This window comes from Bacillus rossius, chromosome 3, assembly GCF_032445375.1.
Source record: "Bacillus rossius redtenbacheri isolate Brsri chromosome 3, Brsri_v3, whole genome shotgun sequence".
NCBI classification, from domain to species: domain Eukaryota; kingdom Metazoa; phylum Arthropoda; class Insecta; order Phasmatodea; family Bacillidae; genus Bacillus; species Bacillus rossius.
In genome coordinates this window covers 7,814,147-7,922,138 of record NC_086332.1, presented here as the reverse complement: position 1 = coordinate 7,922,138, position 107,992 = coordinate 7,814,147, and the positions used below count along the sequence as shown (strand labels likewise).

Genomic DNA, 107,992 nt, shown 5'->3' with positions numbered 1-107,992 from the left:
TACACTGAGAACCACGTGTAACACAATTCTCAAACTTCCACCGCTACAATTGTCGCTACATTACGCAAATTTTAATGTTTTCTTACTTCTGTGCCAGACGTGTAACAAATTCTAAAATGCTAGGATCTAGATCTGTATGGTGGATATTAGCAGTTTCAGTTCTTGAAATGAAATTAAAATTTGCTAAGGACTTTGATGGTGATAAAAATAATGATTGTTGATAGGAAATTTGAATTTTTGAGATATTTTTAGCATTGCAGTATGTAATGCAAAACCTTTTACTGAAATAAAATTTAACTCTTATATTTTAAAAAAAAATATTTTATTAGTATTTTAAATTTCACTTCATAAAAATTATAAGTAGTGAGTAACTACAGCATGAGAAGACAAACAATATAGGTAATTTATGCCATTGTCACTGTGTATTTATGATAATCTGAATGTAAAATTATATTTTTTGTTACATGTTATATTTACTTGTTGGTTAAACATTTCAGAAAATTTAGAAATGTTAACTGAAATATACATTTTTTTTTTTGTTTATGGACATGATAGTAGTTATTTTAATTTGTGAGTAATTTTATAGCATTATTTTATTCATGTTGGATGTGTACTGTACAAGAATTAGGGCCGGTTGCACCAATAACTGTTCGGATCCGAGATCGTAAGATCTTTATTTCAGTGTGATCTCAAGTTGAATCTGAGATCCAGTGTATGTGTGTTGCACCAAAGTGAACTTACGAGTTCAGACATTTGATCGCACGATCTAGGTTTAGGTTGGTAAAGATTGATTGTAAAATGAAAGCAAGTTTTCTATTGGCTACTGAATTCCGTCTAGTCACAGAGAATTTTCTTTAGCATGTTTGAAGTTCTTGCTGTAAATGTTGGCTTCGTGATATTTACATACAAGCCTATTTGTTTATTGATTACAAACTTGTGGTCGGTTGTGAGTTGACTGGGGTACACGCGGGTACACATGACGATGGAAAAGAAAATTTCAGTACCTAAAAAAGTTTTTTTCTCTGAAAAAGAAAAAAATCATCCTTGTCAATTTGGTGCAAGAAAGACTGGATATTTTAGAGTGTAAGGGAACTGATGGCGTGTTTTGTAAGCAGAAGGAAGAATCTTGGCAAGAATTGGCATCATATTTTAAAAAACATTATGATGACAATTACCGTACTTCAGGCATAACTAAAAATATATCGGCCTAAATTTCCTGTAAATATTGTAGCCCATCAAAATATCAATTGTAAACAAACCAGTATCTATGCGAACACGACTACAAAACACAACAAACCAACGAAAAATACACAAGATCTCGGATCCAACTCCTCTGAACCATCAATTTCGGTGGTTCGAACAGAGGTTCACCTCAATCCTCTGTCAGAAGGTGAACTCGAATGGTGCAATCCGTTTGTGTGTCGATCCTGGTTCATTACCTCGTATGATCTCGGATCGACCAGCGATCTTCAATGGTGCAACCGGCCCTTAAACATTTTTTTATTGACAATGATGACATTTAATTTGTATTTCTCTGTTTCATAAGTTATATACAAATTTGTGAGAAATAATTTACTTTGGTTATTCTTCATCCTTTCTATCCTAGGTTTCTGTATGTAAATTTTGCATACGTACCTATGTTTATCTTTATTCTTAAATATTAAATTTATAATAAAACACTCTGAAAAGAAAATAAAATAGTCTTCTACTTCAAAGGATTCATATTTTTTTTTATTACTTTTAATGCAAAAGCTCTAAATTGCTACAATAGGCGGGCTTGCTGTTTATACAGATTCTGCCCGTTCACACTGATATTTGATGAGTAAAACGGATTGGCCGATAAACGAAGACATTCACAGATATTTACAATGGTTGCGCCAATATTTTCGCATAAATTAGATTCCTGTTTTTCTCCACTAATAAAAAATTCCTATTACATGTGGTGTCATGACACTTCTAAACTTTTAATAAACAGACCAAAATTATTTATTTAAAGGCACCATTTCACGCAAATACTGAAGTACAACAATATCTATGGTCGTTAAGTAAATGTTTTTGGTCTGTTAAAAGATTATAAGTGTCACAGTGGTCCTATTTTTTTAATTGTTTGCTGTTTCAGAGTTTTCTACAATATGTTGTTTAAACAAATGACAAGCAACGTTAAATAAATCATTGTACAAATAAAGTTAACGTAAAAATTGTTAGGAACCGTTAAAATAGTTAAGATGTGTCAAAACAAAATATTCAACCTTTTTTTTTCCCATGAAATTCTGAATGAAATGTGGCAGGGCATGTTGAAAGATCTTTTGCGGCGCAGTTATCATACGCAAATTGACAAGCTTCATGGTACAGTTTGGTCTTGATATATGTATTTTTTTGTTTTAAAGTGTGACAGCAAAATGTTGCTGCATAAAACCTGTGGTAGGGAGAAACTTTGTTTGAACCGGACTCACCAATGCTGAATGCCCTGAGCTTGTAAAATGTTAATATCTTAAGAATTAGGTACAGTATAATCTTTCTTTCCTTTTAAACATGTAAATGATTTTAACTGTAGTAAAGAAGAAGAAATACTGAGGTGGCCTTAATTTAAAGTAAAGGTTTTGTCTTGTATTTCATGTTCACACTTGGTTGCCCTCCTTGCTGGTTCACCCGAGGGTGGGGCGAGGTTAGGACTGTCGCCTCAGGACAGCTGGGAGGCAGCTCAGAGGGCCAGGGTCCTCTGGAGACCGGCCTGGCAGGGGCGCGGACCAGGTTTAGTCTCGGCTCGAGCCACGGCTCCGCTCGCTGCAGCTGTGCTCCGGTGGCAACAGGGCACAAGGCCAGGACGGGTAGGATAGAGAAGGGATGAGGTAATTGTGGCTGCAGAGGTCTGGCCGACCATGCACGCAGTCCTCAGGTGTGACTGTTTTCCCGAGCGTTCAGGGTGTGGCAACTATGGTGGTGGAACCACCGTGGGCTGCTTCTTCAAGCATACCAATGCTGCAGGATATCCGGCCGCGGAGGAACCACGCCACCACTGTGTTGGTAAGGGATGGGGCGAGGTACGAGGGTTCGAAACCAGGTTGAGCCGGCCAGGTGCCGGTGAAGGGCCTTGGTGGGTGGTGGACCTTGAAGGGTTGCCATGTAGTGCCCTAAACTGGCCCTACTCACAACCGGCTAACAGCGTCAAATAAAAGTGCAAACAAAAATAAAATAACCTCACTTTTTGAAACGAATTTTGTTAAAAAAAAAAAAAAAAAAAAAAAACACCACTCTTGAGAAAATATAACCTCCCTTTTTTCACAGGTCTCTACCTATTAATAAACAAATTTAGCTTACATGTGTATTATAGCATTAAGTCTAGGGGAACTTAGTATGTAGTCCAAGAAAAAGACTTGTTAAATTAAAGAGGTTTAACTGGTAAGACGTTTCATAAAGGTTATAGCACTCAATAATTTCATACAAAATATATGTGTTGTGTAAAAATATTTATTATTATGAATGCGTTCTTAAATTAACAACAGTGTGAAATTTATTTTATATATTAATGCAATGCAATTGCCAAGTAGTTACTCAGAGGAATATTTAATATACGTACATATATGATGCAATATTAATCATGACTACTTTAATCTTCATTCTGTAATGGTAAAACTAAAAATTTATAAGTTATTTTAATATAACTCCTAATATTGTCTAGTCACTAAAACATGTTTTATTTTGATTCTCATATTTGGAATTCAATTCTTTAATGATTCTCAATGTATTACTATTCCTTATTTATGTATATACTCTGATACAAAAACCTGTTTGTTATTTATACATATAATTAGAAATAAATAATTATGCATTGTTTTCTTACAACTATTGCTATTAATAAATGCTTAATCAAGACAGATTACTATAATTTCATATACATAAAATTTCTGTATTTTTATATTGTGACAAAATTACATTTTATCATTGAATTAAAAATAGGGTAAATGCTTACTAAAACATTAAGAGAATTATGGAATTGTGGGGTGATAAAACTTGTAATAAAATAATGTGGTAATTGTCTCTTATTCCTTATCCAATTTATATCTTAGTTTTACAATTTTTTTTTTAAAATCAGATATGTTTTGCTATAGTTTTGCATTACAAACAAATTCAACTGCTCACTTTGTTTTAATATTTTACATTAAAATTAGGGATGGGCCGGTCAATCCTCGAATCCCACCGAATCTCTAGTATTCTAAAGATTCGAAATTCGAGGGAAAAGATTCGGGATTCGAGGAAAAATATTGATGTAAATGTAGTACTTTAAAAACTTAAATGCTTACAATTTACTTGGCCTGTTTACGTTTTCCTTGGAACACATCCTATTGAGGTACAGTAGAACCTCGTTAATACGTGATGGTCGGGACCGAGATAATCACGGATTACCGAATTTCACGGACTAGCTATTAAAAGCCCGGAAGGTCTTGTCATGCTTCTCAGACACCGGCGTGCAGCTGGGTTAAGGCCGTTCACGGTAAGGGCCGGCCGTTTTCGAATTAGTGTCTCGGCTTAGAGAAATACAGCACTGCCTAGCCATTAGTTCACGGTCATTTACAACAGCCGAAGAGAGAAAGATAAGATCGTGCTGACCTTGCACCCCCCCCTCCACATCGTACAGCCGAATGCCAGCCAGACACGTCACTCGCCAGGCGCCTGCCGTGCGTTGGCGGGTGGAAACAAACAAAGGGAGACGGGAAGCAGAAGTCAGGACATCCCCTTCAAGTTTTAAGAGTGACAAATGTGACAGCTGAAAGGGGGGGGGGCGACACAAAGGGTCGGTACAAACAGCGTTGCAGAGTTTGGCGGCCCACGCGATGGCTTGTAGTGTTTGCCGGCCACCGGCCCGCGTGACGTTAATTTTAAGCGCTGACAATTTTTACTTCTCTTTTTTTTCTTCTCTTTTAAATCGTCCCGGATTACCCGATTCCCGAATTAGTGCATCACGGATTAACGAGGTTCTACTGTATTGTACTTTTAATTCATTATTATATTAAAAAAAATTATGAAGCATGTACTGATTTGGGAAACTTACTTTATATTCATGAACATGGATGCATTTGTATTTGTATTTGTACACATGTATTTTAATCGCAATTCAATTTTAAATATTCTGATACACATTCTAATTATGAATTTTTTTAGGACCAAGTTTGGTTTGTGTAGACTACCAACGTTAAAATATGTATTATCTGAGAATTCCATGATGGCCAACCAATGAATTTGTTAGCCAATCATTTTGAGCAACATAAAAAATAACTAATATTAATATAAAAAAATTTAATGGGTAAACTAGAGAAAACACCCCGTCACTTTTAACTTCGGGCATATTAATCACTATGCTTTAGTGAGGCTTAATTTTAAAAGACGCACGACAATATTTCTTATGGCCTAAAACCATTGAAGACAAGATGGTGCCTTCCAGTTTCCATTAAATATTTCAGGAAAGCGTTTACCTTCATTTGGGACTTTAAACAAATGTCAAGTTGGTAACTACAAAATATTTTTCCGTTGAATGTTGAATTTCGTTTTCCGATTTCCGTGGATACATGAATCACTGTACTCACAGATAATGCCTGAATGCCTTAAATCCACCAAGTCGGATTCTACAGCAATTGATGAAGTGACCAGATTATTATGTGATCCTACAGTTAACCCAGAAATAAACATTCTCGAATACTGGAAAACTCAGTCTGCGTGTTCACCCAGGCTACATAAACTGTCCAAAAAATATTTGTGTTCACCACCTTCGACAGTGTTCTCTGAACATTTGTTCAGCACTGCAGGAAACATATGTGACCAAAAACGGAATCGTCTTGATCCAGACCGTGTCAAAATCCTTGTTTTTTTAAATAAAAATTTAAAGGGTTAAATAATTCTGCATAATGTTTAATTTTTTCTCTTAACTTATAAATTATTTTATAATTAACCCTTGAGAACTGGATTCGGATTCAAGGGGTGGATTCGAGGTACTGTTTGGGATTCGGATTCGAGAAAAATGGGATTCGAACCATCACTAATTAAAATACAATTACCTAGATACGTTACACACAATTGCTCCTGGGAACAATGTTCCTCAAAGTTTTATACATACTGTATTTTCAAAATCAAATACAGTATATTAATTATACAGCTTTGCATCACATACACATCAATTCCTTGTTTGAAGTGAAAACTTCTATGGGAAGGTTTGGATAGGGAGTAAATTCATGTAAGTCATCATCGACATGGTCACGTGACGTGTTAACAATAACACTATATCGGTTCCTATTAGTATAACTTATTGCGCTTTTAAATCTTAAGTATACAATTACTGTGCAGTAAAAAGTGAGTACCTATAAAATATATTAATATTCTCATCTAAATATATACTAGTTTGAATAACGAAGAAAACTGAGTCTTTGTAGCAATATAACCTAAAAATTAAGAACATCATTATTTTTTTTATACCTACAATTACTATGCAATGCATATTTTATAGTAATTTAGGAGTTATTTTACTAACGTGATAAAACAAATTTGTTGTGTGATAATTTTTTTTCATGAAAATTGCGAAAATGTTTTCACTTCTGTCAGCAGTCCTCATGACTGCTTTGAATTTATTTAAAAAAATTTATGTTAAAATTACCCAAAACTCATCAAAACTAACAAGACTTGTGGTAAATTGGCTCAATACCCTAATCTAAATACTGATAAATAAAAAAAAAAGTAAAATCCTGATTAATCAAACAGGTCTAATTAGTCAGGAATCACCTGTCAAAAAACCATATCTCTGATTAATGGGGTATCAGCAGATTAGTGGAATATTGGCTGATTAGTGCTGGTTAGTGTGACGTCTACCCATTAGTGTAGTATCACCAGACTAGCCAGAAGAAAATCCTTATTTAAAATTTTGCCGAATCAATTAAAAATAAAAATCCAAATTTCAAGATTTTGCTGTAGGGGAAAAAATAAACTATCTTCGATTCCAAAAAAAAAAAAAAATTGGACTTTTGAATCCTTCAATACCATTGGAATCGATGGAATATGCCAATTCCAGAATCTAAATTGACCCAACACTATATTTGATGAATATGAACAATACGAGGGTGTTTTGCACAAGGAGCGTTGAAAGAAACGACAGCCAGACAGCAGCCGGAGCAGGGGTGCCCGCTACGTGGGGCAGGTCCTCCGGGCAGCCCTGAGAGCCTCCGGTCGGCCGGGCCCCGCGGGCAGGCTCAGCACGGTGTGAGCGGGGCCGAGCTGCACCGAGGCACCGGGCAGCGGCCGGGGACTCAGCAGCATCACGCGGCTGCCCTCTGCAACACGCTCGTCCACCTGCTCCCTCTGCTGCGGACATCGCCTCATGCAGCGTTCTCCCAGAGAGAAGTGCAAGCATGTACTTAAACATAAACATATTTACAAACATTCTCAACAAACATTCAGCATAATAATGCATAGCAATCAGAAGCTAACTGGTATAATTATAAGTTTTTGTTACAATCTACCTTCATATGTCTACATCTTGAAAGATTTGTTTTTTTGAATGACAGTAAAACACACATACCTAGTTATTCATAATAATTTTAAAAATTTTACAAAATATTTTCCCGAATAAAGTTTATCAAACAATTTAATACAACACCATGCATAACTGTGTTAGCAAGTTTTTGTACTGTTTAAGTCTCGTGGCAAAGATTAAAAGAAATGGCCGTATAAAAAACAATCCAAGAGGAAGAAATTGTTAATGACTTAAGGTTAGCTATCTTCCCAGCATTTGCATGCAGTGATTTCAGGAAACCACGAAATATCCAAATGAGGATCCTCTGACATGCAAGTCCTAAGGTTTGTCAATGTGTGGAAGTGGATATTAATTGTTAAGAAATTCTATTTATTTTTAAAATGTTATGCATGGCGACTGAGTGACGAATGTCTGTACTCTCGTATACTAGCAGACTGTACACATGTTTAAAATATGCATTGTACACTACAAATTCGTTATCCCTCTATCTGTGAAGTTTTACTTCTAATGCATGTTTCGGCCTCGCACGTATATTCTATCTGGCAGTAAGTTGCGAACGGTGCCGGCATGAAGCGCTGATGGGACGGACCTGCGCGGAGGGGCGGGCAGGAGCAGCCGGCCGGTAGGAGGATCCCCAGCGGCCGCTGCTGCCGGCGCGGGGGCCTCCCGGGCGGGAGCGCCAGCTGCACCGTGGCAGCGCCGCCGGCCCCCACCGCCAGCTGGTAGGCGGCCCCCGAGCTGCAGTACTGGCCGGCGAAGAGCCGCGAGTCCAGCCGCGCGCACAGCGGGCAGCCGCCCCGGGCCTCTGTGAGCGACCGCGTGAAGCCGTTAATGGCCTGTCGCTCAAGACAAGAGTCACTCGTCTGATCATGGCTCCCTGTGTTTGGAACACTGAACAAGTTCCATGGGCAGTGATCTCGGACCAGCACAGCACAAGCAGACACATGTGGCATTTTTACAGACTTTATACTGGTTGGGTAATAACTTAAACTGGAGATTTATTTGTAAAACTTCAGATGTTAAATAATAATAAGAAAAATGCTGCAGTTTCTAGAGTTACAATTATTGATTCTCATGAGAAATACTCATATTTTAAGTATGTATTTTAAATGCTCGTTTATAATAGTTTAATATTTTAATCAGATTTTTATTTCATCAAAATTTCTTTACTATTAAAAAGAGCCTTTTTTTTTTCCAACAAAACCTATTCAAAATTCAGACTACAGTCAAACCTCTCTGAAACGACCACTCACGGTTCCCAGGAATAGGGTTTTAATAGAGGGGGGGTCGTAATAGATGTTTTCCGAAATTTTCAGTTGATTTCAAACACCCCTCCCCCCCTTCCCAAACCGCTACTCGCTAAGAAACCAGCGGTACAATGGCAGGATGCTGTCACTCACAATGCTAGACGGCTTTGCTTTAAACACACTTCAACCTTCATGACAAGTCTGTCGCCCTACAGGCCACCTCTAAAGAAAATATGCCAAAAGACCGTTTATTTTTACTGGTTAGTTTAGTTTACATGTATGTTTTCTGCTTGACGTAGTTAAATACACTAGAACCCCGATGTCACGAACCCCGGATTTAACGAAGCAGTGATTTTACGAATACATTCTCGGGAACCGTCAAAAAATTGGACATTTTGACCAAAATGTGAAAATCAGAAAATAATTAAAAAAATTACAACTAAATGAAAGATCATTAAAATCTGTTTTAACTCACAGCGTATTTTTGTGTCTGCTTTAATACTTCCAATAATGTTCATGTAAGAATAACAAAAAAATAATGGGACATTTCCTTTAAAAATATGGCGGGCGCACACGAAGCTCGCCCGGCTGGCTGGCGGCAGCGGCTTCATGACGCATAAGCTCACCCCTCCCTCCCCTCGTTAACATTCTTCAAGGCTAGCTCATCCCTCCCACACACAAACCATCTAGTGTCCTCTTTTATAACACCCCAACTTCGCTCCCCTTTGAAAAACCTTCAGTGAGAAAATGCTCAAATATTTTCGGACCCCTCCCTCCTCACCAAACACGCCCAAAAAAAAGTATGTCAAAATATGTCACTTTTCACATCTCTGGCAAGGAATTTACAAGCTTTCAAAATTAAATATAAATGTATTTTAATAGCAAGGGTCCTATGAAAAGGAATATACCAAATAAAATCAAGCTGCTGTCACCAAACAAAGCATAAAATGGCCCAATGCGTGGACGCTTCATTATTGCTCGCGCGAGAGGCGAGACGTGAAATGTTAGAAGAAAGATAAATGTGGGAGAGACAGACGGCAGCCAGTGTGTTTCCTGCGTGGGGAATAAGTGGCGTAGCCTTTTTTTTATGCTGGGTGAAGCGACCTTTTTCTGTCAACCCATGGGAAAAGATAATTGCTTGAGCTGTCAAAATAAACATCGCTGCGGCAGTTAAAACAAGTCGAGGCGGGCGTGCATCCAGTCGGTCGCTGTGTATATCTACTCGAAAAACATAACATCTCAATTTATAGCAAGATTCCTTATAACCTACACATATTGCCGGATGTTTTCAGCCTGATCCATACAAGTTCTTTAGCCACATTTTGAATGAAAACAACTGGCGGGCCAGTGTTGTGCCCTGTTTTGCGGACACTAAGCTTTTATAAATTTGCTGACAGTTTTAATATATTTTGACTCTCGTTAAAATGAAGCAGATAACGTGATACGTGGAATGGGGGTTGTCAAGCGCTGACAGCGGTCGACAGGAAGTGGTATTTATTTTTAGATATGCGCTGCCTACGCAGTACAGCACTGGGCAAGAGAAACGCAGTAACACGCTACTCACCACAAGAAACTTATTTTCTGTCCGATTTTCTCCGGATTTTCGGCAATTTTTTCACGGTTCCTCGAAACCGGGTTGTAATAGAGAGGTGGTCGCAATAAATGGGGTCACAACAAAAAGGTTTTACTGTACTTTGTTTTATAATAACTTTTAAATACCACTACATAGTTTTAGTGCGGCTGCACGAGGTGCTATTTCGTGGTAACCACAACAATTATTTGCACTTATATCGAATACAATTATATCGAATGCAGTGACATAGTTTGAAGAGTGAGAGACCTCCATTTTGATAACAAAAATGCCCAAACAAAGGTATGTTAACCATTTCGCTATTTAAAAAAAAACTGTGTAGAGCAATGTAACAATTTCATCATGTCCGTTGAAGCTTCCTTGAAAGTAGGTAGTCAGCAGAACATGACTATGGTTGACAAACCTGTGGCCATGTACCCCGACGGACGGACATAAACCGGTTGTGGGCCCTCCTGGCCCTCAGGGGTGGACAGCTCGTGGTCCACGTCCACAAACTGTGGATTCAGTCCCGTGGTCGTAGAGTTTCCGTTACTAGTGGGCTGTTGGCCAGAATCTGCTTGAATCATGGTCGGCCCTGCGCTTGCTGAAACCCAAACAATAAACGTACATGTAAACCACTTGAGTTCTTTACTTACTATTTAGGGGCCACGGTGTTTTGAGTGGTAATATCAGTTGCTCATCACTAAAGTAATCCGGGTTTGATTCCCGACAGGTTCAAATCAAGATTAATCTCTCACAAATAGGAAATGTGGCGGATGTTGGCGTGAAGCCAGTGGGTTTATATGTGGTCTCAGTGTACTCCCACTTCTCCAAGCCATGCATTCTGTCAGGTTCCTTTCTCATATCACCCTTACCCCTCCCCATCTCGACCAGATGTGAAGTCCTAATTCTCTTACTCCCTCACGCAATAACCATTTTTAAGTACAGCAGAATCTAGAATTAAAATTTCTTTCACTAAAACGTTCTCCTTAATAACAGTAATAATATTAAAATTTTTGTCCCCTTGATTCACTCTATGTTAATAAGTTATAATACATTCCACTGATACAGGGCTATATAAATTTCACTTCTTACTATTAATCACTTCGCATAAAGTACTGTCATTTGCAAGAAGTTCATAAATGTACAGACATATAGTGTTTGTGAGATAACATTAAATTTATGTATCCCTAACTTACACAATTTTTCTCTGTCCCTTGAATTATGTCAAATAGGGGTTCTGCTAGATGTAGTCTATTATAATCCCCCTACTGTTGCCTGCCTATAACTGAGTCATCTAAGACAGTTTCAGCCATCTTGTCCTACTGCATTCCTTATCACCTCTTCTATGCACCTTATTCCACAGTTTCATTAACCTTGACACCTCATTCTTGCTTCTTCAACACACTCGTTTATACTACTGTCGCGATGAGGGTTTTCAGAGGGTCTTCACGGTGATGATAGTGGGCGCCACCGTGTGGGAGGGCACGTGAACCTGGCCGAGACCCGCCTCAGGGCGTGACGTCACCCGTGTGAGGCAAGATTCGACCCTGAGTTGCCACACACATAATTCACTCAGACCTGGCCCGCTCTCAGCATCGTGCATGCTCATACTATATTAATGAATCGTGGGCTCTCAAGGCGTCCCACACGCCTGCTCACAGTGGATAGGTCGCCACGTGGTCGGTAAAAGGAAAGAAGGTAGTTTCATACTTTAAGGTATTTATATTTAATGTACACACGCGCTCCCATACACAGCTTCGAGATGGTACAGTTCAAAACCCCAAGGCACTCAATCGATTTAGGGTAGTGAAACCCAGGCACGTGGCCGCACAAAGCAATTACGTAGTATGTGTTTAAAAAGAGTCTCATTAAGAGCTGAGAAAGATTTAATAAATAAAACTGTCCCTCGACCGAGGCGAGCCCCGGGGATAGCGCGAAAGTGATTGATAATTGATGAAAGTTAAAGCATAACTACGGATCAGTGTACAAAGGGTGAAGTCCCCGGGGTGTGGAAGGCTGCGTCTTACCTCGGTCAATGGCAGCGGAGAACTGCTGAGCGCTGGGCTATCCCGGAACATCGTGGCGCCTTCCCGCTAGGCCAGATTGCCGTTACGCTCTTATGATTGCCTTGAAATCTTACGTAGGACTAAACCAACAGTTATTAATTTATTAGATTAAAATAAAGGCCGACCGGCTCACGTTTTGGGTCCGCTCGGGTCCGCCCGGCAATGTCTTTATATTAAATAAATAATATTATATACTAAACAAAAACAAAATCATCTCGCCCGTCAGTGGCGACACAAATACACGGGGGAAAAATAAAAGATTAACAATGTATTTATTATAAATTTTAGGGAACGTCGCACTGCCGCTACAGCGCCCTCTTGTGGTAGTTTGTGGCGTGCTATTCAAACAAACACACGACTACGTACTCGTGACGGTACGAATGCCAGTGCGGGAAGTGGGACACGGAGACGAGGGGAAAGGGGGCGGAGGCTGACTAGGCTCCTGGGACGCAGGCCCGGTTGACGTCACGACTATGTACTCCAGTTCTGTGGCTATTGTCTAGTAGTGAATGCCAACATACTTTTCATAAACTATGTATCATGCTATCTTGCCTAATCATATGGGTGTACAGTTTTCATTAGCAAAGAACTGAACTTGTTTCAAATAATAAATTTATAATGATCCAAAGTAATACTATTTTGGGGATGGACGTAATAAAAATTCACTAAATCTGCTAAATTATTTTGTTTTAATTGTGTACCTGGCTTATAGTGACTCAGTATTTTTTTAAACACAAACAGTACCTATTTACTTATAATTTAGCGAACAAAATCTTTCATCATAGAAAAAGGTTGAAATATTCTTTTACATATATTCTATCTCAATGCTCTCTTGATTTACAGTAGTACCATCATTTAATAGGAAAAATTAAGGTTGATTTTACTGATTTAAAAAAAAAAATGTCCCATTAATGTTATGAGTAAAAATTTCATTCTTATGTCTGATGGTGGAGTTACAATAGCGCGACAGGCACAATACCGTGCAGATATTTTTGACAAATCTGTAACATCAGCAGGGCAAAACGGCTGACATGACAAACATTCCCATTAGAAATTTATTCTATTTCCATCACCTGAATAAACGTCCGAATTTTTTTCCGAAAGATGGATAGACTAGTGCAGGGATGGCGAACTTTTATTGGTGAACATGACATTTTTTATGAAGCAAAAAAAAAAGTGGCAATGATGTACCATCAGAGAATCTTGAATTAGTGATGAAGATAATAATAATATTAATAATGAATAAAAATAAAAAGATAGATGGTATTAACTTAAAATCTCTTTATTTGCAACTCGAAATTTGTACACTAATTGAAATGTTTAATATTTTATGTTTATTTAAATAAAATGAAAGGTTGGTGTAATTCTTGCTGTTGCAAATTAGATGCTAAATATCTTATATTAAGCTTGTAGATGGTTACTTTTAGCGATCAACTACATAGATTCTTTAATCATCGGTGTGCCCGAATTATTTTGTCGCATACTACTGGAACGCGTGTCATTGGTTCGTCATTCATGGACTAGTGCATTAGTGATATTCAGTGTTGTTAAGTAACGAATTACAAGTAATCGGATTACTTGTAACGATTACTTTTCAAGTAATTTATACTTGTAACGAATTACATTAAAAAAAAGTAATTCGTACTTGTAATCGGAATACATAAAATTAATTGTAATCGATACATTAAGGTAATCGATACTTTATATTTACTTGCCGTTACTTTAATTCTCGGAACGTATAATGAATACAATTAAGAACAAGAAGTTCATACACTTTTGTATTAGTAAAGTTTATAATTTTACGCTTGTAGTGCTACGATCGTATGTACGACATCTATGATCAAAATTGAAGATCCATAGTGACTTGCAGTGTCTCCAACATTACCCTATCCTAAAATCTGGTTTCTTTAAAATTTAACACATAGCTACCGTCAAGTGCTCCCGTTGAGCGTCTTATTAGTGTTGGTAAAGATGTTTTTACCATCAAGAGAGGGAATCTATCTGATGAGAACTTTAAAATGCAATTGTTTCGTAAGGTCAATTCCAAAATTTAAATAGTGTTACTTTTATTACATGTAGCTACTTGTATGAAGACTTTTGACGTTATTCAAACAAGTTTGTACTCAAATATTAATTTAATTAAAGATAATAAATTTAATCATTACATGAAATCATTTTTTTAACAAAACATATATGTATGTATGTTTATTAATGTATCAAAGTGTAAAAACATTGAATCGTAGGTCAGTTTTAAAATGGTAGCGGAAAGTAATTGTAATTGTAATTGTAATTTTACTGATTACTTCTATATAAAGTAATTTTTACTTGTAATTAGTTACATTATCACCACAGTAATTGTAATTGAGCCCAATTACTTTTTCCGAGTACTTTTAACAACACTGGTGATATTACAAATCATGTATTTTTAAAGGTTTTGTTTACTAAATTAATCTAAGAATTCTTTGAAAAGTTTTTATGCACAATGAATTTTTCTAATCAAAGCTAAATATATATATAGGTAGCTTATATATATATATATCAAACATCCAGATTTACAAAAAATGGAAACATTGATGACTGGTGTAGGTTTTGTGCACATGAAACTAAGAGGAAGAAATATTTTATACATAATTGTTAATTTTTCTTAGTCACAACAATAATAACTGCATGTTCACAATGACTACATCTTGCTTTCGCATCATATCCGCATCATGCCTTTCACACTGTTGATTCCAGCACGAGACACTGGATTCCTCTTCAGGACAGATATTAGTATTTTTATCATTGCTGTTATCCTTGTTTACTGACTTGGTTCTGATAAGTGAATTTTCAATGTTCGTCAAAAGCCATCCACTCTTGAACATTGCTTTTATTCATATCTTCATAGCCCAAAATCCGAAATTTTATCATTAGCTTCATTTTTATTGTCAATTATAACTTAGTGGAACAATTTTTTTCCAACACTTTTCCGATGTTGGCAATTAAACATCTTTCCAAGACTATACACCAATAAAAAACAACCCATTGCCATTGTAAGTGCCCTGTTCAAAAGTAAAACTGAGCGAGCACAGTAAAAGTTAATCATTAATCAAGTAGTTCTAGGGATATCGTGGTTTTGAGTTTTGAAATAATCTTTGTTGCATATTCATGACACCTTTAAATGATAAATTTGAAACATTCTTGGAGAAAAAGGGCTAAAGCATTGTAGGTCCATGTTTCCCAGACCTCAATTTTTATTAATTTAATGTCAAAGAGTCAAGTCTTTGGTTCCAAAATATAGCTTCAGCTGGCATTTTGCAAAGAAAAAATTTTTTGTATGGTTTTCTAACTTATTATTTATCGTTTGTCAGAAGTTTCAGATGATACTTGATTCCAGTATTAAATTTATGATACTATTATTACACCAATCAAGAACAGTTAATAATATCCTTTTCTGAATAACTACAGTCATAATTTCAGTAAGTGTAATAAAATATTGAAACAATTTTTTTTTATTTCAAGTTTAGGGAATAAGTTTGTCGTGCAGCCTGTACATCTCCCTACGCAGTGGTTCGCCACTGTGTCATGGATACCCCTGAGACCAGGGACTGTCGCCTACGTCATCAGCCGCCAGGCGTGGTGATGATACCTGCGGAGGACTGAGGAGTCACAGCTCGCCTTCCGGCCACACGCACGTCGGAACGTCCCGGTGCCCCGGTAAGGAACGAGGCCCCGCGAACCCGTCACGCCCTGAAACGCTCTCTGCCCCCCTATCTGTGTCACCCAGGACATTGCCTTTGAAACCAGGGCACGTCAAGCTCAAAATATGTGTGAGTGTACAAATATTCAAAGTATTGGTTACCACACCTGAAGTTGTTTCACTAGTTGTAGTGTTAGTGGATATTCTTGAGACTAGCCAATCAGCATCCGGTTGTGGGTTCGGCAACTTTTCAGATTTGCAGCCAACTTGCATGTTGTATGTCTGAAATTAAGAAAAAATAATTAAAAAACACAACATATATATATATACACACACAAATATGATTTTTAAAATCTTTTGCACATCTTCGACATAACACTTAAAAGCTATGTAATTGTTGTGTTTTTACCTCTTCGAATTAATATTTTAAGGAAAATACTCACAGACTTACTCAAATCTATCGGACAATAATACTGAAGGTGCTGCAATGTGATTACATTGTTATAGTGTTACTAAAAAGATGTATTGGAGCACACACATTACATAGCTGTGCCAATTTTGTTAATAATATTATTATTTAGCTACTTTTTTTTTGCCAATTTTACGAACAAATATACAGTGACACTAGTTCTCTTTTAATGAAGAAAAAAAATCCTTTCTAAATTATAAACATATGAATGCATACATCCAAAATGACATTGACCTCTTAGGAAAACTTATTCAAATTATTTTCCAGTGCTTTCGTATTTCCTTTCCGTGCACATCAAGTCTGAAATGTTTTTAACTCCCGTCCATTCATTCGCGGAAATGAGGTGTCACGGTCACCACGCACTCACGGAGGACGCAGACATCTCGGTGCGGTAGTAGTCGTACACGGTGACGGTGGCCGGCGCAGGGTTGTCCACCTGCAGCTCGCGGACCACCTGGAAGATCACGCACCGCTGGCGCCGGCCCACGTCCTCGAAGTAGAAGTTCACCTGCTCCTCCTGCTCCTCCCACCGCTTGAGGCCTGCACGCGACGGGACAAGTGTTCCCCTGCGCACCTCCCCAGCTGTGACGGGCAGCTTCCAGTCACTCACAACTGCAAGCGACTAGAAGGTAATGTAGAGAAGGCACGCTGGTCCCCTGACTCTTTGCTTATTAGTTTGAAGCAGTTCGGCACTGCATAGCATTCCTTCCCCTCCATGCCATGTAATGTCTCGTAATTGCTATCAATGTTGGACCCTTCAGGTCACTTGGATTTGAGATTCTTTTGCTCACGCCGAGTACTGCCCGTAGCTTTGTGTAATATTTCTGCGGTTGTATATGGGCATGCCACGATGGCACTGGAAACTTCTTGTCAAGCCGCATTATAATTTCTTTCTCGATTTTGCTTTCAGCCTAGCGGCCCATATTACTTGTTTGCTACTTAAAACGCTTCGCCACCATGTCCGCTTTATTATTGCATTGTTTTAAATTGTATGAATGATTGTATTTATTCGTTTTCGCATCCCGCGGGAGCGCATCAGCAGCGCATGATTATTATAAATTGCTAACCCGTAATTATGTCATATAATGGATGTCACATGTTCCATTTTCTCTCTAGAGGCATTTATGAATTAAAGTATTCTATTTTTCTATATATTTATTTGTTTGCTAAAGCACCAGCTTTCCACTGTCGTTGGGTTTTAATGTAAAAACCCCCCTCCCTGCTTTGTCTTTCTCAGTTGTACTCTAGGCGGTTACAAGTTTGTTCTTACGTAATTAATTAGGCTGTGGATTGGTCGTGTGCTTGTCGCCACCACGTGGACGGGTACTCGGAGCTGGCTCGCGACTCCGTCCCTTGGTCGTGACGCGGCCCGTGTGGGCGCTGGACTCGATTCGCCACACGTGGTGTCGAAACATATCCTACCAGCCCACCCTCAACGGCGGGCACGCTAGTATATTTACTCGAATGGTGATTGCCGGTGGGCTCTTTTTTCAGGCATCTCACAACCCTCTGTGCCTGTACGGAGGCGCATGTGGTCGATGGACAAAGTACTCACGATTCTGGCAGGAGGGCTTTATTCCCGCAGATACACGCTCGATTGAATGATCGGCAAAAAAAAACTCCGTACATACATAGTTAACTGTAAATATGCCAATGGCAATCCCTCCGGCTTAGTTGCAGACCACCGCATTACATTACCTGGTCTGGAATACGAGTCATGTCATTTTGTTTGATATGTCCAAAAGAACTTAAATTATTATTATTTTTTTATATATGTTGGCTACCCAAAGTAGGCCTCTAGGAAACAGAAAAAATGTTGAAGTATTAATTAAGTCGACTGGTGTTACAGGATCTGTTAATACCAAGCGACGTAGTCTTCGAAGTGCGATGACTGCTTCCTACCTTGGGCGGCGGTTGAGAGACTGGTGAGTGGTCTTGGCGACCGGAAGCCTCGGAATTACCATTTTGCATCGAACAGTTACGTGAAGGAACCATTAATGTAGCAAAGAATCAAACCTCTTAATAATAAATGGTCAGAATTTATGATACATAAATATTACTTATATAGCTACTTATTAATTACTTAAGTTCAAATGTGAATAGCTCGCATGAGGGTGCTTTCCGAAGGTTTGTGCATGGTGCTGTTCTGTCCTTACGTACTACCTTTGAATATACAGTAGAATCTTGTTATAGCGAGCACGGTAATAGCGAGAACACGGCTATAACGAGGTATTTTTGAGGAATTTACGGCGTGATAGCTTGAAGCACGCTTTTGTTATTTGTCTGCTTTATCTCCACCCCTCTCGCTCGCCACTAGACATCTTGCCGTTGACGCCTGTCACATTCTTCCGCCGTGCAGTCGCCACCTAAGTGCGTGGCTTTAAAAATTGAATCCCATCCTTTCTTTCTTTTATCAAACTTCCGTTAGTTATCTGTGCCGTGTGTAGACAAAGTTTGAGATTGGAACAGAAACAACGTAAGACAGTATTTTTTACAAATTAGAAATATGTATGTTTTTGTTTTTATAATCGCGTATTTTCACGTTTTTTTTTTTTGGTTTATCTTAAAAGAGATAATATGAAAAAGCCGTTCTAATGAGATTTAATTGTTTCTTGGTTAAGAAAAACTATTAGTTATCAAATATTGTTAATTGTTTATATTCTATTTATTATTATTTACGCAACGTCATACTGTACGCGTACGCAATACGACTGGATTCGTTGCTGCAACATAACATAGCATGTTATGCGGTATCAGAAGTAACGAGTAACGTAACGATATTAACGAGTACTGATTGTTATAGTAACGAATACATACGGGTACACATTTTTTCGTTACTTTTACACCTCTAGTAGGCACTACCGTATTTATTTCCGAATCGCTAGGGCAGTTTTCTTGTAACTTTTGTTTCGGTCAGTTGTTGGGGTATCTGTTCGGGAAAGGGGTGGTGATGGTTTGAGTTTAATCCCAAATTTATTTTCTAAAAAAGTTGACAGGTTTCTTTAAATGAAAAAAGTATAGTTTTCCAGCGACTATTACATTTGAGGCGTACGTGCGTTGCCGCAGCCGCACTCCTGCATTTTTGTAAGGAATTAAATCGTCGCGCTACACTAGCACCACCTGTTAACAACATCCCGAACCAACATGGCCGCCAGCAGACAGCCCGCGTCGACGATAGATAGCAGGACAATGCTGCGTCGGCCGCGGGCTGAGATGCTATACTTACGTGACGTGGTAGGGTATTCTGGTTATTTTGACGCAATCGGTGATCGCAACCGTACTTATGGGGTATTGTTTTAAAGAGAATTCACACATATGCTCACAGAAATTAATATTTCGTTAATATAACATGTTATTTTCCAATTATACAGGTTTAAACACAATTTTTATGCTATTTTCGGTTCATTTTTATTTTTTGGGGGCCAAAATTTGTCCAATTCGGTTATAGCGAGGACACGGTTATAGCGAGGATCAAAACCGGAACCGTGACACCTCGCTATAACGGGACTCTAGTGTATATACTGTATAGAAGTCGCCAGCCCAGGTTAAAATTTCTAATACGGTTTTGAGTTAGTTGGTTAATTCACCGCCACAATCGCCACCATCTCTAGGGCATCGACTTGTGGTGGTCCCTAGCGGACAAGTGTTGAACTCTTCAAACACCTCTTCCCCTCCCGTTGAACGACCTTGAGCTGCAGTGAATGATAGGTGGGGGGTGCGGGGAATGACAGCGGGCGACAGTGCTGCGCTCTAACATGTAAATAACAACTAAGACGATACAGGACGTTACGGCAGCGCACTGCAGCGGTGAAGTTCCCAAGCTGCTCATCATACGCTTCTGAAAAACGTAGAGTAAATCCTATCCACTCGTGACTTCTATACAGTATATATATTCAAAGGTACTACTCTGAAAACGCATACACTTGAGAGATTGGAATAAAGACATAAAGAAAAATGATTATTATTAGTTACGTAGTTAATAACATGATTACGTGGCACAGACTCTAAGCGCTCCTCTTGCAGGGCCGAATAGCACACGTACACACACACATGCACACGTTGGCGGAAGGTTTGTAACACCCCCAAGGTCATTGAGTGTTGATGGAAGTAGAAGGGGTCTAAAGGGGGGCGTGGCATATCGGGCCTAGGGAGGGAGAAACCCTGAAAGTCACATTATAGTGAAAAGATTTTAATCCAGCATGTTCAGAACACGACCATGCCATATTAGTGACTTTTGGGTTATTGAACATCTATATAATGTTAAATGGCATAGCAAGTGTGAAAATTTGAAATGTTTACTGTTTTTTTTTCCCAGTTAATTTTCATTTCACATCTTTATTCCTTAGAGTTTCAGTGCTAAATATTGAGTTCATATACCTGAGACAATACCAGGTAGTAATCAGCTAGCTAGCAGCAGATCCCAATTAAGCATACCAAGCTTGGAATTGGATGTGTTCTTGAGGTATATTTGAAATACATAGTAATATATGCCACCATTCCATCAGACTGCTGATGCTGGCAGATGTGTATGGCCCTTTAGCTTAATCACAAGTGTTAAATGTTTGAGTGGCATTTCAAAGGCAATCTTCTTTATTGCCAAAAAAGATGCTAAACTTAGTGACGAGTCAAATCCATAGTTTTCTCGAATCCGAATCTTGATTTTGAATCACAAAGACTACCCCTCAAATCTGAATCCAGGTTTCGAGCGCCAAAAAATAATGAATAAAAAAAATATTAACTATGGGTGTTAAAAAATAAGTCAACCCTTTAAATGTTTGTTTCATGAACTAAAGTTGCCACATATATACATATTAAAATTACAATACTTTGGTAACAGTAATGAGATAGATATGAAGAACAACAAATGGTCCAAGTAAAACTTCAAGATTCTCAGTGTTGAATTTTTGAATTAACTGCATCCCCCCCCCCTGATATTTTTCTTCAAATCTTTTTTCCTCGAATATGAAATCTTTCAAGCAGTAGCATAGCCAGGATTTGTGTATGGAGGGGGGGTTAAGAAGCATGGTTCCCCCCCCCTCCTCCCCACAACCCCTATTTAAGCGGGGGGGTCCGGGGGTCCTCCCCCGGAAAAATTTGGATTTTAAGGTGTAAAATAGTGTTATTTGAGCAGTTTTTGGTACTTAACTTTAAATATTGTAATGGTAAAAATACTATTAATTTTTTAATAAAAAAATTGTTTGAGTGATGAAGTAAGAAATTAATTAAAGATATTTTAATCAATCCAAGTGCCTTGTCCACGTCCACTCAAAATCATAAATCATGCTCGAAGCTCGGCAGTACAAAAAAAAAGGCATAAAAATGGTTGGGGTTTGGCAGAACTGGCCTATTCCTGGAAACAATTAGCTTTAGCTTGAAGAGTTACCCAGTCACCACCTGCTTATAATTACCGCGCTGGTTAAATACAATAGGTGTAAGATATTTGAAAACTTGGGACCCGTCACGGCGTCACAACCTTATAGCTTCTGCTCGTGACAGGGTTAGGGGAAGGTAAGGAGAATCGGTAGGGCTCGCTTACTCTTCCCCTCCAGTGCAGTGGCCGGTGATAGCAGTAAAGACACCCAGGCTTTTAGCTAACCTGCTTTCAGATAAGAAAAATAATGGAGGCTAAGGGGGAGGGTTAGAACCCCTAAACCCCCCCCCCCCTGGCTAAGCCACTGCTTTCGAGCACTCAGTCTGGTTTCACAACCCCGCAGTGGCAGTCACACTCACCCAGCCGAGCGTCCCGGGCGAGCCGGTGGAGGGAGTCCCTGTCCGGCCGGAACCCCGTCACCAGGCCCACCTCCAGCACCACCATGCTGGCCCGGCCGGCGGGCTTGTAGCTCAGGCACACCTCCAGCCCCTGCACCGCGCACTCGTCCACGGAGGCCACGGGGCGCGTGGATACTGCCAGCGCGAAGGCCTCGCGGCCCGACCGCGCCGGCACGCTGTACTGCAGCTGCGCCTGTGCACGCCCCGCTCCAGCACTTCACCTTACACACTGTCTTCTGTGGGTGGATGTACCTACCTGACATTTCTAAATCACTATTTAAAACTTAGAAAGATGATTCAGTTTGTGATCTGAGACTACTCTATTCATTCAATCTCTACTCATTCATTTTTGAGGTGACGTCTAATAAATCGATGAACGCCGGCTGCACGCACGAAAAAGTATTCCGTTACGCTCATTGTACGCTTGCGCCGCATCTATCTCTCTTCCACTCGATTGGAACAACCATCGATTTGACTTTTTCAAGGCACATTAAACTTGAAACACTCCCATTCGTTTCCTACTTTTCCTATCATCGTCCTAACCTTAACAGAATAACACAGATCGGAAGAAGTTAAATAGCAAATATGTATAAACGTTATAGTTAAAATAATCTCTTCGTTAAAGTAATAAACATATTTGAATTAATGGGTGCAAATAAAAGTAAATTTATCAATTAAATTGTAGATTTAATTTCACTCCTTTGTATCCATACAAAATAGTGATAATTCAATAAAAATGATTCAATTTTATTCATAAAATTATGCAATTATTTCATCAATGGTTTGTTATGACATTGTCACGTTAAACTATCGTCCATAAACCGACTTTACAGACAACCAATTTTTTTTTATTAAATCATTAAATCATATTGTAACAACCCAGATTACAGCCTTCCTCATGCAATCAAGTAATAATCATTGGTTATAAATTTTTTTTTTGTTAAATGCCAGGTTAGATGTAAAGTTTTTCCTATTCGAGGTTATTATGAACGGAAATTCCCCGGGTTTATTGTTTTTATTTTTAAAATTCATAAAGTTATTTTTCTAATTTTTTTTTTTGGCTTCATTGTGTGGGAAGGCATGCGACGTAATGCTCCTTCGTTTTTCCCACGACCGAGGCTTTGTTCCACACGCTAGGCGTGTGAGTCACGGTCACGGGAGTGTGAGAAAGAGAGACGAAATCGCTGCGTCGTGGGAACAGAAGTACAAGCATTTCGTGGTGGAAGTTCTTGTTGCCATGCGCCGTGATTGGCTGAGAATTTCGTCAGCGAGCCCAGGTTGCTGCCCGCACAAAGGGAAGGAAGGCTGTAAATTTAGTCATTGTCCGAGCACCGGGCCTAGCGGTCGTTGTTCGGGCGATGGCTCTGTGTTTGAGTTTAATAAAAAAAACAAAAGATAATTACCTACATCAAACATTGAGTAAGAATTTCTTCGTGACCTGCAACTAACCTGTATGTTCCACTCATAAACCTAATTTTGAGCTAGCCGGAGGTGGTGAGTGGTGACATTATGTTCATTTTAAAAAATCTTTTAGAATATATGGATCCTCTTACCAATTACGTTCCTTTGTTACCTTGGGTTTATTTTTATAAAATGTATCATAATTTCTACATGAAGAGATATTGAGAGATGTTCAATGACAAATGGCAGAGTAATGAGCGAAAAGGGTTTGACACAAAGCTTTTCTTAAGAATTTTTATTTGTGTTGATTATAATGAATGTGAAGAAATGTCAACTTTTTTTTTTAAATCTCTAATTTCAATGTACATAATTTTTAATAATTGGTCTACTTCCTGCAGCCAGCAATGATTTTTTTCAGAACTATACAGTATTAGCAAGAATTTTTTTTCTTTTATCAGTTACATTACAGTTCAGTAGGTAATTTATTGAAACATTCAGGGCGTACAGGATGAAACTTTTTAAATGTATGTGTAGAGGAAATTTTAAATTCATTTCAAACTTATCTGCGGTCAGATGCTAAACACGATCTTAGGTAGGTTAAAATTGTTAAGGAACGCAGCCTCAACACATTTTGCATTGAAAACCGATAAATTCACATGTTGAGTTTCCTACAGGATATGCGCAGTACCCATAAATGTGCATCAATTTCAAGAGCAGATTTCAGCTGCTTGCGTTCTTACCTGTACAAGAGCACAGCCCCTGCCGTCTGCTAGTATGTTGACTTGTGTCGGCAGCGTCGGCAGCCGCTGCTGTTTGAGGAGGAGCCTGTCGTGTTGCCGCACCTGGAACCTGTGGTGGAAGTCCTGGGCAGTGACCAGGACGTCCAGGTTGATGTTCTGGGAGGGGATCGCCGTGGCGTACTTGGCGAGTGCTTCCAGGGCCATCACAGTATCCTGCACGCAGCAGACAAAATATACATTTCAAGGGTCACAGTACATTGTGGGAGTTTGTACGTATGGACAATGCAATTTTCACAACCGACACCTGCATGTCTGCGTAACTTATTACTGCCAATGTTATGTTTTTATTGTTTTTCGGCAACTTCATCATTAAAGAAAAACATACTGCTTGTGTTATACCATAATCATGAATGAAGCTCAAATTAGCTGAAAATTTTCACAACTTTAAGTTTAATAAAAATAAGTTTTCTCCAATTATTATTATACATAGCGAATATTTCTACAATAAGCTGTCTGCATTTATGAAGGAAACTTTTACACCAGCACGAAAATACTTCTTTTTAATATAAAACACTAAAAATTAATTTTTATACAAAAGAAGGAGTATAAGGTAGGGTTACCAAAAACAAAGTGACCGAATGAAATTTCAGTTTGACAGTTGGTCAATAATATTCCATAGCAAAGCATCACAGTTTCATTGACAGAACAACTCACATTCAGATTGATGATAAATGGAAGAGTTTTTTTTTTTGTGACAATGATGGTAGTATCTGACCTGCGTAGAGACGAAGCCTCCATCAGCGTTCCTGTGCCTCGAGATCCATCTGACGACCTTCAGAGCACTTATCGTGTTTGCCTCTCCTCCCAGCTTCACCAGTGTCAGCAGAGCATACGCTGTGGTCTCGATGTCCAGGGCCAGTGAGTTGGCTCCTGGAACAGAAATCTGCACATTTTATAAAACAATATTGCTAGCAGCGCACGCATCAACTACAATTCTCTAATGTTCAGTAGCGAAGCCCAGAAGGAGGTTCCTAAATGCAAACATAGGCTTTCAGCTTATGGTTACAGTTATATTTTATTACTGTCCCGTTATTTCAGTGCTGCAGATCTTGATATGCCCCAAAATTTTTTACATTAATGTGTCTTACTAATTGAGGTGGCAATATGAAACTGGGGTACCACACAAATAGGGAAGATATGAAAATAATACCTATTTAAAATGTAAATAGTGCAATGCAGTCAAATTATGCATAGGAACTGGTAAGTCAAGAGTCCTTGCATGTGCTAATATTTTAGTTCACCATATGTAATCGGAATTGGTAGTAAAATGTCATGCACCCAGTATTTTTTGAGAGTTTTGCGCTGGTAAACACATAACCCAATTTTAAACAAATTACTAATGTTTTTTTTTTGCAGAATATAGTGCATAATCTTAAAACTTTTACAATTTTCCAATAATGTTACACTATAACAGCTACATATAAGTTTTTACAAAAGAAAATTAAAAAAAAAAAAACATTAACAACATAACATATTTGGTAAATCAGTAGGTTTGTTTTACTCGCCACCTCTTTTGCTCTATAGGAGTTGTAAGAGTTATTAGTAAATTAACCTAGGTCAAAAAGAGTTGGTAAATCTCATAAAGGTGAAGAAAACCACTTGAAGTTTATTTATTTATTTATTTTTATTTTTTTACCTGGCACAAAGCAGACGTCTTGAAAAATACAATTGCTGCTTAAGATTCGTCTAAAGGTGAAACTGCTTAGGCAATACCTACCTAATACCATGCCACAAATGATGAGAGCTTAATCAAATTATGTTGAATGTGTTTTAAAGTAAGATCGTCAATAAGGATATGCTCCACATAACATGTGGTAATTGAAAAAAATATGTGTTGTACAAATATACTTTATTTGAAATATCATGAGATAGTGATGGCCCGATATCCAAAAACCCGATACCGATACAGATTCCGATATTTCCAAATTTACCGATCCGATACCCGATACCCGATATTCCGATAATAGGCCTATCTCATTTCTAACACTGATTCTATAAAATTGTGGTTCTGAAGTATTGTTAGAGACAATAATGAAAAATGTTAAATATTAATAAAACATACTTATGTGAATGTATATTATTTTTATTCATTGTAAAATATTGTAAATTCACATTAAATGAAAGCTAATAATGAAATTATCATAATGGCCTACAAATAAGCTCTCTAAATTCAAGGTATTAAAAAAATTAAATTTTTTTCAAGGCCAGATGAAGCAATATTCTGGTGTAGGTATTACCTAAAGTATGAAAAAAATATATTGTAACTACAAGAAAACAAATTTCATATTTTTGTGGAGAAATGTTGAGAAATCTTGTAGCTGTCCGGTATTAGTCTCTAGTGTATTTGCTTATAATGTATGAATCACGAGTCACTGCATGTACTGAGTCCAGTGTCTCAACTGTAATCTACGAAAAATACCGTCCGAAAAACATCAAACTTTTGTACCCTTTGTAAAATTTCATCACGGTAAACGACACTCTAGAAAGAAAGGTCTTCAAGTAGCAAATTTTGTGACCATTGTTCAAGTGTATCACTCCATTTATTGGTGCAAAAACACGTTAAAAATACGTAAAAAGTAATTTCAATGCAACTTTGAAACGTACTGCAGAGTTTATAAAACCACACATCTTTATTTATGTTGTTGGCAATGCACTCAATATAGCCAACATAATACCTTTGCTGCAACTTGCCCTACTTAAACACATTTCATATTTTAGCTTTTGTAAAACTTACATAACATCTTTGTATAGAACAGCAGTTGGCGACCATGAAACGACACGGAAAGAAAATGCCTGTTATATCAAGCAGCAACTTTATTTTTCTTCATGTTTACTTAGGGTTACACCACTTATTAAATTAAATATCGTAATTATTTTCATTTATGTTTTCAATTTATGTACACTTAGTGAACTTCGAAAATTCATAAAGCGAAAACATTTTGCAAATATCTGAAACGAATAAATATGCACTAATGATTGGGATTTGTGTACACATGGAAGAATTGTACCGTCGGGATGCATTGTAGTATCAGAAAGAATAAATAGGCTTGAAATTGTTTCAGTGGAAAATATGCTTGGAATTACTAGGTAATATGGTGACGTGAAGAAAGATAAATTACGCCCACGGAAAATAAGCTTGGATTTACGGTTAAGGTTACGTGAGAAGTATTATTGGCGAGAGCAAACATCGGTTATCAAAATATCGCAAGTATTTACCGATGTCCAATATTGAAAAATGTGCCGATATTACCGATCTCCGATATCGAATATCGAATATCGGGCCATCACTATCATGAGATATAAATATTATTCATCTATGTAATTTTTAACGTGATACATTAGTTATTCGTTGTCCTAAAAATCACAATACACTGAGCATTACGAACAACACAGAAGTAGATGATCGCCCCGAAACAACCAGCAGACGACTTGCCCTCGCAACACTTCCTCGAGGACATGACCCAAGTGACCTGAGAGCATCTTGCCCTGCGAGTGAAACGACCATCGCCATACTGTTTCCAGCAAGTAAAATCCACAGGGGCACCCCGAAAGTTAAAAGGTTGACAAGAGGTTTTAAGTAAAACAAAATCTTATACAAGCCAGAATTACAAGGAACATATGTTAGAGGAATAAGCAGCCGGTGATACTTGACTTCAAAAAATATATATAGGTATATATTTTCATAGTGAGGGAAGAAAGCAAGACATGCGAACTGGCCTTGTGCAAAGTGCAAGTCCAGTGATCTGCACGTATATGTAGAGTTCTATCTTTGTTTCTCTTTAACTCTTCATGTTCATATAACTATCTCACATCAATAACATGCTGTCATGTCCCGAAATATTAGAAACATCATAATACACAAAAAAAAAAACTTAAACGTATTCAGCTACAAACAGTTAGCTCAAATCAGTTAGCTACACAGTTTTTAAGCTGCAACATCTCAATGCTACATATATCATTACGTTTTATATGGAGATTTGAACAGTGCCAAGCCTTGAGTGGTACTGAGATTTGGGTAACTGATATTAGGTTTGGATCAAGATGTGAGTACCACGAACAGTATCAAGGCAAGACGTATCTATATGTGAGATTTGCGATAAGTATCACAAAGTAGGTAGAATCAAGAGATATGATCAGCATTAAGAGGCATGGTGTGACCGATGGATGGTCTGACACTAGTGCTCAGACACCACAGTGCACTGACCTGCCACCTCCCACCACAGCAGATCACCGTCTTCGTTGCCTGCTGCCAGCAGGTGACGGAGCGACTCTTCTGCCAGCTGCCTCGCGCCCAGCAGCGAGAACGCGTACGTGGTGAGCGCCAAGGTGTACACGTTGGGCTCCCTGTCGCCCCGCAGGCAGAACACTGCGTTGCTGGCCGCGGCGGGGCTGAGGGGCACCCCCGCCTCCAGCAGGGCAGACACCACGTACGCGGTGAGGGCAGCGGAGGAGGCCTCGGTCGTCAGGCCGCCCTGGGGGCAGGATCACAGAGTCGTGTGGCAGCCAATAGCACTGACCGGCATGTAACAGGCACTTGCTTACCTTCTGAAATGAATTACTATGGTAGTTTGCCAGCTTTGGTTTTAATGTTAAAAGAGATTAATTGTTAACATAGGTACATTAATTTTAAATTTAATTGTCTGTAAAGTCGGTTTACGGACGATAATTTTACGTGATAACGTCATAAGAAAACACTGATGAAAAATTGCATACTTTTTAATTTTCAAATATTATTTGCAGTTTTTGCAAATTTAATTCAAATAATTTGCATAAATATAATCATGAACAATTAGTTAAAAAGCCCGCCTTAACCTGTTTGATATTATAGAAGATTTTCTCGCACGGTGGTTTGGCCGGTTTTTGCACACTCGGCTCAGGCGGAACATGACAATGAGTCATGCTTTTTCGTGGAAGCAGCCGGCGTTCATCGATTTATAAGATGTTATCTCGTCAATTAAAATATAAACTTGAATTAAATTTTTTAAAAATAAAAATGAGTTAGTTTGATTGTTTGATGTCAAATATAAATGTACCTTTGGCTGCTCTACGCCACTGGGTAATGGATACCCCTAAGACCGGAGACAAGTGCCTGTGTTATCAGCTACCAGACATCAGCTATCAGCTACTGCAGAGGACTGACAAATAGTGGGGCCGGCGGTCACAGTGAATTCCAAGCTCGCCCTTCGGCCGTACGCAATTTTAACAATCATTGTTAATAAAATATATTGTGCCATAAATCATAACTTTTGGGTTTTTAAAAAGAACTCTGAACTTGTGGACCTTCAACTTAATTTTGTTTACCATCGCTAAAAAACACAGAATGAGAGTAGACACTATAGAACTTCCTGGTGACGGATGATCGCTATTTCACATGTTCCTACTCAAGTAGTGGTCCAAATACAACATTTTTTAAACTACATTAACAAAAAAATTGAACCTGCCTCCTTCCCTCCTTCACAATTTGTCAACTCTGGCAATATCTTTAGGAAGTTCCGTATTACGTATCAAAGGTGATAACCTTAATCCTGATGGCATGATCCTGTATACACTGATCCTGTGCTACATGCTGCTTGCTGTTTTAATTTAGTGCATCGAAAGATCCTGGCCAAACAAAAACTTGTGATATAACCACATGTTATGATCGTAAGTTGAAAACGAATGAAAAAAATTTCCTACAAGATCTTACATAATTTGTTTGTATTGAGATATTTGAGTTTTTGTTGTCCCTAGAATTTTTTGATGTACTAAATTAAAACAGTAAGCATCATGTACCACAGGTTTAGTGTATATACATGATCACGCCATCAGGATCAAGGTATGAAATTGGATACGCGATACGCCTGGTGCCACTACTTACCCTCATGTTCTCGTGGATCACCTGGCCAATCACAGGGAAGCACCCGTTCTCGAGCTGCTTGGAGGAGATCCACCCGGCAGCCAGACGCACGGCCTCCTCGTCCAGGAAGATGTGCCGCCGTGCCTGCGCGAAGGACTTCACCACGAACGCAGTCAGCCACATCGAGCCCGTGTCGTCAGCGCTGCCGAACGCAGAGTACGAACCATCCTTGTGGCGGTAGTTCAACTGCCTCTGGTATCCTGCCGAGCAGTGGGCACTGACTTTCAAGATCACCACTTTTTAAACTAGGACGTGGTACATTTTACAATGTTCATACAATTCCTGTCGAGTTTAGTAACTGCACTTTACAGAATGTAACTAGGTAAATTTTAAACAATTTCAAGTGTACTATTTATTCATTATGATTTATTTTCTATATTATTTGTTTTTCAAAACTAATTTTATTTTAACATCATAAGTGAGCGTCAACAAATTAATTATAATTTTTTTAAAAAATAATGCTGTATTAATTTTGCTTGAAAATTTTTTTCTGGTCCATGTCTGCCTAGTATCCTAACTTGCCTGCTAATTTTTTGTGATGTATATGTTTTGTAAGAATAAAGCTGGTTACTTAAAAAATTCATATGTGGCACTCAGGTTTGATTTCATAAATGCTCAGTATTAATATTATGCGTGGTTAGTTTATGATTTTTATTGAATGGTGTTGTATAAAAAGCTCAAATGGTTAGTCAATTAATCAGTTTGAAGAATACAAACATTAAAATATTTTTTTTTCTTTACTTCAATCCAGTATTTTATAAAATAAGTGTAATACAGCCTTGCTGAGAACACTATTCACAATTTGATTTGACTCTGCCAGTATTTTAAACATTCAATTTGATATTTGTTTTACACAAAAAATCTGGTGTTCGCACAGACCTACTACATATACATGCATATTCACCTTTAAACGCCTCAAGTGATAAACTTGTCCTACCTTTCTTCAAGTTGGAAATAGCTTGAGAATATATGATGGGATTGTGCTGGTTAGTGGCGTTGAGGTAGTCGATCACGTGGATGTTGGGAGTGAACAGCACCATGTTCTGTTCCCCACACCCTTTCGGCAACCGCACTAGGTTGTCCAGGTTCTGAAACCACAGGGCGTTGTGCACCTCTCAAGGCAGGAGGCCTTAGGCTCACAACCCACTGACGCGACCAGCCACGCTCATCCAGAAGTCTTATACTGGTTTGTACGGTGAATTACTCACTGACGATATGAAGCTGCCTAGTCGTAGCAGTGAGCGGATTCACCATACGAACCAACACAACAAATGACTGCGTGTGCTGCCAGTCGCAAACGTGGCTGGTCGTGTTAGTGGAATATGAGCCTTACTGTACGGGTCGTTCTACTGTAATGGTAATGCTTGATGAAATCGTGACTGACTGGAAAAGCAAGAAGCATGTTGTTTGAAACTAGCCAAATGTTTTTTTTCCTCACATTTTGCATTAAAACTTATATATACAATCGTATGCCCTCTTCACGTGGTTCTAGCCACCAAGCTAGTTTCTGATGAATACCTGCTACAGTCTATGAGAACACACCAGCCAATAGCTTAACAGGCCATCGTACGGGCAACTTGATCCTAGAGGTCAATACAAACTGCATGCTGGACAGAACATGCACTGTGCTGTTCTAAGTCTTAATGCAATGTACAGCTAAAAATTGAATGACTGTTGAAACAAATGTACACATAAAATGTCTGGTAACTTTCCACACTCAACTTTTTGGGATGATAAAGTATAATGGAAAAATCCTGTTTTCCAGCTGATTTTTAAAACAAAACTTGTCCAGACACACAGAAAACTGTTTTGGGACTTTTATATTACTTTTATATATTAATAAATATATATATAATTAATGTGTTTTTAATGTGTTTTTGAAAATATTTTGTGGGGGTGGGGGGGGGGGGGCTTCCGGAACTATCGCTTGCCTGAAGGGGTATGCCATATCCCCCAGACACTAAAAAAACAGGCCTCTCTAAGTATATTCTCATAACTCATAATGTCCTGACAATTCCACAAATTCTGGTTACACCCTGTCACCCAGTGCTGAGCAGCCGTTGTAAGTACATGCACACATAAGATGGAGTTTGGTATCAGAGAAAGATAGTTAATCAATATTTTAAAAAAAAACAAACAATTTGTAGCGCAGTGCCACATACATTAAATACTTATGTTAAAGATTATCAGCTGGCAGTGTAGACAGGCATAAATACCTGAAGTAATATCTGGTACAAAATCAGTAATTATATTAAAGTTCTTTGTATAAGGGTTATAAGCAGATTATTAATAATGGATACTGGTTCAAACTCTCCTTGTCTAAATTTCTCAAGTTCACATTCAGTTTGGTAGTATAATTGAAGTGAAAACTTCTATGGGAAGGTTTGGATAGGGAGTAAATTCATGTAAGTCGTCATTGACATGGTCACGTGACGTGTTAATGATAACACTATATCTGTTCCTATTAGTATAACTTATTGCGCTTTTAAGTCTTAAGTATACGATTACTGTGCAGTAAAAAGTGAGTATAAAATATATTAATATTCTCATATAGATATATACATAGTTTGAATAACGAAGAAAACTGAGTCTTTGTAGCAATATAAACTAAAAATTAAGAACATCATTAATTATTTTTTTAATACCTACAATTACTATGCAATGCGTATTTGATAGTAATTTAGGAGTTATTTTACTAACGTGATAAAACAAATTTGCTGTGCGATAATATTTTTTCGTAAAAATTGCGAAAAAGTTTTCACTTCTGTCTGCAGTCCTCACGACTGCTTTGAAATTTATAATTTTTAGTAATTTACTTCGAGAGTTGGTCCCATGATGTCCGCTACAACACTGACGGTTGCACTGGCTGAATCCGACACCACATCCGCTGGCACATCCAAATTCCAGGTGGCACTCGTATCATTCAAGAAGTCTGCAAAATACACCAGAATTTATGAGCAACATCAGAAACTTTGTCAAACAGTTTCAAAACATAAACTGAAAGCATCTCCAAACTGTTGCTTTGCCAAACATTTCAGAATGAGATTCGTCGCAAAGGGTCTTCCGGACGATGAGTTTGTCGTTGCCAAGCGATTGGGGAGAACAGTTAGCAAGTTCTTACATGCATCAATTAAAATAATCTATCTTTGGCATTCACCAAACACTAAATTCAAAGTGCAGATGAGAAGTCTTGTGAGATCAGCCCCGTTGTTCTACAACACATGTTGCTTGGAATGGACCAGCGGAATCAAACAGTAAGCAGAGCGATATACGGCCATTTTGAAATGACCCGGTTAATCTTCAATAATTCCTAAAACTGCTGTGATTCTCTACATGTCTCAACTTGCAACACATCCATATCATGCTGTAATAATGAACACTACCCAGGTAAAAAAATATACAATAAGTGTTTTAAAAAATATTTATGGACATAAGGCCGTTTCTGGTTTTCACGCATGCCATAGATACAAAACCACAAGAATGGACAAGAAAAATGAATACAACAAACACACAGAAAAAAAAGAAGTCAAAATCAGTTGATGTTAAATGAATATGCAGCACACAGAGAATTTTGGGGAAGGAGTTAGAAAAAATATCACGACACAGACAAATACAGTTGGCTGACGACGAGAAGTTGTAACAAGAACAGAAAAAACATCTGTACATACAATCACCTTACACGACACAGTAACAAACAGACAAACAGATGCAAATGTTTTGTCTTAGGCAGCTTACTGCATTCGTCTGTGCCATCGTCGATGTGTAGTCAAGAATATCTGTTTAGTTTTATTGCTGGGTTCACCTGTGAGTCAATGTGTTGTCCAAGGTTGTTGTTTGATTTTTTTTCTTTTCATTTTTTTGTTACTACTGTCTTGTCATTGTAAGCACTGTTCGTCTGTACCGTGATATTATTTGACTGTTTTCTTCCACAGAATACTCTGTGCTGTCTATTCACGTTAACACTGACACCAGCGTGAGCCCATCCTCTATAAACACACATCATTGCCCCATCCCTGTTTCATCAATCCTTAAAACCGTTCCATCATTGTAAGTGTGCAATAATTTGTTTGATGTTTTTTATGTTCCAGGTCAATAATTGTAAAGTCAGACACATCCATTTCTACCTTCGACAACGAAGCGGTGGTCACCAGTTGATCAATGTGTTTGGAGCAACTAATTAAACAGGCACAACCAAACTTGACCAATCTTTTGCTGCTTTATCCCAGGCAAAGTGTCAATTGTCGAATATTAATTTTTTTTTGAATGGGACGGGTTTTCTTCACGATGCACACACTCATACAGTAGGACACAAGGCACTAAACACGTTCAGAATCACAAGGAAAAGCTAAGTGTTCTATTGTAAGGTAACGTAGGGCATACTCCTGTGGCCTATAGCAGAGCGAGGTAGGACAGGCTGTGCTGCAAACAACTGTTTGTGGGAGTTGGGAAGCCCGGTGGCATGGACGTGCCACATCCGCGTTTCTCCTACCGGTTTTCATTTCAGTTCAGTGGTCCTGTTTCCTAGCCGGTTACATTTTACATTTACATTACCGTGAGGATTTTTCCAAGAAGATAAAATGCTCATCTGCATTATTTTCTTTCATTAACACCACTTAGTACTAGAGACAAGATTTTATGGTTCTAATTTTAAGCCAATTTTGTTTTTAAAACAGTGTGATTTCAGTGATATTTTTTTTTTATTTTTATGAACTCTGTTTATTCATCAAGATAGCAGCAACATTTTCAACAAACACGACACTTTTTTGTTCAATGAACCTTACTTTACCAAAACAGTGTCATTTTGGCTGATACATGTCAAACAACTGAGAAATATTCATACAAAACATGCAAGTATATGTGCGTTTGACAAATGTATCTATGTCGTAATGTAAAAATTAGTTACTAATAACAGTTGAAATATATATTTAAAAAAAACATAAATTTTTCCATTCTTAAGTACGTACATTTTGGTACAAGCTCCATGCAAAATAATTTACATTCAATGAATTTAATGTATTAATAGATTACATTATTGTTGTCTGGGTTGAGTTTTGATTAAATATGGTAGTTAATTTAATTATTTTGTTGTTTTTCAGTGATTTATGGTTTCAGTGATTTATGGTTAACATTTCTGTGTTATATGGTGTATTGACATGTTTTTCATTGTTATTTTTGTTTTATCGCAATTCACCATATAATCATGCCCCTACTTATTAAAACTGGTTTTTAATGTCATTGCACTGTATACAAATTTTCCTTTGGTATTCCCATAAAAACTGTATTGACGTACAGGTACAACAGTCCAGTAGAATCACTAATCCCGCATGTCTGTGGCCCAAACATCCTGGATTTAAGACTTTTCACCGTATATACACTGTACTGCTATCCAATTTTCTGAACTTTTATTTTTTTTAGCTTTTAGGTGCTAGTTAGAAGCTTACTGCCAATTATTGGTGACAGTAATTTCACCACAGAGGCAAGATTAATGTTGTAAACAGCTGGACTGGTGTTAAAAAACACAATATGAAATCAGTACGGTAATAGAGTATGTCCGTAACAGAATGTCACAGTTATCAATTTTAATAGCATCAACTGTAAGCATTGTAGTGTGTTGGTTCAAGGTCACAATTAAAGAGTAATTTAATGTCAACAGTTTTAGATAAACGCATGGGCGAGTACTGCTTTGTTGGTTTCTCGCTTGCAGCGCCACATACGCAAAATGGTGACTCCCGAGAGTAAAGCATTTTGTGTTCTGCCATTTGCTAAGAGTGAATCTGTAATTTCAGTTCAACATGTATTCCACTTAAAGTCCATACTGGTTACAGTTGCTACATGCGTTAAAGTCAGACTCTGTAGGATTGGTAGTAATGGTCGAAACGACAGAGCTCTTTTTTGCTGGCCTTCAAGTTCGCCTGACTAAATGCCACGCAATTTAATCCTTTGGTACTTTATAAAAGATCATGTCTACTTTCCGCCACTTTATAATAATTTGCCAGAATTGAGAGACAGAATCGAAGAGGCTATTATTGCTTCCATTACTCTGGACATGATAACAAGAGTGTGGGAAGAATTGGACTTCGGTTTGGATGTGTGCCATTTAACTAAAGGTGCACAAATTAAACATTTGTACCATTTGTAAAAATAACTAGGTTAGTTCAGGGCCGGCACGTCCATATAGGCGAACTAGGCAACCGCCTAGGGCGCCAAGTAGCTGGGGGCGGCGCAGCACGACACATAACAGCTGATATAATATGTTTAACGATTATTAAAACTAGATGAAACTGGATTTTTGTAACAGTTTGGAATGTTTATATTGATATAAGTACGTAATTATTTAAAGTCCACGGTGACCCGTTTATGATTTGTTATAAGTAAAAAAGTAAAAAAAAAAAACACAAGCCTGCTTACATTTGATTGTTGACAAAATCTTAGGCTTACGTGATGTATTTTGAGGCAAGGAAAATTTTTTTTGGGGTGTCCGGCCGGGGGGGGGGGGGGGGGGCATTAAGGTTTTTCGCCTAGGGCGCCAATTTACCTTGCACCCCGGCCCTAGGTTAGTTTACCTTCAATTAAATGTATATTTTGTTGTAAATAGTCTAAATTAAACTGTTATAATATACCATTGAATCTGTGACATTCTTTTATGGACTTCCTGTATAATCTCATTTATTTAATTAATGTAGAATACTGTATTTAATGGTTTGGAAGCATTTCTGCCCGCACTCTGCATGAGATTTCTGGGAAGTGTGCTGCCAAGCATGACACATCAACCAACCTGCGGGGCAAAACAGAGCTGATTTTGTCTTCTGTACCGAGAAGCCTTCTGGCTTCACCAACACTTGCTTTACAATTGTGTCCCTGTAACATTCACACAATAAATTTGAAAAATTATTTGGATACTGTGGTATTTCTGTGAACCCACAGGAACTGAAAAATATATATTTTTATGTAGGTAGGCTACATCTCAAACAGCACGGCAACGTTCACCTGACAGCCTTGGTGGTGTTGAGGTACAAAAGTGCTTTTAATTTGAGAATTTTTAGAATCTAGTATCTCTGAGAGTTTCATGGTTGAAGTAAACAGTATAGTATTATTCTTTTTTAAATGTACATGTTATTTTATTTCATATGGCTTCACACTATTTCGAATGCATAGCAATTTCACTAACAAAATTGTTTTAGTCAGGAATATCTATTTCAGGCAAGTTTTTTTTGTTCGTTACAATGAAATTTGAAGATATGCGTACCATGAAAGTTCTTTTTTTAAAAAAAAAAAAAACACATTATTTCAAACATTGAATAAAATTTGCATGATATTTCTATACGCTGCCCGTGAATAAAGAATCCTGAATTTATGGTAATAATATTTCCAAAGAAAATTTGATCAAGTTTACTTGCAAGAATATCAAAAGCACAACAATTTTGTTTACCGAATGGTATATTTAATTCAAGTCTGCAAAAAAAAAAATTAAAAGGATGAAGTTGCAGTTGCAAAAAATGGCAAATCAGCAACAACCTGTACGTCATCACGACTGCAGCGAGCCGCCACTGCGGGAGCCCGAGGCTGTGTCCTCAACTGCACTACGTCCCGAGGAACACTTGCCTGGCCAGCGGCAGTGCGTCCGGGCCGCAGGCGCCGTCGTAGCCCGGCTCCACCTCCGCGGAGACGGTGACGTCCACCCTGCCCAGCCCGCCCAGCCTCACCGCGAAGGAGACCACCCAGCTGGCCCCTTCTTGCACGCACGACACCGCCGACCCCTGCCCCACCACCAAGGACACCCCTGCCGACTGCTCCAGGCTCACCCTCACCTGGAAACACACGCATCCGCGGCTGTGCGTCATCTGGCAAGTTATGTATTGGAAAGCGTGAGGGTTAAGTTATAAGTGATGAAGCACTGTAAAAGTAGTAGCAAATATCTACAGTTAATGAGTATTGAACAACTTTCAATCAAGGTGTTTATTTTTAAGCAAATAAATAAAGTTTAAATGTTCATCCCTGTGTGCTAGTGAAAACAGGGACACAAAGAACTCTTTGGTTTTCTTCCGCCAACATTTCCGTACCTCCTGTTGGTGGTGTTATCTATCGAGGAGGACTAAATCAAGGGGGTGAAGAAAGGGATTAGGGGAGCCTGCCAGCTGTCACCTGGCAATTTCCAAATTTCCGAACATTTACTTTCATGTGTCACACAGGGTGCTGACGTCAACGTACATAAATCAGCAGACATCGTGGTGTTAACTGTGTGCGTGGGTGTGAAGAAGATGGCACTGGCAGAGATACTGGTATTTTGTTTGAATAGACATGGGAAGAACGGTAAGAAACTCTACATCAGCCAGATAAAGAGCGCCGTGCAGAGCGAGCTTACCGGCAGACTGTGAGGCAAGTAGTTGAACAGCGACACCTTCAGCTGGAATACTTCCGTCCTCTTGACGGAGAAGGGGGCGGTGAAGTCCAGGAAGAAGGGCTGGAAGGCGTGGACTGTGGTCGGAGCGGACACCCCGAGGCCGGTGTGCGGGGAAATGCAGAAGGTGCTGGCCACCCAGTCCGTGACGGTGTGCGGCAACTGCCTCTGCAGCACGGCACTGCCTTCCGACCTGCGGACAGCGAGGACGACGTCAAACACGCTAGTCGCCGGTGCTGGGCTGGAGCCAGGCACTGTCCTCGGCTCTGGCCAACAGATGGCACAGCTATGTCCAATAACAAGGAATTTTTTTAAACTGATGATACTAGTATTATGTTATCTTTGAAAGATTTGTGCAATGGGAGTGCATGACTTGATGTAGGCTTTTGGACAGACACCATTGCTATGCATAGCAATGGTGTTATGTCCAAAAGCCTACATCAAGTCACTAATATTATGGCCATGAAAGTTTAAACTTCTTTTCTCTACAAAAAATTATTTTTATGTAGGTGTATCCAATGTAAAAAATTACAACATTTGGGTATTTAAGTAATAAAATGAAATACATAGGTACAGTAATTCAAACATTTATGCCAAAAGTATTATTGTTGAGGCACCTGCTGTTTCGTTATTTTTTACTCTTTTGACTGCATTGGTGTATGACTGTCCGGAGTAAATATGTAAGGCATTTGATGAGATGTGCTCTGCACAATTATGAAAGTACACATGAACAATAATTGCCAGCACTTCGTGTGATTTTGTAAGGCATAATAATGACATCTGGACTGTGTCTTTGCTGAATTACTCATATTTTATACCATGGAAATATTACCGTCTACATGCATATTGTACATTATAGGTACAGTAACATGGTGGGAAACTGGAAAGGCAACAAAACTTAACTTCAACTTCATCAATACAGCACTGTCACAAGAAAACCGTATTGCTGTACATTATAAAGCCATTTCAACACATGCATTATGAAAAATGAGCTTATGAAAAATATTTTCACTGGTTAACACTTTATTAAAAGTATACTCTTTGGGTTGTGGTCACAGAAATCAGTCACGTTAGATTTTTTTAAAGTTAGTAGAAGAATTTCAATATATAAATATATCAATTCCACTGTTTCACGTGATTTACATGTACACTAGAGTCCCGTTATAGCGAGGTGTTATGGTTCCGGGTTTGATCCTCGCTATAACCGAATTGGACAAATTTTGGCCCCCAAAAAATAAAAATTAACCGAAAATAGCATAAAAATTGTGTTTAAACCTGTATAATTGGAAAATAACAGATTATATTAACGAAATATTAATTTCTGTGAGCAGATGTGTGAATTCTCTTTAAAACGATACCCCATAAGTACGGATGCGATCACCGATTGCGTCAAAATAACCAGAATACCCTATCAAGCCACGTAAGTATAGCATCTCAGCCCGCGGCCGACGCAGCATTGTCCTGCTATCTATTGCCGACGCGGGCTGTCTGCTGGCGGCCATGTTGGTTCGGGATGTTCCTAACAGGTGGTGCTAGTGTAGCGCGACGATTTAATTCCTTACAAAAAAGCAGGAGTGCGGCTGCGGCAACGCACGTACGCCTCAAACGTAATAGTCGCTGGAAAACTATACTTTTTTCATTTAAAGAAACCTGTCAACTTTTTTAGAAAATAAATTTGGGATTAAACTCAAACCATCACCACCTCTTTCTCGGACAGATACCCCAACAACTGACCGAAACAAAAGTTACAAGAAAACTGCCCTAGCGATTCGGAAATAAATACGGTAGTGCCGACTAGAGGTGTAAAAGTAACGAAAAAATGCGTAACTGTATGTATTTGTTACTATAACAATTAGTACTCGTTACTATCGTTACGTTACTCGTTACTTCTGATACCGCATAACATGCTATGTTATGTTGCAGCAACGAATCCAGTCGTATTGCGTACGCGTACAGTATGACGTCGCGTAAATAATAATAAATAGAATATAAACAATTAACAATATTTGATAATTAATAGTTTTTGTTAACCAAGAAACAATTAAATTTCATTAGAGCGGCTTTTCGATATTATCTCTTTTAAGATAACCAAAAAAAACGTGAAAATACGCGATTATAAAAACAAAAACATACATATTTCAAATTTGTAAAAAATACTTTCTTACGTTGTTTCTGTTCCAATCTCAAACTTTGTCTACACACGGCACAGATAACTAACGGAAGTTTGATGAAAGAAAGAAAGGATGGGATTCTATTTTTAAGCCACGCACTTAGGTGGCGACTGCACGGCTGAAGAATGTGATGCGTCAACGGCAAGATGTCTAGTGGCGAGCGAGAGGGGTGGAGATAAAGCAGACAAATAACAAAAGCGCGCTACAAGCGATCACGCCGTAAATTCCTCAAAAATACCTCGTTATAGCCGTGTTCTCGCTATTACCGTGCTCGCTATAACGAGATTCTACTGTAGGTAAAAGTCAGTAGGCCATGACGGTGGAAGGAAACTCAAAGCAGCAGTGTTCTTAAGCCGGTATTCTACAAACGTTTGCTTGAACAAGCAACAGTTTTAGCTGCTCTTTTATCCACAGCTTGCTTAACTAGTCTGGCGTCCAGAGCCAGACCACAAAAAGCTCACCCAACGTGCACCAGCTCCCAAAGCCACGTCTCGGGGAAGAACGTCCTGACTTCCACCTGGGACTGATGGGCTGCGTCCATGGGGACTGTGGTTCTTACGGAGTTTCCGTACGTCAGTGGGTACGCTGGTGGCGACATGGCGTTCATCGGGTTTGAGCTCAGAGGGACCTTGTCAGCTGCGACAAGCAACAGATCAGATCATTAACTCCAACTAGGAAACCCTTGACATAGAACTCAAACATGTTCAAACTACTCCTTAGGTAATTTCAGTTTGGTGCAACAAATTGACGTTCCTAAGGGTCGCCAGGATAGTTAGTATTATTACCATCTTCGGTCGACTCTCTATAGCACCAATATGTGGAAGTAATAAATGTGAAATGACCCGCGTGGGTGAAAGACTCAAATTGCCCCAACCCAACGCATCCAATCACAGGGCCTGGTCCATTCTTTGCATCAAGCATGCCGCTTACTGTTACAGAAAGAAGTTTACTAGCGGGCTCTTAAAGGCATCCCACAGGCCTCCACTACTGTGTCGTCGAACACGTGGTCGTTCAAAAGTTATACTGAGTTTACTGGCAAGATTGGTCTTATTTAGTCGCACATGTCATACATTATAAAGTTACATTACATAATCATAAAAAAAAAAAAAAAAAAAAAAAAAAAAACCGCAGTGATGGAATACTTTGTGATCCAGTCCAGGGCACCACTGTCAGCGGTCATCAATCAAGTTAAAAAATCTGTAATGGGAAATAAATGATTGGTAAATCAGTCTAACACTGAAGTAGGCCACGAGGAAAAATTAAAAGGATTATAATTGCTAATAGATAAGTAAAAGACAAGTTAAAGTCCTCAAGGTGCGATAAGCGATCTATCTTAGGTGACAATCTGAAGAGTCCAGGGCAGGTGCAGAGACATTGGCTTCATCCGGCCACCCAACTATATAACCGTTTGATTGATCAAAACCCTGCCGAGTCCTTAACAAAATATTCCCTTTAATAAAATCCCTAAAATAAAGCAGAAGCCTATTTACAGTAATACTATTTAGTTATGACGTCGACCGGGGCTACGCCCTCCCTAAGCCCAATGTGCCTCACGTCTCACCCGACCCCTCCCCTCCCATCTTCTACCGGTTTCGAACCTCCCACCATCAGGAACCAGTGTGTGTGTGTGCGGGTGTTTGTCCACCCTGCAAGAGGCGCATTTATTGAGCCTGTGCCACACAACCCTAACATAATTACTATTTAAATAATTAATTGTCATTCTTTATCTTTTCTTTTACTGTTCCCTACAGTGTTTATGTTAACAGGCTATACATAAGGACTGAGCAGCGCCATGCGCGGCAGGTTTCAGAACTACCCAACGCGGGTAGACTATTTTTTGAACTTAAGTAGAAATTAGTGACTTTTTTATGTTATGCTAATTCAGGGAAAATATGTTTAAAAGAGCTGTAAGGGCTTTGCTTCGCTACTTAGTTCCTCCACGTCATTGTCATTTGCCTAACGGTGAATCCGAAGCTTCCTGCGGCCATGACACCTTGACCACCGCCCAGTCTCTCTCCATCGCCACCCGGAGCAGGACGCAGCGACCACGTGAGATTCCTTCCCGTCCTCCGGCATGTGGGGACACATGGAAACCACTCTGGTTTCTTCTTGTGAGTGAAGGAGCGTGCCCGCCGCTGAGAGCGGGTGGTTAGGCTAGATTTGAGTGGTTAGGGGGTTGCGAGCCTCGTTGCACTTGGGGTATGTCACGACCCTGAGAGTGGATCTCCGGGACCACGTGCCCTTAAACCACGTGGTGGCGCCCATATTTAGTCAATGCTCACACACCATGTGACTCTTTCAACCCCAGTGCGATAGCGGTTATTTAATTTAAAGGTTTGTAAAAGATAATTCGGAACGGGTGCGTTTAGAGACACACGTGCATAGCACGGTTTTGTTCTAATTGTTCCAAGTGCTGAAAGAGAAACACATCCACTTGGGGAGGTAAATGAAAACTGACAATAGTAAATTATAATTATGAAAACATGGCACTGGCTTTTCATAATAAATATGGAACACAGTCACACATACGTTGGCGGGAGGTTTAAGCATTGCAGGGTGCAATGGAAGGGTAATTATTTTTTGAAGCTATCATCGAGCTCATAAGAGGGGCATATACCCTTTTCGACATCAAGATACAAATGAAAGAAGAATCATTGCATACTTACCTATGTCCATCCCAGGAAGGAATCCCATTGAACGATCCACACCCGGCAGAAAACCTGCAAAACAACTGCCTCTTAATGGTACCTACTAAAAAATTTAAAAAAATGAAAAACTGATTTTTATTTACTACTAGTCAAGTTTATTACGGTAATTACATAAAAATGTATACCAAAACGGCGGTACCTCAAATAACAACATTATAATCTTTTTTTTGTGAAATGAGGTAGTTTTTCACCTTTCACAGGATTCACCAACGGTAACGTCTATTAATACACATTTCTCTGCTTTTCCTTATTGGTTGTGTTGTACAGGAAAGAAACAATGTGAAAGTACTGGCTTGGACTTCTTTATGAAGTTTGTAGGGTGCAAAAACTTTTAAAAGAAAATCATTAGAAACGGGAGGCCTTCAAGGCATCAAAACAATGGAAAATGACATTCTATATCATAGTAAAGTGGCGGCCATACAGTTAGCAGGCCATTAAAATTTGGAGAATTGCCTTACCTTGCTGGTAAATTTGCCAAGTAATTTCTTATAATATATATTATTTTCTGACTAATTATTCTCAGGGTAGTTTCATAAATGCTAATGATAAAATTCCAATGAAATCGCATCACTATATGAAACAATACACCTGTTCTTAATTTGCTGCTATAGGTTTCTTATTCTCAGGAAATGTCAAGACTACCCATGATCAAAATCGTTACTGTGGCCATGTCTGCAGTTACCAAATTAAAGACAACAAAATATAGTGTCCGCTATAACAAATGTCCATTAAACAAGTGAACGTTAATCAAGGTCTTACTGTACAACAAAGTAATTTTTTAATTTCTTATTATTCAGTATTCTCTGCTCTACACATTTGGGGGCTCATTTTTTCAGTCAACGTCTTTAGGAGTCAAAAACAATTAATAATTCATAACAAATACTTAAAAATTTAACAAAATGTTCGCAAATAAGAATACATTGAAATTTTTATCAGAGAATACTTAAAAATAAAAAAATTAATAATTACTCATTTTTATTTACTTCTGCTACTAAGAGCCCAAATTGTTTTATGTAAATTAATTATAAAAGTTTAGATAGTAGATATATCAAGAACTCAATACTACATATTTTATGATTTTATTATAATTGTATGATAAGTAAAACAAGAGTAAAATTTTCTGTAAGGGTAAAAATTTGTACTATGATAGCACAATACAACAAAAATAGTCATATTTTAAAGCCGATAATTTGGAAGGGGTGAGATGGCTGGCGCTTTCTTTGCTGCGTCTCACCCTCCTTTTTTTTATAGGTGTGGAAGAAAAAAATAGGCAGAAAATTTTTTTGAAAACAGTTGTATCATCCTTCAATAACAATTATGTCTGCAAGAATTATTCATTTGTCAGCAGTGCAACAACTGTAAAACTTAAAACAATGTTTTTATAGTAAATTGTTGTGTCCTATATTTGACCTCGGCCTCCTCTCTCTGCAACCAACATGGCCGCTTCACAAGGAAAGCTGTATCCCAACAGACTTCTCTACACCAGCCATGGGATATAGGCTACGAGTGGTGCCGCAAACATAACATAGATGGCAGCACGCATCCTTTTGAACGTTTATAGCAGTGCATATGGATTTATTAAGGACTATATAATATAACATGTGTGTCAGTGCTATATATGTTATAAGTAAATAATATCCTAGTGTGTGAATTCCTGGGGAGGACACAGGATGGCCTGTTTTTCTGTATTGGGGAAAGATATGTCGCTCTGTCAGTGATCATTGTAGGGAGGAGATCTATATAAGCTCGGTACAAATTGTGCCTAGCAGAGCTCCTCTCCAAGTAATTGGCAAATATAACTTGGTGAAATTGGATACAGAGGAAAAGTTATTTAATCTATCTCTTGCTCTCAGCTCCCTTCCTCCCTCTGGAGCGGCCTTCAGGTGCTCGCTCTAGAAGCTCTTTCCTTCCTCCCTCTGGAGCGGCCTTCGGGTGCTCGCTCTAGATTCTCCTCCCTCCTTCCTCTGGAGCGGCCCTCGGGTGCTCGCTCTAGACTCTCCTCCCTCTTTCCTCTGGAGCGGCCTTCGGGTGCTCGCTCTAGATTCTCCTCCCTCCTTCCTCTGGAGCGGCCCTCGGGTGCTCGCTCTAGACTCTCCTCCCTCTTTCCTCTGGAGCGGCCTTCGGGTGCTCGCTCTAGACTCTCCTTCCTCTGGAGCGGCCTTCGGGTGCTCGCTCTAGATTCTCCTCCCTCCTTCCTCTGGAGCGGCCCTCGGGTGCTCGCTCTAGACTCTCCTCCCTCTTTCCTCTGGAGCGGCCTTCGGGTGCTCGCTCTAGATTCTCCTCCCTCCTTCCTCTGGAGCGGCCCTCGGGTGCTCGCTCTAGACTCTCCTCCCTCTTTCCTCTGGAGCGGCCTTCGGGTGCTCGCTCTAGACTCTCCTCCCTCTTTCCTCTGGAGCGGCCCTCGGGTGCTCGCTCTAGAATCTCCTCCCTCCTTCCTCTGCAGCGGCCTTCGGGTGCTCGCTCTAGAACTCCCACCCCTCCCCCCTCTTCGCCCCTCTCGACCTGTTTCTGCACTACCCTCCCCTCCTCCTGCCCAGCAAGAGGGCTGGCAAGAAACACCCTAAGGGGAACAAGGTGTGTGGCCAAGAACATCAGGGATACTACTCTGGACCTGTGGACGCCGCGGCATCCAGCCCAGAATACAGCCTCTCCAGCACCAGCCCCGGTACCGGGACACGTCAAATTACTTGGTGAAATGTAACAGCCAAACACAGTGTTTTTACTGTACGTAACAAAACATAGTTATCAATCAATATCAATCCATCGATAAACTGAAACCCTGATACATCGATATGTGGGGAAAATTTTTGCCAATCCCTAGCATTCTAGCCTCTCTTCAAATAGTGATGTTAAGTTTGCAGGTCTGTATTCACGGTGCGCAGAATCTCCGCGACTGAAGTGAGGGTTGGAGGGAGTTAGGCCCATCCTCCCACTAAGCAGGCTGTATTGTACACGGAACTGTGAAGCATATCTGAGATACGAGGTGGGTTTCCAGGAAAATACCATAATACTTGTCAAAGGGCTTGGCGAAGCACGGCCGAGTCTCCAGCGTCAGGTCACTCAGCACCACAGCGCCAAAGTCCTGCAACAGAATACACCTGCATTACAGACAGAAGCAGCCACTCAAAACCAGAGTGTTAAAGCTGGCTATCCTGTAATCAAGAGACTCTTCTTGTTTGTCTTGTGATCATGTAGCGGTTATGGTAATAAACAACGGCCACGAGATTGTGTTGTGTTTTGAAACAATCCAGGTTTTTTATAACTCTGTAATTGTAACACAGAGCAGCAGCAACTCTATGTCAGAAGAAAATGGCATATATAAAAACAAGAACTGAAGGTATCCTAAACTATGAAACCCATTTTTTTAAACAGCTAATGATTAATTACTCATAAAATGAGTCACTGTAATTTTTTATGTATATGTTACATTGTAACAAGTAATTACTATTAAAAACATTGTTTTGAGTGTTTCCAATTGCCAAATACATAAATATTTTTCAAAGGTACTGAACACAAAAAACTTGCAAAAATTTAATTTTGCTTTGAGGCAGGACTTAATATGACTATGCACAAAACCATAAGCCTAAAGCCAAATGGACATTATTGACAATGTCCAGGGGCTGCATACGCCCCTCCTGTGAGTCTGATGTGCTCCTCCATCACCCTCTATCTGTCCACCAGACCTCCCTGCATCGATGTGCACGTAAAGTGCGCACAACCTTCATCCGAGAGTGTTAGAGTCAGTACCTCGAACCCATTCTGCATTATTACTTATTTGTAACCTTTTTATTTTTTTATTCCCCAAGCGCTGTGTTATCAGCATCTAAAGACATAACTTTTATTTCATAAATCTGTCTCCAGAAGGAATCTGAAGTTCTGAACACACCCCGGAGAAATAAGTTATCCTCATACTTTTTATAATATTAAATACAGTTCATATAAAGTTTTAGTACTGCCTAATATTATGTCCTAATTTTTGTCTTCTGCATTTAATGTTTGCGGAAAAGTTTTTAAATAACCCAACGATTTTTGTGCCTTGGAGTGGGGACGCCATCCAGCGCCCTCAGTGGCAGTTTTCGCTCCTGTCAACCATCACCACCTTTTTGCCTGCACAGTAAACTGTTTTTTATCAGTGAACTTATTATTTCTTTGTAACACTTATATTAAATGCCATGGAATGTGCAATAAAAGATATAAAACTTAAATTGTGTATTTCTCTTCAACCACATGGGAGTGTGTGAAGGCCCAGAGTCATGCAAGATGCCACAAGAGCCCACGCTCACGCCGTGGGTGAACATGATTATTTGCATGAGGCACTGCTATCAGGGGCATGTCTCGTTTTACCCCACTTGAGCTACATCGTACCCTGAGCGGAGAGTGCCAGCTGGGTTTGATACTATATTACTACTGCTTTTAAATATTATCTGCATTAATAAAGCATACATTAAATAATATTAACAAACTGATGAAGTATCATTCCTAAAATAAATGCAATATTCTGAGTTTAAAACATCTGAATTTGACAGCTCTGGTGTCTAATAGTAAGCCAATGATAGCCTCACGTGAAGAGACAAGAACGAGCCTGTGTCGTATCTTCAGTCTATGGCTGCGTGGCCTGGCGAGGAACGCCGCTCCACACCACGTTGACTCACTTCGAAAGCCTGCAGCGAGTCTGCGTATGTGGAGGTGGGGAAGCCGACCAGCGACCGGCGACGACGACGAAGGTCCCAGTCCGGGGGCTCGAGCTCCTCCTCTGCCTCTGCAACACGCAGTCCTCCATCGTTTCCTGACCACTCGTCCCAGCAACACCAGCAGCTACCAGCTCAATGCTTGCTTAAAGTGGTTGGGATCACTAGAGCTTTACGGGCAAGACAACCTTTACAGGATGAACTGCTCTTGAAATGAGAGATTCCAGGGATGACCATTATTATCAATGAGTTCAGATGTGGTAATGCTGCCAAATTATGACGTGATAAAATTAATTTTATGTAAATTAAATATCTTTTGCATTGCAGAAAACCCACAGTAGCAGTATATCATGTTAGTTGTGGCACATTTGTAGCTGTCCTGAATGTACTCATCCTGAGAAACACTCAGATATTTCACATGGTTAATTACTTACTTCCGTGAGCAAGACAAGGGTGAGGAATGTTCTCCCCCAGAGTGTGTTAAGGCTTGGACACATGTAGTATACCAGGGGTGCCCACAAGGGGGGGGTAACGATGCAGACTGCGTCATTAAAATTTCAGGGGGGGGGGGGGAGGTTAAAAGACGATAAAAATGTATATATTATTTACATAATTATAGCTTCTAATGTGAAAATACTTTTCTGGTGCTTTGATAATTGAAAGGGATTTTGTAAATCAAATTGGCAACCCCGCACTTTCCTCAACAAAATCAGTTTGGCATCTGTCGGTTCAGGATAAAATATTACCTGATATGACCAAAATTATTATTAGAAAATCAGTTTCAATTAATGCAAAATGTGATAAAATATAATACTAAAAAAGTATAATATTATAAAATAATTGAGTAAATCATCGAGAAAATGGCATTAAAAAATTCGGGGGGGCGGGGGGGGGGCATCATTAGGTTAGGGGGGGGGGGGTGAGTCATAATGTTTAGGGGGGGTGGGCACCTCTGAGTATACACAGAGATAAGGGTATAGGGGGATACCCTCCTCGAAAACACTAACAATCCATAACTCTCACCAACAAATAGAAAGAATTTGAGAGCAAACAGTGGGAAAAGTGGTTCTCTCTCTCCCACACCACCACCCAAAATGAAATTCTGCGTATCCTCCTTTTGGACTCATAGAAATCTAGCTCAAGAACCATAAGAGAGTTCCAAGGAAACAGATAAGAGTTTCGTCACCTTTAAGGACATACAGGGATCACTGCAACCTAATCACCCAGAGGCCACAGAAAAAGCTACGTAGAGCCTTATCAAAACTGCCAATTGGATTCTTACTATGATAACCAGAACTTTCGACTACATGATACAAATTTCAGAGGCACTTACAGACGCCATACAGGAGATCATCCGATTATCTATCAATCCATTATGATTAAAATTTCAATTAATCACAATATTGATTGATCTGTCTTTAATTTTATACCCAAGAGCACTTCAAAAATAAATTTATTTAAGTGAAAGAGTAACTCTACATTACTAAATTTAAACAGCATTTGAAAATGAGTGCCAATCTCTAATAAGGGATGAAGGATCTTAGAACCAAGAATTAAACGAATATTAATAGCAAGTGAGTTTCCTTATTAATTAAAAACATCATGAAGGCACAATAAATATCCCATAACCTCAGTGCGAACATGTACACAAAATATAATGTTACACAATTGAGACTTTTTTTTTTTTTTTTTTAAAAAAAAGAGCATGTTTATCTCAGTATACGTGATAGAAGTGAAATATCTTTGGCAATTCAAACGACGACTTGTAATTGATCTCTTTTTATTTCTTTGTTGTCAGAAACGTTTCAATACAATGTTTTATGAAAACATTACATTAAAATTTGGCCTTGAAATTGTAATTGAAATTTCACTCTCATCGCATCCAAAAAGTTTCCCTTCAAAAATTTTTTGCTGCACAACTAAAAAAAAATACTCAAATAACACTGTTTAACAATACTGATTTACACAAGTAACTAAAATATGTACTTGAAAGAACGCTATTTTCTTGAGAACGTGGTCCGTGGTGCGGTGCACAACAATAAGCTCAAACCCCGTTGTGTTGCCCTCTGCCCAAATACTCCCCTACTAGATGCAAGCATGTCTGGTGGCGTCAGGCGCAGGCGGGTCCCTATTGCCGCGACCCGCCTATCCCTGCAGCATGGCGGGGTTCAACCTGAGCCGCACGCCACCACGTGGAGCCCACTCAAAGCAAGTTCTCCGCACCATCCACAACCTATTCTCCGTCCTTTTCGCATCAGAAACGTTTCAATAAAATTTCGGCATTGAGATTTTACTCCCTTCGCACCCACAGAAGTTTCACTTGAAAAATTTTTACTTCTGTGTATAGGTACAGCATACATACAGGACAAATTCAATGCATTTCACCCTACTTTTTGTTAAAATGTAGTTTATTCTCTACCAGTACTGCAAGAAAACATATTCAGTGAGGCCACACTACCTTGCTCCTGCTTCTTGCTGCAGTACTCGAATTCATCCACCTGGCGTGGCCGATCACCACGCTCCACATGGAAGCGATCAAGCTGCTGGAACACCAGCCTGGAGTCCAGGCGGTCAGGGCCGGTGCTGGTCACATAGCCGGTGCTGTCGTCAACCGCCGTGACGGCGCACAGCGAAGCAGGCGAGGCTGTTACCCGCACAAGAACCTCCTCCCCGGGGAGAGCTCGTTGCTTCAGAAACTCTGCTTTCACCTGCATGTAGGCAGCATTGTCATTAGCCTACTCACTGAAGTGATATTTTGCACTCATCACTGCACTCACTAGCAAAGCCTCCACCACACTTCAGGGCTACGGGTTCTAAATAAAGATATGCTAGATGGCCCTCAGGTAATATCACTTAAGAACCCGTAAGATTGGACAGTTTTCATGTAACCGTGTGTAAATAAATTTCTGATCTGTATTGCGAAAGAATAAAGCCTCCCGAACAGATGAACTATAAACTGTGCTCGTGATTCGTTGCCCAGCTGTCAGTCAGCCTTGTTGCTTGGAAACATCACTGAGACTCAATCTTCAACCACCTGCTGGAACTAACTGCACTTCAAGACAGCTATGACTTCCAGCTGCAAGAGCCGCGCCACTGATTCAACCGAGGCCAACGTCCATTTAGAGACACTTCATGCTTACTGATTCCTGCCTTTTTAAGGGTGCACAATCATAAAATGTAAAAAAAAATTGCTCTTCACCGTCTGATTACAGATGTATCCCCTCCGTCTGCTTAGACACCTTTGCAGCATTGTACAGCGCGACTAAAAGAAACCTACAAGATCATAGCATGCAGTTCTGCATCCCGTTTCATTTTCCCGTAACTTTGATGGGGCTAACCCCCCTCCCCCTTCACCGCTGGAGCTACGCCTGTCTTGTAGCGAGGTAGCCACTGAGACCACGATGTCAGCCACTCGTCACTCTCTTTCTTAGGAAGAAAGTTTCCAAGCTGAGGGTCAAGCGTCAGATGAGGAATCATGTGGTCTAAGACCTAAGATGATGTTAGTTAAATAATTATTCGAAAATAAATATATAAAATGTTTAGTAGTAAGTTTGTGTAAGTTTAGTTAATATTTGGTCCCACATTCAAACCCATTACTACATTTCTACCAACCCCACTTGAGTCTATCCTCTCTCCACTTTATGGTAATCTCCCCAATATGCCCAGCTATTTCAAAGGTTCTCCTTGAGATTTACATAGCCAGTTTCTATTAATTTATCAACATAATCTGATTACCTGCAGATGACATTAGCTATGAACACGATGTTAGCGTAATTGTTTCACTGTACCTCGAAGGTGGAGGTGTAATGGTCTAACACCAGAAACCAGAAAATTTTCAGAGATAAATAATTAATAAAATGAAAATAATCATACCGTTAGTTTTTCTTGATTGCCTAATGGCTCACTTAGGATTGGAGAGTTGCATGCTACCCTCTACTAACTGAACGGAACAAAAAATTATTGTTTAAACAGTACCTGCCAAACTAAATAAATTTTTGTATAACATAAATCAAACTATCTTAAATTATGTAAATATGTGTTGGCAATTGGCAGCATTATTAGTATATTCAAGGTGGAAAATTTTTTAATAGTGTGCTTAAGGTACGCCACAAGCTGGAGCAATGTGCATAAAACATAAGATGGAGGTGGATAATGTTCTGCAGAGCTTACGAAGCACTCCCGTGAGACACATTTGGGATACATGGGTCGGGATACCGAAGTTCCCCACGACTAGAATTTCGCGTTACATCAGTTTTCGTTAAGTGCTCTTTCCTCGCAGGGCCTCTGAGGAAACGTCTCACCTTGTTGTGGAAGCACTGGTCGACGCGCAGCAGGTGGGAGGCCGCGACCAGCTCGCCGTCGGCCCGCACCCAGTACACCAGCAGCTGGGCCAGCGGGGACATGGGGGCCGTCACCGGGACGCGCACCGAGAAGGACCTAGTGGTCCGCTCCAGCGCCATGCGGTCGCCCTGCGCGCCCAGGATGTTGCTGAACCTCGTGTACAGCCTGGGCTGCTCCGTCTCGCCGCGGCTGGTCGTCTGGCCACGGTGGACGACGTCGCCCCTCGACTGGACCTGCAACCAGACCATCCGGCCGTGCTTCCAGGCTCACCCCTTCACCATACCTAGGGACACCTGTACTTCGCGATTTCATTTCGTGTCAAGGTATTCCACGAAACACTGCAGCTTTTTCTAAGAGTCATGGCAAATTGTGAGGGTGCAGCAGTACGGTGACCACATTCTCATTGGCCCCGTCAAGAGTGGGACGACACCTCTTACCACTGGAGAAAAGCTAAAGTATTTTGTGAAATACCTTGGCACGAAATGTATTCGCGAAGTACAGGTGTCCCTACTAATACCACATGTAACAACTGCTTTTGTCGAGACACGTTGCAAACAGTCTCTGCCATTAGTTTGGCTCATTACCTCCAGGTGCACATTCCAAAAAATATATATATACATATTTACTTTAACAAATAACTTCAAGTACCTCAGCAGCATATGAACTTCATTTTCTGAAAGATACGGTCAACAAGTTGGTTATGTAGAGTCTAAGTTGCTGATATACTTACCAAACTTAAAGGCTCTACTAAGTTTTGTAACTTTAGATATATCCTCTGTTTGAGTTGATGTGTTTTACTGCGTTAATCTGGGGTGTACTGGCTCTATGCATGTACAATTTCAAATATTTTCTTTAGTACGAGGCATGTTCACAAAGTAATGTACACTGTGACCATAACGGGCTTGTTTTTTGTTCTTTCAGGGTTAGCAACACTGAGTGGTAGATAGGGATCTACTGACCAGAGCGAACATCGTAGGAACACGGTAGTACGTGAACTCATGTTGTAGCGTCCGGTTGCATGAAAGATGTCGGTAAGAAATCTCGCCAAGTGCGAGCAACATGCTGTGATTCGCTTCCTACTCACGGAAGGAATAGAATCTACCAAAATCTTTTCGCAAATCCAAACGTTTTACAGTAAAGGTGTTATGAACAGAATGAGTGTGTTTATGTGGTGTAAGGAGTTTAGTGAAGGCAGAACAAATGTTCACTACTAACAGAGGAGTGGAATACCTTCCATTTTGACTGATGAGTTGGTGCGAAAATTCGAGTAAACTGTTCGTGAAGACCGCCAGTTGACAGTGGATGAAATTTCTGCGATGCTTCCACAACTCTCCAGAACTTTCTTATACGAGACACTCACAGAAATACTGGGATATAGAAACTGTGTGCAAGATGGGTCCCAAAACAACTGACAGAGCAGCACAAGAAAAATCGGGTCAATAGTGTCCGTGAGTTTCTTGAGCAACTTAAATTGTCAGGTGAGGATATTCTAAGCTCTATTGTGACTAGAGATGAAATATGGGTGGCTCATTACACACCTGAAACAAAAAGACAGTCGTCACAGAAGCGTCGCACCAATTCCTCATCTACCAAAAAAAAAAAAAAACACACCACGTTTTGGGACCGAAAAGGCATCATTTTGGTTGAATTTCTGCCTCAGGGGGAGACCATCAGTGCACAACGATATTGTGAGACCCTGAAAAAACACAAAATAAGCATTAAAAAAAGGTGGGGAATGCTGACAAGAGGAGTGTGCTTGTTGCAAGACAACGCCTGTCCTCACACAGCCTTAGCCACCAAGGTGCTCTTGGACTCATTTGGTTGGGATGTTTTGAACCACCCCCCAAATTCTCCTGACTTGCCTTTTGATTATCATCGTTTCACCTCTCTGAAGGGACACACGGGTGAAATTAAGTTTTCAACCGATGAACAAGTGCAGAAAGAGGTTCTGAAGTGGGAAGGGGGGGGGGGGGGGAAGGAGCTGACGGGAGAGTTCTTCGAGGAGGGCAGAAAGAAGCTTGTGCCATGGCTCACCACATGCATTGAATGGGATGGCGATTATGTGGAAAAATAGTAAACAAGTGTATCAACAATATCATGTGATTTTTTTCAAATACGTGTTCTAAAAAAAATATATATATAAAAATCTAGTACACTGAAAATGCCTCATACATATCCTACATAAGGTTGTGAGTCCATTAGGGAAAATTTTTATCTCTATCTTGTTCTATATTTCCTTTATATAACACAAAGGCTTCAGACTTGAAATTATCAGGAGGTGTCAAAGACATTGTAAACAGTCTGCCATTAGTTTGGCTCATGACCACCAGGTGCAAGCACATGCACAAGTGTATATATGAAATAAAACAGTTGAGCATTATGAGGTTACGAAACTGTAACCAAAAATATGTTTTTTAATAAGTGTGTTTTAAAAATAAGAGAATACTGTGAAATGTCATAAGATGAAAGTACTTAATGCTAAAGTGTTCAGGAATGCATGATATCCTGCAAATATTAAAAAATATAAAAAGTACTTTAAATGAGGTGGGTAGGTATTTTCCAACTTCATAATGGAGTTCCACTGTTTTAACTTGAGATACAAAACTGATAAAAATTAGTAAGGAGACATGTCTACCAGTTTTGAGTGGTACACACATTTCCCAGGAACATTTTAGCATTATACACATTTGCATTAAAAGATTGGTTTGATCTGCAATAAAACAATTTTATTTACTCAGATACCAAAATACTTACCATGACCAAGCATGTCCGCTATACCAGTCAGTATGTGGAATGACTGGAAACATTTGATCTTGGTCATTCAGTTATAAAAGTCAGCTTCACAACCCGTACAGAGACATCGCAACCTCGACTTACTAGGTAGTGGAAGGTGTTTTGCGACGAGCTGCTGACGTTATCCGAGGTGTAGAACACTTGGAAAGAGTGGGTCGCCCCACACTCTGCTGCTTTCCCACTCTCGGTGATGACTAGGTAACTGCCTGAAGGTGAGAACCACGGCTGCACGTCGAAGAACGCACTGGGCTGCTCCATGAGCACTCGCCACCTCTTGTCCGGCGAGTAGTACTTGGTTCTGTAGTTCACTGCAGTTGCCTGCACATGCACAAGCATTATCACATGCATTTAATAATGTTATACCATTCACACTCTCTACAGTGATAAATGAAATTAAGATGAGTTACGAAGCAAAGATATTCTGAAACAACAGTTGCTACATAGGATCGTTAAACTAAGAACTTTTTGCACCAGTGAGAAGCAGAAATGGCCTTTAATCTTTAAAAGTGAACGGACATAAATTATGTTCGTGTTAAATTGTATAGTGTCACTCAACTTGAAACTAATCCCATTTCATTCATTTTTAACTATCCAAGTAGGTAAGTATAGGAAATTGTTCATTTTACAGGATGTGGGCCCACAGTATTTGAGAGGTTAGACCACTTGCCCCCACTAAGGCGATCTGCATTCAATTCCTGGCAGGGTTGAATATATATGTGTTTCACATGTGGGAAGCATGGCAGATGTTGCCGTGAGCCAGAGGGTTCTCTCCGGGTGCTCCCGTTTCCCCCGCCCTTTCATTCCATCAATGCTCCACTGGCAATCCGTTACCATTTATGTCTAATAACTTCAAAGTCTACGATCCATTGAGCTTAATCAATTCTAATTCACAGTAAGAAGTTCTAATATAATGTTACAGATGCATACAATATTCCGTATTACGTTTCGAAAATTATATGAAAGCAGCAACTGCTTCTGCAGATATGGAAATAAAAAAAAAAATTTAAAAAAAAAACTGTGTAAGGTGTGTGAGAAACACTAAGAGAATGGAAGAATAAGCAACGATAGAGAATAAGCTCCGGTGGAAGAGCGGCTCACCACGAAAGACAGCAGCAACACGGAGGCGGGCTGGGGTGGAACGTGGAACTCGACGAACCCCACGGAGTCGGATGTGAAGTTTGCGCAGGCCACGACAGAGCGCACCAGCTCCCCCTCCTTCTGGGCCTTCATGCACACCTGCACGGGCTCCGACGCCGCCGGCTCGCCGTCCTGGCGCGACACCTTCAGCTGTGGACCAACCAGGTGAAAACAGTGGCACCCTCTTCCGTCTACTGACTGCAACACATGCCAACACAGTGGCTGCTTCACCTCTAGCAAACATTTTGGGTGAAATAAAAATTCTCTCGGTTTTTGAATCTTGAATTCTAATCACCACGAGTACCTCAAATCCAACCCTCAAATCTGAATTAAGTGTCTCGAGGGTCAAAAATAAAATAACATACAAGAAACAAAAAAAAACATTAACTATGGTGGTAAAACAATAAACTTAAAAATGCTTCAAATGTTCATTCCACGAACTAAGTTTACTGAACCAATACATAAAGCAATATTAGATTCTTTTTTTATATTAAAAAATATGTGTAATTTCCTGGGGAATGGAATTAAGATGGGTACGAATAATAGAGACCTTGTTAACTTCATAGTGTTGAAATTTTGAATTTATTACATTTTCTCCAATAATTTTCTTTGAATCCTTTCTCTCAAATCTCAAACCTTTCAAATACTAGAGATTTGTTGGGATTCTAAGGTTCTAGAATTTGACCTGTCCATCCCCACAAATTAGTAATTGACTAAGCAAACAGAAGTGTTCTGAATTTCTAACAATAAGTGAGCTAAAATCAAACTTATCACTTGTGAGATGATAAAAGAATCATAGCTTGTTTTCTTTCTTTGCTGTGAAATGTACTAATTTAAAGTCTTAAGGAATGTAGCACTGCGGGCAAAATTGCTACAGAATGTCTGACTGCTATGAACTGCACACAGTTTCTTCACATTTTGTTGCGAAATTAATACTGAAGAAGCCTAGTTGCTATGTGCAAATACATTTTACCCCAATAATTCTGAGTATGACAATACACACCCTTACACCATCATATCTGTAACTCCCAATAGGTGTTGCCATTAGGCTTGTGTGAATACTAGATTTTTCATGAAAAGCGAATATAAAATGGAATGTTTAAAATAATCGCGAAGTTGAATCAAATTGTGAATATTCTTCTCAGCAAAGATGTTTAACAATTATTTTATAAAATAAAGTACAAAAAAATCATTAAACGTTTGTTATGTCTGAATTGATTAAGTGATTAACACTTGGGCCCTATACATAACATCATTCCATAAAACTACAAAGTAACCATGAATAATGTTAATATTCAGCATTCATAAAAGTAAACGGAGCGCCTAGTTTTGATTTTTTAAGTAACCAACTTTATTGAAGCAAAACATATACAACACAAAAAATAAATATTTTCATGAAAAAATCTTAGGCTTCGAAATGTTTTAAAGCTTAGCAACAAATTTCAAGCTTCACATCAGAGGAAAAGCTTGGCATCACAATCGAAGCTCCAAATAAAACAAATAGCAAATTTTTGGCGAAGTAAAATTGAGTATTAAGAAGAACTTCAATTTATTCGTTTAGTCGAAGCTTCGCTCAGGCCTAGTTTCCATTCATTATTAAAATAACATAAATTTATGACTTTCCCAGGGAATACATTTAATTAAAAATTTTATGAGCCCATATATATTATTTGTTTGATTCTCAGAAATCTTTTAAAGAATCTTTGAAGGATGTTACAAGCCAAAACTATGGATGAAATACACTGTTGAAACTTAAAGTTTTTTCTGTAGGCCATTTCTTTATGGTGTGTGTGTGTCAATAAGGCAGGAGACATACAACTAAAAATTAATTAATTAACAAAAACAAAATACTTTTTGTGCTGGCTAGCAGCTGTGTAAAAAGCATATGGATGCTATTGTTTGCTGGTAGAAAATATGAGCAAGGGGATCAAGCCTACCGTTTATACACAAGTACATATTATTAATTACAGATTCAACAGAAGGTAAAGCATGAGTGGCTAATCCATCATTCCTAATGCATCTGAAATCATTACAGTTCTAAAAATTTCTTTAAATTTCTCAATTGCATATTCTGGTACCTTGATGCAACAGGTAGCCTCTCTTATGTAACCACCAGCATGCCATCAATGAACTCATCGTACTCCATTCCCTTGAGTGGAATAAAGCCAAAACCTTGCGCAATCAAGTGCAGCTTCCACACAGTGTTTCCGAAAACCTAGCCACGTGACTTAATCTACTGCCTGAACCATCCATTAAACATTTACTTCAAAACCGTAGATTAACATAACAGGATGTCTTCAAATACCTAGTGAACCAATTTCAAAAATTTTTCACTTTTTTTTTTTTATAATATTTAATTAAAATAATTTTTACATAAAAGGTAAATTTTTTCAAAACACAATTTCAAATAGATCTTCTACTTGCAATAACAGACCAATTTTTGTGCTAGAAATCTAAAACCTTTAAAAAAATGTTCACATGATTAAAGTGGACAATATCCAACTATTTGTTTTCAATGAGCAACTATACAATGATATGAGGCATAAAAAATTGTTAAATTAGCAAAAGACTGCTGAAAATCAAAGTGACATAATTTCCGGTGCACTGCTAATATTAATTTAGGGGATTTTTTTTGGCTACTTTCGTAACCAATCCTACAGTTTAATTACACCCTGCATAAACACTATGCTTAATACGTAATATTCTAGTTTTCCTAATGTCATTCACAGAGAGATATTTAATAAAATAAAAAACAGACAAAATAATTTAATTTTAGAAATGTATGTTTCCTAATAATTCATGCACTATTGTAGTTACCATTCAGATGACTAATTTTTAATCATTATCTAAAAAGCATATTTCAACTTGTATGATATGGCGCATGTCTATGCTGTAAGTCATCTGAAAAATAAAAAGGCAGTTTGATCTTTAAAAAACGTTTTGCTTTGACTGAATGAACCTTCCAATGGTTTTGATAATATTTGTCATGGCCACACACACAACAACTGGCATCAATGCGGTGTGCAAGGCAGATGTACATCTGGCAACACAGGAACGAGCCTCGCCAGTAATAATCATATGGTATGATATCGGACCCGCGAGTTCGAATTACACCGGGAACTTGGCAGTGATATCCAGCATGTATCGGTTTTAAACATATTGTAAGAGAAACCTAACAATATTTGCGGCATCTCCTTCAGTGCGAAGTCAGGAACAATAGTTCACGTGACCGCATGCACGACCGCCGCTCGGCGTACCTCGCCCTTGTACGGCAGCCCCGGCCTGAAGTGGCGCGCGCTGCGCGGCAGGAAGCTCAGCCGCAGGGCCCGGTGCAGCACAGCGCTGGTGGCCGAGGCGTTGCCCTCCGCGCCCGTGCCCTCCTCCGTCACGACCGCGCTCAGCGCCACGTGGCTGGGGGCCAGCTCCGGGCTGCCCAGGCCCAGGTCCGCCCCGGGCAGGATCACCAGCTCGCACCCGTCCTCGCCCCGCAGCTGCATATTTCGTACCAACTTAGGTGAGAAAAAAGTACTAGATTATAATTTATGGTTTTAACAATTTAGGAAGTTAATATTTATTTTTTTATTTTTTTTTACATCTCTCTGTTGACCCCTATACATGTATGTAATACAATTGGGGTATAGAGAACGTCAATAATTGCACATATAAATTTTAACAAAGATTACAAATTGATAAAAACAAATACAACATATTAACAAATCATAATCACAATACAAACATGATACATAAAAGACAACATACCACACCATATTGAAAAACAACTAGGTACCTATATAAATTATAAATTACTTTTAATGAAATACTTTTATGAAATTGCAATGCTCTAACTTAAATATTACACTACACACACACACATTCCATAGTTTTAAAAATAATTACGCTTAATAATAAAACCTTGGAGTTACTGTAATATTATTATATTAAAGAAAAAAAAGTACTAGATCTGTACTAGACCGCTAAAAAAACTTATAAAAGTACTAGATCTAGTACGAAAGTATTAACTGTGGACACCCTGCTCATCACCCGCTTCTTCTCACAGCATTCAGATTCACGATCGTGCGCGTGTGTTACGAACTGAAGCTGGACTCAACGATGACAGTCTCGTCCGTACATATTACATTCCCCGTCCGTTCGTCAATCACGTGACCTCGACCCAATCAGAAAGGTCCATCAAAAGCTCCCGAGCTGTAACTTCGACGGACGGACAAAATCATAAACTCCAAAATGTTAGTAAGGTATTGCCGACAACCGCTACTTCCAACTTAAAAGGTTATGAAGTTAAATGTTTTTAACTTACGTTTAAACGCATTTTCATGTTTGATACACGTATACCAAGACATATAAGTGTAATCAATCGCCCATGGTAAAACTGAAATCTATACTACAATAAAACTGTATACCATTTAGCCTGTAGATTTAAAATATTTGCCAAAACTGATTGCGGGTGATGTAGGGAGTCTAACAGAATACAATAAGACTAAAATTAAAAACTTTTTCTATCTGTTCGTCTGCTAGTCTGTTTGATCACACTAATCTCCAAAACTATTAGACGAATTTTCATGGGAGTTTTTACATATAACCTCAAGCATAGTTTGGGGAAACATATAGACCATATTTCATCAAAATTGGCTCAAGGAAAAAGTTCGCAGCCGAAAGAGAGTCATAGTTACTCCCGCGTTTAGGAGTCTGTAGTAACCTTGGGATTACAATGTACAAACTGCGCCTCAGTATTTGTTTGGCCGTGTATCACCAGCCTCCCATCCCGGAACTGTGTGTCCGGACGTGCGTTGCCAACCTGGCAGCGCACAATATACCACACTCCTCTCCTACCCATAGTAGCGAACAAACAAACAACGACACATGGACAAAGAGTACTACTAGAAATGTATGTTCACACACATCACAGGTTCATCATTTTTTTGGGGACCCTGTTCCTTTTGGGGTATCGTTGTTGACTACTGGCATCACCACTCACGAATACACTGTCTTCCCCTAGCACAAACCCCTTAAACCCGCTTTCCGCATCACTACACCTACTCCTTTCTTCATTTTGGACACTGCCAGCTGCACTTTCCATCACGTTTTCCTGTGGCTCCTTTTCTGTCAGTGCTGCCCTGCCGCCTGTAGGCTCCGAAGTTGAGGACGTTTGGTGGCAGGGTGGCAGCTGTGCTTCTCTACCACTGACCCGCATGTTGTTGCTGCTGACCGTGTTTGCCTCCATCTGCGACAACGGCGGAAGGGGGCGAAGCTGATCTAGGTGGCGGCGATGGGTGACTCCGCTGGCCCCTTGCACACTGTACGTGAGTGGACCCAACTTGCCAACGACCACCCCCTTCTCCCAACTCTGTTTCCCACGTGCATAAACAGTAAATCCAACACTGTCATTCACATCAAAAGCTCTGTTCCTGAGGGTGGAACGTGAGACCACCGAACCCATTTGGCGAGTTGCAACAGTGTTAGCTACAGACGGGGCTAGCAACGACAAACGGTTACGAACAACCCTACCGAACATTAAACTGCTAGGTGACTCCCCCGTGACTGTATGGGGGGTTATTCTGTAGCTCAACAAGAAGCGGGGTAAGGCTGTGTTGAGCGGAACATTAGAGTGAACCAATGACTTGAGTTTGTTTTTAAAGGTTCTGACCATGTTTTCCGCCAGACCGTTTGAGGAAGGGTGATACGGAGGTGAAAACGTGTGCCTTATGGCATTGTGTTTACAAAAACGACTGAACTCTTCCGACGAGAACTGGACACCATTATCTGAAACTAGCTGTTCTGGCAACCCGTATACAGCGAACCACCAACGCAACTGTGTTATCACTGCATCCGACGTAATACTGGGAAGAACACTGATTTCTGGCCATTTTGAATGGCTATCCACAAGGACTAGGAAATGCTTTCCCATGAATGGACCGGCGATATCCACATGAATTCTTTGCCAAGGTCGGTCGGGCCACGCCCACGGCAGCAGGATTGACTTGTCTGGCAAGGACTTGTTCTGGAAGCATGGGGTACAAGAAGAAACTACCCTCTCCAAATCCTTGTCTATCCGATGCCACCATACATACGAACGTGCCAAGGCTTTCATTTTGCATATACCAAAGTGACTGGTGTGCAACTCCTGCAACACTCGATCCTGCAAGGCTTGGGGAATGACGACCCGGTGCCCCCACAAAACGCAGCCCCCTTCTAGTGCAAGTTCGTTTCTTTTGTCATAGAACGGTTTGAGCGTGTCAGACAGTTGCGTGGCCCAACCATCTCTAAGACACCTAATGACTTTACCTAACACTCCATCCCTTTCAGATTCTCGCCTGATTTCCTGAGGCGTCACTGGCAAAAACTCTGACACTCCAACATCCAAATATGAAAATTGGGTTGAAGAAGGCTCAACATTTGGAAGTGGCAACCTAGAGAGGCCATCAGCATTCGAATTGGCGTCACCTTTGGCGTACTGAACTGTGTAGTCGAAACCCTGAAGAAGCACTGCCCAACGCTGCAGCCTATTGGCAGCGAGCTGCGGAATACCACAATGGCTACCTAGAATGTGTGTTAATGGTTGATGATCGGTAATCAGGGTAAAGCTTCGGCCGTACAAGTACTGAAAGAACTTTTTAACTCCAAATATAATTGCTAAGGCTTCTCTATCTAGCTGAGAATACCCTCTCTCTGCAGACGACAAGGTGCGAGAAGCAAATGCAACTGGCTTCTCTTCCCCGCTGGGTAGGATGTGGCTTAGGACTGCTCCCACACCATATGGGGACGCATCGCATGCCAAACGAACTGGCAAATCCGGGTTGTAGTGTATGACAACATGTGAGGAGACAATCAGCTGTTTTAACTCTTTGAAGGCAGAATCACAGCTTTGTGCCCAAACCCACTTGTGACCCTTTTTCAAAAGCTCATGTAAAGGTGCCAACACCGTGGCTAGGTTAGGCAGAAAACGGGCATAGTAATTAACCAGACCTAGCCATGCCCTCAACTGGCTGACACTACGAGGTGGCGGTGCATCTACTACTGCTTTGACTTTATCATTACTCGTATGCAACCCCTCCTTATCTACCCTATGCCCCAGAAAAGAGACTGATGAACGGAAAAATGCACATTTCGCTTTATTTACCTTGAAACCAGAGTCCTGCAGACGTTGTAACAGTCCATGAAGATTTCGCCAGTGAATTTCCTTGGTAGCGCCTGTTACCAAAATGTCATCTTGAAAACACACAACACCTTCTAACCCCTGTAGGACTTGCTCCATTGTGCGTTGAAAAATAGCGGGGCAAGACACTATTCCAAAAGGGAGTCTGCTAAACCGAAACAATCCCCTATGCGTGTTGATAGTGCACAGCTCCTGCGACTTCTCATCGACCTGCAACTGCTGGAATGCCTGGGAAAGATCAATTTGAGAAAACTCTATCCCCCCTTGCAGCTTGGAAAACAACTCATCAACTCGCGGTAAAGGAAAATGTTCCACAATAAGGTTAGGGTTGACTGTGATCTTAAAATCAGCACAAATACGGACCGTACCATCACGTTTTGCAACGGGAACGATTGGGGTGGCCCACTCACTAAATGACACTGGATGAAGTACATCTAACCCCAGAAGCCTGTCTAGCTCTTTATCAACCTTACTCTTAAGCGCAAAGGCCAGGGGCCTAGCAGGTAAAAAGACTGGTGCTGTCCCTTCACGTACATGCAGTGACACCTTACTTCCAATGAACGTACCCAAACCGTCATCGAACAAGGCAGGGTACTGTTTGGTAATGACACTCAGCACTGACCTGTCCTCATCTGAAGTGGCCCTGATATGGTTGAGACTCGGTTTTGGCAGCTCTAAAGCATCGTACCAATCCCTGCCAAGAAGTGGAGGGCCTCCATTTGGAACTACAAACAAATCTAGCTTCTTGGGCTTGCTCGATTTCACTTGCACCAGTACTGTAATTGTCCCGCATGGGTGTATTACACCGTTCGTGTAAGACTTGAGACTAACCCGTGTCGGAGACAAGGGGTATTTTGAAAACTGCATCCTATACAGCCTTTCTGAAATAGCGGATATGGACGCGCCACTGTCGATTTCCATATCCAGCACCACGTCCCCCACCGACACCTCCATAACCCAAGGTCGTGACCTGGCTGCCAACCCACACAACTGGAATACAGACGCAAAATCCTCGTCCGACGTGTGTACACTTTGGCAATCAGGGTCTTCACGCACAACATAATTATGACGGGTCCGGTCCTTTGTATCAGTCGACATGAAGTTCGGACACATTCGTTTAAGATGTCCTATACGTTTACAATTATTACACTTGTACTTACGGAACTTGCAGTCACGCACATAATGAGTAACATTTCCACAGCACAAACACCCAGGCCCGCCCTGGTTTTTGACGCCATCTTCCCGCGAACGTGTTTTCACCACGTGTACATTTACTGGTCCCTCGGTCTGTTCCGCCGAGCCGTGTGAAATTTCAACTTTCGGCACATTTACATGAAGGGCTGCATTTCCCACGGCCGCTTCATGCTGAACTGCTATGCCTACTGCCTTTTCGAAGGTGAGGTCATCGGTTTCCAGGTAAAGCCGCTGGGTAATGTTTCTGTCCCTTAACCCTACCACAAACTGGTCACGCAAGGCGGCGTCTAAGAAGGTACCAAAATTGCAAGAGCGCGTTAATTTCCTTAAATTCACCACAAAATCTGAAACTGTGTCCTGTTCTTGTTGGACACACTTGTGGAAGTTGTGACGCTCGGCAATCACAGACGGCCGTGGAGAAAAATGGCTCGTCAACAAAGTGACTAGCTCGCTGTAGGTGCGCTCCGATGGCTTCTTGGGCTCACACAGATTGCGTAGCACTTCATACGTTTGTTTCCCTACAGACGAAATAAGGATTGCACGTCGTTTAACTTGATCCTCTGGCTTGTCTCCCACGCCGTTTGCGATGAAAAGCTGTTCCAGCCTTTCGACATACGAGTCCCACGTGTCCTCGCCGGGCGTAAAACTTTCAACTTTAAACCCCGACATTCTTTCTGAACACTACACGAGCCGTAATGCACGCAAAGAAACCAATCCCATCCTCGTCGCCAATGTAGTAACCTTGGGATTACAATGTACAAACTGCGCCTCAGTATTTGTTTGGCCGTGTATCACCAGCCTCCCATCCCGGAACTGTGTGTCCGGACGTGCGTTGCCAACCTGGCAGCGCACAATATACCACAGAGTCTTCTCAGCTTAAACATTTCTTACAAAAGTCAAAAGATTGAGCTTCAATTATTGATTTCCAAAAGGCATTTACAGATTTTCGGATTTTTTCCTCAGTGACACTATCCATCAGTGACAGAATTAAGTGAATTTACGAATACAAACAAACATAGGATTTACTTGGCTAGGATATACGGACTTACTGATTTCGCTTTGTGTTTTGGATACTACTTACTGATTTTGCTTTGTGTTTTGGATACTAAAAATTTAATGAAATTACTTTGCTTCTTTTGATAGGTTTATTTATATTTGACTTCTTGGCTAGGAAAAAGATTTTATGCATTTCAGTCTTTCCCAAATACTAAAGCAAATTCGTGCAATTAAATATGTTTTGTGTCAAATTATCATTATACTTATATTTATTGATTTGAAGAAAAATGAGCATTTGTGGAGTATTGTTTGTAAACCATCGTACATGTTATCATTTGATTCAGCTAAATTTGATAATTATATTCGCAAATCATTAAACAAAGTTGCACCGTGCGAGGATATATATATATATATCCGGAGCTATAAGACCTTTAAAGGTTAAAAATTGATTTTATGAAGATCAGCTCCCAAAGGGAGTTACTTACAAGGGGTTAAAAATTATAAATTCACTTACCGTATTTACTCGCATAATGTCCGCAGTAATTTAGCTACATTTTTTACAAAAAAAATGGGGTGCGGACATTATGAGGCAAAGTACGAAAAAAAATATTTTTCCTCAAAATGTTACGTTTTGTGTAGAGTAAAAAAATTGTTCTCTCATAATTAGTTTACTAGCAGAGCGCTGGTGACTGGCGACCCTCCGCAGCGGACGTGAGAAATGTGACAGGTGTCGAGATAATTGGGTGCCGGCGATTAGTGGAAGTCATTTTTTTTTCTTCTTTCACTCGCGTGTGCGCTCTTACGTTCAGAATCCGCAGCCAGCCTACACAAAATAAACGCTTTGCGTGAAAAGATATTTTTTAAATCTTTCATTGAGATGGCCACTGATGGCACAGGGCAGATGTCTAATGTCTGCATTAGCCGGCACAGGCGAGCCTCCCTCCCTGTCCCTTGCCCACTGTGTGTATAAAAAAACCGTGCGCATGTACCCCCACCACTTCTCCGCTACCTCCCCTACTTTGTGACGTAGTGTGAGTTGACGTGTACTGGCTTGTGCTATATATAGCTCATCCCCTTGCAACTCGCGTGACGTCGCAGGCAGCTGCGCAGTGGAGTGCGAGTTTCTGAGTCCGGACGGTTTCACCATGCTACAAAACCCTCTCAGTGACCGCTCCGGAGAAATGAACAACTCAAGGTCAAAGCATTGTTGACAGCGTCGGTAATTTTCCATCCCGTTACTTTGCCTTTCAGGGGTGGCCAAGGTTGCTTTGTCTGGTGCGGACTTTATGCGGATTTTAAAAAATTCTATTTCTAGTATTTAAAAATAAATGTGCGGACATTATGCGATGGCGGACATTATGCGATTAAATACGGTATTTCAAAAATAAGTTCTACAAAATTTAATTTTGACGCTATCTTTGTTTTTGTGGCTACGGCTATTGCATTGTTGTATTTGTAAATAATGGTTTGACTAAGAGAAATCTCTTCACGATGTGGTAAGCCCGGTTATCACCGGATCCTTCAGCTAGTATATTAATAAATATCAGAGGAAAAAACATTTAGTTTAATGATTTATAAGTGCTAAAATTTCATGATTATCAATCTAATCCATCTATACAAGAGAAATTCACTACCATTTAAACCTTCTGGTCTGTTGGCGGTATCAAAATGGAAAAAAAAAAAAAATTTGATGAATGTGCGGATCATTCTAAATCACTTGGTTTGTTGACAGACGGATGCGATGGAAAATATTGAGTCCAGCTTAAGTCACTTACAGCCAAATAGTTAAGTAAAAAAACAATACATTACATATTCAATTACAATCTATGCATTTAAAATATTTAAATTGAAGTCAATAAAGTAATAAATTATACTCTGAAATGTAATGTAAATAAAATATTTGATAAAAACTAATTTCTTTTTTAAATCATCTTGACAGGTCATTCCACAAACTATAGGTACAAAAACTGGATTGGTTTTTATTGACAGAAGTTGCGTGACATGGTATTACATATTGTGCGTTGATTTCAAATGTCGCCGAGGATTTTCACCAAAGTGATTTGTCAGTTAAGAACTCTCTGCATCAGCAATGTGGGATGTGACAAAATAGTTGAGACGGAATGACTCAGCCACTTACCTTGCTGGTGAAGTACACATCCAAGGACCTAGTCATGTTTCTTCTCCATGTCGGTGTTACAGGCGTCGCTTTCACGTGCAGAACTCCCTTAACTGGCTGGCCGTAGCTATACCTTTAAAAAACATACACACACACACAGATTATGTGAGTGAGTTGAAGCACCTTCATTTGCAAGAATAGTAATTACAACTTTATTTGTATAATTTATGTTTTTAACTAATTGGCATCTGCAGGAAATGGCTCATGATTTTGAATCATTGTCTTGTTAACAGTTACCCAAGGCAGCACAAATTATTCTAAAATCTTAAACACCGAAGATCAAGAGTGTAACCAACTCAAAGCCACCAAAGGGGATTTTTTTTTTAGAATCAGACAGAAAAATGTTGAGGAGATGGAAGTAGGAGTGGGGCAAAATTTTCAAAATCCAACATTTTTCACGAGGAAGGAGTGTCCATAGAGCCATAAAAAGAATTTATTTTTTCCACTTTGGAAGAGGGACAGCTTCCCTCCTAGTTACACACATGCAGAGAACATTACATCTAAACATTTAGAGAAGAGATCCAATTAATAAAGCTACACCAATATGTACTATTACATCACAAAAAAAATTTGTACATGAACAGGTTTCCAAATTTGTTGCTGAAGAATCCAGTTCCAAACCTGTTTGTTTTATCTTCTCAAAAAACTTTTTTCAGTACAGCCATACATGTGTCATGGCTATGGAAAAAAAATCTGTATCGAAAAAATATAAAAACATCACCAGACATAAGATTGCAGTGGTCTGACAATGAGACAGTTGTAACACGAACAGAAAAAAACCCGACAAATGCACTAGGTTATTGATTGTCAGTTTTTTATGTTCCTGTTACAACTGTTTCGCCGTTGTCAGCCCACTGTGTTCGCCTGTGCCGTGATATATATATATATATATATATATATATATATATATATATATATATATATATATATATACATATATATATATATATATATATATATATATATATATATATATATATATATACATATATATATATATATATATATATATATATATATACACACACCATATTTACTCGTGTATAGCGCGCCCTCGTGTATAGCGCGCACCACGATTTTTGCAACAAATTCCAAAGAAAAAAAAAATTGAAATTTTTAAAAAAAATTGAAATTTTTTTTTCCCCATAAATAAATTTTACTAACATTTTGTGGTACCTGATTATTTAAATTGATGTGTGGTGATGCGTCAGGAAAATACTTAAACTCTGATGTGTAGAGGGAAGATAATGAAGCGCTGTATCGTCACAACTGGTACGTGTGCAGGCGGGAGGGAGGGAGGGAGGCGTGCCGCGCTACGTTGCTAAGCTGGCGCGGAGAATTAGATGACTCACCGGTCGCTGCTGGAACGAGGAATGGAGGAAGCGAAGAAAGAGACCGGGGAGGGGGGGGGGGGGACTGGTGACAACATTCTCTCTCTCTCTTTTTTACGAGCTTCTGAGCTGTCTTTCTGTAAAGGGGGGGAGGTCTAAAAATAAACAAGAGACCATAATGTGCGAGCTTGCGCGCGCGCACACACACACACACACACACACACATGTGTGTGTGTGTGTGTGTGAAACAGAGGCCTTGTTGCTTGTGCGTATGTGTGGGGGCTGGCCAGAAACGTCACCCGTGTCACCGGGCAGTTAACGACTTCCACTCCTCCCCCGCCTCCCCCCCCCCCCCAACAAATTTTATTTTTCCGTGTATAGCGCGCATCCTTATTTTTTTCCTTTACTTGAGGGGAAAAAAGGGCGCGCTATACACGAGTATATACGGTATATATATACACACACTAATTCATTCCACGCAATTTTCTGTGCTGTCTATTCATCTAATAATTTACATCCACTGATTTTGGCTTGTTTGAGATGTGTGTTTTTGTATTCATCTTTCTTGTCCATTCTTGTGGTTTCTCTATGACACATGCAGTGACAAACCAGCAATGGCGTGTGTTTACAATAATATTTCAAATCAATCTCCCTCGTTGCAAGAATCACCGGAAGGAAACTCTTGCTACGGTCTCAGTTGAAGGCAACTCGATTTGCAGGGAGTTGGCATGCCTCTGTGCAAGGAAAGAGAACGGGACGAGCACGGGCGTGCAGTCTCAGGCAGTGGCGGATCCAAGGAGGGGGGGGGGGGGTGGGGGGGGGGGTTGGGGGGGCACCAGGGGCAAAAAAAACTAGTTGTCTGCCACATTAATATTGCGTGACAAAAATGGTTGTTTCTGAAACCAATAAAATATTTTAATATAATTAATGAATTTATTGTGGAATCGTAAAAATCTGGTGGTTGGATGTTACGTGTAGTGTGAGTAGATTGAATACAAAATTTAGTAATTTCAAGGCATTTTTTTTTCTCCGGCTTCTCTGGAATCCTAGAGTGCTCCAAGGTGAACCCCTGGGACCCGCCACCGGGCGAGGGACACCGGGGGCAGCGCCGTGGTGCAGGAGTTGGCATGCCTGGCCAGAGAGAGACCGGGACGAGCACGGAGGCGTGCGGCGAGGGGACACACGCGGGGGGGCCAGCGCAGTGGTGCAGTACCTGGCACACACCTCCCACTGGAGCAGCTCGGCGTCGGCGAGGACGAAGGCGGGCGGCCGCACCGTCACCTGGAACCTGGGCAGAACGTACTCCAGCACCTGGAAGCCTGTGCGCCGCGCGGGACCCGGGCTCCCGTGCTGCACGGCAACGTGCCACGTGCCCTGCGCGGAGCACACACAAGCTCGGCTCCCTTACATCCTGCAGCTCGACGGACCGAGTCTCTCCGCCGTGTCGTTCCGTCGGGGAGAACGCACGACAACACGGCCTGAAAACTCAAAACTACACCTGAAAAAAATCGGTTGTCTGTAAAGTCGGTTCACGGACGATAGTTCAACATGACAACGTCGTAACGAAACTTTGATGAAATGATAGCATACTTTTATGAATACAATTGAATAAATTTTTATCGAATTATCATCACTATTTTGAATGGATACAAAGAAGGAGTGAAACGAAATCTACAATTTAATTGATAGATTTACTTTTATTTGCACTCATTAATTCAAATATGTTTATTACTTTAACGAAGAGATTATTCTAACTTTTATACATGTTTGCTATTTAACTTCTTCCAATCTGTGCTATTCTGTTAAGGATAGGACGATGATAGGAAAAGTAGGAAAAGAATGGGAGTGTTTCAAGTTTAATGTGCCTCGAAAAAGTCAAATCGATGGTTGTTCCAATCGAGTGGAAGAGAGATAGATGCGGCGCAAGCGTACAATGAGCATAACGGGACACAGTGTAATGGGACCTTGTGCGTAATGGGACACTTTTCTTGTGTGCAGCCGGCGTTCATTGATTTATTAGACGTTGTCACGTCAAAAAAATATGTAAAAATTAATAATTATTGGAATAAGGCCATGCAGAACTGAAGTGAAAAAATTCTTATGGTTTCAAGTACTTAAACTCTGCAAGCACAAATCATAGTATTTTATTTATAATATTCTTGGTATAACCCACCATGGAACAGATTGAAAAAGGACAGACACAATAAATCATATTGTTGAATACAAAAATTGCCCAAGTCACAGGTAGAGGAACACATCTTTACACATCACTTGAACCTTTTTTTAACTGATCTTGTCTACCTTGGACTATTAAGACCGCTATATATTTATTTATTTATTTATTTATTACAGTTGTGACATGCACACCAACAACTCATAAAGAGGTTACTAGGGTGTGCACAGGGATATAAAAAAGAAACAAAAACAATGAAAAAATATATCACCTTAAAAGATACAAACAAATACAAAATGCAAAGGACAAAATAAACAATAGACACAGACAATAAACAATTGATTAATGATACAATCATTCTCTACAGGAAGAGATGAAATAAACAAATTTATACTAGTCAAAATCATAAAGTTAAATTCTCCAGATGTGGATGAAAAATAAATTATTTTTATTAATACATAATTTTTATTTATAGGTAATTATTTATTTATTTTATTTATTTATTTAACACTTGAGAATCTATGGACATTGTATAAGAAAAGGAAACACCAGCAACTACTCTTAATATGCCTTTGAGGCAAATTGCTGAACTAAGCCATATTGCACTTGAACTGTTCAAGTAGGCTAACTGTTTAGTCATTTCATATATTTGGTAGTATCTAAAATGCTAAGTGAAATGTTAAATTTATTATTATTACCTATTATTATTATTTTAATAATGTATACTTTTTACATCATGCTCTAAGTGTAGGAAAAGAAAATGAGGAATTTGTCATTAAAGAAATATCATTAATCATTAATATTTTGACGTCGTCCGACCGACGACCATCCCTAAGCCCGACCTGCAACCGCCAGTATACTCTCCCGCTAACGGAACGCACCCCTGGCCGTGGCCCACCCGAGTCGAGCGAGCCACCGAGCCGAACGGCCAAACCAGACATTATTATTATAAAGCACACTAAATCCGAGTGGACTAGAGACGAACCACACCCATTCCCCCTCAAACAATTAATTACGAATTTTGCGACCTTAAAGTCTCTTCCAGACGCAGTCATTTAGTTTTTAACGTAATGAGGTCAAGCTTGGCGCGGCAGGGGCCGACGCGCCACCGGACGCCATGCCAGTTCCGCAGTTCTACTCGACTCGCGGACCGGGACGGACCTACGTCCCACGGAGAGACCACAACCATTGTCTTCATCGCAAGTAACGTCCGGTAAATATAGTCATTTAGCATAAACCAAACCTTTTTCTATTCATCTCTCCGTGCGTGCCCGGTCCGTTTTTTACGGTTCAGGACCTAATCCGACCGCGTAAACGTAAAGACGTCCCGCACCACACCTGGTGCGCAGGGTCGCTCTTCAGCATACGGCACGGGCCGTCTCCCGCAAACCACAGAACTTTTCTTAAGGCCACGCGCCTTCGCGCTGACCACAACCCGCAAGGAAAACTTCGCCAAGTTTAGTGGCGGTGCGTGTACCACCCCAGTGGGCAGGCACGGCACCAGCGTAGAAACAATCGCTTACGGGACTGGCCGACTCCAGTCACCCACAAACTCTGTGTGCCACGTCAATTGTGCGCGCCTAATTTTCATTAAGTGTACTTTGTTAACGTAACTTTGCGCCAAGTCATTTGTGCGCGCCTAATTTTCATTAAGTGTACGTTGTTAACGTAACTTTGCGCCACGTCATTTGTGCGCGCCTAATTTTCATTAAGTGTACGTTGTTAACGTAACTTTGCGCCACATCATTTGTGCGCGCCTAATTTTCATTAAGTGTACTTTGTTAACGTAACTTTGCGCCACGTCATTTGTGCGCGCCTAATTTTCATTAAGTGTACGTTGTTAACGTAACTTTGCGCCACGTCATTTGTGCGCGCCTAATTTTCATTAAGTGTACTTTGTTAACGTAACTTTGCGCCACGTCATTTGTACGCGCCTAATTTTCATTAAGTGTACTTTGTTAATGTAACTTTGCGCCACGTCATCTGTGCGCGCCTCTCTTGCATCAAGTGTACTTGGCCTGCATACTGTTACCCGAGAAACCAGTGCCACGAAACATTGAACATGTACCGGCCTGCACCCCGCAACGGACAAGTAGCCCTCAGGGGCATATCTGTACTCAGTAATTGTATGGTGTGACGTCAATCCCTTGAATAAAGGCACGTCGCTACTACGGCAATCCCACGCATTCTTCTTTAACGTAAATTCCCAGGCAAGACCGCCGACGGTTCTAGCAGACCACGCTGGGGCAACGAACCACGAACCCTCATTGGTTAGACACCGAGCTAGCCTGGCGCCCTCCCGGAACATAAAACGTTAATCAGACCAGCCACCCCGCTAGAACTCGCGCCCGGACTCGAACACGAGGCCGCGGACGACGGCAATTTACACAAGCATTAATAAATAAAAAGGAGTATATATATTTTACATTGTTAAAATAGTACTTAAATCAATCGCCAATTGGTGGACATTCGGGAAAAACCTATGGTGATTCAAGGGTTGCCTTTGTTTTCTGTACATGTATTACGACATCAATTTTGTTTTGATTATATAATCACCAATTAATTTATGATCAAAAACTACAATTTTTATAAATTCAATTCACTGTAAAATTAATGCTTTAATTCTTGAATTTTTAGGATCATTTACAATTATTGACTACACAGACTTTTAAATACATTAACCATAAATTTATTTTATGATTCTCAGTATAGATCCTGATTAAAAAAATTTGGTATATTAGGCAATATTTTATGTGATAACGCCATAAGAAGACATTGATGAAAAATTGCATATTTTTTTAATTTTCAAAAATTATTTACAGTTTTTGCAAATTTAATTTAAATAATTTGTTTAAATATAATCACGAAAAATTAGTTACAGAAATAAACTGAAATCAAATCAATGTCAATAAATTGTTAATTTGAAATGACGAAATTGGACTAATAAATCAATTTTTCTTTTTAAATTGCTGCTTTTAAAAAAAAACCGCCCTAACCTGTTTGATATTATAGAAGATTTTCCTCGCACGGCGGTTGGCCGGTTCTCGCACGCTTGGCTCGGGCGGTACATGACAATGAGTCATGCTTTTTCGTGCGTGCAGCCGGCGTTCATAGATTTATGACGTTATCACGTCAAAAAAAAAAACCTAGTCAACTAAGAAAAAACTGTGACCGTGCGAGAGACGAGGGCCACTCACGATCTGCGGCTCGGGGGACAGCGGGAAGCTGAACTCTGCCAGACCCAGTCTGGTGGACGTGTTCAGCCACTGGGCCACCACGAGCCGTGCAGGGTTCTCCAGCCACACCTTCCGGATCTGCGCATGCACAGCGGCGACTCACAGCAACACGCCCAAGCACAGACGCCTAGTGCACCTCCGCAGTGATACTCCCTCGTTACAATCCTGGGGAGGGCGAATGAGCTTCAAGAGGTATGGAATACCTCTCAAAGAAAATTAGTGTTCAAAATTTAGAAAATAATAATAACACCAACAATGACAACAGCAAAAAATAACAATCCGTTAAAAAGGCTACCAATGTTCAATGCATTTCTGACATACAGGAAATTAATTATCAAAACTAGGTTTTATATCATGAAGTATAACTGCACATGCTGAGTTATAAAAAGAAAGATACAGTAGCACTTAAAAAGAGAAACAAAAAAATTTTTATACATAAAAAAAACACTGAACCAACTTCAGAGATCAGGTGCCGACTGGAGTATATTACTTTTAGTTATTACTACATTTTTTTTTTTTTTTTTTTAGTAAGAGTTTAACATAGCATTACTCCTGCCCCCTGCTAATAACAGCACTTTAACTAAGAATATGTTATGTTGCTAATGTTTTATAACGTGTTCATACTTATTTTATAATTGTGTTTCATCTATTATGCCCAGACATTGGTGGTATTTTGTTTATGCAGAAAAATCTTTATTAATAATTATTCAATTCGTTTAGGTTTTACATCAAATTGTATTTTTTAAATTATTTTTCTTCTATTACAAGTTGTTTGGTCGGGCCAATTAATGTACATATTAATTATGTTTGGACGTTGTCTGATCAAAATTCTAGAAGTTTTAAAAGGTATGAAAGTTATGGGGCACGACACTCCAGCGCCACAAATTAGTGCATTGTTGGAAAAACCCAGCACGTAGGCGCATGACTGTGTAGCAATAGAGTAGAATTATTGCTGGGTGCTATTTCGCCAGCCATCAGGGTCAAGTATGCCGTGAAGTGATGTGACGCTCCGGACTTCCATGGAACAATTTTGGCCAATATTTTTTCCCTGCATGGTAATGTGTCTTGTGATTGGTTGGTTGGCCCACGGGGCTGTTTTCCCTTAACAGCCAAATCAAATAATTAAAATAAAATTATTTAAAATAACTGAATGTTCCTATTTAAAAATTTAAAATATTATTTAAATATAAAAATATAAAATATATATAAACATAAATATAAAAATATAAAAAATTTAAATATATTTATTTCAAATACTGACTTAAAATAAATACCACTTAAACAGAAGAAGGAAAGGGTAAACTCTCCCAGTCATAACTCTCCTTGCTTACACACAACATGTAAACACATTAAATGATTTATTTTACAATCCTGCATTCTCTTACACTGAAATAGGCTGATTATGTATATGTAAAAAAAAAAAAAAAAAAGAATATTTCATGTAATTTCATTTTCAGAGTATTTGCTTATGGGTAACACATTATTCAAGTCTAAAAGCGTGCCGGTACATTTCATACCAAAGCACGGTGTTATAACGGTAAAATGGACTCGCAAAATGATCTTCAATGATTACTGAAAGGTCACTCGGGGCGAAGGTCGGGACGGTTCCCTGCGCTAGGCCCCAGTCGACCCGGCCGCGGGGACAGTCGGGGGACGCTAGGGCACTAGCCTGGTCCGCGACGGGCGAGAGGTCGTGCCGCAGGGCCAGCACCCTGAAGCGGACGGTCTGGCCGCCCTTGTAGACGGGCTTGTCCGTCTGCTCGAGGACGAGCAGGGGGTCCCGCTGCAGGGCGACCTCCTTCACGCTGCTGACCACGTACTCAGGCCGGTGGTCGAAGCGCACCTGCAGGTGCAGGCGGCCGCCCGTCTCCGCGGTCGGCGGCACCCTCAGCTTCAGGCACGCCCCGCCCAGCTCCGCTGCAGCACGGCAGACACAGCCGTTTCCACCCCGGTCGCTCCCGCCCGTCGACGCAACACACAGGCACTTCGAAATTTTTTTTTATAAACATTCAAATTAGTGTTTTCCAGGGGCGCAACAACTAAATTTCCAAAGGGGGGGCAATATACCTTTTTATAAAGAATCATCGATCCCCCCTATTGAAGCAGGAAGTTTGGGGGTCCTCCCCCGGGACAATTCGTTATTCAAGGTAGATAATGGTGCTATTTAAGCAATTTTATTATCTAAAAATTGATTACACAGCACTTTCTTTGCCCCCGTTTGCCCCCACTTCAAGGTTTCACAGGGGGGGAAAAATACCCTTGCCCCCCCCCCCCTGTTGTTGCACCCCTGGTGTTTTCCATCACCAGTTGAAGGATTCTGAGGGCTGCTTTCCTCCTAAAACAATATGACCGTTCTACCAGGGATGTAACTAGACTAGTTTCCACCCAGGCAAGGACTCATCTTGGCATTTCCCTTATTTTTAAACCAACCAAACCTAAACATTTCCTGACAACACCTCACATCGCCACCGCATGTTAATTCCACTATTCCAAATATTTTTGATTCAACTTAGATGGTAAATTAATATTTGCAGTCATTTCATTTTTTATACATTGCAAGAGGTATAGTATGTGAAGGGGGGAAAAAAATAACAGTTTTTAAATATTTTGACGGTATGCAAGTATGTACCTTTGAAAAAAAATAATTCAATTCATCTGCCCTCCAACACTTTTTTTTTGTGTTCTTACACTACCCATGTAAATATCTATAGTAAAATTCTCTTTGCCAGTTTAGCCCCCCTCCCCTACCCGCCCCCCACCCACCACTTTCTAGTTATGTCCCTGCTCACTGCTAATCTGATGACATCATCCATTACACAACAAACACATTATGTCAACAAAGATTGAAAAGTCATCAGCTGACTGCAATTAACACAGTGAAAGGTGTTTAATCCGGTATTCATTGGTTCTGCACATTCTGTCTTCCGGCACCAACTGAGCCTCTCACTATACATTATTTTCTGGTGAATTCAGACTGTTGACCTAGGCCACCAGGTTGCATTTCTGCCCTGCCTGCATTTTTACTAAGCTCAGAGTTTGTAACTGTCAATATTCATTTCAATACAGTGTTTCCTGTTTTTCTAGTGGGCAATGGCGGCTTCAGGATGACTTTTCGGGAGGGGCTATCGCACAAAGAAAGGTCGTAGTTGCAAACAATGAAAGTGGTCATATATTGGCCTTGGAATATTATTTACAAATTACAGGTTTCAAATACAGAACCTTAGTAGCTCCATGCAACTTTTGATGAGATAAAAGTTTAACATATGAAATTAAATATTTAAGTAAACCCAAATATACACTAATCAATAAAATTGGTCTCGGGAGGGGCTATCGCCCCCACCGCCCCCCTTCTGGAGCCGCGCTTACTAGTGGGTTCCTTTTAACATTTTATAGTTTTACATTTGGTTTTTGTTAAAACGATACTATAGTTTAATAATCCAGCAAAACTGCTAATATCACATGGAAGTGACCCAAACGTGCTAGATTCCACACCCTAAGCTGTAGGTATATGGATGTTTAACATACATCATTCTTATTGTATATGCTTGTGCTATCTTTGTTGTGTCTTGTGTCATCTAGAGTTGAGTCTGTTTTTGTTGTTTATCCTTTTAATTAATACTCTATCACACGCCACATTGAATTTTTCATTTTATCTTTATTTCTATGAGTTAAAGACTGTTTCTGTAAATTTAACATAACCCACTTTTACATATTTTGTTCCGTTACAAATATTTCTACAGACATCAGCTCAGTGTAATATAATGGGTGTAAAAAGTTGCGCAGGTGTAAAAATTTTGAACACATGTGCGACTGTTTACACTCACTATTATACTAAGTGAATATGTGTTGGAAATATTTGTGACAGAAAAATAAATGAGAGGTATCGTGTTAGAATTTATAAGAGGGTTATTTTTTTTTCAACCTCCGATCGGCTGTAATAAAAAAACGGGAATGAATTGGGAAATTATTTTAATGTCAAAAGAAACGTGCATCTTTACTCTATTTTTCCACATAATCACCGTGCAGATTGAGGCATTTGTCGTACCGATGCACCAGCTTTCCAATACCCTCTGCATAAAATGATGCCTCCTGCCTATTCAGCCACGTTTTAACAGTGCTCTGCAGTGTGATTACAGTTTCATTTCTCAATGGCATGCCCATTAATCGATACCCTAATCGCTCGTACACGAATCGACACGTCTCATAGTGTTTACCCCCTTCCACCAACCATGTGGAGCGGCCAACTCACACCTCAGTTGAAGCTTGGTTATGGGAATGTCAACATGGCTGCAATGATAAACTGTACGGCGAAATGCGAGCTGCGTGGAGTCATCCGTTTCTTACAGGCAGAAGAGCACACTGCAGCAGAAATCCATCGCCGAATGAGTGTTGTGTACGGTGAAAACTTTATGAGCGATGGCGTTGTGCGAGAGTGGTGTCGGAAATTCCGCGAAGGCCGTATTGATGTTCATGATGAAGGTGGCCAAGGAAGGATGTCGGTAGCAACAGATGAAACAGTTCAGAGAGTTGATGCAGTTGTTCGTGAGACACGTCGATTCACGATTTCAGAACTGTCTGAACAATTTCCGCTCATTTCAAGGTCAGCCCTATACGCCATTGTTACAGACAATCTCGGATACAGGAAAATCTGTGCCCGATGGGTGCCCAAGATGTTGACTGACATCAACAAGGAGTGGCGAATGGCATCAGCCTTGTCGTTTTTGCTGCGTTACGCAGACGATGGTGAACACTTTTTGACTCAAATTGTGACAGGTGATGAAAGATGGATTCATTTCGATAATGAAGAAACAAAACTTCAATCACAACAGTGGATGCACACCTATTCTCCAAACAAGCCGAAAAAGTTCAAACGGACATTCAGCACCAAGAAACAGATGGCTACAGTGTTCTGGGATCACCAAGGTGTGCTACTGGTTGATTTCATGGAGCCAGGGACAACAATCAATGCTGCTGCATACTGCGCGACACTACGATGGCTAAGACAGTCAATACGCAACACGCGGAGAGGAATGCTGACATCTGGTGTTGTCTTGCTTCATGACAACGCCCGACCGCATAGTGCCACCGTAACACAACTCCTTGCAAGATTTCGATGGGAAGTGTTTGATCACCCTCCTTACAGTCCGAATTTGGCACCGAGTGACTATCACCTTTTTCCCACGTTGAAAAAGTGGCTTGGAGGACGATGCTTCAACACCAATGATGAACTGCAGAGCACTGTTAAAACGTGGCTGAATAGGCAGGAGGCATCATTTTATGCAGAGGGTATTGGAAAGCTGGTGCATCGGTACGACAAATGCCTCAATCTGCACGGTGATTATGTGGAAAAATAGAGTAAAGATGTACGTTTTTTTTGACATCATAATAATTTCCCAATTCATTCCCGTTTTTTTATTAGAGCCGATCGGAGGTTGAAAAAAAAATAACCCTCGTAGAAAGTCATCAAATAAAAGTGCTATACAAATAAAATTATCAACTTTCAGGTGAGACCAACCCTTAAGTATGTATTTATTGTATTTTTCTGTATTTTTTGTAGAGTTAATTATTTTTATGCATTTATATTTAGGCTTTTTTTTTTTGACAAAGGCTTTCCTCAGACCTGTTTCCAAAAAAAAAATGATTTGAGGACTCTCTATAGCTATATTCACACAAACTGCTTGAAATGTGTGATGTAATTCTCACCGCGTTGCAGGAGGCTCTTGGTGGAGCATATCTGCTGGTCGGAGGTGAGATGCAGGAGCGAGATGTTGACTCTTGCTGGTCCGGACACCCCGTGCAAAGACAAGCACAACCGCTCAGTGCTGCCGGACAGCAGTCTCTTGGGCGCCGTCAGCACAAACCCAGGCCTGCCAGCAGAAAAAGACAGCAACATCGAGTTCTGCTGCATAAGCTGCTGGCTCCCTGATATGTGTTGCCCATTGCAGTCCAAATTTTTGCGTTAGAATTAATGGGGACATAGATGACAATATTTCAGGTGTAATGAGTTATTCCCCAAAAGGCTTCGAACTTTATCGCTACCCATAAGTAGACAAAACATGCCGGTGGTACCATTGGAAACAACACTCACCAAGTTACATCTTAAGGTCACCATATGGGCCAATCGACTCATGGCCATATTTACTCACGTATTTATTCATCAATACCCGTATCTCGTCGACAGTGAGGTCATGATGATAAGTAAACAACAACACAGTCCAGGGATTTGGGAAATAAATTGACTAAGTAAGTCGTATAAGTATAAATCCCAGCATATGCTTGGAGTGATTTATGAAAATCTTGGAAAACCGACATTGGGATGGCCGAAATGAAATTCAAAATAAATTCCTCTAGAATGCAAGTCCAATGTATTTTTTTTTCTTCAAGGCATCGTCACCTTGCTCTATACACCATTGGTCCATAATTTATAACATACTATGATCATCCATTACAAAAGCCATTACGAGATATGCAGTAGCCTATTTTAAGCCACTGACGATTCTAAGATCTAATGTGGAACTGTGTTGGCTCGTTGGCTGCAAATCAATAAATCATGTTTGTAACCTACCTGTATATGTTATCTGCAGTTTCATTTTTTAAAACAAAAAAAAAAAGAGATTAAAATGTGATATTTGAAACAACAAACGTCTTTCACATGCGCACTGTTCACGAAACACACTAACTTTAATCTAAATATTAGTACGGGAATTCCCCAACTTCTTCAGTAGCGGCAACCCCAATGCTATATTCCGCTTCCGATCCATAAAAGTATTACACAATTGTAAATATATGTATATAATATTAAAATATTTATACACACACATAAACACGTCATTGAAGTAAACAGATATTTTCTTTTCCGAATCGAACCAATAAGTGTATGCCACATTATGTTTTAAAATAATATTAACATTGCTGGAAGGCACCCGAAGCCATAAGGGCGCGTTCCGTACAGCGGGAAAAGCACTGCCGCAATGTTGCAAGCTTCCACTGCATGCCGGTGCAGCACTGTACAGTCGATTCTTACGAATGATTTGCCTCCAGCAATGTTTTTATTTACTTACTTTTTTTTAATAGTATGAATGTGTTTTATTTCCTTTTTGCTTTAATGTTTTTATGTAATTTGAAAATTATTTGTAAAAACTACTTATTGGGGTTACAATAGGCCTACAGATAATTTGTCATAACTAATTGTTGCAAAACTAATTTGTTTTACCTAACTATACAACGAACAGTAGTACAAAGACATAAAAAAAAACCTTAAAAGTCAGTCATTGGGACTGTCGACAGAAGTGAAAACTTAAAAATTGGTTTTTAAATGTGTAATATGAAATCATTTCTACGTCAAATGTACGCAAGAAAATGATTTTGGTATTATATCACTAGCATTTTGATGACGTAAACCCATAGGTTTTGCCCCTACCAATAATAACTTTAAAACTAGAAGAAATGAAGTTTTTTCATTGAAAGAATAAAAAAATTTTAATTTAAATCTACATATACTCAACATTATCTCTAATAAATCAATAACCTGACATTTGAAGAAATTCACATCGTAAATAAATAAACAAAAGAAAAAATATAACCTCAACTTAACTACCTACTAAAAAATATCCAATACTCGCAAATTACCACACAATAACGTTAAAATTTCCTTGGAAAATAAAGATAAAATTTAAAAAAAATGGTTGACTGTAAAGTCGGTTTACGGACGATAGTTTAACGTGACAAATCATAACAAAACATTGATAAAATAATTGCATACCTACTTTATGAATAAAATTGAATCATTTTAATTTTAATAATAAAAGAATTAATACCTACTTTAAATTATACTAGTAAGGTGGTTGACCCAAATAAGGCCATGCTTTTAATAAGGCCACCTATCGATATCTTGAAAAGTACATTGAAAACACCATAGGAGGCAGCATTTACTTGATCTGCATTGGAGCAGTATCTGGTGGCTATGTTTTGAACTACTTGCTCTGATTCGTTGTAAACCATATTGAGAGCAATGTTTATGAGGTGAAAATTAGCGGTAAGTAGAATTAAAAAATACTGATTTATATGTATTCTTGCACTATAATAAGTGCTCTTTAAGCATATGTCATAGTATATTCTAAAAGTATTAATGTAATGCTGTAAAATGTAATAATAAATAAGCAAGCAGTTGCCCCGAATAAGGTCATGTGTGGCCTTATAAAGGGCACAGAGTACTTTATTCAAGATTACAAACTATTTACACTTTTAAACTTTTAGTTTACTAGTGTCAAAGAACTTGTAGTAGCTGCGATGCATTTCAAATAATGTTATAATTTTTTATAAAGATTTTATGGTGTCACTAATTCTATTGTTAATATTTTAAAGATAATATAATTATAGCTTGACAAAACTTTTATTTGACCAGTACCAATATTGTTACAGTTACACAGATAATAAATATTCTATGATCTTACGAAACATAGAATTATTCTTATACGTTTTAATTACAGATAAATATGGCTCCCGTGCAGTCAAAAGTGCGGAGAGCTCAGTGGAGAAGTGAGCAAATGAATGCAGCCATATCAGCCGTCCGCAGTGGGCGTTCTGTCAAAGGTGTGGCATCTGAATTTGGTATTCCTCGAAGAACATTACGGAATCATGTGATGATATCAGGTAGTACAGACAGAAAATTGGGACGGTCTCCTGTCTTGACCATAGAACAAGAGATAGAGTTATGTCGAAGGCTCTTTCGGCTAGCAGATGTTGGTATGCCTATCACAAGTAATGTTCTAAAGAGAAGTGTTTATACATTCTGTAAAGAAAATTATATTATTAACCCATTTAACCCATTGAAGAGAAAAGCTGGACGCCGGTGGCTGGAATTATTTCTGAAAAGACATCCAGATGTAGCGAAACGCAGAACGCAACATCTTAATCCTGGAAGAGCTTCGAAACTTAATCCTTACATTGTCAGAGATTACTTTGCCAAACTCAGAAATGTCATGTTAGAATGTGATGTAACTGATAAACCTCATTTTATATACAATGTTGATGAAAAAGGTTGTAGATTAACTCTACACCATCAACAACAGGTTTTTGCTCGTAAAGGTGTTAAAAGGGTTCACATCATAGCATCGGAGCATGCAGAGAATATTACAGTTGTATCATGTGGGAATGCTATTGGACAATTTGTGCCACCAATGATTTTATTCAAAGGCAAACGACTGAAACCTGAACGGGAAGAGAACTTGCCACCAGGGTCCAATGCTGTAATGATACCAAAAGGAAGCATGACATGCGAAACTTTCTCAAAGTGGATTGAACATTTTGCTAAGTATAAAGCCAGCGTTGGTAGAACACTGTTAATCTTTGATGGTGCTTCCTCGCATCTAGATGCGAATATTGTTTCAGCTGCGGACATACATAACATAACACTGTTTTGTTTACCTAGCAATACTACCCACGAGCTGCAGCCCTTAGACAAACCTGTTTTTAAGTCATTCGAGTCATTTTGGGATGACAAAGTCTTGAAATTTTGGATGACTCATCCCGATCGAAAAATAAATCGCAGCACATTTGAAAAAATATTTTCCACAGTATGGCTCAGGTCTATGACTCCAGCAAATATAATCTCAGGATTTAAAGCAACAGGAATTTACCCTTATAACCCGGATATTGTCCCTGAAGTAGCATTTGCTCCTGCCTCTTTGACTGACACTCAATCCACAAATGATGGTCCAGATCTAACCTGTGTCTCAGAAGACACTTCACAAATGAACAGGGAACAGATAGGCCTACCTTCTTCTGCATCACCACACTCAGAATCAGAAAATGAACCCTCAGTTCCCACATTAAATGTTCCTTTTCGGTATGTTTCTTCTCGGTCAACTGTGTTAGAACCTCATGTTACAAATCTGTGTGCTGCAGTTCGTGCACTGACAGACACTATTTCCTCTACTCCAACAAACACCCTCGCCCAAAATTCCGTTGATTCTATCAACACTTCTGGTCGAACACTCTCGGCAATCCTGGCCACACCAAAGTAGAAATCACAAAAGACCCAGCGACGTAACTCCATCAATTCGAAGGCTTAAAAAGTCGTTAAATCTTTATTTCAAGAAAAAAATTCAAGAGCAGTGACTAAATCTCCGCGAAATAAAGTGCCTAATAATCTACGCATTCAAGTAGGGAGACTGACTTTAAGAGAATTGTCACAACCAAGCACCAGTGGAACTCTGTCACAGCCAAGCACCAGCGGAACTCTGTCACAGCCAAGCACCAGCGGAATTCTGTCACAGCCAAGCACCAGCAGAACTCTGTCACAGCCAAGCACAAGTGGAACTCTGTCACAGCCAAGCACCAGCGGAACTCTGTCACAGCCAAGCACCAGCGGAACTGTCACAGACAAGCACCATCGGAACTCTGACACAGCCAAGCACCAGCGGAACTCTGTCACAGCCAAGCACCAGCGGAACTCTGTCACAGCCAAGCACCAGCGGAACTCTGTCACAGCCAAGCACCAGCGGAATTCTGTCACAGCCAAGCACCAGCGGAACTCTGTCACAGCCAAGCACCAGCGGAATTCTGTCACAGCCAAGCACCAGCGGAACTCTGTCACAGCCAAGCACCAGTGGAACTCTGTCACAGCCAAGCACCAGCGGAACTCTGTCACAGCCAAGCACCAGCGGAATTCTGTCACAGCCAAGCACCAGCGGAACTCTGTCACAGCCAAGCACCAGTGGAACTCTGTCACAGCCAAGCACCAGCGGAACTCTGTCACAGCCAAGCACCAGCGGAACTGTCACAGACAAGCACCAGCGGAACTCTGACACAGCCAAGCACCAGCGGAACTCTGTCACAGCCAAGCACCAGCGGAACTGTCACAGACAAGCACCAGTGGAACTCTGTCACAGCCAAGCACCAGCGGAATTCTGTCACAGCCAAGCACCAGCGGAACTCTGTCACAGCCAAGCACCAGTGGAACTCTGTCACAGCCAAGCACCAGCGGAACTCTGTCACAGCCAAGCACCAGCGGAACTGTCACAGACAAGCACCAGCGGAACTCTGACACAGCCAAGCACCAGCGGAACTCTGTCACAGCCAAGCACCAGCGGAACTCTGTCACAGCCAAGCACCAGCGGAACTCTGTCACAGCCAAGCACCAGCGGAATTCTGTCACAGCCAAGCACCAGCGGAACTCTGTCACAGCCAAGCACCAGCGGAACTCTGTCACAGCCAAGCACCAGTGGAACTCTGTCACAGCCAAGCACCAGCGGAACTCTGTCACAGCCAAGCACCAGCGGAACTGTCACAGACAAGCACCAGCGGAACTCTGACACAGCCAAGCACCAGCGGAACTCTGTCACAGCCAAGCACCAGCGGAACTGTCACAGCCAAGCACCAGCGGAACTCTGTCACAGACAAGCACCAGCGGAACTCTGTCACAGCCAAGCACCAGCGGAACTCTGTCACAGCCAAGCACCAGCGGAACTCTGTCACAGCCAAGCACCAGCGGAACTGTCACAGACAAGCACCAGCGGAACTCTGTCACAGCCAAGCACCAGCGGAACTCTGTCACAGCCAAGCACCAGAGAAACATAGCATAGCAGAAAATTCAAGTCATCTGACAGCTGGTACTGCTTCCTTTGTGACCAAGATCGTCTTGCTGATATGCGACTCTGTGCAAGTTGTAAGCAGTATGTGCACGATGAGTGTGTTGGATTGTCAAAATCAGACAAAGAGATCTTTTACTGTCCCGAGTGTGCCTAAAATGTTTTTGTGCCCCTGACAAAAAGCTACTTATTCTTAAGTTTATAAAATCTTCAGAGGTTGTTCAGCTTCTTGTGTGTTATATTTATACAATAATTGTGAACAAATGATAAGAGTGTGTTGGACGAATTAATTAAAGAGATTTTGCATTGTCCTCCATTTGCCAATTTTTTGCTTTTATGAGTAGTAATTTTTAAGTATTTAATACCATCAGAGTTTGTCAAGCTTCTATTGTATTCTTTTTTAACAATTAAATACCATTCCATACCTGTTCCGATTTTTTTTTTGTAACTTGTCTGTTTAAATATTATTGTGTGGCCTTATTTGAAGCACCTCGCTCCTAACAAGGCCACTTTGCACTTTTTCGAGTAGAAATAAATATATTGCTAACTATGAACATATTGGAGTTAAGAATTTTTCAACATGATAAGAATGGATCAAACAAGGTTTGATAAAATTGTGTAACTCTAATTATTTATTTGAAACATTTGAAAAATTTATTACCTAAAGCTTAAGGTGGCCTTATTTGGGTCAACCACCTTAATCAGATTTTTAAAATGCAAGAATAATTAACCTTTATTGCCGAAATTGTTGTTGTAATAAGCAATGAAAACCACATTAACTTTTTACTTCACTTTATAAACAGTCGAGTGGAAGAGATATAGATGCGGCGCAAGCGTACAATGAGCGTAACGGGACACAGCGTAAACGGAACAATGTGCGTAACGGGACACTTTTCGTGCGTGCAGCCGGCGTTCATCGATTTATTACACGTCACGTCAAAAATAAATAGTTTTCTTAAAAGGAATCCCTCTCATCATAAAACTCGCACACTCTGAACCTCGTCAGACGAGATGGCATCTGAACAGATCAGAGAACATTTGCAGAATCTTCTGACTCACTTGTTTCAGCCGTCCACACTGCCTGCAGCGTTACTCATTTGAGCTCTTGATTGGATGAGTGTGTATGTTAATAGGACCGATGAGTCACTTCCCATAACTACCACATTCCAACAGGCGAGCGCAACGCAAAAGTCATGCCAGCCAGACCTATCCTCAAGGACAAAGAAGGAACCCGTGCGGGTAATGTGATATAAATACATGGGAAGATCATTAACATGCTGGGCGTAGATTCTGAGGGAATTGTAACTGTGAAATGGGGATGATCAGGGGCGTAGGAACCGGGGGGGACAGGGGGGACGTGTCCCCCTGAACTTTTTGGGTGGAGGGGACTGTCCCCCCCCCCCCCCCCCCAACTTTCTAGACCGTGATATTTTTATTTTATAATATTATTCTGCCCAACTTTATTTGTAATTTCTTCACTCATCAAATTTTATCTTAAGGAAACAATAATAATTTTAACATCGATGCATCCAATGGTTAGATACAAAAACTGCCTAAAAAGCGCTATTTTGCACTTTTAAAATCAAAATTTTCCTGTGGAGGACTTCCGGACCCCCCCCCCTCCCCCTCTTAGTAAGAGGGGAATAGGTTTACATGACATCAAAATCATTATTTGTCCCCCCCAACATTATGAACACAGCTACGCCAATGGGGACGATAAACGTAATAATAACAATGCCAAAACGATGTTTTAAGGAAAACTTTACTAGTGCTATAAGGATTTACGATTATTGAGTAAATATATATACGTATGCCTTGAACTCGCACGAAGCTTTAGTTTTAGTATGCTATATTATGTTACAATACCTAAGTGCGCAGTTTACAAACGGTATAAAATAAATTAATAAATTAACTTTCCGAATAAAATTTTTTTGGAAATAAATAATTGCGTGCAAAAGGAAGTACAAATTCTAAGTGATTAGGTGCATATCAATAAATAATAGTTTAAAAAAACTAAAAAAACACGCTTTTATAGAAAATCAATTTAAAAAAATAGAAAATAAATTTTAATAAATTTGAATTTAAAAAAAGTGTAAAATAAAAATAATGTACTTTATTTAAAAAAAAGCGTGGGGTGCATGGTGTCAATAGTTATAATTATTTCATTGACATGAGTGGAAGGATTATCATTTTGATATCATCTTAAAAAGCACCTCAAGCTTTTTTTTAATAAAATACATTTTTTTATTTTACACTATTTTTAATTCAAATTTATTAAAGTTTATTTTCTATTTTATAGTTGGATTTTCTATAAAAGCGTGTTTTTTTTAAATTTTTTAAACTATTATTTATTTTCTGCTTTTTAGTTTGGTTTATTTATAAAATAGTGTTTTTTTTAATTTTTTAAACTGTTATTTGTTCTAATCTACAATTAATTCCGTGATAACTATAAGTAACTGTAATTATTTTCCAAATTACTAATGTGTACAGCTGTATTGAAAGACAAATCTCGATTTTAGAAGTCATTCAAAGATTTTAACGTTATCAATATATACAGTGAGACTTAATGGTATAAGGCAAGGGCGGATCCAGAATGAGGGTCAGGGGGGGGGGGCAAATTAATTTTTTAATAAAACTTTAGTACATTGAAAATTGAAATACAGAACACTAAGATTAGTACCTATGGTCTTAATTACCATGTTACTATATTTGACAGTGGGTTGGAAGCAGAAGGATTATTATGTAGTTCTTATTTCACTTTCTTCTCATGGTTCTTTTACGGTATAAAGCAATTTGATACACATAAAATTTTTCACAAACATTTTAACAGACATTTACATTTTTTTTTTACAAGAAGTCTAAGTAAAATGTATAATTTATCTAAATGATGTGCACATAAATAGTGATTTTAATAATATTTCTCCTGAAATAAACAATTTTACCATCATGAGTTTTTAGTGACAAGACAAATTGTTATTTACAATTTCGATAATAAGGTTATAACATTTAATGGTTAATTTTTTTCTCAATGCCAGAGATTGATGCTAAAATAAAGTAACCTTAACTTTAAAAATCATATCTTCCATGTAATGTTTTTATTTATATCAAGAACGAAATTGTTTCTTTCATAGTTCCAATCGAATTCCTTATGGCAGGCACCTCACTACATTTTGAAATAGAGTTGTTGAGAGCATGGTTATAGCATGGGGTCCTTAAAGCATTTTTAGCTTCTTTCTGTATTTCAGCGACTGCCCCTCGTGTTTCTTATAACATTATTGAACATCCATCTTTGCCAATACCCACACATTGCTGTAGAGGAAGACCCATACTTTTCAACTGCCGCAAAACTATACCTCACAAATATTTTTCCTGTGAGGGAAAGTTCTTTATTGTCAGTCATCTGTGTTTTTTGTTGTGTGCTTTGAAGTGATTTATCATCTACTATGTTGCTTTCGCTGCATAAGTCTCCACTGTCTTCAACTTGCACTCTTTCAAGATCGTGGAAAGCATCTACAAAACCTATAAAGTCTTCTCTTATCTCACCCTTGTGTACATACCGCAGAATCAGACTAAGCTGTGATTTGTGTGATAAATCTGTAGTTTCGTCAAAAATAATTGAATAAATTCCTGCTTGCAATACGTTCGTCAAAATTTGGCTAGAAAACTCTTTACCACAACTGTCAATCAGCTGGTTTTGTGTGGTTTTACTAATGGAGGAAGTGTGTTTGATATGATGTTCAAGCATTGTATCTCCTGCAGCTACTCTAAAACGTAAAAGCTCCCTGAAATTACCTTCATTGCAAATGCTTTCATTTGTCTCAGACTCTGACAGTATGAGCTGACCATCATCCCGATGTCCACGAAATGGAATATTTGGTCGTCCCAAGAAAATAGTGGACTCCACAATGGGTTTCAATCTCAGCCTGTTATCCTGGATGTCTTGTAGGCGCTGCTTGTTCACTTTATTGAGAATATTGTCTTCAGTCAAATGGTAGCTTAAGAGAAAACATTTACCTGCTTGCACAGCTTCCTTGTGATATCTAGTATTATTATGTTCCTCTAAATCACCATTTTGCCCTAGCAACTTAGAAAATTGTATTAGGGGTTTCTTAACTAGTTTTTGCAGTTTTACTGTTTTTTTTGCCTCTTGCAACATTCCTTACAGTAAACCATGGACAGTACTTGCAATAAAGTCCCAGTTTGGATGGTGAGAAAACTATCCAGTTATATTTACTGAGGTGATTGTGGCCCAGAGATCTTCTCACCTCTTTCCCATTCTTTTCGTGTATTGAATGAGGAAACTTGTAATTTGGAGGAGCCTGCCAAGGATTCTCTAATATCTCACGTTTTTTAATGTCATCTATCGATTGCCCAATGAAAGTTCCAATGTCATTGACAGCTGTATCTGATAAAAATGTGTCAGCTTTAGTATCTTCATCAAAGGTTAAAGATACAGGTTCTGGTACTGAAGAACTTTCAGAATTCACTAAAGTAGGGTCTGCTGTTGAAAGTCTACAGGCATCTGTGAAATCATCCCCCACTACTGGTGTCAGTTCCATCGAAAGTTGTGGAACATTTGAAATAATTCCAGAAGAAGTAAAGTCATCTTTTCAAAAATTCACCCCTAATGAAACTGATGATTCCACTTCAGAATATGATAATGGTTCAATAAGCACCAAAGAAACTGGTACCTAAGAATTCGCAACAGAATACTTGGGAAGTGTTGGTAAGAAAAATGAATTAATGGTTTTCATCCGTTTCTTCGCTGATCCTTGTCTTGCGTCACTTGCCTGTAAAACCAAGCAAGGAAGTAAAATCAAGTCTCAAATTAGGTAAACTTAAAATTATTCCCGGAGTATTTATTTATTACAAATTTAAAGATTACTAATGTAATATTTAAAACCGGGATCCCACATAGCATTTTGGCTTGCGGAATGCTTTAAAATAAACTTTAGTTGGACTTGTGTAAGCTTGCCATATCCAGCTTAATTTAATACTAACTTTGATCATTACGAGAAAGCCTTGATTCGCAATTTTGCAATAAGCTAAATGCAGCTAGACAAGTCCATTTTCGTGGTAACCTTGAGCCAAGCCTGTCGTAGCAATAGCAAGCTTGCAGCAATCTGTATGCTTGGAGATGAGCAAGCTCGAGTCAAGTAGAGCCAGGCTAGCTGCAAGCTTAATATGATATCGCAGAATATAAAAAAGTTGTATTATTGTTATATCATAATATCATAGAGTAAACTAAACTTAAACTTAAACTGTAAATAAGCAAACGTTTTTTATTTGTATAGTCATTAGTTGTCATTAGAGATGGTAAATTCAACCCAGTTCAAGGAAATTGGGGACGGAATAGGCTATGGCCTGTAGCAAGTTAACTTTTAAGCATTTGCCTGGAGTGATTTCGGGAAAACAAAAATAATATCAAGATACCAGTTACTCTGAAATACGAGTTCAGGATCTTACTGCTTCGCATTTTTTGCCATTATTACTAAAATTACATAGAAGTCTTAGTTGTGTTTAATATCGTGGCATTATCATTATCTTTCTTTTCACAAAATTTTACCAATACATTTGCCTATCCAGGTACAACACGTACGTGATAGCAAGAAAATATATTGATCATAATTTTAGAGATCCTATAATAATTCCAAGTTTTGATACAAATATAAAACATATATTTTTAATTTAGAATAATCAATCAAGAAGCTAAATAGTTAAGTGTCAATTCCTGATGCATTCTTAAAGTATGCAAGGAAACAATGTTTTAAAGGTAAAGTACACCGTATTTAATTTGAACACAGTAATCTTCGTGGTCATGCTGTGTTTAAATTGTCACATTTAATTTGCTTAGTAGTTATAAGAATCTATTTTGCATACAAACATTAGCATATATTTCAATATAGTATTTGTTCTAGGTATGTAACAATAATTTTAAAAAAATCTGACTCTCATAATAATAGTAAATTAGGTTTGCTGTAATTGACCACACCCTGATAAACAGCCGTGAAACAACTGTGCATATATACCACGTCACTAGAGGTGCGCCAGAATAGTCTCCAAAACATTGCTACTCTTCGCGCGTATTGTTAGAAATAATTTTTTAGGGAAATGGCGTTCTGTAATTATTCTCAGATGAATCGCGGATGTCCTTCAATGCCTATTACTTTCATGTTCATTCACCAATCAAAGCCAATAAGTAAAGAAAGATGCAGCATAAACAAATTGTCTCAAAACTTTCCCGAGATAAATCACTATCTCTATACATAACAAATAACGAATAATTGCGAATTAGGATTAATAACACTACCATACCATATTACATACATTTATGTATTCTGTACTCACCATTGTTCGCGCTTTAGAAGACTTAACTTGCAATGCACACGTGAAACTAATAATTACGAGAAAACCACAGAAATACTTTCATTTTGCGATTTTTCAACAAGCCACAGCGCTCTCAAAATGTAAATAATACAGACATGATAGCCATATCAGTAATATCCAAGACCTTGAGTACCTACTAGCTAGAGGAGTGTTGGCATTGCAGCTCATGGCAGCCGGCAGGTGGTGCTAGATGGCTATAGTGCCTTATTTTCTCTGGCAGGCGTTTCAACATGTAGATTTTGCAACGCACTTACAACACAGCATTTACTGGCTAACTAACTTGTTACATTTAATTCTTTAGTAACATAATTGTAGTGCGGTAGTCGTGCGCACTTTATTTCTGCTTCAGAAACGTCCTTTATTTATAGGACTGCAGTAAAATAATACTTTAGTAAGTTTGATTAGGAATTAGGAGAAAATCAGTAAGTTATTCAGTGTTCAGGGGGGGGGGGCATGCCGCTATGGCCCCCCCTCTGGATCCGCCACTGGTATAAGGTTATTGACGAACAAGTGTTATCGACCAGTCTTACATACTGTACGAAATTAATGCTGTGAAGCAGGAAAGGATGGGAGTTACGGATTAATTATTACGTGAAGCGTTCCACATTTACGTAACAGGAATTTTGAGAAGGATAAGGATTGAGAAAGGATGAGGAAAGGACATTCTCAATGAGAGTGTATAGAATATGTGAGAAAAATTCGGATAGCCCGTACTAGGATTCGAACCCAGAGCCTTCCGATGACATGTCGGCTGCTCTACCATCTGAGGACCAAGCCTTCGTAAATTCCACGAATGAGACTGTGCGAAAATCCTGGACTTCATTTGTTGCAGTTGTTGGAAATTTTCTGGGCCAACTAAAAGTAGAAAACCATGTTTAACTGGTAAACGATATGCTTAAAATTTTTAAATCCCTTGTATGCAACACGAGTATTAAGGTGCACTATTTACACAGCCACCTGGACCGTTTTCTTGAACATTTAGGGGACAGCAGTGAGGAGCAAGGTGAAAGATTTCATCAAGATATTAAAATTATGGAGGACCGCTATCAAGGAAGATGGGATACGCACATGATGGCAGATTATTGCTGGGGTTTAAAAAGGGACTGTTTCAAGATATATTCAAGAAGTTCATGAAAACGAAGTTTCCAAAGTGTTGGTTCCATCGATGACTTGGTACTATCTTTGTATATATAATAATATTGGTATATACTAATCATATTTGCATAATATAATCATATTTGCATAATATAATAATATTTGTGTAATTAAATAATACGAATTTCATGTTTAATTTTTAGACTTGATTCACGGATTTAACCTAAAATAACGTAGAAATTTGACTTCCTAGGCAAAAACTAATGCCATATTTGAATTCACGGTCCCTATTTCATATGGAATCAGCTCCAAATACCCCGACACCAAAACTAATGCTGATTGCTCTGAAGCTGTGACGTCACTCGTCCTGCTAGCGCGATGTATCAGCACCTTCATGCAGAACTTACGCCATGGTGGAAAACAAAATATGTGAGGGGTTTTTAGAAGAGTTTGGGGGGGGGGGAAGCTGGCTAGACCACAAGTCACGCTTCCCGTCAGATGACAAGGAAATGGCGTCTAACCGGCTATCTGAAATGTGATGTTGTGTCCTTTGGGCCGGATATATAAACTACGCAAGAAACACAAGACGCAAAAATTTAAATAATGAAGTTTACAAATACCCGTTTATGAATTACTGAAAACGCTACAACGCTTCGGCCAACTTTCAAATTCTTGCTTTTCGGCCTGCATTTCCGCCTTCTATATTTGAAATGAAGTGTTACGAAAACTTTTAAAATGTTATGAGTATCGAATGCTACGGTTTTTTTTTGTCGCACGCTTCACGTTATCACTTAGGTCATAGGCCTACAGTAAAAGGTAATGACGCTTTTAAATTAAATTACTAATAAGTAAAAGTTTTAGTAAAATACATAATCAATGTAAAGAATTCCGTTGAAGAGATTTTTCACTACAGTTTTGCATTTTCTAGTTGTAAGCTTTGTTGTGTCTATCTAACGACTTACGTGTTTTACAAACTACCGTAGTGTCTTGTGTTTTTAGCTGAGTTTATAAACCCAAACTTACCATTTCCCCGTCATCTGTCTTTTATCAACACGCAACCATTAACTAACGAAACTGTTAACTCTTACACCGTAACTCATTTCAAACGGCTTTAACGCTGTTAAAAAAAAAAGTTGTATTGGAGTTTGTTAAAAGAAGAAAAAACGTATTTCGCTAATCATTTTATGTAACATTTTATGGAGAACATTAACTTTATGGCCTTATGCCGAGTGGTAATGAGTATTGGCTTAAAAATTAATTTGCATTTACCTGTAAAAAAATGCATGAGGTGAAGATCAAACCCACGATGGTTGGGTGAGCGCTGACCATAGAGGCCGGTGGGAAGAAGGTGGTCACTTTTGTTAAAGTTGCTCAGAAACATGAGGGAAATAAACTTATTATCTTTGAAAGATTTGTGCAATGGGAGTGCATGACTTGATGTAAGCTTTTGGACATACGCCATTGCTAAGCACATGTATGTCTGTAGAAGAAAACTTAAAAAAAAAAAAAACCAAAAGACAAAAACACAAATTAAGCAAACAATTGCTGTTGTCAACAGGATATAAACACCACATCATATTCCATAACAGGAATATGGTCAACAAACAAAGAAAAACAAAGAAAAATGGACTAACAACGAAAAAAAAAAAACACAAATGATAACAGCACAAAAATATTGAACTTATAGCTTTAAAAATAAACTAAAAAAAAAACGCTTTTATCGTTGAATGAACTAAAAGTTTAAAAATTAAATTTAGATTTAAGTTTTTGTCCAAAAGCCAAATAATTCATCACAACTCTGTGCAACTAAAAACGTGGGATGTGCTAGATGTATTTCGTCCAAAATTTTCTATCAGTAATAACAATGATTTGTAATAGATTTTCTATCACTAATTTTAAGTTAAATCAATACGAACATTTTAGGATAAAGTCATTACAAAAATCAATATATAAATTTAATCACAATAATGAACTTAAATTTTGTAATGGGTGCTTCAGGGGCGCAAGTGGGGGCCGCGGAAATTCATGTGGGGAGGGGGGGGAGGGCAGAGAATTTTGCACGTGGGGTTTACCGACACGTCATATCACATGGCCGTATGCTCTACACTCCCCATATTTGCCTACATGCATGCAATAAGAAGAAAACTTAAAAAATATACAGAAAGTTTTCCACAAGACATAGTTTTTTTGTCATCAAACAAGTTTCACAGTTTGCAAGAGCAGGCAGCCCCCCCCCCCCTCCCCCTTTAATGAGGAGCTTCTTAATTCCAGGGGAATTCTGGCTTCCCCCCCCCCCTCGCCGCGGGATCTACGCCCAGTTGTCTTAAATTTTCTATAACTAGTTTTAAGATATAGTCATTACGAAAATGAAAGAAGAGAGCACCCCACGCTTTTAGTTATACAGAGTAGTGGATCGTTATTTGTTTGTTGGACAAAAAAATATAAATTTAATTTTTTTTTAAATATTTATTTGATTCAAAGATAAAAGCGTTGTTTTTTTTAGTTTTTCTAACTGTAAGTTAATTTTATTCTTTTTAGACTCAAAATAAAAAAAAATATTGAATATGAGTAATTAAAACAAAATAAAAATACTAAATATGGGTGATCAAGTACTTATATGTTATAATGAACTTAAAAATTGGTCATTAATGTTCACGTAATCTAGTCATTTCAGCTAATGCGTCAACATTACATGGAACATTTCTTGTTATCTTAGAGCAATTAAGTTATTCTACTTGGAAACCATCCAGTGACTTTACGTGACTAAGAGCTACATAAGCCTGTACGGCAGCAAAGAGACACGATCTCTGCATAATATACAGTGCAGTCTTGCATTTTTTTTGCACGCCAAACTCAGTATTAATGGCTACATTCGCTTTTCAGCAGTACCATTGCCTTGTTTCTCTGTAAACTGAATGGCTATTGGTTTAATTATATGTACACCGTCTATGCCGAAATCAACACGGACTGATGGAATACTTGATCACGCCGGAAGAGTGGCCAGACGGTTTACGATATAGTACCGAAATTTCCCGGGCGCATTTTCCAAAATAAACCGACCTCGGAAACACTCTAAATCGAAAAGAATATCTATATTTTTGAAATTTTCTAAACCCAACCCCACCGAAGGAGAGAAAGACGAAGACCGGGGACATTTTCCACCATAACGCGACCTCGGAAAAACTCTAAATAGAAAAGAATATAGGTACTTTTAAATATTTTGTTTTCAAAATTTAAGGGCATTACCCCAACCCCTTACCCGGGCACATTTCCCACCATAACCCCGCATTTTGGATCGGAAACACTCCAAATCGAAAGAGCACTGAGTTATAAAATTTTCGAAATTTTGGGTCTTTAACCTTTCCCCTCCCTCCCTTCCCCTAAGGGTAACAGTCGATCCCGGAGCAAATTCCCGCCGTGGCCCGTCCTCATGGATACACAAAAGGCCCGGTTATTATCCACAGCTCGAAATTAGTGGTTTTTTGACTCTCTATCCCCACCCCCAACTCACCCTTAACAATAAGGTCTTAAGTTATCAAAATATTATATTGTGAGAGGTTCTTTATATGTATGCAAAATTTCAACACATTCGGACTTCGAAAAGTGGGTAAAAATTGAATGGAACGATTTTATTACATAATACATTCATACAAACATACAGGTGAAGCTAACATAAAAGCGTGGTAAGAAATGTTTACATGCTGTTGCAAAAAAAGGTTTCTCGTTACTTTATGTTTTTTGGGCAGGCAAAATTTACCATTTTATTGGAGGGAAAAATATTAATGATACTGTTTAGTTATTTGATTTCATGTTGTTCATATAAAATTTATTGACGCTCTTGTTTCTAGAAAACAGTGTAATCTCTGTCACCTGAACCACTCGATAGATGATGTGCAAATTTTTTTTCGTTTGCATGAGATGATTGATCAACACGAATTTTGGGTACAACGGGACACAAATTAGACTTTTTAAAAACGTTTGCGGCACATATAAAGGGTCCGCCTAGTCGAGCATAAATGTGCGGTCACGGGGTTTACTTTCTGTTTGTACAAACAGTTATGATAATCTTTTTGCTTGGTTTGCTTCTAAATGAGGGAAACCAAAGACGGATGTAGTCTTTCCTTCACCCGGGGCAGAACTTGTGATTCGCACACAAACACCCCCCCCCCCCCCCAAACCCTTCTTCTTCTTCTTCTTCTTCTTCTCTCTCTCTCACACAAAAAAAAAAGAGCCATAAACATAGCAGGCATAATATATTTTACACATTATGTACATACAATTGTCTAAATGTGCCTTTAATTTCACGACCTCTATGCAAGCATTACGTGCAAACTGAATACCACTGAATAGCTAATTCATTGCTGATAATCAGTAAAATGAAATATATTAGTATATATTTTATAATACTTTTCTGTTCGCTTTTTATTTCAAATTTTTTGCAGTCTACAAAAATTTGTCGTCTCACTGCGTCCCCTCTAGAGTGGTTCCGTATATCCGTCACACAAAAAAATGGGGGGGGGGGGGGGGGTTTGTCTGTAAAGCCGGTTTACGGACGATAATTTTACGTGATGACGTCATAAGAAAAAAACATTGATGAAAAATTGCATACTTTTTTAATTTACAAATATTATTGACAGTTTTTGAAAATTTTAATTTAAATAATTTGTTTGAATATACCTAATCACGAAAAATTTGTTTGAAAAAAAAAAAAGCCCGCCTTAACCTGTTTGATATTATAGAAGATTTTCTCGCACGGTGGTTGGCCGTTTTTTTTTTCACGCTCGGCTCAGGCGGAACGTGAAAATTTTTTCGTGATCGCAGCCGGCGTTCATCGATTTATAAGACGTTGTCACGTCAAAAAAAAAAAGGGGGGGGGGGGCTAATCGGGTAGAGGAGTAAGAGGACGATGAACCGAACCTCGGGACCTCGTGGTCCCCGGCGCCGCTGACAGACCTGCCGAGGCCGTGGCAGTGTCCGGAGCAGAGCAGCTGCAGCAGCAGCAGCAGCAGCAGCAGCAGCAGCAGCGGTGCCCGGGCAGCCATCTCTGCTTCGGGTCCGGCGTCTGACTGACGAGCACAGTCGCGCTCTTTGAACCGCCCTGACCCCCCCTCGGGCCGCAAGACGCCGACATCCGTCTCCTCTTCCTCCCCCTCCCCCACGCTGACTCCCTCGCGGCCGCCATCCCCCCAGACGGGAGACCTAAGATGCACATCAAGTTCTGCCATTCCCGATTACACCCGAACATTTCACCTTCGGCCAACCTCGGGATTTGTTTGCGAGTTGAAACTTAAATTATAGACATTAATGAAATAATTTGCTAATTCAAAATGGTCCGAAGCACGCAGGTGTAGGTTCGGCTCCCGGGAGTTCACTGCCTGTGCTGTTAGGGCTGACTCCCTATGTCCGATGGGCATGGCCCGCCTGGCAGGCTTCACCTCCAGTGCCGGTTGTGATTCTGAAAGACATGGAATTTTGAATTGCAAGCTTGCAACAAATACCAAAATGCGAATAGGTCTTACCTTAATTCACCTGTAACTTTATACACAAGCAGTTCCTCTATATTTAACTAGTAGTATAGTAGTAGATATTAGAGATTTGTAAATTAGTAATAAGTCCTAGATACTAAGTAATAGTCATCAAAAATATATATTTCTAAAATAATAATAAAAAAACTAAAAATAATAATAATTAAAGAAATAATATTTATAGTTATTATTTTAGTTTTATCTTAAGCACTGCACGTCCATCCATGAGTTGGGTGTTTGCATATTTCGTAACGAAATGCCTAGTTTGTAAGTCATTTATCTGTTTTGGTCTTAGTTTCTTAGTTTTTTAGGTGCTGACTGGCGGCGGAGTGAGTGGTCAGTGCAACCACTCACCACCAGGGGCGCTTGCGTCCCTGGTCACTAAATCCAGTACTGGACAAATAGCAAAGCGGACCACGAGTTCAAGATCACGTTCCACACATCTATGTCGGAATCGTGACAAAAAATGTCAGGTGCGAGACCCCCGATTAGAATTTTTTTTTATTTCCATCGCGTCATGACTTAACATGACCTGATAGGACCTGACTTGACATGACCTGACCTGATATGACATGACCTGAACTGACATGACCTGACATTACTTAACATGACCTGACCTGATGACCTGTCATGACATGATCTTATATTACCTGACATGACATGACCTGATATGGCCTGACATGACATGACGATATGAGCTGGCTTGATATGACCTGACATTAAATGACCTTACATGACATGACCTGATATGACCTGACTTGATATGACCTGACTTTATATGACCTGATTTGTTATGATCTGACTTGATATGACCTGACATTATATAACTTAGAATGGCTTAGCTTGGCCTGGCTTGACTTGGTTTGACTGACTTGGCTTGGTCTGGCTTTGCCTGGCTTGGCTTGGTCTGGCTTTGCCTGGCTTGGCTTGGTCTGGCTTTGCCTGGCTTGTTTTGGCCTGGCCTGGCTTGTTTTGGTCTGGCCTGGCTTGTTTTGGTCTGGCCTGGCCTGGCCTCAATTGACTTGACATGGCTTGGCCTGGCCTGGCCTGTTCTGGTTTGGCCTGGCTTGGCTTGGCCTGTTCTTGCCTGGCCTATCCTAACGTGACATGACTTGCATGGATTGGCCTGGCTTAGTTTGGCATTGACTGGCCTGGCCTGTCTGGACATGACATAACATTAAATGACATGACCTGACATGAAATGACATGACCTGATTTGACATGACATGTGACATAACATTACATGACCTGATGCTACATGACTTGAACTGACATGACATGAGCTGACATGACACTAGCTGACCTGACAGACCTGACTTGACATGACCTGACATTACTTGACATGACCTGACCTGACATGACTTGAAATGACATGACCTGACATGAAATGACTTGACCTGTTATGACATGACATGAACTAATATGACATGACTTGACAACACCTGACCTAACATGTAATGAACTGACATTACATGACCTAACATGACATAACATGACATGACCTGAATTAAATGGCATGACCTGACAGCCATGACATGACTTAACATGACATGACAGACATGACGTTACCTGACATGACATGACCTGACATAACATGACATGACCTAAACTGATATACATAACATGACCTGATATACATGACGACCTGACATGGCATGACCTGACACGACCTAACATGAGTTGACATGACATTACCTGACATGACATGACCTGTGTTACACATCATTAATATCAGACAGAGTAAACCCAAGCTCTGTTACCTTTTTGTTACACTTCACTCTCTCTTGATGACTTGTGTAAGTATTGGATGTTTTAGTTTCAAAAGGCAAAATAATGATTTCGTCTAGATATAAGTACCTCTATGTTTATTTAACTTCTGATTACTTTCACATTAAAATAATATTTGATACATTGATTGACAAATGTATTAATATTATGTTAACATGGATTTAAAATTACGTTAATTCGAAAATTACCATTAATTTTTGTACATAATCACAATGGAATCGGAAACAATAAACAGGTTAATAATAAACAATCCCATTAAAGTCCCGAAAGAAAAAATTCTGATGTAACGATCTTTTCAACGTCGTGAGCTAAAGTTTATACCGAAGACATAAAAAAAAACTGAAGGGCTGGAGGTTTGACGTTGGCTGACCGAAGTTGAGCTGCTAAAGAGCCGTCAGGGCGCCTAGTCGTCCTGATTGCTGGAGGGAGGACTCGAGGACGGAGTGGTCAGGTCCGCATCCGGCCCTTAGAACCTGTTGCGGCCCTTGGACCCTGTCTGTGAAAAAGTCCGAAAAAAACATATTCAGAACTGGTTCACAGACGGTTAGTAAAATAGGCAGAAAATGCCTACTAACAATGAGGATTGGGGGAAATAAGGTTCGTCAAATAAAACTCACCATACAGGGAGATAGATGGCTTCCAGCGTCAGCCAGCGAACACGCGGTTGTCGCAGATGTTTCCATGATTTATAAAAAAGAGAATATTATAAAGTATTACCGAAGCATGACTACTTCTACAATGTACGCATACTGACTAATTACTAATTACTCAAGTAGTAGGGATTACATCCCTTGCCTAGCTGATTAAATAACGACCGGAGTGAAGTCTTGATGTGATGCTTGCTGGCGATGTGGTGTGGTCAGTCTGCTGTCACGGCGCGAAGTCATTTTCGGCCGCAGCGACTTGTAATTAAAAGACGAAATCAATCAAAGGAAGAGGGGAGGCTTCGTCTTCTGGACCGAAAGGTTCCGAAGATTTCCGAGGGAGAGGTCGAGAAATACTATATTCGATATCTCGAAGTTGGTGGTACTGGCCGATGTCAGCGCGACCTACTGAGGGGTGTCCAAAACAAGGAGAGATCGACTCACACGAGGCGACTTCTAACGCATTGGACTTATGGACGGGACTAGTGCAGCTCTTTGGTGGCTTGGAGATTAACTACGGGGCACTGTTTGTTGCGTGAGGTGCCAGAGGGCAGGCGTTTAGCGGGCGTTCAAACACCCAGGGGAAATAATTCGCCACTCTGTCACTAGAGGTCAGAGGCGGTAAATGCTGAGACTGGAGTCGTGGCCGCGAGACAGGCTGGGGTTATTGGCCGGTCAGTGCTCTGGGCAGTGTTCCTAGGAAAGCCTGCAGGAGGGTGTGTGTGTGTGTGTGTGTGTGTGTGTGTGTGTGTGTGTGTGTGTGTGTGGAAACTGCGGTGACAGTGGGAACGAGGCTCTACTGAGCCCAGAGGCGTGATTGAAAATGACTCGAGATCATGCCATGGAGTGCTCACGTCAGGCGAGGTCTTAGAAACAGCCTACTCTGATAGCTTGCAGGGCATAGAAGTTCTTGTCACGGCTCGGAGGAGAATTACAGGCGACAGACGTGCGCCAAAGCGGGGATAAGGCGATAGTACTTGCTGGGTCATTAGATGGTAGGCAAAATTATATTTATGCTGGGTACGATTGGGGAGACAGGTCTGACAAAGATTAAACGGGAGTTAAGAGGAGGCGGAAAAATTTTAAGTTCTTGCAGTAAAAAATGACTGGCGACATTATTTTTCAAAAATTCAAATTTAGAACTGTGCCAAAAGTACTAATTGGTGGCACATACTTCCCCACTGAAAGGCGGAGCCAGGGTAAGCAACCAACACTGAGCATGAACGTTGGGGAACTGACAGACTTACCCTGTACCAGAATCGACTAAAGTAAACTACTCACAATACTTGATGAGCTCGCTGGCTAACATTAATGCCATGCTTTGGCGATAATACATTATAAATAATCTTAATCATTAAGTGGGTCCATTTGAAACTTTGTTTAGTTATCGAAAAATCTAAAATTTAAAGAAAATGTATAATTATAAATATTTATTCAATGTTATATTAATGAAGTATGATTCATCACGTTGATCTCAGATATTAGACATGATGTAGGATCACAAAGTGGGCGCTATGAGGGAGGCCGAAAAGCACTGAGGGAACTGTGACCTGGGAAACTCAGTGACGAATGGGGATTGCTACCCCTGTAAATGGGTATGGTGGCCCTGTAAATGGGCATTATAGCCCTGTAACATTCAAACTAAATGGGAATATAACCCCTGTACATGTTTCTCTGTCTGTCCACAAAAAGTCAAAGGCATGAGTCAGAGCTCTGCACAATCTGACGATGGATCAGGCTAAAAATATGAATTTAATACTCGCTTGAAAAGCGAAGTAGACCTCGGTCCCGGATAGCTACATTTATTAACTCGCCTAGGACCCGTGTTCAATTCCCGAAGGTTGATCAGACCAACAGGCTGAAGCAGAGAAGCCCAAGAGGGAATTTAACCATTGAGTTAGATCAAGTTCGAGACCCCGAAAGATCAACGAAATTGGATGAAAAATGGATAATGTAAAAAAAAATTTAAACTTAGAAATAAATGATGTTGTCCAATCATCGTTAATAATAATAAAATATTAATTAATTTATCCCTGCACTCGAATTTAATTAATACAAATATATATATATATATATATAAATACGTAAAATTTGATATTAAGGTCCTAATAAGCATAACTAACTTTGCCGTCACCTGGAGTCTTAAGCTCGAGACCTAGGTGGAGCCTAGTGGAGACTGGTGGCTTTAAGAAGGTTTCCGGAGGGCGCCATGCTAGCTCGTAGTCTAACCAAATAGGGTCGTGGGTGCTTCGCACCCGCGTGTTCCACTAGGGTCGTCGGCGGTGTTACTGGAGTATGGTAGTGCTACTCTAGATAGGGAACACTGGCCCTAAACAGCATAGTGCGCTGATTCCTAGCTGGTTTTAGGTATACTGACTACCAAATGAAACACTATCTTCAAATTACTTTGCGTTTAATCGTACGTTGCACGGTTGACGTGGTATGACAAGGACATGATGAGGTTACATAACTAGAGACCTGCAAAATTTGCGGATTCATTGACCTCTAGGATAGACTCCTCAGTCCTTTAAATACTCGCGGAAATGACACCTGTTCATTGGCTACTGACGCGTGAGACGTCTCAACTAGGCTGTCCGTAATTCGGCACTTTCTTGGTTCAGTGTTTCCCATTGGCTTACAGTTCCCCGGATAAAATGTGGGCCAATCGCAGAAGCGGTACGAAGGTATAGTTGTTTTGATGCTAGCCTATCGCGAAATGAATCCGCGAATTTTGCATGTCTCTATACATAACACACACTGCCGTCACCCGGCTCTGCCCCCGCGTGCCCCTCCAGGTACGCAGCTGGGAATCTACCCTGAAACTCCCGCTCGGCCGTGTGGAGGACGAAACAGTGTGGAATAATCGTAGACGACACAGTTTATATTAAATTGGCTTTAATCCACGGACTTCTCTGGTGGTACGCACGGGTACACTGTACTCCCTACATATACACTTCGTGGTGGCAGAACCGCTACAAAAGCTATGATAATGCGCTATGCGGCGTCTGAGCCGTTGTACAATTACACTAACACACGCTGATTACAAAACAAAACTCGACACTAACATAACACTGTGGATTTACCGCGGCAGTCTCACGGGACGTGATTACTAGTTCGCTGGAGGCGGCCAGCGCCGAAAGTTATTTGTCTTAGGAGGGCTCAATGAGCGTGATCCTTAATTCTATTCTACACTTACGTGAGGTTGTAGCCAGCAGGCGTATGCGCGGCGATCTTAACGAAAACAAGTTGGCTGGAGTCGGCCAGTGCCGTAAATTGCGTGGTCCACAACGCGGTGCGGAATCACCAAGGAAACGGTCGAGATTAGCCCGGGTCCGCGAAATACACGCCGAGTCTACGTGAGCAGCAATGAATTAAAAAGGTTTGGTTATTAAATAAAGTGCAGAGTGAATGATCGGTGGAACAAAATTGAAGACTGCTCACGGACACACGTCTTGACCCGGCGCGGAGTGGTTGGAGACAGCCGAACATAGCCGCCTCGCAAGGGAGGGAAACTTTCACCTCCTTTGTGAGTCGGCACCAAAAACTTATATCAACTTAATTTGCTATATTATAAGCTAAAAACATGTTCAAGGTGCTCAATTAAAGGGTAGCACCTGGTAATTGGGTGCTTAAGGCTTAACAACTGTTTTATAGTATTTAATTATTTGAATTGTGGCATCAAGTTGGCGACTGTAAATTTATTAACATATTGTCTCCCTGTGAACTGTATTAGTGGGATTTCTCCTAATCTGGCTCGATCATTGTCACGGGCCCTTTAATTAAGGCCAGTGGCCGCGGTGACTGGTAATGAGGTTCGTTGTCTACTCCATGCGTGCGGTGCTCGCACAGAGTAGCTACGACGCACTTGTTTAATCCCTGTGAATTAATAATTGTGTCCTAATGTCTTGTTCCTCAATTGTTTTATGGGGTCGAGCCTCCAGGGTTTCTTGCCCTGAAGTTTATTTGAGTCTAGTGGAGTCACCCGAGGCGCTCGCTTGACTCATTCCCGCTGGGCTGGGGGTGTACTCCGAAAACGGGGTCTGGTACTAGCGGTTCGGAGCACGGGCTTAGAGGCCATAGTCGGGACGACGTCACAGTTTGGTTTCCAAAAAAAAAAAAGTAGCAAGTCAAGTCCGCATCTCATCATTTTACACATTATTATTACTGTAGGTAATGAGTATCTTTACAAAGTTGTCTATGCACGTGTGAGAATGTAAGTCAGTACCTATTGCACTGGCAATTTTTTTTTTGCACTTAAAAATGTGCGCTAAAGCAGTTATGAAATAATTTAGTTTTAGTTTATTGTGAGAATAAAACTTTGTAGTTAATGTTTGAATAACCAAGCAGCAAACGATTTACTCTTTGTTTCAGGTAAATTTCTAATCCAAAGAAGGGTGGTTTTGTTCATATTAGATATATGTGACTGTGTACTATGACGCCAGCCACCGGTGCTGCTCCCTCTGGGTCGCACAGACCATTACGTCCCAACAACACTTACTCGTAAGTGCCACGAACACGCCCGTGCGTGATGTCCGCCGTGTGAGTTAAAGTGCGCCGCGACGAACAGCAAGTCGACCAAAGCGCTCGGCCGGGTGTGGCAATGCGCTAGTGTGTAATTCCTCCTTTTAGAAACAAAAATAATAACAATTAAAAGATACTGAAGTAATATGATAACTGTGTGCAATTGTAAAATAATTATGTAATATCACAAAGTTTGTCGGTCGCTCTGCGAACGCAGAGCCTACGGTTTTCGCGCCACTTAACCAGTTCATCGCCATAGTCGTACTTTTACCTAATCTTTTACAATTAGCTCTGCGCCCGACCCCACTTAGCCGTACGTCCTTACGTGCGGCTTTTCGCTTAATCATTTTAATCTCAACAGGGATATTTCAGCATTTTACGTAAATTTAATGTTCATATTACTCGGACAGCGGACTTGAGTCTTACGCATTTCTCCAGGCTTCGACGCCAGTTCAGCGTGGTTTGATTAGGGCTTTTGGCAAGCCTTTAGTGTCATGGTAAGAGAAAGAGACCTGCAAAATTCGCGGTTTCGATGGCCTTCAGGATAGACTGCACATACCCCTGTACACTCGGGCAAATAACGCAAGTTCATTGGCTGCCGACTTGTAAGTCGTCTCAGCTGGGTTGTCTGTGATTCGATCCTTTGGTTGAGGGTTTATAACTGGTTGAGATTCGTCCAGATGAACAGTAAGCCAATAGCATAATTATCTAAAAGGTATATGTGTTTGAATTCTAGCCTATCACCGAATGAATCCGCAAATTTTGCAGGTCTCTAGCTTATGGTGTACTAACACTTTAATAAACGTGTTTTTGATTTAGTTAACTTATACTGTGTAATATATGTATTTGCAATCTACCCTAGTAATAAGCACTTTATCAACCTTTAAGGAGCTACTGTGACTCTAGTATAATCTTCATCTAGCCGCTCTTATGCAAAAGCTGAAACATGCGTATTGTAGTAGGATAGATTGCACTCATGTTTAAGAACTCTTGATCGTATATTATTGCCATTTTATGTTTAACTTCAATTACAATATAAATATAGTTGCAACCTATCAGTTCTGCAGTGATTCGCCACAGCCTTAGTTTTGTCAGTGCCGGCCTCAGGATAGAACTTTATACACGTGTTTGCAGCCTAACCTGTTCGCGCGCAACGTCAATGTGTTAAACCGATCGTGAAGCGACGGTCTGACGACAGACTGGCCAGGCGTTGGACAAGCAAGTGTATCAAGCGGTAATAAAGTACAGTGTTTTCTCAGTCATTTTACTTTTATTTCAAGGTGTCCTGGGTGGCCTGAACAGCCCAGGTAGTTTAAACTAACGACGCACTCCTGCCTGCAGCCACGAGGACGAACTCCCCTCCCTCCTCCCCCCGGGATCATTTTCAATTCAATATTTATTCTAAACATAATCAGGCAGCGGGAGTGCCGACAACAAACTATTATTGTGTCAAAATTTCTCATTTCTTTTTCACCAACTGTGCTGGTGAGCGATATGATAAAGAACACTAAT

At 39.8% G+C, this 107,992-nt stretch overlaps 1 protein-coding gene across 1 annotated transcript; it reads right to left on the bottom strand.

Annotated features, from left to right (window-relative positions):
- Positions 1-3,450: 3,450 nt before the first annotated feature.
- LOC134530169 (murinoglobulin-1-like) lies at positions 3,451-99,054 on the bottom strand. Its single transcript, XM_063364806.1, has 30 exons — positions 98,956-99,054; positions 80,633-80,796; positions 76,599-76,846; positions 74,891-75,007; positions 70,734-70,894; positions 68,151-68,262; positions 59,910-60,143; positions 56,614-56,802; positions 55,600-55,833; positions 52,683-52,955; positions 50,840-51,089; positions 48,346-48,452; positions 46,697-46,775; positions 43,652-43,705; positions 41,447-41,621; positions 38,779-39,007; positions 38,019-38,224; positions 37,192-37,274; positions 33,233-33,348; positions 31,354-31,504; positions 30,378-30,616; positions 28,725-28,992; positions 25,236-25,390; positions 24,461-24,673; positions 22,281-22,512; positions 16,918-17,090; positions 16,249-16,363; positions 10,758-10,937; positions 8,106-8,321; positions 3,451-7,313 (listed from the first exon to the last, which is right to left on the bottom strand). The coding sequence occupies exons 1-30, from the start codon at positions 99,042-99,044 to the stop codon at positions 7,168-7,170; spliced, it is 5,208 nt and encodes a 1,735-aa protein (XP_063220876.1). The 5' UTR covers positions 99,045-99,054; the 3' UTR covers positions 3,451-7,167.
- Positions 99,055-107,992: the final 8,938 nt, after the last annotated feature.

Coding starts and splice junctions, on each gene's coding strand:
- LOC134530169 (XM_063364806.1), bottom strand. CDS start 99,044: ATGGCTGCCCGGGCACCGCTGCTGCTGCTGCTGCTGCTGCTGCTGCTG. Junction 60,144..68,150: donor ATGTGTACTTCACCAGCAAG/GTAAGTGGCTGA, acceptor CGAAATATGCAG/CTGCGGGGCGAGGACGGGTG. Junction 24,674..25,235: donor GAGGCTTCGTCTCTACGCAG/GTCAGATACTAC, acceptor TGCTGCGTGCAG/GATACTGTGATGGCCCTGGA.